Source organism: Carassius auratus, chromosome 13 (assembly GCF_003368295.1).
Source record: "Carassius auratus strain Wakin chromosome 13, ASM336829v1, whole genome shotgun sequence".
Lineage (NCBI taxonomy): Eukaryota > Metazoa > Chordata > Actinopteri > Cypriniformes > Cyprinidae > Carassius > Carassius auratus.
In genome coordinates this window covers 5,012,630-5,126,017 of record NC_039255.1, presented here as the reverse complement: position 1 = coordinate 5,126,017, position 113,388 = coordinate 5,012,630, and the positions used below count along the sequence as shown (strand labels likewise).

Here is a 113,388-nt window from a genome sequence, read left to right as displayed (position 1 = left end):
TCCTTGCAGTAAGTCAGATTTGTTCCCGGTACATGTTGGACTCCGGCAGGGCTGCCCTTTATCACCGGTCCTGTTTTTTCTAGGATTTCTAGGTGCAGCCAGGGGCCAGAGGGTGTCCGGTTTTGGGACCACATGATTTCGTCTCTGCTTTTTGCAGATGATGTTGTCATGTTGGCTTCATCGGGCCAGGACCTTCAGCGTGCGCTTGGACAGTTTGCAGCAGAGTGTGAAGCGGCTGGGATGAGAATCAGTACCTCCAAGTCCCTGGCCATGGTTTTCAGCCAGAAAAGGGTGGCATGTCCCCTTCAGGTTGGTGGAGAGCTCCTGCTTCAAGTGGAGCAGTTCAAGTATCTTGGGGTCTTGTTCACGAGTGAGGGAAAGATGGAGATTGAGAGGCAGATAGGTGCAGCTTTTGCAGTGAGGCGGTTGATGTACCTGTCTGTTGTGGTGAATAAGGAGCTGAGCTGCAAGGCGAAGCTCTCGATTGACCGGTCGATCTACGTTCCTACTCTCACCTATGATCATGAGCTGTGGGTCATGACCGAAAGGAAAAAATCCCAGATACAGCGGGCCGAAATAAGCTTTCTCCATAGGGTGGCTGGGCAGTCCCTTAGAGATAGGGTGAGGAGCTCGGCCACTCGGGAGGAGTTCAGAGTAGAGCCGCTGCTCCTCCACATTGAGAGGAGCCAGCTGAGGTGGCTCGGGTATCTGTTCTGGATACCTCCTGGACGCCTTCCTGGGGAGGTATTCCGGGCACGCTATAAATGATAATAAGTGTTCTCTTCCTGCTGTCTTCTCACATCAAAATCCTCCAAAATATTTGCTTAGAACTGTTTTGGACTGTTTTGCTTTTAAACTGTGTTGATCTGTTCATATTTATCTTCTGATTCTGACTGCTTGAAATTAAAAATGTCTTAAATGTAGAGGAAGTAATGTAATGCAAATTTCTTCAAATATTTTCGGATGAAGAATTATACTCATCTACATCTTGCCCTTAGAGTCAGTAAATGTTTAGCAAATTTGTATTTTTAGGTGAACTATTACTTTAATCAAACTGATTAAAGAGCATGGTACCCATTGGTATTTTTTTTTTTTTTAAATTGAGAATTAAGATACAATCAAATAAATATAATATAATGAATGTATTTAAATGAAAATAAATAAATAATAATTATATATATATATATATATATATATATATATATATATAAACCAGATTTCTGGATCTTAATGCTTCTGTGACCTTGTATGACTGTAGTTAGAAATAAATAAGGCAAACTCAACGATCTGCATCAGCAGTTCATTTCAACTTGTTAAAGTTTCTTTGTGGATTGACATAGTTTCCAATGACAGGGTCATTTTTTTGGTTCCCAACTCTGTGAAGACCAAACACATTTTGTTTTGTTTCTCTCTAAGCCTATTATAAGCCTGATCCTAAATCATTTAAATCATAAACTCATTGCTGAAGGACTTTTAAGCAGCACCATCTCACAATTATGAGCCCAGTCAAATGACTGCGGTCGAAAAAATCAATTTCAATCCCTTGAAGTTCTTCCCCAGGATTACTGAGCATCCTTCACTGCTGACTGCTCCAAACAACAGCATGCAGTCCAGAAGTAATTGTGGAAATATGCTGTTCAGCTTATGGTGTTTTGGACTAAATACAAATCATTGACATGTTTGGCCATTCATCATGACGTCTGGGATTAGGTAGTGAAGAGTGGTCAGACGGCGGAAGCTCTGATAACCTACGTGCAGAGAGACAAATTAAGGCAGCACTTCCCACCTATTACATCTCCTTACAAAAAGAAACCAATGAGACCTTGCATTTTCTAATTATTACAGCACATGGTTCAATGTCACAGACAAATATTGCAGTACGCTGAAAATTAACAACCATATTGGTTGGCTATGGGGGGCAGGATTCAACATTAATGGTGGACAGCAAATGATGGCCGCAGAGGATTTTGAGTTTCTGAGGGTAAAACGATTAGACAGTAATGAGATGTAAACAGTCACTCAACACCCTTAAGAACTCACTTTCCTTCAGATTCCACATACTAATGTTCTGCAATCCTGTTGATGATCAATGCATACCTCAGGCTGCAACTTACTATTCACATTTTCATCTTACAGTTATTCAAAAAGCTTTAAGCACGAAGTTTCCATGATTTTCAGTCACTCATGATTACTGGATGAGTATTTTTTTTTTATCTTTTATACAGACTGCACTCAAGAAGAGCATTTTCTAGTCTGTGCGATATTTTAGAGCTGAGAATAACCAGAATCATATGTTCAATCAGGACCACTTCCGTCAAGTATTTAATGAATTATAATTCCTAACGCGATGCTCGATTTCTACAAAAAAGTTATGAAAACACAATTTTTTTTTAAATGTCCCATTTTTTAAAATGTTTTCAAAACGTTTTTTTCTTGATTACATAACTGTTAAGAGAAAATTTAGCACTTTGCAAACATTATTTGCAAACAAGTATTAATTTATGTATAAAAAAGTTACATACAGGTGCATCTCAATAAATTGGAATGTCATGGAAAAGTTCATTTATTTCAGTAATTCTACTCAAATTGTTAATACTTTTGTATTAAATAAATGCAAAGGTTTCCTGAGCCTTCAAACGGTCTCTCAGTTTGGTTCACTAGGCTACACAATCATGGGGAAGACTGCTGATCTGACAGCTGTCCAGAAGACAATCATTGACACCCTTCACAAGGATGATGAGCCACAAACATTCATTGCCAAAGAAGCTGGCTGTTCACAGAGTGCTGTATCCAAACAAGTTAACAGAAAGTTGAGTGGAAGGAAAAATTGTGGAAGAAAAGATACACAACGATCCGAGAGAACCGCTGCCTTATGAGAATTGTCAAGCAAAATCGATCCAAGAATTTGAGTGAACTTCACAAGAATGGACTAAGGGGGTCAGGCATCAAGAGCCACCACACACATAAGTGTCAAGGAATTTGCTGAACCACAGACAACGTCAGAGGCGTCTTACATGGACTAAGGAGAAGAAGAACTGGACTGTTGCCCAGTGGTCCAAAGTTCAGATGACAGGAAGTTTTGTATTTCATTTGGAAACCAAGGTCCTAGAGTCTGGAGGAAGGTTGGAGAAGCTTATAGCCCTAGTTGATTGAAGTCCACTGTTAGGTTTCCACAGTCTAAGATGATTTGGGGTACATTGTCATCTGCTGGTGTTGGTCCATTGTGTTTTTTGAAAACCAAAGTCACTGCACCCTGTTTATCAAGAAATTTTGGAGCACTTCATGCTTCCTTCTGCAGACCAGCTTTTTGAAGATGCTGAATTCATTTTCCAGCAGGATCTGGCACCTGCCCACGCTGCCAAAAATACCAAAATTTGGTTAAATGACCATGGTGTTGGTGTGCGTGACTGGCCAGCAACTCCAGACCTGATATTGTCAAGAGGAAAATGAGAAACAAGAAACCAAACAATACAGATGAGCTGAAGGCCACTGTCAAAGAACCTGGGCTTCCATACCACCTCAGCAGTGCCACAAACTGATCACCTCCATGCCACACCGAATTGAAGCAGTAATTAAAGCAAAAGGAGCACCTACAAAGTATTTAGTACATGTACAGTAAATGAAAATACTTTCCAGAAGGCCAACAATTCACTAAAAAAAAATGTCTTATTATTATTATTATTATTTTATTGGTCTTATGAAGTATTCTAATTTGTTGAGAGAGTAGATTGGTGGGTTTATGTTAAATGTGAGCCAAAGTCATCACAATTAAAAGAACCAAAGACTTAAACTTCAGTCTGTGTGCATTCAATTTATTTAATGCACGAGTTTCACAATTTAAGTTGAATTACTGAAATAAATTAACTTTTCCTCGACACTCTAATTTATTGAGATACACCTGTAAATGTCCAACTAAAATGTTTTAGAAGAAAAACAGATGATGTATAACCCCTTTTTTTGTGTTAACACTTTAAGAACATTATTAAAGACCAGCTAACTTTGAACGAATGTTCTATTAACGTTACTGGAAGAGCGTTTTTTAATAACTTTAAGAGATCCTTGCCAGGACATTAGACAAAGTACTGAGAACATTCCATGTTAGCTGGAAACTTTCACAACATCTGCTGGTTTCCCATCCAAAAGTGGACCACAGGTCTGTTTTGACAGAGAAACATACTATACTAAGAGCAAATGCAATTTAAATTGTAAAAACGAAGACGTAGAAAAATAAATGAACTTATCAACTTTTTTAATTATTATTTATTATTAATCCCAGAATATAGATGGCAATCCTAATTTTGGAAGATCTGTGTGAATTTTACAGGAAAACATACAAATTACTTATTTATACACCTGGTCAGTTTTCCTGAAAAAAGTGTTTTTACCATCAAGCTTTTGTTTGACACAAACTTATTAGAAGTGTTACCTTTCTGTCCACACATGCGACTGACCGACCAGCCACACGATTGGCAACATCTCGGTTTTCATTAATGTCATCATTCAGGAGATCCTCAAACCGGCTGTTACGAAACTTAAAGAGCTTGTCAGTGTATGTTGTTCTCCCTGCATGAAATGACATGAACAATTTACATGAAACTAACATCCATTTACTTTAGCATTTCCTTCAGAGCCTTGTTTATGGAACCATTTCATACCAGAGAAGGCATTATTAGTGTTAAGGACGTAAATTTCCTCTCTGCCATCACCATCTATGTCACATGCTGTCACTCCAATGGCATTGCCCTGTCGATCTCTGAGTGCATAGTATGGAGAACTGCGGTTGTCAACTGCAATGTTAACAAGCCTCTTCTTAAAACTGTCATACTTCAACACCAGATTTGGGCCATTGTAGCTAAAGAGAAAAAAAGCAGAACATTTGTGTAACTGTGTAATTGTGTAAATAAAAAAAGGCCATCACTATGTCTTGTTCATCAGTATGTATTGTTCTCCAATACAATTTTTCATATAAAAAGTATTTAAATATTAGCGAAATAAGTCAACAAAAAACAAAGCCAGCGGGGCAGGAAAAATAAATTTAATTCAGGATGTATTCCCTGAAAATTCAACTCAAATAAAATAAAAAATACCTTGAAGGGTTAATGTATAACCATATTCAATTTGGTTTTTTTTCCAGTTACCAACGAAGGACCATCGTTTTTGGTGTATTTCACTGACCTAAAATTACACAATTCCACCTCGGCTGTCATTTAATTGAAGGAGAAACTGATCCTAGTTTCCCTAGAGATTTGATTCTGTCAGTTGCACTTAATTTCATTCTTGAACACAACTCAAACAAAACATTGAACTCTTCAATAACATCTATTTTCATCAACGTAAATTCAATAAGATCCAAATCATTTCACAAATGGTTTACCAATAATCCTTAATAATTGCTTTGACATTTCTGCTTCTCCTAAAATATCACTTTCAAGCCACAAACTGAGGTAATGTTCTTGGCCAGTGCATCTGTTCTGTCAATATCGCAAAAATGTAAATTCACTCAAATAACACAAAAGCAGCATATAACTTCTAGAAAGTGATAAAGTATTTTACCTAAAGAAACATAATGTCATAAATGCTTCACTTTATTATACTGCTGAAAGCAATGCATGTGATCTGAAGACTATACTCACCCTGAAACAAAGATCTCCAGATCTCCGTCTCCATCCACGTCAGTGACAGCCACGCCATAGTTGAGCTGTGTAGGGTTATTCTCATAGTCCGGCGGGAAAACACTCTGAGTTACCGAGGCAAACATGGGTTCAGTCCGCTGACCCCAGGACAGTCCCAGGACAGACACACCCGTAGTAAGCAGTAATATCCATGCTGACATTGTCATCTGTGAAATTCATTGGGGGATTTTTTTGTTTTGTTTTTGTTTTTTAGAAAGAAAAACATCTTTGGAAACAAACTAGGACAAGATCACATACATACTCACCTCCTGATCTGTAAAAAACTCTTTCAAAAAGGTTATGACTCTGAAGTGAGAGGAACTGTAAAACATCCTGAACTGAGCCACACATTCGAGAAATTGCACTTTCATTGGGTTTTAGGAGGCTGAATGGCTTTCTACAGTGTTAAGAGGCAATTACCTTCCCGGCATTACACTCACAGCACAGAGACATAAATACAGAGACTGCAAACATGTGACAGGTCAGAATGGACCAAATTAAGATCTGAGAGTAGAAGCTATCTCACTGCACATGGGAAAGACATTTAAGACAGCAAAATCAATATGTGACAAAGAGTATGAGGACTGTAAAATATCTGTCCATCTATCCATTTAAGTATCTGTCTGTCTGTTCTTCTATCTATCTATCTATCTATCTATCTGTCTGTCTGTCTGTCTGTCTGTCTGTCTGTCTGTCTGTCTGTCTGTCTGTCTATCTATCTATCTATCTATCATTAAATCGAATTAAGAGAATGTAGAACTCACTTGCATGTTTATTATCTATCCATCAATCTATCTATATGTATGTCTATCAATGAATTAACTAAATTAATTAAGAGAATGTAGAACTGACTTGCAAATGTATCCATATGTTGTTCCGATAACTATAATTTGTTCACCATTCAATATTGCAAATTCCATGTGTAAAAATAAAAGTAAATGCAGATGTAGCCATAGACAACGAGGCCCCAGTTCTAATTTTAAAATAATAAGTCCACCCATTAGTGTAAAATCTGTTATAAATTACAAACCCTTATATCTTTTTTTTTTTTTTTTTTTTTTTTTTTTTTTTTTGTGGAAAACAAGTAATTACCTAAAGCAGAATATACAAGCAGATTTCATAGCAGGAAACAGGGAACCTTCTGGAAAAGTTAAAAACAAACTCTCTTCCAGTTTTTACTAGAATGTTCGTTCAAATGTATGTGGTCTTTAATGATATTCTCAAAACATTCTAAATCATTTATGGAATGTTTTTCTGAATATTTAGTTGGATGTTTATCTAAGATGGTTGAGAGAAAAATTTAAAAATTTACATTCTCATATTGTTTGTTTGCACTTTGCACAATAATAAAATTGAACATTTCCCTTAATGTTGTCTTTAACATTCACATAACCAATGAAATAAGAATTGTTTTCCTTTTTATAGAGAACATTCAGAAATAACATTTCCAGATTATGAAAAATACATAATTATGAAATTATTATGAAAAAATATTATCAAAACATTCTAGAACATTGTTAGCTGCATGGGTTTTATCCATATGATTAAAGTGGTAAAGAAGCAAGATTTCAAGGTGAAAAGCAGATTAAATTTCATTCTGTTCCTTACACAAAGATAAGGTAAAAACATTTTCATTTTCCTACATTTTCAGAAAAAAACATGGTCTATGGGCTACTGTTAAGGGATTTTTAGTAATTTTTAGGAGCTTGACACTCTGGGTAACCATCCACTTATGGAAGAGAACAGCTTGGACATTCTGCTGAAGATCTCCTTTGGTGATCCACGTAGGAAAGTCAGGTTTGAAATGACATGAGGGTGACTAATGTCAATAATGAAAACGGAAAAGGTACTTGTACAGTAAGTATATGCCAGGACAGAATCCATTAACTTATGGACATTACCTTTGACCCTATAAAACACAACTTAATGCAATGTGTAATTCAAAAAACAGGTACAACACCTGTGAAAATTAAATACGGAAAATTCCTTCATATTAAAACAAAACATTAGGCCCTATTTTTAAAAAGGGGCATTCACACCATGGACAATAATTTTAACTAAAGATAGATGGATAGATGGATGGATAGTATTATCATTCATTTAAAGGAATAGCAAAGTCCAACCACAACTATAGCAATAATAACATACAATATAATTGGAATCACTTTCAAAATGATTTTTTTCCAGCTAATGAATGATTAAAAAATAAATAAAAAGAATTCAACCACCAATCTGAATCCACCCTTAAAAAGCTGAAGCATTTAAAGTGGCGGGCTTCTAATAAACAGAACATTACTGTTCCTTGGTGTAGACTGTAGACACTAATATAGATATCTTTAAAGGTATTTATATAGTTTTCTTTCATGTTTTACAATGTAGAGGAAATTTTAAATCTGAATTCAGAAAAGGTATTTGTGCAGTATATGGCAAAGAAAGAGAGATGATATGCTCAAGTTGGTGAGAAACACAAAGTGGGGGGAGAAAAGTTCATGTATTTGCAGTAATGATTTCAGGAATATAGATGTCTCTGCTCCACTAATCAACCCACTAAACTCTAACATCAAAGCCATGTAATTAATTTAGATTAAGGTTGGCTTAGTATATGCTCCTCTGCTTGAGATGAAAATGCTCAAACAAGCATTATATTAGTCATATTTCTGGACCAAAGGTTTGAGCACAGTGATTATTTGAATGTTAATGACAGAATGCATAGCCAGACTGATTAAGCATAGGTTGTCACTTTGTTCTATCCTTTCCTATATTATAGCATTATCCCTTTTATATTAATAACTCAAAAACAGTAAAAGCAGAGTAAACATTTCGTTTTATTGTAATTTATTTAGTGTTTATAGCTTTACACTCCAAACGACTGGATAAGTATGGAAGCATATGGGTAGCATTATTCAATTTGGGATGTAATATGCATTTCTGTATTTACATTTACATTTTCCAATACATTTGTGCAACGTTTGGTGCAAAATTAAAATGAAAATTAAATTATATAATTTTCATTTGCCGTTTCCTACACCAGTTTTGATATGTAAAATGAATATTAATTTTAACGCTTTATAAGTTGCAAAATTAAAATGAAAATGTATTACAGAAATGATTAGATATGTCTAACATGTTCAAGCAAAAACTGTGGCAAAATGATCATTTAAATGCTATTTTTCTTAAATGCATTAACATTCACAGTCAAGACACTTACGATTGCATTTTCATTCAATGACCCGCAATGAATGTAGCAAAATTCAATGTGCACACTGAAAATGCATTCCGAGCCGATCACATCTCCGCCCCCTCCCGCCCTGTCAATCACTGCGTGAACAAGGCGGGGCTTACAGAAGGTCAAGAGACTCAAGTGAGAGAAGAGGATTCAAGTGAGAGAACATGGACAAGACAGATGGTCCATGTATGTTTTGATCATTTCAGTTTATGGCTTCAATATTTCATTCACACTTGTGGACGGAGCTGAAACGCTGCTTTCATCTGATTGGTCGAATCGCTGCGCCTTCAGCTCGGTCTTTTTATTCTTTCAGGCAGAATAAGAGTCAGTGCGAGTGAAGCACTTTAATGTCTGAAACCACCGCTCACTGTTAATTAGCATAATATTTGAATCAGATGTGGCCGGGCACATAATTCGTGCTGTCCAGACCTGCAAATTATTTCTAGGTTGTAGTATTGTATGAATATTGTCCCACTGATAAATACAGTGCAAATAGTTCCCTCTCTTTGGATAAAAGTGAAGTGGAAATAAAAATCAATAATAGAATGAACATTTCCATGTCTGTAACATTTACCACTCTCATCTTTTAAGTCATAAGGCACTAGGTATGTGTGTGTGTGTGACATTAATAAATAATTGTAAAAATTAATATAGTTAAATTTCTAAATAAAAATAGTAAAAATAGCTCTATGCTGCTCAGTGCTCCTGTAGCCTACCCCAGAGCGCCCTCTCGCGGCTGTAGACGGTAATGTTTTCTCTTGGTCCTGAATAAATGCGACTTATATATGTTTTTTTCCTCGTCATGACGTATTTTTGGACTGATGCAACTTATACCGAAAAATACAGTTAACATTATTATTATTATTTATTATGAGAGTAATTGACACAGACTAGAACTTAAATGTTTCACCCAATTCAGCTCAGATCTTCAGACTCATCTGACTCGTGTTGCTTGTATAACTGGCCAGACTTACCTTCTCAAAAAATCCTATTTAATTTTATTTAATAAATGTAACTCTATTTATTTCCACTTCACTGTTATCCAAAGAGACAGAACTATTTGCGTGGGACAATATTCATACAATAATTAAACGGGGTCTCTTGCAGGTTTCAGCAGCACAAATTATGTGCCCAGCTACATCTGATTCAAACATTATGCTAATTAACAGTGAGCGGTGGTTTCAGACATTACAGTGCTTCACTCGCACTGACTCTTATTCTGCCTGAAAGAATAAAAAGACAGAGCTGAAAGCGGAGCGATTCGACCAATCAGATGAAAGCAGCGTTTCAGCTCCGCCCACAAGTGCGAATGAAATATTGAAGCCATAAACTGAAATGATCAAAACGTACACGGACCATCTGTCTTGTCCATTTTCTCTCACTTGAGTCTCTTGACCTTCTGTAAGCCCCGCCTTGTTCACGCAGTGATTGACAGGGCGGGAGGGGGCGGAGATGTGATCGGCTCTGAATGCATTTTCAGTGTGCACATTGAATTTTGCTACATTCATTGCGGGACATTGAATGAAAATGCAATCGTAAGTGTCTTGACTGTGAGTGTTAATGCATTTAAGAAAAATAGCATTTAAATGGTCATTTTGCCACAGTTTTTGCTTGAACATTTTAGACATATCTAATCATTTCTGTAATACATTTTCATTTTAATTTTGCAACTTATAAAGCGTTAAAATTAATATTCATTTTACATATTAAAACTGGTGTATGAAATGGCAAATTAAACTTATGTAATTTAATTTTCATTTTCATTTTGCACCAAACGTTGCACAAATGTATTGGAAAATGTAAATGTAAATACAGAAATGCATTGCCATTTTACATATTGCATTGTCATTTTGCATATTACATCCCAAATTGAATAATGCTACCCATATGCTTCCATAGATAAGAGCATGAACACCAGTGCTCAGAGAGTACCATATGTACTGTCATCTGTCATCGTAATATGATGATGTAAAAGCTTCTCGGATGAGGTGAGAGCTGGATGTGTTCCAAACTAAAAAAGTCTTCACAGCTACGGGGTCATAAATCCAGACACAGATAGGCAGAGGAACCACAAAAAGAGGTGAATCTGTCCTTGCAGCAGCTCTGCATCTCAAGGAGGCAGTTTGACTAGAAATGATGTGATCAGTTTCATCTTACTGCAGCTATCATCACACAGCACAGATGCTGCAGTCACAACAGAGATGTAAGATAATATGCATTATGATGTCACAGGAGCATTTCTCCCTGTACAACTATTAAATCAATCTGCAATACTAAACTCTTTGACTGTGATCTTCAACTTGTAAATAATATTTACTCTCATCTTGTGTGTGTATCCATGCACTTCGGCTCTCCGATCGGACTGCGACAAACACCAGCACAGTCATCAGCACAGTCCCTCAAGCATCTTTCAACTTACACAATAAGACACTGCTTTAAAGTAAACTTTAAGAAAATATACAGCTTCTCATCTTTAAAAGTATAACAATCAAAGTCTAAATGAAGATGATGGAGGTTTCCTTAACTAATGAACTGAATAAAGTTTTGAAATGGTTTAAAAAAATAAATAATGAAATACATTTGAAAATAAACTAGTAATAGAAAAAAAATTGTACTACTACTAATAATAGCCTAATAGTTGTTGTTATTGTTATTATGAATGATGACGATGATAATGATGATTAAACCACGGATGCAAAGCAAAGCAAAAAATAACATAAAATAAAATTAAAATCTTACAGGAGGCACATGAAAAACATTCTTTTGATGTTTCGTATTTGTTTAAAAAGTCTTTAAAATCCTATTAGCAGAACAAGTGAATATATTAGTAAATTAAGACGAAAGAGCAAAAAGACCTGAAGCTGAGCATTCTCATATGATCTCCAGAATATTTATCAAAACAGTTGTCTCGTCTCATCTGGTCGACTTAAAACATGTAATTAGATGCGCCGTTATAGATCAGATCAAAGGAGCCGCTTTAACTTCAAAGATGCTGCGGTAAATATAAAAGCAGCAGTACTTACATGAATGAAAGTCCAGCGCTGCTCATAAATGACTTCCCTCTCAATAGATTAAGATTCCCTATGGACCTTGAGTATGTCTCTCAGTGATTTTACACAACTTCCCATCATTTGCTTTATGAAATCTGCTGTGTAAGAATCCATACAATAGCAAGCCCCTGCACTTAATATTTAAAGGGGGCAGCCAATGTCTGCGTTGGAGGGCGGAGCTAAGTCTGCTGAATAAACAGAACCTTAGGCTTCTTACTTAATCATTTATAAACACGGATTAAACACACAGTAGATGAATTTAGTTTCATGAATTTTAATAATTGTAATATTTAGAATAATTTCGATTTGAGTAACTCAAAGCCTAAACATAGAAAAGAAAACCTAAATTATGTTACTTTGAAAAAATAAGTTATCTTACATAACGTGCATCCGACCCTATTCTTTAAAAAAGAGCTCTTTTTAATTTAAGAAATTATTGCCACTCTGATCAACTAACCATTTTATGAGAACATTGTATGGATCCATGCCATTTAAAGTGACGGCTCATCTCCAGTCTTGAATGGTGGCAGAAGTCCATCTTCCTACTCCTTTAATTGTTTCACTGGTTTAATGCGTTAATTTGCAACAGTGTCCTTTACTACTGTTCTAATTTTCCATTGCTGGGTTTCTGCTCCATTATGATTTGCTCTCTGTAGTTTTCTATGAATTTCGGATTTGAGAAGTGAAAAGCACCTGCTTGGATCTAGAATTTGGTTTAGCCTTTTAGCCAAATCCATGCATCGCCTACAGTACAATACAATACAATGTCCTTGGCAGATCCTCATAGGCTTTCAGTGTACCAAATAGCTGACGGATGCCATCATGTGTCCCCTGCTCTCCCCAAACACACCATCATCATTGGCCCCCACAACACATTACACTACAGGCCTAATCTATACAGATCCTATAAAGAATCACTGGCAAAATGAGTCCCACTAGGGTGAAATCAGGAAATGTGACAAAGCATTAAATTAGTTTTTTTCGGATGAGAAGATTTTGATTTTCATAAAGTGATTATATTGATTTAAGTAAATAGTGTTGTTCACAAGCTTTCGTATTTACATTTAGGAAACTTTGCTAAAGAAACAGTTCATTTAAAATTATGATTCACATTTTGTGGAAAACTGATGACTTTCTTTAAAAATATATATATATTCTTAAGTTAATATGTAGTGATCACTGTTTTTTGAGAATCTATGATTTGCAACTGAACTATTTAAACTCAAATATTTTCAATGAACCAGTTGTTTCAGTTCATACAATGACCTGAATGACTCCTCATATCAAAATATATATATTTTTTTATTATTTATATTTAACCGTCATTTACCGACATTTTATAATAGTTGTATTATAATAGTAGTATAATATTACTAAGTAGTTTAATAATTATAAGTAGTATGATATTACATTTAGGCTTAATGTAAATGCAGATGGACCAACCTTATAGAGGTAAAATGATTTAATAAAAGACAAATAAAAAAGGTTTTCTTCAGATGTGACATTAATGACATTAAAATTTATGTAAACATATTTTAGCAATTTGTAGGCCACTGTCTGTATGTGTATATATATATATATATATATATATATATATATATATATATATATATATATATATATATATATATATACCTCCAGAAGTCTTGAACTTTAGCATGAGTCATATGGATCACTTTTACGATACTTTTATGTTACTTTTTGTCATTAAAGGGTGGCCAGGATATTCTTTCTAAAAATTTACTTACACAATATTCAAGACAGAAAGTCATATGGGTTTGAGATGACATGAGGGTGTGTAAATGATCACAGGATAGTCATTTTATGATAAAATATCCTTTTAAGTTTTTGGCTCACCTTGCTTGCCCTTTAGTCTAATAAAAATTAAAAGCACAGATTAGATTAATTTATAGGATTCCGGCAAGTAAAACACTCTAAACTGGACTCCCCTCTGATATGAGAAATCCCCTTTAATTACCAAAGGGGGAAATAAAAACTCTAAAAATGGGATTAGACTTATTTTTAATACTTATTCCTGTTTATTGCAGTGATATTTAATCTGCTTGTATGCCTATTTTTCCACTCTCTCAGTCTAAACATCATCATTCAATCCTTTAATTTAAAGTATGAATATGAGATTTATTTTCCGATGACATGGAGCATAAATCTACTTTGCTGTGTGATAACAGAGGTGATGTCCCCTATATTGATTTTGAGCATAATAGTGTTGGTTCTTTACAGCTGATCTGAAGAAATATTTGAATATGCTCTCTCATGGTATCCAGCAGAGGGATGAAACTAAACCGAAACAACACGCACTTCCCCCCTTTGCATTAGTTTAATATACAGCACTGCGAAGAGTATGTTCATAAATAAATGAAAGAAAAAGAAAAAGAAAATACTCAAATCTCACTAGGGTTTTAAAACCTCAACAGTGTTTAACTGTGCTCAAATTTGACAAAACACCAAAGATGTAAGAAATAAGAAATATAAGTATGTACAATTTCAAATTCAGTTTATTAAGTCTATTTTGACAAACCTAATAAATCAGTTATGTTTTCTGCAGATGCATCAAGCCCATTCAAACTGACAAGGAGCATGTGCCAATTGATTTTTAATTCAACTCTTGTATACTCTTATATATAACTCTCTCTATATATATATGGATAAAAGGAATTTGTCTAAAATGTGGCAGAAATAAACTATTCACATGCCTAAAATTGGTTAATGTTTTGAATTAGATTTTAAATTTGGTAAAAGTTTAGTCATTTTGTTGTTTTAATATAGTTTTTATGAAGTTTTAGTTTTTAGTTTAGGTAGTAGTTAGTTTTTAGTAGGTTTTTTGTTTATTTAGTTTTATTTTAGTGCCTAACCTAAAAGACAATGAGATTTTATTTATATATATATATATATATATATATATATATATATATATATATATATATATATATATATATATATATATATATATTAAAAAAATGTTTTACAGTAAATATTTATTTTATATAAATAAGTATTATTTTTTTTTTATTATTTTTTTTTATTATTATTTTTTTTTGGTTTAGATCATGATACAAACCCTGATTTGAACTTATGTCTTCTTTTATCTTAAAGGTCAACTGAGACAAAAAATAAAATAAAAATAAAATAAAAACTTGCTTGTTGGTCCTGGTCTCCTGGAGCTTTGAAATAGCAACTTCTTATGTGTGTTCCGTTATCTATAAATCTGAAAAATGCTGAAATATTTCAGGGGGGATATCTGCTTCATTGAACACTGTATCTATCATGGTAGTGCTATACCATCATGCACTTGATAAATGGATGGAGAAAGTTTTCTGCCACTGGCCTACATGCTTCCAAACTTTCCTAATGATTTTTTCTCAGTGTTTTTTGCATTAACTTTTTTGCCAATTTTTATTGAAAATGAAATCCTAATTGTTGAGCAAATAAAACACACAAGGCCATCACTCTGCCCCTGCTTTCCATGCCAGAGCTTCATGGCCCTAGGATCTGTCAAATCAATAAGAGAAATCAAAGAGTGATTCCCGTAGTCATGGTACAGACAAGCTGGTGACAAATAGAAATGTTCCAGATGTCTCAGCACATCAGCATCACAGATAAACCCTGTTCCAAATGCACTAAAGGTGATGTCTCATTTCTCCTACATTAATACTATCCCAGTGTAATACTGTATATACAATGGTACTACACATTAGAATTTGGGAAGGGACCAATGAAAGAAGGTTTGTTATTTTTGTACTTTGGTGGCATAGAAATTAAACATGAATGTTGGTTTTAGCACAGCAATCTATGTTCACACTGTAAAAGGGGTTTAAATAGTGCAGTGAATCCCATAAATGAAGGTTTATGGAGTAGAAGTAAAGTAGGCAGGTGCAGGTTGCGATATGATTTAAGTTTTTTATGAGCCTGTTTTTAATTTACTTATTTGTTTCTTTTCTAGTAAGATCTGGCAACACTAATGAGTCAACATTCATCTTATTCCCTATTATTTTATAGTACTGCTCATACGAAAGAAAGATCCACAACGGCGTTACATTTTTGAATATTTCCGCTAGCTCAGTTTGGTTCAACACACGCTACGTAGAATTTTTGTAAATGCGGTTGTCACTTAAAGTTTCAGGAGTGACTACTGCATTAATTGTCCATAGATTAAAAGAAAAGCTAAGTTTAAAGTTTTGAAGTGTTTGTGGGATGCCATAAAGATTGTATCTGCAATCTGTTTCTGGGAAACCACAGAGCATTTTCTGCCAAAACAGATTTCCAAAAGTAAAATCAGAACAATGTTTGATTTCTTGTCAGTTGGAATAATATGCATAATGGAGACAACACTTAACACGTTACATTAACAGTCTGCAATGCAAACTTGCACTGTACTAAAAAAAGGTAAGGAAAGCTCTTTGTAGACATTCTTGCTTTTCTACTCATCTTCTGTGAAAAACAGAGATTACAATGATTCATCAATGTCATGGATTCCCTCCTCCAGACTTCACATCCCGTGGTATCCATACTGATATTTAGCCTGCTACTGCACAGCGCTCCCCTTTCCCCGGAGATGGACATCATCCCCCCATTTCCTCTCTGAGACCTCTGTGAATCGATGGGAAATTAATTTGCAGGCATCAGTAGAGAGATGACATGCTAGAAAGTTATTTACCTCATGCTGACAGCCTGCTTTGTCTAAACACAACAAGTTATGTTTGGGTTAGCTAAAGGCGGGGCCATCGGTATGAGTGGCTGTCAGTCATTGCACTGATTTATCTGTCCTGACCAGCCCACTTGCTCTAGTCCTGCACGTGGGTGAGTTTTCAAACATGCACTATATGGAAAGAAAAAACGTGTTATTTAGGCTAACTTTTCACTCTTCTAATGCATTGCGTGGCCCATGTAAACAGCTAAATTCAAGCGTCAGTTCACATTTTAGTGCCTATCTGGCACATTTTAGTATTTAGTATTTATACCACACAGTGCAAAAATTTACAGGTTCGACAACCACATTCTACAACAGAATTAACTCTCTAAAATAACACAAAATTACAACTGCTTTTACAGAATGGCACATTGGCACAATATTCCTATGGTTACAATCAATGCAATTTCGAGAGTGAGTCCTTTTCTGTACACACAAGAAACTATATTTTATGGGATTCACTACCATATTTGAATAAATCAATAAGACCATAAAAATAATCTTAAATAGAGTATTAAAGGAATAGTTCACCCAAAAATCTGAATTTGGTGAAAATGTAACTCACTCTCAGGCCACAGGGCTAGACATTAACGCTTGTCCTGGACATGTAGATCTTTTAAAGAGGCAAGTGAGAGTTGCCTGATTAAAACATCAATAACAAAAATAACCAAGGAACACTGAAAATTGGCCACCAAAAATCTTTGCACAATAATCATCTTTATTTTATTGCACTCAGTGTAAATGGAAAATGATAATGAATTGATGGTAACAATGTCGACATGAAAGATGCCACATTTAATAAAGTTAGTGAAAAAATGCACATTTTTAAAGAAAATGACATCTGTTTTGTTATATACAGTAACTCATTTTCAGTTAATTGTTATTGTTGCCTCTTTCCAGGAACCAAGTACTTTATTTTGAGTTAACATCCTGTAATTTTTAGCTGAATTTTTTTTTTATATATGGTCAACGTAATAAAAATGTAAAATGTAAAAAGTTTATATGGTCAATGTAACAACTTTAAAATGGTAAACGTGTGGTTTCCTTGAATAGAAAAGAATAGAAAAGAATAGAATAGGCTGCAAAACATCAGCAACAAAAAAAAAAACTAAATGTGAGAAGTGCCATACAGAGCATTGTTATGGCTCTGATAATTATATTCCACTGGAATGTTTACAAGTATGCATGCTTTGACTGTAAGGATGCCTCCGGGTTCCACCTGCCTGCGGGGAATTATCAGCTTTAGATGCAGATTTTGCTTCGCTTTGCTCTACGTGAATATTCATGCACCGTAACAGCAGCAGTGTGGCCTGCTGGGGAAATTCACTTTCATTTTTAATTTCAGGATCATTGATCTCAACCCGCTTTATTGCTGTATGACATCCATAATCAGAACAACAGACCGATAGAGGAGATTAATAAGACAGCAGGAGGAAGGAAGGAGAGCAAGGGAGGGGAACTCGAGTCCATCTCTCATAACCTCGCTTTAATTACACATTTCCCTGATCTTGATGGATTCCACTCCATCAGCCATAAATTTGCCCTTTTTCCTGCATGATATCTGTTTGTTTAAGAGCACATTAGAGTGTGGAGATTAGCCACGGTTTGAATTAATCAGATGACTGCTTGTTAATTATAGTCGATATCATTAAAATAATTATTCCTGAAGTCACAGATAAAATGGGAGAATCAGTGCAAGCCATAGTGCCGTAGGCACAGCATCTATACAATCATCTAAAATACACAAATAAATTGATATTTTAGACCTTACATGTGATTTTTTTTTTTCAATGGTAAAATAATTATAATTTCTTGTCTTTCTCTAGTTTATATAGAAATATAAAACTTCTGAACAAAAGGGATTGGATTGGGTGACTTTCTCTTTGCAGACAGACATTCTCCAATGCTAAATTAATATGCAGACACAACTAATTAATAGTAAAAAAGTGTCAGAGATAATCTGCAGCTTCATACTTCATAATACTAGCTGCTGAACTGATTGGCAGCTTTCTGAAGAGTCATTTACTGGATCTGTTTTCCATTCTGTACTCACAGAGGGTTTCTGCTCCCTGTTTAGTTAGTATGCTGTAAATACAGGCTACAGAAAGTCATGTGTCACTTTAATCAGTGTTTGCATACAGTTAAGCTTATCGGTACATAAGATGAATTGAGACACAGAGCTACAGTGCTTTATCTTGGTTAGGAGGGCATGCATATCCTTGGAAGACATAGCATCTTCCCCATCTTAAAACATTTAGGTTTCAAAAGCAGGTTCCTTGTGTCCTTAAAGAAATGATGATGACTGCCTGAGCAATGGCTATTTTAAGTCAGGTAAAGTCATTAATAATTTTAAAATGTTAACATTTGAAAAAAAACAAATGAATTCTGTACTGTACAGAATCTGTACAAATATTAAATTAATACAGTTTATAAATGTCTAATGTATATTATATTATAAATCACTTGTAAATCTAGTGATTAGCACATCTTTCTATTTTTTTCTGCATCAGATATGCATCAAACGGTCAGTGACTAGATTGTGGATGGTCTGTGGACAGGCCATCCGAGGCTAAGACTATAATAATGAAGGCCTAAACTTTACCAGGCCTGAATGACCTTTGGTATTGGGAGTTACTATAATGTTTGTACTCAGTGTAGTTATTGTAATATGTTTGGACTGGTGAGCACATTGCAAGATAATTAAAAATAAGAGGAAACAGCAGGAGTGAAGCGAGGCAGGTGGGGGAAGTGACATGATTCCACCAATAAAATATTGATATAAGTCATTTGGTAAGGATGGAGGGTTTTAAAGCTGTACGGTAGAGAGTTTTATTTTTGCGTGGGCAAGGTCAGTACAGGAGCAGGGCAGAAACAACTTGATCTCACAACCCCTTCAAACAGCAGGGGAGGGGCTATGAAGACCCCGCCCTCTTGTGGTTTAAGTGACAGTGCAATCACTCTGAATCATTAAATCACAGCTGTAAATAATAAGGCAAAAACAATAAATCGCATTCTTCAGATGTCTGATGACTGTGTAAACTTTAGCTAAGAATCTGCCTGAATTGAATTTATTTACTTATTCTGTGGTGGTAATAAAATCCATATTCTCATCTGCCATTGGTGGACATAATCCCAGTTCAAACTCATGTGCATTACTTTGTTGGGCTGAACAGAATGTTTATAAGCGGCTTCTTAAAGTTGTCTCTTCCGTTAATCTGGGTTAAAAAATAAAAATAAAAAATCTATTAATGCACACTTCACCTTTAACATCAAGTGTTAAGTGTGAGAAACCCTTTACTAAGAAATCTGCCCTTGAAATAATTTGCCATTGATATACCATCGTGGCTATATCTTCATGCAAAGGCACTTTCAATTATGCAGACCAGTGGAGGGAGACAGAGTGTGACGTTTCCAAAGTTCAAGCCAAACCTATACAAAATCCTTTCCTACAGGACCCTAGAGGGAACAGTTTCACACTTGAGAGTTGGTCAAAGGGCCAAGAATTTGTCATTTCATGTTGTAGTGACACATTTGAGGTGACAGACTATGACTAAAGGAAAGACCACCTACTATTCTCTTTACACTTGTGTATTATGGTATTTCTGGGAGAGATTTTTTATTTTATTTTTTACTTTCCAGTAATGTCTCAAAATGTGTGGTAGTGGTAAAAGCTGTACATTTTGGGGAATCCTTTGTTTAGAAATGCCAAGCAACCAAACAGACCATCCTAAGTGCATAGCAATGCACCTACAAATACCCTAACATTGTTGTGGCACATTTCTTCATAAAATAAAAAAACCTAGTTTATTAGAATCACTCACTGTTAATGTGGATGGCATCTGCATACAACACATCACTGCTTGCTCTCAGATGCTTGAATTTTAAAACAATGACCACTAGGTGGAGACACACATTTATAATATTCTTAATTGAAGTTTTTCCTTCACTGTCAGATAACCAACAGTCACATTTATGGAGCAGAAATGGTCTAATGGCATTGCTTTATGAAGTATTGACTCTTAAGATACAAAACAAGTATGGGAGCAGTGAGGCAAATTCCACTCAAAAATTAAAATCTGTCATTATTTTCTCACTCTTGCGTGGTCCCAAACATGTATCACCTTCTTTCTTCTGTGGAGCAAAAAGGGGTTACACAAACAGTTTCTTTTCCCATTGACCTATAGGGTCAACATATATAATGGAAGTCAATAGAAATCAAAACTGTCCGGTTACAAACATTCTTCAAAACATCTTCTTTTGTGTTCCACTGAAGAAAGAAAGTGACAGAGGTTTGGAACATGATGACACAATTTTAATATTTGTGTAAACTGTAACAACCTATAACTATAAGGCAAACTAAAAAAAAAAAAAAAAATAGCAAAATAAAGTTAGCGTCTTGCTCAAAATAAAATTTTGTCTTGAACAATAATATTTTATGAACAGCCAGTTTTAAGTTACAAATCAAGATTTTTAAACATAGGCCCGTCTACCCCATAATGATGGTGTAAAACATTTGCTAGTGCACTTCAGAATGTAATCTGGAGGGTTTTTGCCTACTGTGAATTCAGGCATGCTACTTTGTTCCTAAAGGTTTTTTTATTTTATTTTTTTTATTTTTTTACTTACTAAGCAAGGAAGCATGTGATTTCAGATATGAATGGAAATGCTAACAGACTCCTTTCTTCAGATACAGTATTATAACAAAGCTTTTCTATTCTTTCATTCCCCATGCTGGATCCCAAATAGTGTTAACAAATCCACCTCACTATGCTAACAATGTTGGGTTATTAGCTCATCTTGAGAGTATTCAGTCCTTGTTCTATCCCACAATCCATCAGTGCCGTGTCGGTTTGTGGAGCTTTCAGAGGAATCCTCCTGGCGCGTCTCTGTGGCACGGGCAGAAAAATGCCTCCATCCTGATTCCACCCTATAATCAGAGCTTTTAACAGCTCTCATTTTCTGCTGTATATATAACTGTAATTGTCGGGCAATACTCCCATGGCAATGCATATGTTCTGCCATTTGCAGGAAATGTCAGAGCAGAACTGTGAGGAACCAGAGGAGTTTACGCAAATGATTATAACACAAAACCAGCGCACAGTATGACTAAATCATGTCATTTGGATATGTTTGCTAAGGAAAAACACAATTAAATATGATTAAAAAAAGACATACTATTATGTTTTGAATGTCAAAGAGAGCATATGAATAAAGAATATAAATATACCCTAAAAGGCTTTCACAAGTTAAGATTTAACAAGATAACTTGGGGTTCAAAACAAGTCTGAAAGTGAATATTTAACAGCTCATAATGTATTCTTGACCTAAGTTTCACTTGTTTTATCGCTTTGCGCTGCATACAACAGATCCTTCCAAGTGAACATAACAAATCTATACAAAATGATGGTAGACCTGCCATAATTTCATAAAAATGTCACACTTCTGTTAATCAAATAAAATGTCACCTAGCTGTGCCACGTGCAGATTTGACAAATACACTGATATGAGGGCTAAACTGTGATCTGGGTCATGAGTGCCCAATGCTCTCAGATAGACAGACTATCTGAAATGTGCACAATGTCCTAAGGCTGGTGGTTACAGCTTTTTCCAGAGCTCTTATAGGAACTAGATGACCCTTCAGGATTTTTCATTTATTCATTCATTTTCAGTTGGTTTGTTTCTCATCTGAAGAGCAGCCATTTACCTTTATTTGGTAAAAAAGAAAAAAGAAACCCAGAGAAAGTCTTTCACAAACACATTTATTGTTAATGGAGTCCCTGTGCAATGGATCATGGTACACAGTGAGCATAAAACAGAGTACAAGCAGCTAAATGAGACCTGATGAGTGATATTTATTCACATTTGAGATCAGTCGTTTGCAGACTTACTCCTGTAACACCCATCACAAAACAGGAACAAGAGTTTACATCACGTTGCAGTTTCTGGAATGATTGTGGTGTTAATTTCCCATTTATCTCTGTACTTGCCGATCTTACAAATAATTTTGAACAAACTGGAAAATACACATATTTCATCCCTGAGAGTATTGCAAATTACATCAAGAGCTTAAACTCTCAACTACGCCATGAAAAACTCCCAGAAAAGTGCACATTTAGCACCAGAAGAATATGAATATATATATATATATATATATATATATATATATATATATATATATATATATATATATATATATATATATATATATATATATAAGTTTGCTGTGAATTATGGACTGAGATCAATGCACCATTAATACTAAGAGCATACTGTAAAATGCAAATCATAAATAAAAGCTTAGGTTAAATAAATGAGGAGTAACATGATGAAAATAAAGTATCCAATACAGGGATGAAGTCAATACAGGGAATAAGTCATATTTATAATCTTACAAATGTTAAAAAAAACAAAAAAAAAACACCTATATTATGAAAATGGAAAGTACATAAATTGACGTAAGTGATATCTATAAACTGAAAATGGGTACAGATTATTCACTGGAATCAATGTAAACAGTAGGAATAAATTATATATAAATTTATCACATGCACAATAACCATTACGGTGTCTCGTACTGTGCAAAAGTTTTAAAAAGTAAAAACTGACAGTACAGGTCAAATCCCCCCACCACCACCGCACCCCACCCTGCTATTTATAGACAAAGGGTTAAAATACTTTAAGAATAGATATAATGCTCTGGTCCATAAATGTTCATTCCCAGCATCACTGCTTTACACTACACATAGTATCCCTTATACTCATAGATTAAAAAAAAAAGCTTCAAGTACATGCAAGACTAAGAAAACCAATTCCATTCATCCACAAATCATACCTTAAACATGTTAATGGAAATGAAAGCAGTCAACCATTTATCAAGCCTTTATTAACACTATGAACTATGAAACTAATGAAACTAACAAAACTCTAATCCAGAAAATTTGTTTAACAATGTGTTAAATAAATTATCTTCACCATATACAGTATACTTTGTTATCTTTTAGAATTCAGGAAAGTCAACTGAAAAATTTATATTTATATCAAAAGTTGCAAAAACATTTAAAAAGGAGGCAAATAATAAACAAACATACAAACAGAAGTGTGTCTTGAAAGATGGTAGTGAATGAACCATCTCTTCCAGAATACAGAGGTCCATCAATAAAGTGCATAAATTAAAACAGAAGAATTGAAATTAGATATAGAGCTAATTAATGAACAGAAAAAGTGAACACACTGCATTTTTATGTTATATGAATTAGTCAAGAAAAGTATATTTTGGATTTCTTTTTTGGTATGAAAAAAACATTCTGCAGATGCATTTTTTTGAATAACGATACATTATATGTTTGCTATAGAATCAGGAAATAAATGTATGGGTGCATGTAGACTTTAAAAAAAAAGTTATTTTCTAATGCTAGTCTTGGTTCCAAGAACTACACATGTTTAATTTTTAACCATTTGGTCAACAACAACTACTTAGTCTCTGAAATAAATGTCCTAGTTACTGAGTGGATGATAATTAAAGAAAAAGTTCACCCAAAAATACAGATTCAGACTTTATTTACTAACTCCTGAACAATTCAGACTTTATTTACTAACTCCTGCAGCTCTGAACAAGGGCCTCCGCCGCACAGGTTTTCATTGAATGTCAAACTAACCGAGCCAGCAAGAGTTTGGCGGAGCAGCAAAAGGATCACAGTCATCACACCACCTCATTCCAAAGCCCTGGGCACTAATCTGAAAACAGAGTCTACTAGTAAAACAGTGACCACTAAAGGCTAATTCAATCTGCACCACAGACCAGCGCCGACAACTGACCAGTATGTAATTTCTCAGACATTCAAAGACCTGACAAATGCAGATTCAACATGTTCAATAGGCGGCCAACAGACAAAACCTGACCAGTGTGTCTGTTGCCATTAGCCAGTGTCTGTCGGTGTAGTGTGAATTGACCTTAAGAGACACTGTAACTTTCTTCTATGGAACAAAAAATGAGAATTTCTAAGGAATATACCACCTACTCTTTTCAGTAAAATGAAAGTAAAAAGGACTTGGACAAACTATCAAACTTCAAAATTACAAATAGTGCATTCATATCACAAAAGTATATTCCAGGTGTTCTGATAAAAAACCATGTGTGTCAGGAACAGACAGACTGAAAATTAAACTATTATTCATTGAAATCCATACTCAAGAGAGGAATACAGATATCCAGTGTCTTAAAAATAGTGCACACATCTGTATCTATATATTTTGTGTGTACTTTTTGAAGGTCCAGTCTATATTTATTGCATATTGCATATTTTATTCAAAAACTAAAATTCAAATATAAAATACTAAGAAAAAAAAAATGAGCAAATCAAATATTTGGGTGAACTAACCCTCTAATGGTTAAGTGATGAAGCATACAATATCTTGTCCACTCTGTGGTGCTACTGGTACACTGTTCTGAGATCAGCTGAGAAAATCTTTTCTTTCACCCAGGTTGTTATCCGCATTTCCGGGACCAATTAATTAACATCTTCTCCTCTCACCTCTTTTTAACAGGCTCAAATGAAGTTATTGCTGATCTGACGCTGATGTTCAAATAAATCCTCAGATTCAGCACTGTAGGCATCACCTGAGAAAGTGTATCAGAATTTAGACACTAGCATACATACATGTCATTGTTCAATCATTGCTATGGGGATCATACCTGCATGACAGCCATACATAAACACTCTGTGTCCATCATATTTACATCGACAACGCATGACGTTGTTCATAAAATCTGATTCAGCCATGTCCAGGGACGGATTTACCTCAACCTGACAAAACACACACAACAATGAATAGAAATGGTTAGTAATGAGATCAATTTGTAAGGTAAGGATAATTATCCATGGGTTCCCCTTTAGGAATTACAATCGAGTAAAAAAAAAAAAAACCTGAGACTTTCACTTTTTCTACTACAGCAAAAATCAAACACAGGTATACCTCAAATATTGTTCAGGTGCGCCATTTTTTATAAACCACAATTTCTACAGAGCAATATTAAAAGTAATATAAAACAGTACAATAATTCAATTTAATAATTTATAATTGACTATAATTACTATAATACTAAAAATATACTATAATACTAATTTACTATTATTCAATATAATAATTTACTATATTATATTATATTAAATATAGCTACTAGTGTGATTTAATCAAGGCATTTGTAAAAGTTTCACAGTTGCACACATTCAAGATTCAAGATTTCTATTTGTCACATACATGCTTATAAGGAGAGCATATGACCAGTAGTGAAACATCCAACAAGGATGTGAGGCTTGTAAGGAAATGTTATGCAATCAGATTGCTCATCAAACCACTTTGCAAAATCAGGCTCCCAAGTTACTGTTATATAGTAACAATATAATAATTTATTAGTATGAAAACATGCGGTTTAAGCAGGGTATGAGGTCAAACGAGCTTCTTTGAGCTACGTTATTCTATGGAAAATTTAATGTGATTATGCCAACTAGGCATTTTAAATGCTGAAACAACAGTTATTTTATTTTTGCCAATACTGTGGAAATATTTTTCTTAGTAGCCGAAGGTAATTATTTTGTGAGCACATTTAAATGCATGTCTCACTTTTCTTTTTTTCTTTGCACTTTTAATGACAGTGTGCAACTTTAACTGTGGAGATCTGGGTCTGTCTGACCATATGTTTGAACGAGAAAGTGCCTGTAAAACAGGCGGGGTATATATTCGTCTGAACCTAATTGACCATGTCTAATAGAGGGGAATATAGCACGCCTTGCTCCTCCAGCAGGGAATGCTGAACATTTGGTTATTTTGGGTGTAGAATTAAAGACAAGCAACTCAAAGAACGTTTGCCTGGATCATCAAATATAAATGCTTCATTTATGCAGCGTCTTTGCTCGGATGGGTTGGCATGGGATAGCTGGCATCACTCAACATGGAGATGGGAGCTCTGACCTAGTATCACCATGGCTCGTCGTTATGCCATACATAGCTGCAGCCCAATGCAGGTTTGTAATTAGCATCTGCCAAACTTGCCTAAAATACATGCAAATCTATCATGGCGACATTTCAAGTAAATAAATCTTGAAAATGGTCAAGGCACAAAGGTACACTGTAATTAAAACAGAGCTTCACATCAACCTATATTTTATGCCTGGGATGCATAAATTGACTCTTGATTGGCCCCTAAAGTTGCCCTTTGATTGGCTGGTTCTGCATGTGAAGCTCAGCTGTGGAAATGCTCACAGTGCCCACAGTGATTTGGCTGATTAACGTGTTCCAAAGTTAATGACAGAGAAAAAGTGGCTAAACTGCATTCTGAAAAGAAAATCTACTCTTCAAGGAATAGTGAAAAAAGTTTGTGCCATGACTGCCATATTCCATGGTTCAGATGTTCTGAATCATTTCACCTGCATGATGTAGTCTCCAGGTCTGACATCAGTGATGTCTATCCACTGGCAGTCGATATCGTGGCGGTAAGTGTCCCAGCAACCCACCGATATGCCTTGATCTCCGTAATTGTAACATGAAAAGCGTTTGTGAAGTCCTGAAGAAAAAAACAAAACAGTCATATGTAGCTGTACTATATAAAAGTTTCCAATACTGAATAAAAAATAAAAAAAGGTAATTGCGACTTTTTATCTCACATTCTAATTTTTGCAGTTCTGATTCTATCGCAGTTAACTTTTTTTATTTTTATGTGGCAGAAGTGGCTTTCATATAAACCGAATGGCATTCATGTAAGATTTATGTCATGTAACACAACTAGACTTTTACCATCAGGGCAGTAGGTGTCTTCCAGACAGAAACTGGCTTTGTGTCCTTCGGCCACTCGGCTTCCGTTGAGTGTGAGGAGGTCATAATGTGTGAACACTTCAATGCTGTGATAATGCCTGAATCAAAAATATTCATATCAATAAATGTATATAAAATAAAAGTAATCTAATAGTAATCAGAATACATTACCTAAACAAAGTAATCAAATTAGTAACAGACTACAATTTGTACAATTTGTACCCAGCACTGCTGGCAACCACCCACAACACCCTAGTGTTAGAGTCATGACAACGGTTTTACACCAACTTTATTTCAGTATGTAAAAACCAAGTTGAATTATATTTCATGCTGACTAGTGAACATAGGAGGAACAAAGGTTCACTATGGACCACTGCCTAATGACCTCACTGCTCCTACATGAAGGTGTTGGCTGCTACGGTAACACCCTTTCCATGAAGTTTTTTCTTATGCTCACGGGGTTAAACTTGCAGAGCTGTTTATTTAGCTCATCTGAATAGATGACAGCTTTGCTGGTGTTGTTTTAAAAGATTAATAAAACAGGATTAGCCTGTGAACACACAAAACCCACAATTCCTCCACAACAGAGCACCTTGTAGCCACAGAATGGGTTTGCAATTATTTTCAGAACACTTGTAAAGACAGTGGAGGCACTCATACGCAGCTAATTAATCTAAAAGATGATGGAAAGCTTGCTGACCACCCATGACCAGTTTTAGAAACATGAGTTGCAAGCTGTGTGCTTAATAAACAAACTCCAGCTGGTCCAAAATGCATCCTCTAGAGTTCTTACTAGAATCAGGAAGTCTGACCACATTAGCCCAGTTATTAGTCCATTATAGTCCTTAACGTCCACTGGAATCTTAAAATCCTGTCAATTTGTTAATACCTAGAATATCAAAATCAACTGTGGATGGCAGACCCTTTTCCTATTTAGCATCACAACTCTGAAATAATCTACATAACACTGTTTGGGAGGAAGGCAGATACACTCTGCAAGTTTAAATCTAGATTAAAGACCTCTCTCTTTAACCTGGTTTGCATATAACACACTGTCAGATTTCTATCAATCAAATCTGTTAAAGGTTTGTTTGGCTGCATTAATTAGGTCAACCAGAACCAGTAACATTTCCCATAACACCCGATGTACTTGTTACATCATAAGAAGAATGGCATCTATGCTAATATTAATCTATTTCATTTTTATTCCATGTTCACCATAGTCACCCAGATCCAGTCCAGATGGTGGATCAGCACCTAGAGACAACTTCTACAGCCCTGAATGTCAGCGGAGACCATGTCAACTAGAGGAGCCCTAGAGACAGATCCCCTGTGAAGACCTAATCAATCAGATGACCATCGGCACAAGACCACGAGAACAATACGAGTCCTCTGCACAATCTGACTTGTGTTGCAGCCAGGAATTAAACCACACCATGCTGGTTTCTTCTAGCCAAGGGGACACTGGCCCCCGACTGAGCCTGGATTCTCTCAAGGTTTTATTTTTTTCTATCAGTGATGGAGATTTGATTTCTTGCCACTGTTGCCTTTGGCTTGCTTAGTTGGGGACAGTTGGATGATGACATCACTGAATCAATGATGCAGTCATGAGCTTTGGGGCAGTCATGGCCTAATGATTAGCGTCTCGGTCTTATAACCCAAAGGTCATGAATTCAAGTCTTGGCACCGGCAGGGATTGCAGGTGGGGGAAATGATTGACCAGCACTGTCTTCCACCCTCAATACCACAAATAAGGTGAGACCCTTGTTAAACTGGATTTCAGTAGCCAGTGAATAAAATTTAGATTTTTGCCCTGAAACACCATGAATTCGCTGTAGAATTATTTTATTTATTTTAACAGAAGGTCTTGGGTTCTATTTGGGCACTCAACAAGGGGACCTTTTTATAAAGCATGACTAAACGATACAATATTTGTCTAGCAGCAATCAGGCTACGGTTTAATTCTGTATGCACATAAAAACAGGAGAAAGAAGAAAAGCCTCACCTGTGGCACTGGTGCCAGGTCCAGGACTCTCTTGAGGCTCGTGGACGGAAGTCAGCTCTACCCAAGTTCATGATACGGGAGGAGAAACGCAGAAGACGGCGGTGCCCATACGGCCACTGCATACGACTGGCAGAGGAGGAGAGACAGTTCTCCTCATGCGCACAGGTGAGCAGGTGCAGAGGCCTGTCTTCCAGATAAGCGCTCTCCTGCACGAGCTGTGCATCCAAAACCAGATCAGGTGCCGCTAAAACAGGATGTTCATTTATTCATTTGGATCATTTAGTACAGATAAAATTCTAAAGTGCATCAGATCAGATAGTTATCACTTACTTTCAGAACAGGTGACACCCGCTGCTTTAGCTCCGCCTCCTCGAGGGCAGTGGATGTAACTATTTTGACGGCACTGCTGGATGGACATTTCTGTTCCCACACAGTGAGTCCCACTCAACAATACTTCTTCTGCCGCTGGGTCACCTTGCCAGTAATATGTGTCCTATACACAGGAAGGTTCATTTGTATCCATATGAAATAGTAATGTACAGATTTATGTATTGTATAGTAATAATAGTAATAGTAGTACAGTATAGTGTAGTATCGTGTAGTATAGTATAGTACAGTACAGAACAATACAATACAGTATATTAAAGCTTTTACTAATAGGGTATTTGACATGAAATACTTTTTATGAAGCTGAAATGCAGTCTAGTTCATGTTACAATGAGTCTAAAACTGTTTTAAATGAGTGTTTGTTAATTAAATATTTTATAAATTTAATTAACCATAATATTTAGCTAATTAATAATAATAATAATATTAATTATTCGATTAATAATTAAATTAGGCCAATTAATATGAATTGGTGTGTGTGTGTGTGTATTAGCCTCATTTAATTAGTTTATCTTTATTTTGTCCTAATTTAGGTCAATATATGCCTATTGGAGCTTATTACAATAAATAAGGTAATACAGTTTTATTCTTTTTTTTTTCATTGTGACATTATTTTTATGACAATAAAACAAATTTTCAATTCTCATCAAAAAACTGAACTGAATTTGTACTGAATATAATATTTATATTTATTATTACTAATATAATATTTGATTTACGATATATGAATCTTTGTAGTTCATGTAGTTTCCATTCCATTTTTATTATATTTTTCCTCATATTAAGTTTAACGAATATCAGTATAAAATTCAATGCTAAAAATAAACAGGGTTAATTTCCTTTATAAAAAAGTATGATGCCTTCTTTATGAGATTTTCCTCATAAGCAGTACAGCACTGCACATGTGGTACAGAGACAGAATTGAGAGAAGCACTGTGCCCTGAAAGTATAACCGTCTTGATTCCTGTTCTCAACTATTGCTTGAAACAAAGTTGAAGTATGTGCAGGATGCACATCAAATGTACCTGCAATTCTGTCTGAAAATACACAGTTTACCATTAACCTGTCCCACCTCTTCACCTCCACAAAACAACTACTGTATAACACCGACGTTGCCCAGAAATATCCTTCCCCCTAAACATGAGCTCTCAAACGCACACAGACTGAGGGAAGCAAATCAAACAAGACAAGAGACATATTCAGACAGAGCGATATTTCTGGAAAACACAACATTCTTCAGCAGTCTCACCTGATGGGCACGTGCGGCGAAACCAAAGCCCAGCTGCCTGCATACCACCATGGCTTCATTTATTCCCCAGTTTTCACTGCAAATCGTCCCCCAACGCTTTCTGCCCCCCACCTCCATTAGCACCTCCACACGACCCTCGGCCGGGACCCTGCCCCCGCCAACCGCACCTAAAACACAAACACAATCATAGACATCAAAACTACACATACAGTATTTGAACACTTTTGGCCACTTAACTCACATTTAAAAATGTCTAAACATCACTGCATTGCATAATCTGTAAACAAAGATGCTATTTATATTTTTTTGTTTGTTTGTTTAACAAACTAGTTTAAAACTGATGTTTGATAGAATAAGTTTGTATATATAAAAAAATTCCATAAAAAAAAAAAATCTCCAAGAAGCCGTGACTAACAGCGAATTTAGGGTGTCTTGACCAATAATAATCGAGGGCCAGAAATTATTACAAATAATTTCAATATAATGCATTGTACGCAATGCATATTTATTTTAAAATAAATTTAATTTAATGCTAAGACATCTGCCTTTATATTTATATATATATCAAAAATAAAGCATCACATAATAAAAATACCTTTTAAGAGTGGCTTAAATGCCCAAATATTCTGGGGAGCTACAGATAGCATGACTGATCATATTTTTCAAAGCATGTAGAATCATATCAGAGTAAACTGTAATTGTAATCATTTTGCTCACCATAGTCTCCATGCCTGTCTTAGGAACATAACATTTGACAGAAGCATCCTGGCTGTGTTTGAATGTCCAGGGAGGGACTTCCTGGAAGTAACACTCCAAAATAGAGCGCTCTGTGCCAGTGCACTGCACTGAATTCATGTGGATCGGCCCCGTCCCTGTAAAACAAACAAACAAACAGTAAATGTCTTCATAAGGCTTCACAAGTTAAAAGTCTCAAATATAAAATACAAAAATTAACAAACACTCGGCCTGTTTGAGTACTTTCAGGCACAGAGAACACTCTCTTCACTACTCTCTTTTTTCTGAAAGTTTTGTGTTAAAGCAGAATTCCTCATAATTCACTAGAAGGCCACACACTAGTCTGATCAGATTCAGAGGTGCGCTTTTATTTTCTGAAATCATTATCATCACATTCTTGAAGTTCTATGGATATAAAAGAGCTTGACTGCATATCAGATGTCACAGTTCATTTCCCTCTTGTTTACTGTGATATACAAACGTTGGTCTTTTTAGCTTGAAGTGGCCACTAAAATCTGAGCCTAACGTGAGCATTGTGCTAAAACTTCAGATGTGAATCACATAAGAATGTGAAATCCACTACTCTGCATAATATACCACAGGACCATTACTATGAGCGTAATTATATAGTTTTATTATATCTCAGAAAAAACATGCTGGGGAAAATCTGGGTACGTAAATGAAACAGAAAGCTGCATTAACAGCTGTGGAATATCAGTGGTTATGTGCTAATGCACTGCACTTGGCTAAGTTCAAAAAGTCCTTTTTCTACCAAAATATAAAATAAATCATCACCCGCTGTTTAGTTTTAAACAAAAATTATAGACCCCAAAAGCAAACACAGCACCCTATATGGCTTTCGCATCTGGGAAGCAAATTGCTAGAGATAAAACCCTGAGGGTTAGTAAGGAAATGTTCCATCACAGAGAATATTACATGATGTAATCAAAGGTTAGGGGGTTATAAGGTTATATAATATATATAACTGATGCATTTTAGCTGAAAAAAAAATAAATAAATAAATCTCAGTATAAAAATAAATAAATAAACCGCAAATGCTCAAAAGGCAAGTAAATAACAGGAAAATAGAAGCAAAGGAAAAGTGACATTTTTTTCTCCCTATAAAGCAACATATGTGACCCTGGACCACAAAGCCAGTCTTAGGTGTCTTTTTTTATTATTACTGAGATTTATAGATCATTGATGCATGGTTTGTTAGGATAGGACAATATTTGGCTGAGATACAACTATTTGAGAAAAAAAAAATTGAAATACTGAGAAAATCGCCTTTTAATTTTTTACCAATGCATATTACAAATCAAAAATTAAGTTTTGATATATTTACAGTAGGAGATTTACTAATTATCTTCATGGAACATGATAATATCCTAATGATTTTTAGCATAAAAGAAAATTTGATAATTTTGACCCATGCATTGGCTATTGCTAAAAATATACCCCAGCAACTATATATATATATATATATATATATATATATATATATATATATATATATATATATATATATATATATATATATATATATATATATATATATATATATATATTCCGCATTAATGGTGTTTTCCTTTCATAGGATGACTATAATCCCTATTTAAGGAGCAGATTAAAATGCTTTATAATAAATTTTATATGCTTATACGTTTTGCCTGCAAAGTGTGAATGTGACTTGAAATCCCTCACCTATAGTGTCTCACTGAAGTAAACCCGGCTGATACAGCATTCAAACAAATCTCAAGACATTAAATCATCTAGAAACTTCAGGAAAGATAGGTTTATTTTCATCTTACTGGGAGGTCAGGCATCAGAGTGTCTCAACAGAATGTGCTGCTTCATGCTGCATTGGCTTTAAAAGATCTATTTTATCGTGTACAGTTCATGCTAACTCCATGATCAAACTGGATAAAACCATTTTCAGAAAAAAAAAGGCCACTGAGAAAATGTGTTCCACAATACAATGACAATTACACTCCATCTTCTACTCTGTTTTCACCACTAAGCACATTAAAGGGATAGTTTTCAGACATTTTCAAAACTGAATGACATTCTTTCTTCTGTGGAAAAACATTTTTCTTTCAAATTGGTATCCATTTTGTTTCGACCCAATCTTTTATGTTCCACAGAAGAAGAAAAAAGGTTAGGAATGCCATGAGGCCTCAGTTTTGGATGAAATATCACTTTATGCTATATTAAATGTCTGGAAAACTAGCACCATTATTCAGGATCATTTCTAAATGTGGTTACCACAGTCTGGTACATGTAACCCATCCCAACAGATTTCCTATTTTTACCGCCTGTCCCTAAACAGTCCAGTTCTGTTCTGTCATTGAGACGCTAATTTGTGTCTCTCTTCACTCACTATATGTTTTTGTGGCCTCTGCTGCACTAGGAAAATTATATACATCAATAAATCACCTAAAGACCTCAACGCTACAGACGTACGGAAATCATAAGCTTTGATCTCTATTCCTGCTACTTCTACAACCAAATGATAAAAAAAAATCAGCAAGAGGAGTCACGTTTATGTACTACGTCATTCGCATGATCATCACTCTCTTGTGAACATGCATGTTAAAAGGAAGCTAGAGGAAACAGTTTATAAAGTTTTACATTTGGATATTTTTCACACTTCAGAAGAGCTTTATTAACCACCCAAAGCCATGTGCGGCACTTTTTTTTACGGATAGATAAATTTTTTGGTGCTTCAAAATTCCGACACCCATTCACTGCCATTATAAGCTCGGAAGAGCCAGGGCAATTATTTTTATTAACTCTGATTGTATTGGTCTGAAAAAAGAAAGTCATATACACCTAGGATGGCTTGAAAGGGAGTAAATCATGGGGTAATTTTCATTTTTTGGTGAACTATCCCTTTAAAAGTTGTTAAAACTAACAGGTACTCTGGTTGCTTTAAACTGAATTTTGAAAGTGTAATTTCTAATAAAATGCTCAGCCAACAGGCAAGTAACACAAAGCTTGTTTGCATTTACAATATTTGACACTTAATGAATGTTAAACTGAGACCTTGACTGGATTATTGAATGCGTCAACCTTACACAGGTTCATTTCAAGTGTCTGGACTCTCATATAGGTCACTACTGGTGCAATAAAGCATATATATTAAAATCATCATCATCCATAAAATAACATTTCATTCTTTTACTTCTTTGAACAGTGGCATCTGATAAAACATCATCTATGAGTCAAACCTCTTTTCACTCATTTACTTTCTTTAAACAACATTGCAGCTCTTTTTTTCCATCAAAACGATATTGGGAAGTCTTCGATAAATAGCTACTTTCATCACTTCTCTTTGGCAGAGCAATTATCCCGTCTTGTCAGAGTGGACCGATGCCTCTTGGAATACAGATCACCAGTGTGCTTTTTCTCTCTCAGCCAAAGTAAACTCACATGCAGTGTGGATCTGAGCCACTGAAAGTTGAGTGAAAGCTCCTCGGTTTAAAGCATCCTCACTGACATGCAGTTCATGTTTTGCACCTGAAGAGTGTGATATCGCTAATGTAAAACATAATCTCTGACTGCTTTCACATTCAGCTGCAGACAGGCGTATCCCACAGATGAGCAGAGCTTACAAATTAAACTCAGACTCAGACTACTGTGGAATCATATGGCAGACTCAGTATGATCATAATCATGTTCGTAGTTCTGAATCACCTTCTTCCTATAAACACCATATTGACTCAAAGCAGATTAAAGGAACAGGTCTTCAAAAAATGAAAATTCTATCTTTTACTTATTCTATCCCTACTGGGATCCTTCAAGCTTAAACTAATTCTCACCTTGACCCATGTATGCTCCGGTAAGAGCCTCTTTGGCAGAGCCGAAGCCCAGCTCTCTACAGACCACACTAGCTGAGATCCGGTCCCACCGGTGGTCAACCACAGTTCCCCACTTCCCCTCACGGAGAACCTCAACTCTTCCTTCTCCCAGGCGTGGTCCAGCCTTCAGACGCACTGACAGCTAAGAGAGAAGAAAAAGACCGGCAAGGTTACTTTCAAGAAATCATATTTTTCCATCTCAGGCCCAAAGCACCAGGGTTATAACCACAACAGACATTTGGGGAGCACCAGTGAGGTTCACGTCTTCCCCAGTCTTCAGATTAGTGGTCAACAAATTCAATTTTTATTTTTTTTTAATAGGATGACTCTAAATTAAATTAGCCCCAACCCGAAATATGTGGACGCAGCTTTGCAAAGTACTAAGTCTACATTATTTTAACCCCCTAACAGTAAGTTTTCTATTTTAGTATATTGTAAAATGTTATTTTGTGCCAAGAACATTTTTTTTTCTGAAAGCATGATATTTTAATTCCAATAGCAGCATAATTAGGTTTAAATTGTATTATAGTATGATAAATATAACTATAATTATAGTGCTTTTTATTCCATTTTTGAAGTTATGTATTCAGTGTAACCCATTAAAATGTAATGATGATAACTGGGGATTTGTTATTCTGTTAAATTGCAAACATTTAAAAATATATCATACATGCATATATATGTGTTGTATAACATTATACACTAAAAAGTCAAATCCACCCTTAATAATAGCCAATCAGTTCATTGCACACTAAATGTTCAAATTGACCTTAGTCAGTTATTCCAAAATTAAACACATTTTTTAGGATTACCTCTGCAGGGTGAGGTGCTTGGGGTCTGCCAGAGGACATACGAGCAAACTGTGGACCTGGGACACAGCGGGCCACTGCATGGCGTCCGTTCTTACAGGGGGTGGGGCTCCGAGGGATTGACAGCTGGGCATGGCACTCCGCCAGGCTGGGCTCTGTGCCCAGACAATGTACTTTCTCAACCCAGAATCCCTTCTTTTTGGTCATCTGACTCAGTCTAGGAGACATTATAAGTCACAAGAACAATACTACATTAAGAGTTTAATTAGAGTACAAGAAGATGTTCTGATGGATAGTGAAGAAAATTGTTTTAGTGGGCATGGAGATATTTGTAAACCAAGAGTCAACTGAATTCACCTGGTTGTTGTATCCTTGACTTTCTTATCCCATATTTTTCTGTAAATTAAAAAAAAAAAAAAGAACATATTTAAAGTTGGGGGAAAAAAGCTGTGAATTTTCTTTTTGTATTATATGGTGCTGTTACCCCGGACTAGCCAGCAAAAAAAACAATAGTACACTGACTGGCAATAAAACGGTATATATTTACAGAAAGCCATAGGCCACATTTGGTTTTGTCATCATCACGCAATTATAGTAAAAACTCACTTTACCAGATCTTCATTTATATTGGTAAATAGCGGTTATATAATAATAAAAATGTATGGCCAACAGACTAGACATCAAAGAACACACACATATGTCCTAAGTCAGGGTTATTCAAATTTTGTCCTGAGGCCAATGCACTTTGATCAGCGTTGGAGCTAAACTCTGCAGCGCATTGGCCCTCCAGGACAAGATTTGAAGAACCCTGTCCTAAGTTAATCTACCACTAAACTGGCTTTCAAATATGTACATTCTATAAACAGATATTTCCACTGGCATACTGGAATTCCAGAACAGGCACAGCAAGACTTCCCCCAATAAACAATCTGAGACAAGCTTACACTCAAAATAACAGAGAGACAGAGAAAGAGAGATCCACCTGAGAAAACCTACTCTCGATAATGCACCCGTCATCACAGTGACACATGCTATCATCACTGGCATCATTATAAAGTCTGTTCAACTAAATGTGGTAGTTATAAAAGATTTGGCCTGGTAAGTCACTGGATGTGTGTTTAATAGACTCTAGATTTTGCTGAATCGGTTTTTCTGACTGCACTTACAAAACAGATTATCAAATGGCTACTTAAATGGACTTTCAAAATAGGAAACTTTCAAAATATTCTCCTGATGGAGCAGTCTTAAATGAATTTCACATGAGAATATCAGTCAACAGAAAAGAAACCAAATTCAAATGCTGCGTGGAATCTCAAGTTTAATGACCTCATAAAATATTTTGGATGTTTCTACCATATGACACTCCGTAGCGTATTAACAATAACTCAAGTCTAAAGCTACAGAACTCCAGCCTTAAAATAACAGGCGTAGAATTTAGTGGGGACGCTAGGGACATGTCCCCTTATCCAGCGACTACTAAATTGTCCCTAGCAATAATTTTGATCAGACAATTTAATATGTGTGTTTATATGTGTATATATATATATATATATATATATATATATAGTGTATATATTGTAATTTCGTCCGCATCCGAAATAGGTCATAGCACTGATATTATGTGAGAAGTTAAAGTAAATAAGCTGGAAAACCGTGCGGTTTCAAGGACAAATGTTTAATACATGTGCAGAGTAAGACCAGATAAGGGAACCAAAGTCTTTAAAACATTTGAGCACAGTTCAGTTGAATGATAAGGTTTAATGTACCCTGTTTAACCTTTTTTTGTTATTTGTTATTTACATTGACTATCTCTCTTATAGACTAATACAATCACATAAAACAATAATTTCTCAAATATTTATTACAATACTGATAAATTCAATGGTATGAGATGAGAATTTCAGCTGATTTCCAATTGATCTGTCACCAACTGAATTGTGGTCAAACTATTATAAAAAATAAAATGTATATTTGTGCATGTAATGTAATTTCAATACGTATTTGAAATGTATATTGTGTCTTTGTATTTGAAACATTTAAATGGACTGATAAATGTAGCTGTGTTTTTGATTGGTCAAACAGACCAAAGAAACGTCACTTACAAAATGAGATTGATGAATATTTGAAAAATCAGACCAAAACATTTTCTCTGCCTGGGGACACTGGCAAAAAAGTATCTTCATTAGAAGAGTGACAAAACAGCAACCCACTTCAGTGTCCAACTTATATAATAATTATGTACATATTTTATTACTTTTTTGTTTTTGTTTGAGTAACTCATTAATCTGTTGTTTAACTTCTTCATTTAGTAGGGACGCTAAGACCTGTCCCAAACAATATCCAGCGACTACTAAATTGTATCTAGCAATACTTTTGATCAAACAACTAAATGTCATTGCCATTGCCAATATCAAATCTTAACCCTTGCTTAAAAAATGTTATTATATATTGATATATAGAATAAGTTTATTTATTTATTTTTATTCTTAATTTATAAATCAAGTTGATTTATAAGCTCCACTCTGAACATGAAGAGATTTTTTAGACAATTCATTTGTTCTTACAGTTGCTGGCCCAGAAATATCCACCTGCTCATTTAATTAGTCCAAAAGTTCCACCCTTGGTTTCCTGCTGAACCAAGAAAACTTAATGATAGAATGAGTCGGTCTGTTAGAGGAGAACAATCATGCCACTGTTTTAAGCATTAGTCTATACACATACACACACAAATCTTTCTTTCTCTGTGCATCTTATGAAACATGCCGTTTAAACATTTATTAAGCATTTGGGCAATTTAATCTGTGATATAGTGAGAATATATACTGAATATCTCACAGATGAAGGACCAATCTAAATAGACATTGCATAATACAAAATTAGCAACGCAAGTTTTCTTTTGTAGAACTTTTCGTTTTTTAGAGTCGAAAAAGTCTTCTTATGGTTTTATTTAATAGTTATGGACTTGAGACAACATGATGTGTTAGAAAAAACAAATGTGCTTTTGGTTAATTTTATTTCTTTTTTGCTAATTTTTGTAAAAAGTATGAAAATGAATACATAAATAGCCTTATCAATTATTTATTGTTTTGTTTGCTGATCATATATTTGGCTATCACCTTTCATCATAAGAAAAAATATTTTGTCTCACACCTGTATAATACAATACAAATCATACAAATAATGAAAACTCTCTCATGCCACAAACTTGAACATATTTTACTGATTATGTTGTTTGATCCCTAAAGGTGATACTCAATGGACAGAAAATACAAAGTTTAAAGCCTGCCATTAAATGACACTGAGCCAGATATCACTGTACAAACTTCATAAATACAGAAGGTGATTTTTCTTTCTGCACACAGTATGAGTGTGGCACTGCTTTAGACTGAAAGGACAGAAACAGACTCATTAAAATATTGTATTTCATTTCTTAAGATGCTCATTTAAGGATCTATGAGGCTGAACTGTGGCTTAAGTCTTTCAATTTCCTCAATTTACACAGACAGATTATGTCCTGCTGACACAGCAGCCAAAGGGCGCAGCTATAATTGTGTTTCGCTTACTCGCCAGAAGCGTAGATATCTTCTAAGTGGCCCAACACGTAATTACAGCATCTTCAGCAGAGGATCCAGAAGAGGCAGTGTCAGGGCGGGGCGGCTCGCGATCTCTGAAACACTGAGTGGGTGCGTGAGGGATCGCTACTGCCAAGTCTGGTGCTCTGTGGAGACTTAACAAAATGCACGTACGACATGGTGAGGTCAGGTACTGGACATGCTCACAGACAAGGAGGAGCCGAATGGAGATTCCCTAGGATGTAAACCACAAAAGCCACAGCTAGCTCTATAAACTCTAATTTAAGTTCAAGCAGCATCTCTAAGTTGCTGTTTGTGGCATGTCTTTGAGTCATGCATAAACAAAAGCTCACTTAGGTGTTCCTGTGACCTCAAGATTACGATTCTCAAGTAAAAGGGCACTAAGCCTAAAAATGTACATCAGCAGAAAGCAGGTACAACACTTACAATGCTCCAGCACAAACCTACGACTAAAAAAGCTGGGGACCGCAGACCCAGAAGATAGAGCGCTGCTTTTTATAATGAGCATATGGGTCAACGTGCCAGCATGGCCAAAGCTCATTCAGACGATGGAAATGAAATAGATGTGCTGTTAGTGCACTGTGGTTACTCAAAAAATGACTCTGAACCACAGCGGCCTCCTGTAAGACGATTATAAAATGAGGCAACAATGAAGAGCAGATTATTAGGTAGTTAGGTAGGTAAAAAAAAAAAAAAAAAAAAAAAAAAAAACAGGTAGATAGGTAGGTAGCTAAAGAAGTAGGTAGGTGAGAACAAACCGTAAGCATAATGGTAAAAAGATAGTAAGCTAGGTAGAAAGATAGGTAGATCCTGTAGTTAAATAGGTAACTAGGTAGGCTGATTGTTAGATTAGTTAGGTAGGTAAAAAAGATAGGCAGGTACAGGTAAGTGGAAATGTAAAAACAAAAGATATTAAGGTGGCTGTAGGTAGGTAAGAGGGGAAGAAAATAACTAGGCAGATTATGGGTAGGTACTGTTAGTTGTAAGTTGTAAGTAGTTAGTTTGGTAGGTAAAAAAAAAAAACTGCAGATAGGTAGGACATGGAAGAAAATATGGAGGTAGACAGATATTGTATATGGGTAGTAAAGGTAGTTGTATAGGTGAATAAGTAGGTAGGTAAAAACTAATGGAAGGTAGGTAGATGGGTACATAGGCATGTAAAGATGAGAAACATAAGCACAAAATTGCTCTAAGAAATGAACATTTCTTAAAAAAAAAAAAAAAAAAATAGAGCAGGACTAGACCTTGTCATCTCAGATCCTGTATTTATGCTCTAGAATAGATTGATTTATAAATACACATATCCTGTATCCTATCTATAGAACTCCACAAGAAGAATCTGTAGGCATCAAGCTCCAGTAGCCTTGCATTCACAGCACCATAACTGTTATGCACAAACCCACTACAAAGACAGAGCTCTGAAAGCACAGAACACGATCGGAATAAAAGTCCAGAAACTCCCAACAATAAATTGCTCTTTACATACTTAAAATAGCTGACCAAGTGAGACAGCACTGTCACAGTACAGGTTGGTTGAAAACACTGTTCAGGGAAACATCAGAAAGTCAAGGGTGGCAAGTTCAATACAATCATTAAAACAAACCTGGAACTCTTTCTCCAACAACAGACACTTTGAAGACTTTAAACTGATCCCTTTCCAATAACATTCAGCAAGGATATTAGACTTCTCACTTAGACCTAAGCTTTCTGAACAGATTGTTCATTTCAGGAACACTGAGGTCCAGATAGCATCAGTAGGTTTGAAAGGTCTTTTAATCATTGGTTAAGTGTTTAGGTTTGTGAAAGGTGCCTGCATGGAGATAAGGAAAACAGATGCGCCATTCCAACCAAAAGAGGCCTTGAATCTTTTACTTTCCATTATATTCAGAGACAAACATCTTCCAGTGCTTAGACATGAACTTTGTCTAGAATATCATCATCACTACACTCTGTGTGGTCCACCAAACATAGCAAATCCAAAACAAACAAACAAACAAAAAGAAAATATATATACAGACAGGATTCTGAAGGATCATGTGACACTGAAGTCTAGAGTAAATGTCTGCTGAAAATCAACATTTAAAAAAAATATTAAAATAGAAAACAGCTATTTTAAATTTCAATAATATTACTTTTGATTAAAAAATTTTTTACAGTAGCATTTAACCTGACATAAACAGTATGTATAAATAAAACTGTAGCTGGTTGCTACTGTTCTGCTACATTTCAGCCAGACAGTCATTTCCTGTCCAAGAGGGCAGTTTTTGGCAAGAATCAGCTGCAGTCTGGACTGGATTTTATGTCGCTAGCAATAACTCTGGGAGGCCCTGTACTAAAACAATGAAATTAAACAAAACTAACATCAGCCAATAACAGTGAATTAGTGTAAAATGTTGGGTTTTAATATAATACTAATTCTCCCCAAAGCCTCAGACACTATGCCAGTGCTCATATTGTATTTTTCATTAGAAGCCGAGGACTCACTTGTAGGTGTTCATGTTGGGCTGCTCCGCATCAGGAAAGCCAAGCATCCCACACACAACTCTGCTGCTGTTCAGACTCCAGCCTTTATCACACACCTGTCTCCATCTCCCAGCATGCTTTACTTCCACCACACCCTCCGTAACAAGGGCGTGCTTCTTTGTGACAGTCAAGATCGGCTTGAGACGGACTTCCTCGATCCTTACCCTACTGGCAGACTGGAAGAAGTTTGAAAACATTTTCTCATGAGCATAATGACTGATGACTGAAATTCTGTTTAGTACACAGAAGTATGATTTTTTTTTTTTTTATTAAATATAAATTTATATTTATTAATACAATTAATCAAATGCATATCAGATGTATTAATGTATGCATTAAAAGAATGTCAGATCTACTTTAATCTCTGTTTACCGGATTATGAAACTGCTGTCTGGAGAATTGATCCCAACTGGTATGATCCTGGGAATGTCCATTTCCTTGTCTGAGATGTGCAGGTGTCCTTGAACTGGAGTAAATGTCCTGCCAACGGTTTGAGGTGACTACATTTGGTCTGAGAGCAATGGTGTGCCCTCTTCTGGTGACTCCAGGATGCACTTGGTCTAGTCTTCTCTCCGGACTACAGATCACCCCGAGATCCTCAGTGTGTTTGCAGTCATGAACACCCCACCCGTTCGACTTGCAGTCTTTCAGAGTTTTCTCCGTTCCTTCACACCTCACATTATCCATCCAGATTGGGCCTGTAACAGGTTGCAAGAGCACCCCAAAAAGCTGATAGTTCACCCCAAAAATGAAAATTCTCTCATCATTTACTCACTTGCATATCGTTCCAATTCTCAGTGACTTTCAGACTGATCAGGTTCTCAAGTTTATAAAGCAAGTGTTCACCCCAAAAAATACAATTTGCTGAAAATGTATTTACTCTCAGGCCATGCAAATTGTAGAAGTGTCTGTTTATTCATTGGAACATATTATAAGAAATTTTGCATTATATCACTTACTCCCTAATGGATACTCTGCTGTGAATGGGTGCCGTCAGAATGAGAGTCCAAACAGCTGATAAAAACATTACAATAGTCCACAAGTAACCCACATGACTCCAGTCCATCAATTTATGTCTTGTGAAGTGTAAAGCTACATGTTTGTAAGAAACAAATGATTCATTGAGTGAAAAAGTGTTGTCCTCTCACATCAAAATCCACCAACATATTTGTTAAGAACTGTTTTGGACTGTTTTCACTTGCAAACGTCATGTGATTATTGAATATTATGGATAGAGGACTTACATTTTCATCAGAAGAAATTGTTTGAAGTTAACATCTTAATGATCAATTTTTTTTAATTATTAATATTATTAAAACCATGCCACTTTTCACATCACAGGATGTTAATTGATGGACTGGAGTCATGTGGATTATTGTGATGTTTTTAGCAGCTGTTTGGACACATTCACTGATCCATTGGTTGAGCAAGTGATGTAATGCTAAATTTCTCCAAATCTTGGATGACCCGAGGGTGAACTATTCTTTAAAAACTTTGAGGAGAAGATTATCAGTGAATTACAGTTTGGTCCGTTCATCACATACAGTAAAGTTATTGAATGGGTTTGGAAGACTTGGAACACAGTACACATTACATTGATACATTTTATAATATTTTTATGGTACATCGTTTTACATTTAAAATATTCTGTCTCAAATCACTGTAATTTAATTTAAAATCATCAATCAGTTTTAAAACGTATTTTGTGTTCTACACACCATAAGGATGAGTGAATAATAACATAGCAAACATTCCAAAATAGCTCCACGAATTTCATAAAAGCACATTTTTAAGGAATGGTACATAATGCAAATGTATAAAGTTGAAGTCTGCAGACTTCATGTGCACAATACAATTAATATGGGAAAGAAGCATCCCCATCAAAAGCGTAACGAAAAAGCTCTAGTTGAAGCTGTCTCAAGGGTTTGTTTTAGTTTTAATGACAGTGTTGTCTTGCCAACTAAGTGTTATACATGCTTTGGGTTAGTGGCTGTCTTTATAGCTGCCTTAAAGTGAAATTACAGGGAGCGATGTAGATTTAGGCGATGTAAAGAACAGTAGCGCTGTGCACTTGCACTAGTGAGAAACGTCTATTTAATACAGCCTTCATACACAACTGTGCTCAAGCCTTTCACATAATCCACAGTTAAACGTACAAATGACAGAGATTAAAACTCTTAAACCTTAGCTATTCAGACAGCAAATACATAAAGGGACAGTTCACTCAAAAACTCATTTTTGGAGCTAGATTGGTTACCATTCATTTTCATTTATGGGAAAGAGCAGCACAGACATTCAGCTAAACATCTACCAAAGAAAGTAAGTCAAACAGGTTTGGAACAACATTAGTACATAATGACAGAGTTGATGTATTTTAACAGACATTCCCTCACCTTCTCCTTCTCCATACTTGGCACTGTGTGCCCATGTTAAGCCACTTTGGAAACCCAATTCCCTGCACACCACATCAGCGAGTTTAATGTCGACCTCGTCATCGCATACGGTGCCCCATGTCCCGTTGTGCAGGACTTCAACTCGTCCCTCATTTTCTCTCTGGCTGTTACCTGCCAGTCGCACTTTGGCAGCAGGAGCACGCCGTGATCGGCCTGGTGAGTCAGGACGTGCGCTCATGCACCCAAAGAGGAGCGCAAAGAGAAGAACACACATGGGACAGATGACCCGAATCATGATTGAACACAGGTGAGGCTTCTGAAACACAAAACAACAGTGGCCCTCGTTACTAAATGAACTACAAACTTATTTTAAAAGTAATTTTTAAGTTGCACTGTGTGGGTTACAAAGATAAATTGAGTGGTGTTTGTCTGGTCATGTGATTGCAAATTGACAGCCTCTATGAGGTGACCCACTACTAATGAAATACAACTTTTTAAGAAGCTTGTGTTAAATTGCGGATATGACTGTAGTCTTTATCTGAAAATTTTTTGCAAAAACACTTTTTAAAGAAAAGGTTTAAAAAAAAAAAAAAAAATCATCAAACATCAAATAGCTCCGTAACAGGGTCCAGGCCACATTTCACTTAAAAAAATAAAAATAAAAATGGAACCAATATTATACAATATTTATAATACAACAACATACATAATAAAAGTTAAGTCTATTTCAAGATCATTTGGATTTTTTGCATTTTGACCTACACTAAAAATGAAATGAAATGCAATTAAATATTAAAGCTGCAAGCAGCGATGAACGGGCCCTCGCACCCGGGCTCACCGCCATCGTGTGGCTTTGGTAAAAAGGTAAACGTTGAGAAATATGCATTTAAACTCATAAACATAAGTGCAATATATCAAAGTTTATTCCATATGTGTGCCAATCTTCCTGTTGCCAGTAGGTGGAGCTATCTTTATAATGGAATATTGGCCTTCAGATGTGTTCAAGCCAGGACCCTTATCACACATGTGAAGTTTGGGCAAGATCGGACATTTTATGCCTGAGTTAAAACATCTTTTATTCCCATGGTGAGACATCAAACTTCGTCATGGCGTCATGGACACGCCTTTTAACAAAAACTCAAGATCTTCACAACTAAACATCACACAGGTCTTTAGATTAGACTGACCACAAAAAAGACATTAATGTCATAAAATTTATAGGAGTAGTTTGTCACAGTGTAAAATATGTAACTTCCTGTTGCCAATAGGTGGCGCTATGACTATAACTGAATATTGGCATGTAGATCTGTTCAGGTCAAGAGTCTTATCAAACATGTGAAGTTTGGGGCAGATTGGACATTGTATGTCTGAGTTATGGCACCATCATTTTTCATGGCGAATCATCAAAATTTGTCAGGCCGCCATGGACACGCCCTTTAACAAAACCTCAATTCCTTCGCAATTTAACATCACAAAGGGCTTTAGATTACACTGACCAAGTTTGGTGTTGATCTGAATAAATCTCTAGGAGGAGTTCGTTAAAATACAACCCCTGAAAATGACAAAAACAACACCAATTTTGCAGGGGAAATTAAAAATAACCGACTTCCTGTTGGGATTCGGATTTCGTACCAAGAGACTTTTTTGTAGCTATTGGTGTGTTACATATGTTTACCGATTTTCGTACATGTACATGACATGTAGCTCGAGGCGCACTCCATTGAAAATGTATAGGTGGCGCTATCGAGCCATTTTGCCACACCGAATGGAATATTAGCCTCCAGATGTGTGAAGGTCAGTACTCTTATCAAACATGTGAAGTTTGGGCAAGATCTGATATTTTATGCCTGAGTTACAACAACTTCTACTCCCATGGCGAGACATCGAACTTTGACATGACGCCATGGACACGCCCTTTAACGAAAATTCAAGATCTTCACAATTTAACATCGTACAGGCCTTTAGATTAGACTGACCACAAAAAAGACATTGATGTCATAAAATTTCTAGGAGTAGTTCTTCGCAGCGTAAAATATGACACTTCCTGTTGCCAATAGGTGGCGCTATGAATATAACTGAATATGGGCATGTCAATCTATTCAGTTTCAGAGTCTTATCAACCATGTGAAGTTTGGGGCAGATTGGACATTGTATGTCTGAGTTATAGCAACTTCATTTTTCATGGCGAATCATCGAAATTCGCCAGGCCGCCACTGACACGCCCTTCGACGAAAACTCAAAAGCTTCGCAATTTAACATCGCAAAGGCCTTTAGATTAGGCATACCAAATTTGGTGTTGATCTGAATGAATCTCTTGGAGGAGTTCGTTAAAATACAACGCATGGAAATGACAAAAATGACACAAAATTTGCTCATAATATTAGAAATAACCGACTTCCTGTTGGGTTTCGGATTTTGCTCCAAGAGACTTTTTTGTAGGTATTAGAGAGTTACATGAGTATACCGATTTTCATACATGTACATGAAACGTAGCTCGAGGCGCACACCGTTGAACGTGTATAGGTGGCGCTGTTGAGCCATTTTGCCACACCCACTTCTGAAACCCACATCAGACATAAATTTTCGCCAGTTCTGAGGTGTGTGCAAAGTTTCATGACTTTTTGAGTATGTTTAGGCCCTCAAAAATGCGATTCATTTTGGAGAAGTATAATAATAATAATAAATATAGCTGCAAGCAGCGATGGCAGGCTCAAGCCACCAATGCCATCGCCACCCCGGTGGCATCAGGTAAACTGTGCCCAGCGGGCACATGCATTCACAATATCCCTCTGGCAGTGAGGTTTTAAAGGATATGGCAGTTAAAGGGTTAATCCGAATCATCTAGACTTTAAAATCACATTCACAGAACAATATATATATATATATATATATATATATATATATATATATATATATATATATATATATATAACTTTAGTAACACTTTACAATAAGATTCCATTTATAAACATTATGTTAACATGAACAATATTTATATAGCATTCATTCATGTCAGTTAATATTCCAAACTTAAACATTAAAACATTGTTTTATTGTGATTTTTTTCCAAGCACATTTTACCAATTCCAAACCATATCAATCTTAATAACTACCATTATTTTTTATTTAACCATTTATGAGTGCTATACAATAGTCCAGGAAAGCTGGAAGAGAAAAACAGGTCAAGAAGAACTGACAAAAAGAATTGCAAAATAATTAGGAATTAATGTGAAGATTAATTTTTAGTCAATTCTGCAAGACAGACTTTCAGGAAAGGAGGTGGAATAAAAATGAGCTCCTAAATCTTAATCCTGGATTCTGGAAGATATATTCCTCAAACTATCGGACAAGAGGAGGTGGTGCTGGTCCTTCACGAGTCACTCTAATCTGTTCATAAAGCCTATATATAAAGCCTTAATATATAGTATTTCACAATACTTCATGGTATTCGAATTAAATCATTTTTTGGAATCTTAAGTCTCTGAGAGCCTGACACCGAGTAATTCTGGAGACTCCAGGAAAGTGGCAGTTCTGTAAAATGTTGGCGCTGGAGACTAAATGCTCCCTGATAGTTTCACACCTAATTCACTTAACACACACACATACACACACACACACACACACATTACCCACAGTGACAGTGGGACTGAGTGACATCAGATGTATGATAGTTTTTTAATTTTCTATCATCCATATAGTGTTGTATAGTCATGAAACTATTGTCATGAGACCTGTCATTCTGAGGAAATATGCCTCAGAATGACTGGTCTTCTATGTGTACATTTTTTTTTTTAAAGTGTTTAGAAGCTGCACTTTAAAAAAATAAAAAGACATTTACTGGTTCCTTTTTTACTATTATTTCAAAAAATCACCACGACAAAACCATTCAAGCTATCCAAAATTCATTCGCACCTGTTCTGTAAGATAAATTATTTAAACAGTGGTAAAAGAGGATGTGGTGCTGAACCTTCAAGAGTCACTCAAAACGTATCTGTCCATAAAGCCTATAAAGAATTATTCTTAATATACAGTTCACAATACTTCAGCTTGTTATTCTAATTAAGTGAAGGTCATTTTTATCAGTAAAATTCCTAAAATACATATTATTTTATTTGAAAGATTTCTATAAATGATTTAAATCATACTCGTTTCTACAATAATTATTTAAAAGTAATCCTATATCTCCATCTGGTGGCCATTATTGGTACTAAGAATTGCAAGCTTGATTTATAAGTTATGATAGTTTTAATTTTATGCTGGCTCTTGAAAATGATAAAGCTATGAAACTTACTGTGCTTCCTTCAAATGAGGACTTCTACTTATATGAAAAATTATGAAGAGTTAGAATGAAAAAATTTAAAGATATAGTAAAATAACTATTGTATTTTTTTATGTTACTTTAATAAATCTCTATGGCAACACCATTTAAGCTATCCTAAACCCATTCACAATTTAACATCTCAGTATATTAGCATCATGTTGAAAAGGGAGTATGGAGTAGTATGAGGAGGAGTATGAATTAATTTACAAGCTGATTTTATCATAAATCCAGAATAACATTTCTGAGTTCTGTATAAATCTGTGTTGTTGTTTGTTTAGTTTTTTCTTTTCTTTTTCATAGGAAGATAACTGACCCTTTACTCTCTTTTTTAATAAATGTGCTTATAAACCAAGGGCAAGCTATTTATAGCTGTATTTATAAACTGCTCCTGACTATTAATATTGGGACAAGGCTTTATAAAGCATGAACTGACTATTTACTAATGAGTGCAGTTATTATAAAGTGTTATCAATGCATTTGCTAATGTTAACAAATTAGACATTATTTTACAGTGTTATCAAATCCTTAAATGACTCATAAGCATTTGTGAAAGTTCTGCTTGCATTACAGCTTAGTATTGATCTGTGAGCTGAACAGATTTACTGTTACATCCATGAGATTATGTAAGTTAAAATAAATATAATGTCACAGGATGTCATAGGTCAGTATCAAATGAGTTTGAAATTATTATTTGCAGCACAAATAAGGTTTTTTTTTAGGATTTTTAAAAATCCCTAAAACTGTCAGAAAAAGGATAAGGCATAAGCTATTTCTATGTGAGTGGCTAAATTTATTTTTGTTTTTTATAACTATAATGCATATTTCTATGAAATTATACAAAATGTATAAAAAAGTACAACAGTTATTGTTTTCAAATGTTTTTTATTAATTTTTTTTTTTTTAATTAAATTAGCCTACTGCAATCATTCTAAACAGCTTGAATAAAACCTGTTAATATTTATTATAGACCACTGTAACTGTGTATAATCTAACAAACAAGTTTATTATGAAAATAAAAGTGTGTACACCAGATAAATTGGACGATAAAGAAATTGCTAACAATAGTATAATAGAGCATGTTTTATGTTTGTAGGCGTTTAGATGCAGAAATGGACAAATCAAATGTAAAATAAAATGTATTGATTTAATTAAATATAGATTAATTCTTGTTAGAGCAAAATAATAAATAAATACGTACACACATTAAAAAAGCAGCCAAGATGAATGAATTTCATTTTTTATATAGATTAAAATTGAAGACAGAAGCAGCTGGTATATGAGGTCACTTAATATTCAAATCCAGTAGATCCACTTCAGATTTATTTCTCAACAGTTTATGTTCACGTGGCTGTTTTCGTTTATATTCGCCAAGCTATTATGTGTTTTGAAATAATCTTGTCCGTGATGTGTTCGTTCGTACGACGAAAGACAGAAACCTGCAGCTCCAGAGATATATGTTATTCTGCCAGTCGAGCTTTCAAATAGTCTTGCACACTTAAACGGGTCACAAACACCTGCATTTAGCTCTTGTAGTGTTACAATGGGTTTATTGTGTGCATTAACCCATGGTAATATTTTATTTAAAAAAGCTCTTAAACAAGAATAAATTCGTTTGTTTTGAGCTCGACACTGTACGCGCTGATCGGAGGCAGTGATTTCAGATAGGCAGCGCAAATATTTCATTTTCACACACACAGTTAAAAAACATCTGAATTTAGCTCTTGGTGTGTTCTAATTGGTTGATTGTGTGATATCGCTGTAATAATTTATTTTTAAAAGCTTTAAAACAGGAATAAATTCGTTTTTTCTGAGCTCTTTACTCCAGACGCTTGTGATCACAGCGGTGATTCATCTCTCCTATTTCTCACGTATCTCTGGCCAGAAATTATTTATCCATGAGCCCTGAACCGGTAATAATCAGATATGTTGTTGTAGCTTGTCAGTGTGAATTAAATCTAAGTATTTATTTGTATTTTTAACCGATTTAAAAGTGAAAGTAAAAGTCCGGTAATTGCACCTGTAGGGGCGCAATTTCTCTCAGACAATGGAAGTCTGAAGCACATATACTCAAACAGAGGGACAGAGTGAGATGAGATGTCTGACAGTTTTTTAATTTTCTGTTATCCAAACAGTGTTGTAAAGTCGTGAAACTATCCATATTTACTCAGAATTACTTTTTTTCTGTATGAAAAAAGGTTTTGAAGTAATTGGAATTTAAAAATGCAGAACAATTAATAATTCCCTTTTTACTGTCATTAAAAAAATCACAGAGACAAAACCATTCAAGCTATCCAAAATCTATTGGCAAATTAAGTTGTTTAAAATGTTTTGGCATCATGTAGACAAAGTTTGGTGTGTATAGTGTTACTCTCCTCTGAGCAGTATGCATTAATTCACAGCTAAATGTAAAAAAAAATCCACATTCAAATCAAAATAGCTGACTTCCTGTTGATCGTAGCTGATGACTGTGAATTAGAAAGTTGTCTGTCTTGATGAGAACAATTTTTGTACCGAGTTTGGTGTCTGTAGCTAAAACTAACCCCCCCACTTTTGACAAAAGGTGGCGCTATAGAGTGCCTCTTCCACGCCCTTTTATGAACTTTTGCCAGTGTCTAGTTATCACAAATACTGATATGTGTTCTGAGTTTGATGAAATTCTAAGCATGTTATATGCCTCAAAATCACCTGAGAAGTATTCCAGTTTAACATGTTGCCACGGCAACAATATTTTTAGATATCAATATCCCCCCAGCAGATTTATATCGGCTGTGTTTTAACATTATTCTGATGAAGTTTGAAGCAAATTGAGTAATAATAAGATGCTGAATTCAAAGCATTTTGAAAATGACACACTTCCTGCTGCCAGTTGGTGGCGCTATAACTTTGACTCCTAATAGTCACATATATGCGATCGACATCATACAAAGAATAATCTGATGAAGTTTGATTAAAATCAGGAAATGTATGTGGATGGTATTAGACACTTCCTGTTTCTCATTTCGCGCCATAATTTCAACACCTCGCCACGAGCAAACCGTTCGAAATATCAAAAATCCCCTGGCAATTTTTCATCCCCAATGTCTTGAGATCATGTTGACCGAATTTGGTGGCATTCGGCAAAAAAACCTATGACAAGTATTTCAAATTCCAGAGCATGCGCTTTTTACATAACTCTAAATAGCTGACTTCCTGTTGGGCGGAGCCTATGACATGCAATACGAAAGTTGTTCGGCACGATGAGATCTGTATGTGTACTGAGTTTCATATGCATATGTGTGAGTATGTGTGAGCTATACATCAACATTTCTGACTGTGATCCAGGTGGCGCCGTAGAGCCCCTGTGCCACGCCCGGGTCCCAGCCTCTGCAGGCTCCTAAAGGCCACAGATTCCAAACTGTGCGCAAATTTTCAAGAGTTTTTGAGTATGTTAAGGACCCCAAAAGCCCCCACAACTTTGACGAAAAATATGAATACTAAACCCTAAATAACCAACTTCCTGTTGGGCGGAGCCTATGACATGCAGTACGAAAGTTGTTTGGTTTGATGAGATCTACATGTGTACCGAGTTTCGTGTGTCTACGTGCAAGTATGTATGATATATGGCCCTCAGTATTCCAGGGGGCGCTGTAGAGCCCCTGTGCCACGCCCATGTATCGGTCTCTGCCCAGCCCTAATGGCCGCAGGTTCCAAGGTGTGTGCCAATTTTCAAGAGTTTTCGAGCATGTTAAGGACCCCAAAAGCCCCCGTAACGTTGGAAAAAAATAATAATAATAATAAAAAATAATCCTAAGGAAAACAATAGGGCTCTCGCCCTCCAGGCTTGAGCCCTAATAATAATAATAAACGGAGCAATTCCAAGAGGGTCCTCACACCATCGGTGCTCGGGCCCTAAATATAAATTTCTGGTTTTATTCACATGACTCAGACATGGTCTTAACAGGTTTCTGTGAGGTTCACCCAACATATCTGTGCATATTGCATTACAGGATGTGATGGACGGAAGAAAAGTTTAGTAGAGGTTTGATATCAGGAAACGTAATAATAGGACAAAAAAAGTAAGAATTAGGAACAACTAGGATGTACTGTTTGTATGCATGAATAGCAACATGATTATACAAGTATCCAAACAACAAACATGAATAAGAAGTTATTATTTCACCATCTCTATGTGGAGACACATAATTAGAGATACAAATTAGATATCATTGTGTATAATATATTTCACCTCATCCCAGTATTTATTCATAAACCAATATATAACACTCATTATGACAAAGCATGCATTCGAAGGGCAGGAAAGAGATAGAAAGCACATTTAAGAACATCATTAGGAAATCAAGAAGATGCACTAAAGAGTTAAAAGTCAAATTTCACTCACCTAGCAGCCACACGTAAGACACGTCAGTCATGCACTGGAGAAAAATGAATGAAGGAGAGAGTTGAACATACACTCTGTCCCTCTCCTCCCTCTCTCTCGCCCCATCACTCCAACATCCCTCCCACAGATGTCTCCATCTTTACGTTTGTTTTCACTAAACGATTGAATGACTTTAAAAAGTTATTCAGTATAGAATTTGCAATTTTTATAAAGGTTTATATACACTGATTTATATCTTAATCTCATTTGAAAGAAAAAGCCTCTGATGGACTTCAAGGTTTTTGCATCTGAATATAGTGTTTATAATACTAAATGTTTAGAGTTATTCCATATAATTCAATATTTTCTTTGTCCTTGTTTTTTTTTTTTAATCATCAATATGATGCACAATATTCACATTCAAGTCCATGTGATAAAATTACTTCAAGTAATCTGAAAGTAATTAAAAGTTACCTAATATGTGTAATTCAGATTATGTTACTAACTACAATGTTCATTTTCATGTCATTTGTAATCAGTTATGGACTAGTGTGCACAAGTAAGTGTGTGTGTGTGTGTGTGTCATGTATTGTAATGTATTTGTAATGTAGAGTAAAAATTAAGTCGCTATTATAATTTGATAGTGCAACGTACATTTTGATCTGCTCACACTTAAAACTTTTTATGGCCAAATTTGTAACACTAAGCCACAGGAAGATCTAAATTCCTGAATATATCCATTTTTTCACAATTTCAAGTAACTAAAAGAAGCTGCATAACCACATAGATGGTTCTTCAGTGAGGTGACCACAAACCTCACTCCCAAAAAAGCAAGACATCCTTCTCTTTAAACCACAGTAAGAATTGTCTTAAATATCTCAAGACTCATTTTCGCCCCCATCCACAGTCCTTCCCTCTATTGATGGAACAAACAGCTTCTTGTTTTATTTGTACTTACTTTAAATGTTTGCATGTCTGTGAGTTTGTGACCAAATTAGCATGTTATGCTGATAGTCTATTAACAAACCTCAGAAGGACCATTTTAGATTCGCAGGCCTATTTCTAGCGAATCATATCCATAACTGTGTGGAAGGTGGGCTGCACCTCAGCAACAATTACCATAACTTCCATGTACAGATTTAGAAATAAACAAAAGAAAAATTGTAAAACGTTAGGGGGAAAATGCTGTACCATCTTGCGAGAATATTTAAGTTTCCTCAGTCACTTAACCTCTGTTGTACATGTATTCATTGTGAATAGAAAACTAGCAATTAAGTTGTTTTTGTGCCAAAGTTGGTGTGACCGTGTGCTTGAATGCAGGTCCCTCCCACTGGGTAAACCAAGACAGGAAGGGGGATCCTGTTAGAGCAGCTAATAAAAGAGAAACCTTGCAAAATGACTGAAAGAGAGAGGAAAAACTGCCAAAAATATACATATAGCACCTCAAATCAACAAGACTGCCATTACTACCAATATACATTATGTGACTCATGGGTGGCATTCTTGACATTCACTATACCAGCCAAAAAAATTGGACACACCTAATCATTCCTTGTTATTACGGTTTTTCCACATTTTATAATAATGGTACAGTCATCTACAATGCTAACTGAATTATGTAATGACAATAAAAAAATAAAAATAAAAAAGTCAACCCCCTTTATCAGAGCTTCTATAGCTTTACTCACTCAGGATTCAATTTAATGAGTAATTATGAAATAGTCAGAGTGAGAGTCAGATTGTGAATTATAAAGTCATATGTACAATTTAAGTCACATTTTGGGATATAGAGATGCAGTTGCAATTGTGAAATAAAAAAAAAAAACAGATTAGTAAATATAAAGTTAGAATTTGACAAGATTTTTTTAAAGAAATTAACATACAAGTTTGGGGACAATAAGGTATGTACGTATGTATTTAAATTTTGATTTAATTTTCATCAAATTAATTGATTTTAATGGATTTTATTTATTTTTATTAATACTTTATTAATTAATTATTTTAATTTACTCTGCAAGGATACTCAGCAAATGATCAAAAGTGACAAAATATTTCTATTAAAAAATGCTGATTTTTTTTTTTTTATTCATTAAAGAATTTTTTTTTTAAATTCCATGATTTTCAAAGAAATAAATAAATACAAAAATCACAGAAATAAATCATATTTTAAAATGTATTAGTAAAAAAAAATTAAAAAACTACTGTTTTTACTGTATTTTGATCAAATAGATGCAGCCTTGGGGAGCGTTCTTTAAATAAATACATATTTTACAAATCCAAGGCATCATTAGCTGAGAACACAAGTGACAACTTCAGCAAGATGATGGTTCTTCAGCAAGTGTATCTAATGGATGTAGACGAAAAGTCCTCACTGGCTGTGTGTGTGTGTGTGTGTAAAGGAAAGGCACAGGCTCTTATGTGGTGGGGCGCTGCCTCGGCTTTGTAATTACCCAGCGAGACCGGGCTCTGCCCTTAGCCACAATTTGCGGTGCCATGAAATAAATACATGCTCTTCAACAATAAACAACTGCCTTTTCAAATTATAGCACCTCCTCCGGTTTACCCCACCATCACCTCCTGTTTTCGCTCTCTTTGCATGAGTTGCGAGTTTCATAACGCAGGCCATTATAGAACAGCCCCGCATATCCATAAAGGGCAGCACAGTCTGAGAAAATACTACCATTGTTTTCACAAAAAAGCAAACAAAAAAAAGCTCTTTATGCTGCATTTTTTTTTATACTGCCAGAAAACAGAGTAAAGCAGTGAATTACAATTTAGTAATTATACTTGTATAATCCAAGTTTAACAAGAAAAAAGTTGTGGCAGGAGGTGGGACTTTATTTTACATTTAATGCATTTATTTATTTAAAAATATATTTAACAGCAAAAGCCTAATTCAACAAAAAGAATAGTTTAATAAAAATAGCTGCAAATGTATCACCCTCTGGCCACCCAAGACATGATGAGTTTTTTTCTCCATCAGAACAGATTTGGGGAAATGTACCATTACATAACTTGCTCATCAATGGATCCTCTGCAGTGAATGAATGGGTGGTGTCAGAATGAAAGTCCAAACAGCTGATCAAAACCTCCCAGTGTTTCACAATAATCCATAAGTAGCCTAATCCACATAACCCCAAATCAGATCCATAATCAAGGCATTTTAACTCTAAACTGTGGTGAAATGTCCATCCCCTTGTTCTCTCACATTTTCACTTGTAGACAGTGCTTGTTCAGTGCATATTTCTCTCCTGATTCAGACGTGACAACTTTTTCACTATAGAGAGAGCATTGTTATGGATAGAGGAATACATTTTTTTTTGCGAAAGCAACTGTCTGAAATAAAATAAAAAAAACATCATAAAAACAGGATTTGTTTCTTACGAACACACAGCTTTTTGCTTCACTAGATGTTAATTGATGGACTGGAGTTGGGTGGAATATTGTGGAACACTGTGAGGTTTTTATCAGCAGTTTGGACTCTCAATCTAACGGCACCCATTCAACTGCAGAGGATCCATTGGTGAGCAAGTGATTTAATGCTAAACTTCTCCAAATCTGTTCCGATGAAGAAACAAACTCATCTACATCTTGGATGCCCTGAGGGTGAGAACATTTTAGCAAATTATAATTTGTGGGTGTACTATTCCTTTAAATGTTTTAATGTTCAATAAAATGTCAATTCAGTGTACACATTTACTGGAAAGGGCTGACTTAAGTCACAACAGCTGTTTTATCAATAGATTTTCCTAAACAATACATACAGGCCAGAAACCACTGGCGCTAGGCCACAATAGCAGGCTGGAAGTCCTACACGCTCTGATAGAGTGAAGGCTTGCTTACATATCCAGCTGTATTTTCCCTGAATCTCAGACTCGGTGTGCCATGTGCTCTTCATTTGGGATGCCTGCTCACACTAACCACAGGTCACTTTCAAGTACTGCTGATGAAAGAAGAATTTTGTGATGGTTCAGTTATTTTGGATGTCTATATGCTGATGCTCTCAAAACATACTAGATATTTGTACAAATTATAGAAACATTAATATTCAGTCACATTATATTAAGTTTGTTTATGTTGAAATTATGGAGTTTAGTTTACTATTAAGCATACTAGTGAATTTATTGTGAATCCTCTGAAAGAAGGCCATCTAGTGTTAGTTGACATATACACTTGAATTTAGACTTTATTCAAGAAAACGGAAAAGGATTCTGGCTGCACTGTGAAACATTAGCACAATTTAAAAAAATAACTGTTTTCAGCAAAATCTTTCTAATATGCTGTGTGTGTGTATATATATATATATATATATATATATATATATATATATATATATATATATATATATATATAATAAAATCTCACTGACCCCAAACTTTTAAATGGTATTTTATATTTTTAAAGGCATTTATTTTGGCATCAAAAAGCCAAAAGATCAATGCTAAACTATTTTTTCAAGAAAACTAGACAGTAAGCTAGTATTCCAATACAAACTCAGCCTTACAGTGAATAGCACCAAAAAAGAAAAGCGGATGAGGAAAATAAAGTTTCTATACATTTATTAATGACTTTTTCCCAAAGCGGTGCTAAATAAAAGTAAAAATACGTTTTGAAAAGAATACGGAGCATGAATGTGACAAAAGTGTGAACGATTACAGAAGAAATATCTAATGAAATTTGACAATCACTGCAAAAAGAGAGAAATTTCTACATGTGAGTGATGAATGAATGACTGAACTATTAAGGGCTCTTTGAGGAAGTGAAGAATTGTTCAAATAAGTCACTTCCCCTTTGTTCATGGAGGACCTCAGCTTAAATATTAATGCTAAAACAACCGATCTGATAAGAAAGCAAATATTTTCAATGCACTCTGGACTGTCACATAGAGTCAAAAGAACCCCAACTAAACTAAAGGCCCTAGTGTGTCTACAGCATAAAACTGAGGAAAAGACATTAACAGACACAGCGTAAATAGTTTAATGTTGAAAAATAGCAATGTGTTTGTCTGTGGTACACTGGGTTAACATTAGTGTTTCTTTGGTTTTCAAATGCACTGAAACGAGAGTACCGCTTGATGAACTCATTATCATACCAATAATAACTTAAACAAAAAATGTGCATGCTGTTCTACAAGAAGATGTCATGAGGTGTCCTTCTTATCCACTAAACCCAGAGCAAGAACGTTAAATAAAAGAGGAAATGATGATCAACTTTGCGCTGACGGCATGAAAAGTGCCAAAGCAAGAGTTCCCTGTGTCTCGGAACTCTTGCATAAGAAAACCACAAGATTTTCTGCATTTTGAGAAGCAGCATGACATGATCGATGACCGAAAACGGTGTTTGTGATCACTTTGTGTCAAACTATTATTCCACGTTCATATTTATAGATAAATGTAAATAATATCTAAATGGCAATGGCATGCCATTGGAAAATACAATGAAAAAAATAAAATACTGATGACCACAGATCATCAATACCTTCAGCGACAAGATTTTGACCACCTAAGAACATCCACTCATCTTAGGTGAGGAGGAAAAAAAACAACATCCATCATGTTTTTCACTCGAGGAACAGCCTAAAGCTCACTATCTGATACGGTAAAGTGCAAGACAGCTAGAAAAATCTAAACGAAGAACTGAAAATCATTTATCAAGAGACTTAATTTCTTTTAAAGCTTCAAATTATTGCGCACAGCCCTTTGCAATACTGATATGCCCTCAAATGTCTCACATTTCGAGGCGCTTGAGAGAACTTGCTGGAAAAGTCCAATTAAAAAATCTGAAGGAATGACTAGATTGAGTGTGTCTGAGGTGGTGGAATCAAAGCTAAACACACAAGTCAAACTAAATAAACTCTTTTTTTCCCTGAATGCCTTTTCTCTTTCTCAATGTAAAATCCACATATGGCACAGTATTATTCTTTGGTATGATCCTCCCAATCCAAATTTTAAGGGTTTGTGACCTCAAGTACAGAACTGAAGTCATTCTCTTGGGATGAACTCAAATGTCAGATCAGATCTACGGCTCTTCTTTGGGTTGGTAGTGTTGGCACAGGAAGAGAGAAGAGGGCATACGATATGAGAGGCCGTGTAAACCTCAGCAGGCGGCGATGCGGTGCACTCTGCACCACCCAAACCTTACCTCAAAAGAGTCCTGTCTGCTTTAAAACCCTGTGAGGTTCGGAGTCTGACAGTGAAGAACTCTGACCTCAAGAGAGCCGTTGTAAGACTCTGATCCACAATACTAGTCCTGACCTACAGTTAATCAAAGTGAAGTTTACAGTCCCTTCAGTCATGGAGTCATCTCCCAAAGAGGCTGGCGTTGACTCAAGGTTGCCAATCTTTTCCTCGATGATCGGGAATGTGCTTAAAGCGACACCTATCTCCAAAATGACAGCCGGTGGTCCTCCAAAAGTAACACTCATCTTCGTTGACAGGACCTCTGCGTCTTGGCCTGGAATAACCACGAATTTGTTTGGACATCCGTGTCTCTTTTAAAAAACATTTGTTTTTTTATAGAAAACAGTAAGTGCTGTTGATAACATCAAAAGCAAGCACCATTACTTCTCTCATTAACAACAAAGAGACTGAATTACCCAGCAGCCCCTGCAGGTTGTTGAATTGCAGGTGACGGCAGGACTCTCTGAATCCGTCGATCTGGATATCGAATCACTAGTCGGGTATTCTCAATAAAATGTCCCTGAGAAGAGTGCGTGTTAATACATAAATATATATTCATTCTTTTATATATATATCACATCTTTATAAAACAAAAGATACTTGATTAATAATGATAACAATAACAACAACAATAATACTTAATTATCATCAAGGTTACCCTTACATGGAGTTTCTCCATCGCACGGGAGGCCATGTTGGCATTCTTAAAGTTAACAAACGCACAGAAACGTTCGTGCAGAACCCGAATGCTGTCAATTTCTCCATAGCTGGCAAACATCAACAAAAATGAAAACACAAGTCATTGCAAATTGTTTTAGAACTCCAATTTTGTAAAAGGACAATGTGGATTCGAATCTCACATTTTGAAGAGGTCCCGCAGATGTTTCTCTGTCAGTTCTGTGGTCACGTTTCCCACCCACAAGGAATTGCAAGGACTTGTGAAAGAGAGGGGAAAAGACAGAAAGGTAAATATGGATACAGAATTAATTGGAGAGAGCAACATTTCAAAAATAAATAAATGCAAAGATGTAAACTGAAATTAGTTAAATGATGGCTTACCCTGGCTGGAGGAGAACACAGTCCTGATTTGAAGCTGTATAATAAACATCAAAAATTAGCCATGAGAAATGAATTGAGTGTAGCGAATTATCAAAAGGGTGTTATGCACAATAAAGCAGAGTTTAGATGTTTATGTTGGCAGAGAAAGATCATGTGACACTGGAGACTGGAGTAATGGTGCTGAAAATTCAGCTCTGCATCAGGAATGTATTTTATATATTTAAAATATATAAAGTCAGAAATCAGTTCTTTAAAATAACATTTCTGTGTTCATTGTTTTGTGTGTTACAAAACAACTTCTACTGTAATTCAAGATTGTGGTCAAGAATAACTTCCGATGTTTCTAATGTAAATCAGTGTATCAAGAGCACCCTCGTGTGGCTCAATATAAAATTAGGCAAAATGAAAAAGGGCTCTGCTTACCCTTGGCTGCAACAACATCCTGCACGGTGTTGTATTTTTCCAGCAACTGAATACTCTGTTCCTCATCATATCCAAGCTCCTAATAATGAGAACACCTTTTTTCCATCACTGCATTACTTGCATTGTCTGCAAAGTATTTAAGTATTCTTAATATTTAAGACTACAATAAAATGCATATATGCACATTGTACATCCCTGTACATCTTAATATTTAAGACTACAGTTTACACTCATGCACATTATTTTGCGTTCTATATTTAATTCTACAATATACATTTTTTATATTTTATTCTTATATTTTTATTGTTTACTTTTATTTCATTCTTACATAGCTTTATTTATGTATATTTTCATCTGTGTTGTATTCTTTAATAATTGCACTGTCCATGGAGCGGACCTGACTCACATTTCACTGCTGGTTATATATGCTATATATAATTTTGTATGTGACGAATAAAATCTTGAAAAGTGACTAAATGTAAATTACAGGCCACAAATTATATTTCGGTGTATACATTTTAATGGATTGCAATATTTTTGCTTCCAAAGAAGTATTTTTTTTAAAGCTGACCCCGTTCTAAACTAAAATACTTCACTCAAACATGAAATTATTCTCATTCTATTGTTATTCAAAACTTGTTTGACTTTCTTCTGTGAAAAAAAAAAAAAAGGAGATCCTTGGCATGTCTGAGCTGCTTTTATTCCAACCAAGGTTCTGTAGCTCCAAAAATATGGGTGAATCATGGCCGAGTGTCATTTTTTCCCACTGATCTTTCATTAAAAAGAAAACAAGATTTGCAAAAACCCTGCAGAGGCTTTGTACGAAGCAATTTTGGCCATTCTGAACGTACTAATTTTATGAGCACGTTCTATAGTTTGTTCTCTGGTCCTCGATCCCATAACCTTGTCTTTGCTAACTTTGTCCATGCTCTACTAATTTAACTAAAGTGAGAAATCCTGTCCTTACCATAAGTTGTTGCACCTTACAGTACAAGAGGTCATTGACCGCTTCTTCACAGTCTTGGTCCAGATTTAGCACCTGTTCCATGGCTTTCTCAGCTTCACAGTACCTCTATTACAAACAAACCCACATACAGATTCACTGATACACAGCTATACGCAGATTTTCTCCACGCACAGGAAGAAAAACACATAAATATGCCACTGGTCCATACCTTAAGTCCCATTAGTGCACTTCCCCTACGGTAATAGCCTTTAGGCCAATTGGGAGCCAATTGGATGGACTTCTCAGCATCTGCGAGGGCCAGAGGATACTGCTCCAGACAACAGTAGCAGTAGGAGCGATTTCCAAAAAACCTGATTTCCAAAAATAAGTCCATTAATAACAACAAAAAAAGAAAGATATGTGGATATGATTTCACACATATCAGTGCATCACCTGTAGTCTTTCGGGTCACACGTGATGGCCTCTGTAAACAGACTAAGAGCTTGCGTGTACTGACCCTCCTGAACAAACCGAATCCCTTTTTCTGGAGTGAAGAAAAAGGAGGACTCATATGGAAGAGATTATGGAAGAAAAATAATGACATATGTCTTTGAAACAAAAAAGCATGTTGTGTTGCACTAACTGACAAAATAATGCATTGCATTAAAGGTGCTTAAATTTGAATGCCTTGTAATTTCAAAAGACATTTGTCTTTATTTTTCTTGTGTATGTGTATAGGTAAAGAATAACAGGACAAATGTTTGACTATGATATTCCTGTTTAAAAACAGTGTGAAACTTAAATGTGAAAGCTTGTGGTTTACTAAAGCATTTGAAATATTGTTAAAAAACAGATCATCTAAAAATGAAACTCAGTTCATTAATTCTCTTTCAAGTCTTTCCAAACCAACTTCTTTTTGAAGTACATCCTGAAATATATTTCCAATAATGAATGTGGACAAGTCTTCTGAAGCCAAATTATGAAATTTAAGTTTGGAACAATGACCATTTTAATGTTAGGGTGAACTACAAAACACACACACACACACACACACTAGACATTCCTCCCTTCTCTGTATCAGAAAGAAATGTATCAGAAAGAAAGACATTTTACACACCTACTAGTAAGGCACTTCTTTTAGTGTTAGCATCTGATAAGCCAATGACCTGTATATAAAAAAAAAAAAAAAACACATTATTTTATATTACTGGAATATGACAATAGTACACTACCATAGTACACTGCTTTGAAAGAAGTCTCTTATGCTCACCAAGGCTGCATTTATTTGTTACTGGGGACACATTATTATTAAATATTTGATCAATTTAAGGCATCCTTGATTACATTCATTTTTTTAAAAAATGTACTATTACCTATTTTTGAATTGTAGTGCACACTAAATGTAAGAAAAACCAAACAAACTAAAATATGAAAGACACACAGAAGTACTTTTCAAAATAACATGTAGGAGATGCAGGAAGAAGTCATGTGCAAAACTACACACAGAAGTTATAAAAAAAAAAAAAACGTGTTTAAATTCAACATGTTCTATAAGCACAAAACAATTGACCTCGGCGGATAAAGGCAATATCTATAGTAAAGTTAAAACATGCAATCCATCAGGACAGTTGCAGTACTACCAGCTGAAAGGAAAAGAAGCCGTCATATAAGCCCAAAGTGACAGCACCAACAGATTTATGAACTATGTTAATAACCAAGAATCCCAACGTTCAGCATTTATGGGCTCCACCTTTACCACACAAGAGTATGGGAAGCTGGCACATGGTAACAGACCACAGGACATTATATAAACCATTACAAAAACTCACTTCTCCTGGTCTGCTTTCATTTTCCTTGTTCTCTTTCGACTTGTGAGCTCCTTTACTTTTAGCTTTGGGTCGAATATGACTGACGGCATTGGCAACAAAAGCACTATTCACATCCCACCCCGGGTCCTAAAGATGAAGAAACAGTGTCAAAGTAAGTCATTTAAACAATTAAACATTCAAATCTAAACTCTCAGCATCCATCAGCGGAAACAGTATAGTTGGCTCAGTTTTCGTACCTCCTCACTAGACCGGGCCGTCGGCTGCCGGTTGCTTTTGTTCCCTGATGCCAGTGGAGCTTCAGATGAACTTTTACTTAAAGGAGCAACTGGCTTCTCTTCCACCTTTGAAAGGCCTATAGCTTCCACCTCCTCTGGCTCAGACTCCTCAGACTCGTCAAGTTCAGAATCAGCTCCGCCATTCTCCTCCCCCTGAAAACAAATATATACACATTTTAATAATTATTGTTTGTTTTTATTGCTACACCAGCATCTATGGCTATTTTCATGGAAAATCTATGTAAATTAAAAGAAATAAATGGGATTATAATACAATAGTAATAAAAAACAACAACTAGCAACCAACAAGAGAGTAAAGACTTTTACACTGTTACAAATAAATATTTCAAAGGAAGCTGAATTAGAATGATTTCTTAAGGATCATGTGACTTTGAAATAATGGCAGCGGAACATTCAGCTTAAGCATCACAGGAATAAATTACATTTCCGAAGATATTCAAATAGAAAACTATTTTTATTTGAAATGGTCATAATATAAAAAAAATATTACTATTTTACTGTATTTTTGATCAAATAAATGCATTTTTAGACCGTGTGTGTGCAACAAAAACAACTATTTTTAACATGCTTTCTTAAATTCCCAATAAATATGGTTGTAAGTGACATTTCTGAACATGATGCACTGATTTGTAGCAATTAGGGGTGGACAATATAACCAAAATCTTATTTTATTGCATGATCAATTTTATATCACATTAACTATATATAACACGATATAGTTTTTTTATTATTATTATTAAAAATAAGACAAATAAGCAAAGTACAAACAAAATAGAACAAATAAATATGAAACAAACTTAATTTATTTAGCTTCAGTAGGCTAGGTTTAACTTAGTAATATTACAGAATAAAGTGTATAAATAAAACACTGCATAGTCTTCACTGCACCAATCAAACATGAACCGATTCTTACTAAAAATCCAGTGATTTAGTCAAATGCAGTGAATCATTAACATTAATAATGACAGACAGAAGCAGGTAAATAATGGTGCTGTCCCTTTAAGACAAGCTGAATTTGTCCAATATACTGAAACACATCCGCTTTTCACACAACTGTTTATGTTCATTTAACACATAACCGACTGCGTTTAGGTGAACACTCCACACAACGAGCATTTTGACAATTGTGTGTGTCAAGCATCATGAAACATGAAAGAGATCTGTTTTTGCGAACACACGCTGTCTGAGAGAGGGGCTTTCAGTACGCAAACTTCGGCTGTGTGCTAGTCGCACGAGCAGCAGATTGAGTTCCTTTTCACTGCTTATTGTGCTTAATAATTTAATTAAACATCATGCACTTCCCAAATTGGTGATTGCATGCTGTCTGGGAAAGGTGCTTCCTGAGTGTGTGTGTGTGTGTGTTTGTCAGTCAGAGAGAGCACCACACAGAGTTCATTTTCACTGCTTATTGTACTTAACACTATCAAGTGCGTCACACTCTTTATTTTCTCACTCATGCATGTTTCCTTGTCACTCAAATGTGTATATAACCTTTAAGTAGTACTCTCACGCAGATATATTTGCATACCGGGGAATACACAATATAGAAAACTCTCTAATGATATTCTGTCTAAGCCCTCTCACACCATCCTCAGCCTTAAACTAGTTTCAATTTACCTGTTCAGTACTTTCATCCTTTTTACCCCGCTCTAGTTTCTTTCGCTGACGATGACGCTAAAAAAATAAAATAAAAAGACAAATTAAAATGTATGTTTGGCAGCAACACAATGCATGTAATAAAATCTACTTAGGGCTCTATTTAGGGCTCTGTTCACAATAAGAAAAAAAACACAATGCTCAATAGATCTACCCTGACAGTCAGCTCTAGGTTAAAGTGGATTTATTCTTGTACATAGTGTGTTAAAGTTCAACTCCTCTCACCTTCCTCTTGGCTTTCCGCCTCTCTGCTTTCCGTCTGGCCCTCTCTTCCTCACTGAGACCCTCCTCATCAATTAAGACATCCTGTAAAGCACAAATGTAATATTATCAGCACATGCAGGTACTGCTTTCAGAAGAAAAAAATTATTGTGCAAAATAGCAGCAAACAGTGCAGCAAGTCCCTTATTTAAGAGGTTTAAGAAGGTAATCCTACTGTACCCTATTCAAAATAGATTTCTTTAATTATATTTGATTAAAACAGTTACAAAACCACTGTGGAGGATTTTGGCCTCTATAAATCCATATTCAGATTGATAATATACAAGTGAAAGAAAGCGGTCTTGCTCATTCTGTGAATGGTTAACCATTTCAAATGCAAATCAAAGCTTAGGGTATATCTTTTTACCATTTAGTTTAGTTTTAGTTAGCTTAAAGACGACCGCAGTGAAAAACGTTTGGGTCAGAACAGAAGACATCTCTTACACTCTCTAATGTTACTCACTGAAAGAATGCACACTATCAAGGACCGATAATGTTTCAGCATGAATGTGAAACATTCACCAAAATAATACACCATGTAACTTGGAACAAAAGAGCCTCAAAGCAGCTGCACAGTATATGCTGGGAGTATCTCTGTTTGGAGCACACTGACCTGACCTTAACCCAACTGATATGTTGAGGTATGACTAGAAGATAATGTTCATGCACTAACAAAAACACCAAAGACCCAAAGATATCTACTATGGCCCAAAGAAATATGGACACCTAAAGCCATACTTCATCAGTATCAGTGGCTTTCCATTACACACAAATATTATTGGCATCTGGAAAAGCTGAATCTATAGATTTCTCTGAACCGTTTTTTTTTTTTTTTTACTCATTTGTACTTTTGATTTTGACCAACTGGTGATTTTTAGTAGATAATAGAAGCGAGTTTACCTCAATATGCAAAAAAAAAAAAAAAAGTTTTAACTATGTATTTACTTCCATCAAATGTTTGGGGTTGATACGATTTTTAAAGATTCTTATGCTCATAAAGGCTGCACTGATTTGATCAAAAATACAGTGAAAACAGTAATACTGTGAAATATTATTATAATTTAAAGTAACTGATTCTTTTTAAATATATTTTTTAAAGTTATTTATTCCTGTGATGCCAAAGCTGAAGAAAATCACTTTTTTGTCAATGTTGAAATGTTGAAAACAGCTGTGCCACTTAATATTTTGGTGGAAAGTCAAACATTTGTTTCTAGATTCTTCCATGAATAAAAAGAACAGCATGTAGTTGAAATATATATATATATATTTTTTTTTGCATTATAAATGTTTTTACTGTTACTTTTGATCAATTTATTTTGTCCTTGCAAATTTTTTTTTTAAATAGAAATAGATATCATATTTAACCTTTGACACTAATCAAAGATTTTAGCATTAAAAGTTTCTATAGTGGCTTTAAAAGTGTATAAACTAACAAACTTTATACAGTATACTCTCTAAGGTTATTGTGCAGAAATTGTGCAGGAATAGTTGCCATAGTAGTTAAAAAACCTTAATTAAATAAATTTCACACTTTATTTTCAGATTTAATTTCTGACATCTGCAAGCAGCTGGTTCAAAAACCAGCTAGAACTTATACCCACTGTTCTTGTACCTGTGAGAGTGTGTGGTCATTCTGCTCGGGGAGGGCACCTGTGTCCATCTCCTCTGGCCTCTCATCACTGGAGCCTGTGGAAAGATAAGAGAGAGAAAACAATCAATAAAGTCCAGTTCAAGCCAAGAGAATCAGTCAAGCATTAGTCAACATCACACTCTGTGAACAGAGTTAAAACGTTCAATAAGGCAGAAATGAAAAACACAAGCCAATTGTTTTGTATTAGAACAGTCAAATCACAACATTTACCATTTCCTATAGTCCATCCCAAAGCCATACATTTGTGACAACGTTTACACTTTAAAACTGCCAGAAAGTCATTGCAATCAGAGTGCTACAATTACAATCTCATGAAACTTTCACAATCAAGTCTTGGTTTTACTTCTAGATCTACATTAGTTTCTCTACTGTACAGAAATTCAAGGTCTATGTCAGGGGTGTCAAACTCAAATCCTGGAGGGCCAGAGACCGACAGAGTTTAGATTCAACCCTAATTAAACACACCTCATCCGACTAATCAAGTCCTTCAGGCTTATTTGAAAGCTACATGGTATGTGTGTTGGAACAGGATTGGAACAGAACTCTACAGGGCTCCGGCCCTCCGGGAATTGAATTTGACACCCCTGGTCTATGTTAGAAAATTTTAAACTTGATTTTAAATTCACATCACCTTTGCCAAAAAGGACCAAAATCCAGGGCAAACTGAGTTATCAGTGAGAAGAAAACTGCACTCATAAATTAGTCAACAAACATGGAACCCAAAGTCCTTGCAGGATTGTAATTCAACTGTCAGAAAGCCTAAAGTTTCCTTTGCAGTGGTAAAATTAGACCTTGCAGTCATTTCTCCAAGCTACACGGCCTCACATAAACTACACAGCTCAAAACATTCCTCAAGAAAGCCATTTACACTGCTGCCTTGTAAAACGATGCTTTCTTTGAAGATCATCCAACAGCCGTGATTTGGATTTTGCCATCAGCTAATATAAGCAGATGGTTTTCAGACAAATTTTTCAGTTGTTTTCTGTTATGGGATTCTTGACAATTCAGTGATAGTTTTATTCTTGATTCAGCCCGGAGCTTTGATACAGTACAATAAGCAACCATCTGCGGAATGTCCAAAGTATTGATTTTTGTTTGACATAAACAGGAAAGAATCACCAAGTCCCACATTTATTTCCACAGTTGTTACCCAAACACTAGAATTCCTGTTCAGAAAGAGATTTGAGTCTTTATATGCTTGTTAATTGATTCCTTATTAGAGAGACACACTCTAGCCACACTCTTAATATCCCAAATGCAGAAAAGAGTTGCACACAGCTTGCCTTCGGTTTCAAATCACAGCAAATCTAAAACCACAAATCTCAAACAAATGCAGATCCAAGCAAGCTGTGATCTGAGGCGTGATGCATTGGCTAGCACACTTCCCTTAAAGTTACTCATCTCACACTTTGACAGCCTTGTGACAATGGCGGTCCAAAAAAATGATTTACCTTAGATAAAGAAACCATGTGGCCCTGGGCTAGTCACATCTTCCTCGGATCATGCAAACTGTTCCATGCAAATGATCCCAACTGATAGTGTTTTCACTGCTGTGAGTCAGTATACGGAATCCATTGATTAAAACTGAGAATCTTCATTCATACTACAAATAAGTACTGCACGCAACAGCAGAAAAGACAAGTGAGGACTGTAAGGATGTTACAATGGTAACAAAGACATTCATTTCAAAACCAGGAATGAGGTTGAAAGCTATTCGAAGCATCTGACAAAACATCTGAATGTTTTACTACAAAATGCAACAGACAAGTAAATAGCAATGTACAGCAACAGGATCGCTGTAAAAAAAAAAAAATATTTACACTTTTTGCATTTTATGGTATTGGTTCTTGTTCTGCTTATGAATATTACATTTCTACTACAAACTTTAAAAACAGCCCAATATTAGACAAGACTAGCAGTACTTCATGTCATATAGGAGAACCTTTAAAAGTTCCTCAAATAATTTTCATTTTCTTTGTAAACCTGTGGGATCATGCTCTAATGCAGGGGTTCTAAATTCCAGTCCTTTTTTACATCAAAAAAACATTGTAATTTACAATAGGCTATTCCTGCCCTATTTTGAACCCCTCGTCTGAACGCTCTGTTTGAATAGGCATGGGAGATTGTAGACTCGGAAGTAAACGCCCACTGGGATGATTAGCTAACAGTTGTGTATGTTTGTCAGCCTTCATCCTACACAGATAGACTCTGCTGTGATTCGGGTTATAAACATAGAAATACCAAGCACATATCAAATGATCTGTAATAACACACAAAGCAATAGTGACCACATAATAAAAACAACTACTCACACTTTTGTGGTACGACATTACGGTCTGATCCAATATAGTCTGCACAGCATCGTCATTTAGTTTAAATCTTTCAGAAAATCCTGTGTGGAATTGTTCCTTGTTTGTAAACGAATCACCGGTAAAATGAAATGAACAAAGTACCAAATTCTTACTGGATCTTCATTAAAAATCAAGTTTACCCACTCTTTCCTAATATTGGGATCAGAAGGACGGCAATTCAAAGACTGTGTTTTTCCACAACTTGGCACTGCACAGCGTCTTGTTGTCTTCTGAGTACCTTTATCGTTTGATTTCTTTGTAGACCTGCGTTTGTCTCTCTTGTTATTTACTTAGAACATGCACAAATTGGTGGGCGGGGCTAAACAGGCAGTGCTGTAGAAGCAGGCATTGATCTTATGCGGAGGCGGGGTTTAGCCACACTATTACATCATAAAGTGGCACATTCGTGTATGTGAGTTGGACCAGGGTTGGAATAAAAATCTGGAACTAAATTGAGTTTAACAAAATGAATCTTGCCCACCTTAAGCAAGATGATATACTAGCTTAGAAAACCAACTTTAAAAAAAGTTCCAAATAACAGCTATAAGCTTGTATTTTCAAGGTTAAGAACTTGTGTTAAATTTCCAAAGAACCATAGGAGTAACTTGAGAAAATCCAAAATGGTTATTGATCAAGTTTGTTGCTTATTGTTAAGAAAGAAGAACCTTTATGTTTATAAAAAAAAAAAAAATCCATGTTAGCCCTTGAGGCAAAAAAGACTTGAGGCAACCTTTAAAACCTCTGAGGCAATCCTACTGAAATTATTACAAATAATCACTACATTAGGATGCAATCTGAATCGGTCTGCAAACGTTTAAAAAACACACTCAAACAGGTAATGACCAGCTGTTAAAATCAGATTTAGTGTCTGTGTGATTCAAAGGCCTGCTGCACATGATTTATACAGTATTTGTATTAGTTTTAACAATAAACCAAACTGTATAATCAAAACGCCTCACAAAGAAACTGAAACTTATTCTTTTACTTTTATTTTTCGTAAAATGTTTATATTGATTGCAACCGCAGTTATGTGGAGTTAAACAACATTTGCATAATTGACATGATATATTTGATACATTTTTAATATATATATAAAACTGACTGGTATAATAAAACAATATATCACTGTCACTAACGCGCGTTAAGGTGAGATAAGCGGGTTATGACGTGTGTTTTACAGCTCTGGTTCGTGGAAAACTAACTTTACATCTCGGACAGTCAGAAACAAAGTTTCCATGCAGTGAAACTCACCGCTGAGCCCCAGTAACCGGGAGAAATCCAAACTGAACTTCATTAGTCCAACCATCCAGCATTATTATCCTCAGTACCGCTACAGCAACGTAAACACGATAAAATACACGTCAAAACAACAAATGAATAGTCATATTTAAAGTTGCGGCGATAGATGTGTGGTTTCTCTTCCTGGGCGTCGAGCGGAGCGTCAGGCGGCGGGTGTGTTGAAATGAACTCAAGCGCCTCCCAAAAACCAGCGTCTTAAAGGGCCGCAGGAGCCTGGAGTCCTGGAGTCACACTCCTCTCGATAACATAAAGCCGCACCTTCATTTCATATTTCGTTGACTACTATGAAAAAACACATTTTATATATATGTATGTTATGATCTTATATATGTACAACAAAGCTCTCTATTTAATGTTAATGTTAATGTGTGTGTGTATATATATATATATATATATATATATATATATATATATATATATATGTTTGTTTGTGTGTGTGTGTGTGTGTGTGTGTGTAAGTATGTATGTGTGTATATATATATATATATATATGTACACATTAACATTAAATAGAGTGCTTTGTTGTATACTCCATATTTGGCCTTTGTACTTTCGTGGGTCATACAGGTTAAAATAAATACAGAAAATTTGAATACTGTGCAGTTTACATACTACTGTATATATATACTACAGAAATAGTAGTTAAGTTTTACATAATAGTTAGCATGCTATAATGAACAGTCTTAAATGGTTTTGTTTTCTAGAGTCCTGAAATTTATGCAAATTAAAAATGCTTCTAATATTATTTTATGTAATATATTTATCAAAGGTGAATTCCGCAGTTCCGAATTAGCATCACCCTAGAGAAATAAAAAAAACAAAAACAGCCCACTTTAATAGCACCAAATTAGTTTTTTTTTTATTTCTCAAAACACAGCTCATGTCACAGCTTTTTGTGAGAACATTTAGTGTGGTTTCTAGTCACACGGTACATCACAAGTTATATAACCTGCAAAAGTAGCCTATTCCTTAGTCTGGTTAGTCACCATATTGAATTTAACACAAAATGAGGCTGTGAGGGATACATTTACAGTCTTTACAATGGTACACACTGTACTATGGTCCTAGATCATGTAATTATTACAACTCACAAAATTGTCTCTGACGTTTTTGTCTATTTTTTTTTTTGTTTCAGCAGCTGAACAATTGCAATGTTGTTAGATATCACACTGTACTGCAGTCCCTCACAACTCACTTTCATTCCTGTCAAAAAGCAAATATAGTGCTACCTTGACTCAAGTACATGTATTAATTTCACTGAATAAATACATGTCATATTATAGAAACAGATCATGGGAGTATTTAAAATATAGAAGAAAACACATACAATGTTAACAACACTTATCATTTGTCTTCATCTCTCTTTTCATTAAAATATCCCTTTGGAAAATTAAATTCCCCACTGAAGGCCAAGATCAAAGTTGCTTGAAATCTGCTAGAACTTTGAGAGCTGAATTCCAGCCAGCTGCACCCATAACACCTCCACCTGAAAGTACACAAACTCACATAAATGCTGGAAAACACAGAGGAGGTTATGCATGTCACACTCAACATTTACCTGACCTGGATTTATGAAACATGAGATCACACTGATGACATTTCTAAACCCAATACGTACTGTTTTAGCTTTTATTTATTCAGGCACAGACCTGGATGGCTGCCGCTGCTACATAAGTACAGTCCTTTGACTGGTGAGCGGTAGTCTGCGACAGAGGGCAAAGGCCTCGCCAGGTAAAGCTGATCCAAAGACATTGAGCCATGAAATATATTCTGCGGCATAAAAAATGCATGCAATGAATGTTTGGAATGATACGGCGTGCAAATATACCACAATTAACTTTATTCAAAAATCATTCAAAATCATTTATTAGATTCTGAATGCCTGTGAGAAAAAGTTATGAAGGTACAAAAAGTCCAGGTTCATGTTTATTAAATTTAAATATTCATACCCCTCCAGTGAGACCAAAGACCCTCTCGAGATCAGGAGGAGTCAAGACGTCTTTGCCAACTATAGACTTTTTAAATCCTGGTGCGTAACGCTCAACCCAGTCGAATACTGTGAAACAAGAAACAAAGGACCAATTACAACAAAGATCTTATTACTTTGAGGCATCTGATATCCCTTCGCTAGCAGTGTCACTGTCTTCAAAACTGACTTGTTCATGGCCTGCCTGTCTATCAGAGTGTGAATATTTGGATGGTTTAAGGGAGAGGAAGGGTTTGGCTCACCTAATATTGGGGGTCATAAAGAAATGGATACACTTGGCATAAACTTGCGTATTTAAACAGCTCATGAAACAAGTCTTTTTTTAATTACAAATATAATATTTTATATTCATTATATATAAAAAACATTATTATTGTGTAATATTATTGCAGTTTGCTGATTTCGTACCTTATTAATAATTTAAAACAATTTTAAGTGTAAATTTTGAAAACTTTTTTGGGAAATCGTGAATCTTTTTTTGGTTTTGTTTTATTTAAGCAGAAAGTTGAAAAGAGTTTATTTAAAATGGAAATCTTTTGTAACATTAAATGTGTGTTTATGGTCACTTCTAGTCAATTTAATTAACCAATTACATAACTTTGGAAAGGTAGTTTATCATGGTTTCCACAAAAATATTAGACGGCTTAAACATTGATAATAATAAGAAATGTTTCTTGATCACCAAATAAGCATATTTTAATAATTTCTGAAGGATCGCGTGGTACTGGAGACTGGAGTATCTACTACAAAACATCAACTGTGCCAAAGAAATAAATTGCATTTTAAATTATTAAATTATTTTTTACTGTAATATTATTTTGCAATATTACTGTTTTTTTTCTGTTTTTTTTTTGGTCATTAATGCAGCCTTTGTGTGAGGCTTCGTTCAAAAACGGTTATATATTATAGTTATAATATGTGTGTGTGTGTGTGTGTGACTTTTATTGTAGTAAGTCACAGTATAATTCACACACTGCTTGTCTATGACATGCTGAACTCATTAAACCTGTCTGGATTACACTTTGAAAGACCTCCAAGACCTTTTACAAACACAAGGCTTATAATACCCGTGCACACAGACAACACAAAAAAATGCAAATAGGACACTAGGTACCTGTGTCAGCAAATCTATCTCTGTCCTCATCGGTCCAATCGCGGTGACCCTCCAACAAATATGGCGTAAACTGGATGAAGAGAGACACCACATGACAGCCGGGGGGCGCTAGAGTCGGATCCAGCACTGAGGGAATGGTCATTTCTATCATAGGCCTACACAAAACCACCAGAAGATGAATGAGGTTATCATGTAAATCGCTGTGGTTTGGTGCACTGGAAAACCATCACCATAAACCCAGTCCACAGGCAACAGATGTGCTTTCTGTGAAACTCTGGTCATGACTTGCAAATTCAGATAAGCACAACTGCGGGTTTTTCCCACCTGGAGGACGGGTATCCCTGCTGGCCCTCCCTGTAGGCGTCCTCCAGCACCTCCACACTCTCACAGTTCAGGTGGATTGAACACTGATGATGTGGACCGGGATTTCCATCCGCACTATTCGGAGCAGCCAAGAAATTAGGCAGCTTGTCTATAGCCACTGTTCATTTGCAAAGGACAGAGACTGATAATTAAAATAAATAAAAAAATGTACAGGAAAAAGACTAATTGAACTCCATTAGTTACACTTCTTGCAAAGCAGCACCCCAGCTAACAAAATTATGTTCTAATAACGTTTTGCTAATGTTCTCATTAAGTTATGAAAACATTATTTCTTATTGTTCTCTGACCGTTCAAAATGTCCAGTTTTTTTTTTAAATGCGAAGAAAGATCTTTTACACTGTAAAGAAATTATTTCCTTTCTCAGTACTTTTGCTTTGTTTCCAACACAAATATCTATAAAGATCCTTAAATAATAAAAACATTTCCTGGAGAAGCAAAATTACTTGAGATATTAGTCCATTAAAAATAATAATTAAGAATGAGTGATTTCATGCTTAAAACAAGACAAATATCTTTCAATTTAATAATAAAAAATGATATTTAATTGGAAAACTAGTTTATTATCCTATTGGCAGACATTTTTATATGTATAAAATTTATAAAAATTTATCATTTTGATCATTTTAAGAAAAAAACTAAAGACTTGTTATCTTATGAAATTTTGCTTATGTAATTGAAACTTAATTCAGGAATGTTTTAATATTTGAAAAACAAGACAAAAATACAGAGGAAGAAAATATTGTTTTGTAGTGCAGCAACTAATTTAGACCAAATTGCTTAAAATACAGGCTCATAAATAATTTCAGAGTTGTTTTGTTTTTAATTCATTATTTAAAATTATTTGAATAATTATTTAAAATTATTTGAATAATTATTTTAAATTATTTGAATAATTATTTTAAATCATTTGAGTAATTATTTTAATTACTGAATTATTCATTAAAGTACTGAATGTCATTTTCCACCACTTAAACGTAATGATAGTGATGATGTCATCATAAAGTTTGGACTCTGAATTCCAGCTGGAATACTCTAATGCTCATATTAGCATAATGAATTATCTTTGGTCTTATCTTGCTTGCTTATTAAGTGTCAAGACAACACTAAAAGTTCCTTACACAGAACCAAAGCCTTAAATATTAACACTCTTCTTTTGCTGCTTTGCCAGCACTGTTGAAATGCACATTTAGTTTGATGAAGTCAAGCGTTAAATTCTGTGTAATCTTACCATTTATCTTGGTAACAGGAGAGGTGTAGTCAATCTGATCTACAGCCTTGATGAATGCCTCTGGCAGGGCATCCTTTACCGGGATAACCACAGACATAAATTATTCAGAATTGTCATTAACGTTTAAGTAAATGGTTGTTCATTTTTCCACATTATTATTATTATATTGTTTTCACCTTGGACTAATAAAAACAGGTTCAATAGAATTCTTAATTTTTTTTGAATTTATAGATAGATAATCCTACTTTAAACTGAACTAATTCACATGTGAACACTGTTGAGAGTCAAAGAATGGGGTCACTCCTTCAGTAAATACAGGTAAAATGACTCCAGCTCAAGGCACAACAGGACAGGATGAAATGAACAGTGAAACATTTCGAAACATCTAAAAATGAGCAGAACTGACATGGTCTTGGGATTCAGGTCTGTACCTGTGGTGTGAGCTGTTTGAAGGTGATGTAGGGAGTGGCGTTGGACAGAACCACTTTACTATGGACTTCGGTTCCGTCTGTCAGCACAACACCCTTGGCAGAACCATCCTGACCAATAAGGACCTGTTTAACGTCCTGCAGGCGCCCAGGAAATAATATTAGTAAGACAACCGGTTCTGTTGAATGAATGTGCCAAGCACAGAAACAATGGCTTGAGAAAAGGTTACACCTTCTTCCTGAAAACTAACCCTGTTTGTAAAAATATCTGCTCCGAGAGAGCGGGCGGAGCTGGCGATCGATTGAGAGACTCCGCCCATTCCTCCCTCCACGTAACCCCAGGCACCTTTCTCTTTCTCCAGCTCACCCATGACATGGTGCAGCAGGACGTATCTACAAGATTAAGCATACAGTTTCCACAACACCAAGCACAAGATATTCTGAATTAGTTAGATCACATAAAAGTCTAACTTTCCTCACCCACTTCCAGGATTATTTGGGCTTGTGTTTGCACCAATCACAGAGTCGGTGGCTAATGTGGCTCTCAACGGCTCCGATTCAAACCAGCGATTGAGCACCTACAAAAAAAAAAAAAAAAAAAAGACTTTAAAAACTGACAATTTTTTTAAGCAATGCTCAAAAGCAGAAAATGATTGATTCATATTTTGATGTGTATTTTTAAAAGGCATTTCTTATGCTTTTAAAGGCTGCATTTATTTGCTCAAAAATACAGTCAAATAGTAATATTGTGATATTGTGCACTGGTTTACAACAAAGGGCATTGTGAAAAGTGCTAGATAAATAAATGTGAATTGAATGAATAACTGTTTCTATTGTAATATACTATGAAATGTAATTTATTCCTGTAATGACAAAGCAGTCTTTTCAGTAGCCATTTCAGTCTTGGTGAGCATAAGACACTTTTTTTTTAAAAAAATGAAAAAATCTAAATTATTCTACACTTTTTACTTTCAGTATAGGTGCAAGCAACAATAAAGTTGCCAAGCTTGCAGTGGCAGATGTTTTTAACCTGAGCACAATCCAATAATCAGAGAACAAAATAACTGATTGCATTATCTGGAAACTGAGCAAATTTAAATTGCAAATAATTTACAATTCCTGACCCCTAGGGGGCAGAGTCCCAAAATTTCACAGAGACCCTCAGGCCACTATTAGTTTTACTTCTCGTTTGGCTTCTTTGCTGTCAAATTTGATCTTGGTACTTTTTTGGTCAAATATATTCAAAAATTACATGTATTTCTTTTCTGTCAAGGGCAGGAGGCATAACCCACCTTCATAACTGGAGCTGTAACAAGTTCATAGAAATCTGGTATGTTCTTTCCCAACTTCAACCCTTTAAACATAGAAGCACGTGGATTGTCTTTAATGTAGCAGTTGTAGAAGTCCTATTCTAATAAGACTCTCTGTCTTATGTAAGCAGCAGCAGAACAACCAAGGAAAATCTGGTTTAGTATGTGTTATATAACCATGAAGTATCATTACCAGACTTCACCAAAGGTTTCAAGCTCCCTAGGGCAGTTATTTTCTTTCTCAAAGAGCCCTGAGTCAGTCTTGGTATGTCAACGGGTGGAGCGTCTAAAAGAGGGTGGATGGCACAGGCAAGTCTTTCCAAATAAGATAAAAAATCAGGATAGACCTTTAGTGATAGGACAGAGAAAAAAAGCATATAAATTATGTATATTTAGTTCATTATCTGAGGTAGAAGGGTGTGTAGGCAGTTTTCACAGTATTTTTATTTCTAGTGTCACATGCGAGTTTATGAAAGTGCTCTTGCAAAAATCGAATTCCTCTAGTCAGTGATATTGAACCTTGGCGTCTTTCTCTGAGAATTTGCCAATCTCTTGCTGAGTCTTTGCCAAGTCAGCTCCAAGCGTTAAAGACCGCGGTGGCTGCCCTCTTACACCATCCTCCAACATGGGGGTAAACGAATAGGGGTCCCTCATGTACACCTTCAGGCCGTGTTTCTGCACAGAAAGACACACTGTGGAGAACTGCTGTCATTTTAGCCTGAAAGGGAAAAAGTAATAAAATATCTGCCACTTGTTTCTTATCATTCTGAAAATGAAGTGTCCTTCAAATCTTAAAAGTGTATTTAAAAAATTGTACTTGCAGATAATTAAAAAGAGAGTACAATTTAATGACTATGTTTCCTAACACACTTAGAAAGTATGTAATAATGTCTGATTCGGAGGCGATTGGTATTTAACAAGAACGAAAGAGAGAATCTGGCACGTAACATCAATGAGAACATCACCTTGAGCTCCAGGTCCTGGTAGATGTGTGGGCGCAGTAAACTGAGCAGATAGGAGGCCCTGGAAAAGTGGAACCCTGAAATCAACAGACAAACTACATTGATTCACAGCTGAATTTTTAGACATCGTCAGGGTCAACCAGCAATCTAGACTTAAAATGCTTAGACTACATGCTATATCTATTCTCAAATTCAAATTATTGATGATAAAAGAGTGCTTTGAGAAACTGATCTTTGGCCAATCTGTAGGGGATTTAGGGAAACATGGTCTGGTGATAAACTTGAACTTGCACCTGGAATAATCTCTTCAGATACAGCTGCTCCTCCGAGCACATGCCTGCGTTCCAGGACTGCTGTTTTCAGGCCTCCCTTCTGCAGATATGCTGACTGGGCAAATCACAACAGGTGGTTTTTAGAGATGAAACTGTTGTGCAACTGGTCAAACACATGAGAACACATTTGGTGTGTACTTACAGCAATAAGGCCATTGTGACCTGCAAATAAAGAAAAGCACTTTAGGTTTGTTCGAAGGAGTCAAAATTCTACAATCATTTATAGATGTTGAATAATAACTGATCAGTGAAGCATTTTCTCATGAAACATGAAGGTTACAAAACAAAGTATGACTGTTGTTCAAAGTATGCAGGAGTGTGCAACTACATTTTCACATATAATAAAAAGGACACAAATAAAACACTCTGCATGTTTTTACAGTATAACTTTTACTCCTGCAGGAAAAGCATGGAAGGTTCAGCAAGGTGAATTCTCTGTGGAGCCTATATCTTTAGTCTTTGGTGGAGCTGTATTAAATCTGTGGACATTTTTTACCTCACTGGGACATTTGTAAACATAATATCATAATAATTTAAAACTATTGTGCGTCCCTTGGACACTACTGGGCATATAACCGTGTTGATTCCTCGTCTTCTGCTGCTCTCACCTCTATAGGTTAACCCCAGTGCCAGCTGAAGTTCAGGTACATGAACATGAACAAATTAGGCAAATTAGGTATCAGAGTAAACAGAGAGTTCATCCCTTATCTCAGGAAAATTACATAGAAAAAGGGCCATCGGAAAATACATTTTAAATATCTCCAATTGATATGTTACAAAAGGTAAATTATCTGGTAAAACTGCATTTATACCTGTGAATAATTTTGTAAAGTGTTTATTTTACTTTATTAGAAATATCATATTTGTATGGTAATGTCCAAATGCTATGCCAAGATAATTAGGTTTAAGCCATTTGGATTTACATGGGTCCGACATTAAAGGAGCTTGTTACAAAACTGTTATTAAAACGTTTGTCAAAAAAAGGAGAGGCCATTTACAAAAAGTTTGTGATATTTTTACGTTTTAATTATTATTATATATGAGAATTTGGTTAAGATTGTTATGCCACTGGGAATAGCCTTAATTAATTTGTAAACTTCTCTTTCGTGACTGGTCCTTCCTGGCCAGCGTTGAGAAAAACAACAGGGGTCATGTGACCAAGTTGTCTGCGCGCTGCTTTTAAAGGTCTCTGAATAATAATTTATATCTGTACGACACTGATAAATGGTCATTAAAAATACAATTGAAACACACACTGAAGAGGTCACGTAAAATAATTATTATTTACATAGTCGAAGAAAAGCCCCATTTAGGCACTCAATTTCGTTCCATGTTACATTTTTGTTGTGTGTCTTAAGGCCGTGAATGAATGCCTGTAGCCTACCTGCACCAATAACGATCGCATCATATTGAGGTTTGAGGGCAGTGGTGCTGTGACTGCCGCGTCGTGTCACTGAAATAAAGCCCCTGTGCGCGCGACCTGCCCTGACAGATGCAGCCATGACGAGTCCTGACACTGCTAACCCAAAGCTCAAACTCCACAACTGCGCCCCTCTTCACAGTGTACTAGGGGGAGTACCAAGTTATTTTTCTCTCCTTGGAAAACTCCTCCCCCACATAAAAAGAAAAAGGGACCAGGGGTCCTCATTGGAATGCTAGGAGAAAAGTTTATAAATGACTGAAAACACAGATAATTCTATGATGGGGCATGGTCGTGGGTTATTTTTTCAACCCAAATGCATGGGTTGAGCTTTTGGATCTTTTTTGTGTGTGGGGGGGTTGGGGGGTTAAGTGTTTGGGTAGTTTTTGTGTCACCCGGCTCTTGGGTCAAGACTTAACCCAGCAGTTGAGTTATTTATCACAGGGTTTTTTCATCCTCTTCTGAAGAGAGCAGTTGTAAGTGTCATCGAATTTGTGCATTTTTCAGTAAAGTACAGGTTTGTGTAAATTTTATTTTAGATAAAATCGTTACTGTGCTGCGTATCGTTCAGTTTAATGCAGAGCAACATACAGGGGAGCGGAGTGAATAACCTAATAGTTAAACCAGTGTCGCATCTGTGTTTTCATGTGATGGAAAGGCCTGATGCCATGCATAAAATAAATTATTTTATTCATAAAGATACAGAATATAGGATGTTAATATATGTCCTCAGAGCTGTTTACTGTTTGTTTATGGGCAGGTTATGCAGGCAGTCACAGCATATTTGGGCTATGAGTGAAACGCAGGACGGCGGTCTGAAGGCAGTTACCCACCAAACACGATTCCAGCTCAGGCACGAGGACCAGCGCTGTTACTGTTGAAAAAGAATAACAGAGACTTCTAATGTTTGTTAAGCCAGTTTAAATATGCATGGCCTATTTATTAAAAACAGTATAAACAAAACTGTAAATGAAATAAATAAAAGGAAAATAAAGGAAGTTATCATGCCAACCAGGGGTTAATTGAGAATTTAGAAAGAGTTTAGAGAATTTAAGTTAATCTGTAACCATTAATTCATGTCTGAAGTAAAAACATAAGCTTGTATTAGGCATATAGTAAAAATAAATCACCCCAGTTTGCTGTAAAATTAACCAAAAATGTGTTCTGTCCAATATTTGCCCTGGCCTTGGATTGAAAATAACCCAAATTGAGTTCTTTTTAACCCAGTGCTTTTTATGCTAACAAAACATACCATATTTTTGGGCATTGCGATTGCATTGATTCTGCTGAAAAAGCACGTCTTTTGTTGATTTTATTGCGGTTTTTCAGTGACAGTTTATTCATCAGTCTAAAACATCTGCAGAATAGAGCCTTTTTTGCACTTAATAACTGGTATTGAGGCAAGTATAGAGAAGCGGCTGCAGAAAGTTCAGTTATAGAGTCACTGTAATAGCTTCAATCTCTTGGTAAATCTTTATACCACATGGTACATGGTTAACTGTCTGTTGTTTTTCATGTCTAGATAACTATTCAAAGTGACAACATCTTGCATTTTGACAGTGTTAGACCAAGGTCCAAAGAAAGATTTATGGTCAAAGTGTTGTTTAAAGACTTGACATTAACCCATAAGACATTAACCTTGTTTTATAATCTGTACTTGATAAAAGGGATAGCAACCTAAAGGTATAGGTCTCAATATAAATACTTAACAGAGTGAGAGTGTTCCACTCCTTTAAAAGTGTGTGATGAAAGCACATATCAAGACAAAATAAGTTATTTAAAAGAGCTTTGTCTATAACTACCATGCTACTTAAGGCACAAGGAAAAATTCAAAGACAGAGCCAAATGATCTCACATCAGATTCACAGTAGCTCCATTGTATTGAGCTGTTTGCTTCTTAAAGCTGCTTTACTGAGAAGACTGTGAAAACTGATTATGATTAAGATGAACACATATCACCTGTTTGTGGCATGCCTGTGATCTCAAGGTTTGTGAGCATGTTATCAACAAAATAAAACTAGACACAGAAGTACAAGCTGTTTACTCTATCCTCATCATTTCTGTATCTTACACTGAGAAGTGTGAGATATCTTGTGTTCTCTGACTTGTCCTGAGAAATCCTGTTTATGAGACAAAAAAGAGAAGTGAAATGACATTATATATATATATATATAAACATGAAAACTTTAACAACCTGAACATAATTCCTAATTTGAAAAATTATTTTTGCATGTGATTCAAAAGCATTCTGCATTTAAAAAAAAGAAAAAAAAAGAAAGAAAGACAAGTGCCGAGATGATATCAAAGCCACATTTTATTCCAGTAGGTGGCAGCAAAGACTTTGGGTTTTCATACAGAGGACGGGCTCATTTCTTTATCAGAAACAAATATAAAAAATAAATACGAATTCAGATAATTTATCATTACAGGTAGACATAATCATTACATAATTTTTATGTAAACACGCATAATTAATGCATGATTTATTGACACTTCATAATTTAATGTCAATAGTTGAACAATGTACAATACATCTACAGTGGTCATCCAATATTTATTTATCAACCAAAAACAATCATATTTTAATAGATTGCCAAAGATTTATAAATGCTGCGAAAATATTGCTCATGTTAGCTAATGCATTAACAAACGATGACAATATCGTAAGGTATTAGATGTATTATTTCTGTATCAGCCTTTAACTTTAATTAATATCCTGCTAACATGAATCATTGAATATTTAAGATTGGAATGTCAGTTAATTCAAAGCCATTTGAATATTATTTGTTTCCATTATAAGACACTCAAATACTTAAGAAATATTCTCTTCAGCTAAGAGAAATCATCTTGACTGAAGAGCCTGTCTGAAGAGATCATAAGTGGTTCTCTCTCTATGCTAAATATGATAAGAGATGATGTATAAATGTCATGCTGATGGGACTGCAGACAGCTTTTAGAGACACATTTTAAAAGCAGGAGGTTTGTGGCTTTGTGCATTTCACTTAAGTAGCCGAAGATAACCAAAGGTTAGACCTTAAATGAATTAGCACCTCAATTTGAGTCTATATTATGTGTAATTGCTGTGACACCGTATACAATATCCTTTAACTTTTATTTGTTTTGCTTATGCTGTGAAAAACAACTCCTATTGATTCAGGTTCTCAGAAGGAAAAGAAATAAAGTAGCCTGCTATTAGACAATCTGACACCTCTATCAGAGCATGTCGTCAGGGAATTATGGTCAAGAAAGAGATACTCTACAGGCACGCCAGCTTGGCTTTCCTTGAAGGAACGCATCTGGACAACACACAGTCAACGTTAATTTGATCAAGGCCAGGGATTTTTGTTCTTGTAAGCGAAAATTAACACTTCATTGCCTTTGTCGGCAGAAATTCTACACCGTGGACTCACGGCCAAAATGAAATTAGCTGAAAATGGTCCTACTTTAAAGTATAATTAGCTCATTATTGAGAACCCTAGTTAATTTTCTTCCAGAGAGCTAGCTTGCTGGCATGGGATGATTTAAGCTGGTCTCCATGCCTGGTAAAACTATAGCTGGTCAGTTCAAACCCTGACACAGACTGGCCTGATAAGGCTAAGAAACCAGAACCATCTTAGACTGGTTTCTGTTGATATAATTTGACCTTCAATCCTAAAGCAAACATTCAAATACAGCGAATTCCTGAAAATAATGTGGTTCTCAATCATTTTACTCCATGGCCCCCTATAAGGAAATATTCCAGGGCCCCCTCACAAGACTTTTTGACCTCAGAGAAGCATGAAAGTGATTAAAAACACCTTTTAAAGATAGGTGCAAAAGTGGTTGCCCAATGATTATGAGCCAATGGGCCATTTTTTTCTGCTTTTTAACACCACTTTTACAGTGTTTTTTATCCATATGCCTGTTTTTTTTTATTTATAACCTGACTGAGGCACCTATAATTATACATAGAAGTCGTGGCCTAATGGTTAGAGATTCTGTTTCGTATGTGAAGGTTGCAAGTTTGAGTCTCAGGCTGGTGTGAATTGTTGGTGTGGGAGTGAATGCACAGTGCTCTCTCCACTCTCAATACCATGTGTGTGTGTGTGTGTGCACTTTGAATGGGTTAAATACAGACCATGAATTCTGAGTATGGGTCGCCATACTTGGATGTGTGTCACAACACTTTCAGTTTTTTTATGTTATAGCTGCAGCTAATGTGAGTTGAATCTTTCATTGAGCCGGTCTGAACAATGGATCAGATCAGACTGAATCACAGATGAAGACTGATTAAATATAAAAAAAAAAAAAACTTGTTTTATGAATGTTTATGCAGATTATATGTGACCCTGGAACATAAAATCATGCTTAAGTCACTGGGGTTTATTTGTAGCAATAGCCAAAAATACGTTGTATTGGTCAAAATTATAGATTATTATTTTATGCCAAAAATCATTAGGATACTAACTAAAGATCATGTTCCATGAATGTATTTAGTAAGTTTGCAACCGTAAATCTATAAAAACTTAATTTTTGATAAGTAATATGCATTGTTAAGAATGTGAAGAACTTTAAAGGCAATTTACTCAATATTTAGATTTTTTTGCAACCCAAGATTCCAGATTTTCAAATAGTTGTATCTTAGCCAAATATTGTCTTATCTAACCAACCATACATCTTGTATGTATAAATATTAATTTAGAAAGATTGTACACTTAAGACCAAATAAGTGGTCGAGGGTAACATATTTTATTAAAACATGCAACAACAAAAACACTTTTCAGTCAAGAGATGTAGACTAAATTAATTTTGGAGATGTTTATAAATGCAAGTTACATTTATGGATCTAACTATCTTAATAACAATTGAAATATTTTCAGGTATTTTATACATCGTATCTCCATATTGTGTATATGGTAGCCTACTTTCCACACATAATTGACAATTTATTACCCTAATTTTGTTCCATATAGCAAGAAATATGCCAAGCCAGGAGGCCAAGGGCCACTTGATGATGAAGTACTTAAGACCAGCTGTTGTTTTGGAACGATTTTTTGACACAACATGTCCAAAAGAGTGAAAATGTGTTATTATTATTATTATTATTATTATTATTATTATTATTATGCCATACATCAAACAATACATTAGGAACATTAACATGTTAAGGAAAAATAGAAAAATATGAACAACATTAATATGAAAACCGGGCCAGAGGGCAGTAACAAAAAGAGTAAAAATGAGTCGGGTTTCCCTCTCTCTAGATGCGTTACGTCACCGTATCCATTAAATAACAACTGCGCGCGTCCTGATTTGAATGACAACGATTTTCTCCAATCAAAGCGCAGGACAGAGCGAGAGGGCGTTTCCGTTTCCCCTTGCGGCCTGTTCTGTCGGTCACCTCCTGCTGCGCGGTTCTCGTTTAACGAGACGCGTCCTCTCCCCGGTGCGTAGGAGGGAGAGGCCCGAGCTAAACGCGTAAACACTGGGCGTGGGACGCATGATTTTAAAGGACTGGGTGCAGCAAATGGAAGCGGGTGGTTTTGTGCGCAGGCGGCGGATGACAGCGGACACATCAGGCAGCGATGCCGCGGTGGCCGGAGCTTCCGCGGGAGAGGAGATACACTGGCTCGGCGGCAGGTTTTGGGGTGTTTCCGAGAGTCTCGTTGGCACTTTGACACCTCGGATTGCAGGAGAAACGGAGGTTACTGTTGGACATTTCTATGGTTCCCAGGAGGCCAATGATTTGTCGGAACCGGACTATGAGGGTTTGCCCCAGGGCGCCTCCACCAGCACGCACATGTTAGCAGGAGCAGTGGCAGGAATCATGGAGCATTGCCTGATGTTCCCTATTGATTGTGTGAAGGTAAATAACGCAGTTGCAAAACATCAAGGGTTTTATGAAGAATTCAAGCAAAGTTTAAATGACCATCAGGCCCTTGAAAGATCCGCCAAGCTGGCAAGGTCGAGTTAACGTTAGTTCCCCTGTGTGATTTCCATACTAACTTTTATATTTTAGTCTAACTCACATGCTTTGCAGACAATATAGTTTCCATCTGCTCCGTTCTCTGATTTTAGTTGTTTACATATATAATTAACTGTTGCACTTCATATTCATTGCAGGAAAGTTAGTAATGTTAAGAATAATTTGTAGTCATGTAATCTCTCCACTGTTTAATTCCATGTGGACTAATCTAGTAATAACTAATATAAGTCCCAAGCATTTAATTCCACAAGCACCTGCTTGGTTGTAATTTTTTGGTGGATTATGATATGATTGTAATCTGTCTTTGTACTACCTGTCTGTCAGCGAGGTGTCATTATGAAACATGAACATGAGATAGGAAGGTCACGTGGCTTCTGCGCTTCTAGTAAACCACATGACTTGTTGACGCATGCGCATTGGGTCTGTAGTTCAAACGCAGTCTACTGAGAACTACCATAGAGGCAGTACGCTAACTGAAATGGTTTTATGTTTTTTGACATACACCATAGCACATCCATAGATATGCTACCGGTTGTGTAACTACTAGGCAGATATTCAGACTGTATACTTATCACTAGTGTTTCCCTAAACAGGACACTTCAGGTGTCATTGACACTGCTTTACATTTGAAGTGTATGCGGGAATTGCACTGGTCAAGATGCATTGGCAAACTGTGAGGTAGTATAACTTTAAGTGCTCAGCTGCTCTTGTCAGGATGAAGTGAAGGGTTCTTTTGAAACAAAGAGTCTTGATTTATGTCTTTACAGCTTTTCTCTCAAATGTGCTTTTAGACTTTTGCAGTCTGTCTCCATACAAAATATGTCAATTCTGTGCTGAGATTGATTCACAGCAGTGTGATGAGGAAAGGTAAAGCTAACAGTAGATTCTCTTTTAGGGCTGCAACAAACAATTATTTTGCCAATCAATTAATCTAACAATTATTACAACGATTAATCGAGTAATCATCAATGATTTCACAGATTAACAAAGAGGCTTTTGTTCTTTTATTCAGATTTTACAGTTAGCTAAAAATATTGAGTTACACACATACTATTAAATAAACAAGAGGCTAATCTTAAACTTTGTCAGACAATAATATTGCTATTGTACTATTGATTCTGTTTAGAAGAAAAAATGGATGGGCTAAAATCTCCTGGCCTCTGCCAGAAAGTTGTCAATGGGAAGAAGGTTTCCCTTCCAACATGACAATGACCCAAAGCACACAGCAAAACTGAGCACACTGATTGAAGGAGAAAAATGTGAATGTCCCTGCATGGCCTAGTCAGAGCCCAGACTTAACCCCACTGAAAATCTGTGGAATGACTTGAAGACTGAAGTCCACAAATGCTCAACATCAAATTTAACTGAACTTGATGCAGTTCTGCAAAGAAGAGTGGGTAAATATCACAAAGTCTAGATGTGCAAAGTTAGTGGACACAGAGACCTCTCCCAACAGACCAAAGGCTGTAATTAAAGCAAAATGTTGTTCAACAAAATTCTGACACAAGGCAGCTGATCCTTTTTCCCACTCAGGGATTCTGTCTGGATACATCTTTGGTCCTTAGATTTCCCAAAAAGAAAACATAGGAAATATAATTAAAATGGAAAGTGCAGATATAATTAGTAAATTACTGAAAACAAATACAGTTCTACTTTGTTTCAAACCCATTGGGGGATTTATTATACAAGCATTTAAACATTAGATTAGCATATGATAAAATGTAAAAACTTGATACTGTTGATTTGGTTTATTATCCTTGATTATTAATGCCTGATTATATAGTGACTATATGATTAATTGTAGATTCTCTTGTTTGGGTCTAAACTGACAGGGGAGTGAGGAACTACAACCTCCAACAGGAAGTTTCAAGATGAAACTTCTTTAGACACATATATATGATTATTTCCCAGGCCATTTATGGAAGTATTGTTTCCTTACAGGAATACTGTTATTCATGCAGCCACAGCAGGCATCTTAAATTTCACCACATTGCAGGCTTGCAGCTGTTGTTCTGAACTTTTTCAGCCTCTCTGACCATGTCAGTTCAAACATGACTTTTGTGGTATAGGTTCAAGGCCGCAATGTAAATCTACAAAATGTGTTGTGCAACCAAGTACATTACTAAGTACATAAACTTTTCCCCCTGTTCAGTCAATGCCAGTGTTTCTGTAGAAGCTGGTTACAGGTAATTGCATCCACAATTCTCATGTATGTCAGGTGATACTGTAGATCTGCTGGGAAAGCGGATTAGGTGGTTAGATTATGTCCCTGTGTGACCGTATTGCTGCAAACTTCCGTTCTACAGATCCAATGACTTGGATATGTGATGGATTGTTTGTAAAGCTTTATTCTGTCATGGTTGTTGGTTTTTTATGATGTGTTTTAAGTTAAATTACTTTCAATGTAAGATTCATAAATATTCAAACTTAAATATTTTTTTTCACTATGTTGTGTGTATGTGCGCACACACACACACACACACACGTTTGTTTTTGTGAAAGTGGGGACATCCCATAGGCGTAATGGTTTTTATAATGTAGAAACTGTATATTCTATCGCCATTCACCAACCCTACCCCTAAACCTAACCCTCACAGAAAACTTTGTGCATTTTTACTTTCTCAAAAAACTCATTGTGTATGATTTATAAGCGTTTTGAAAAATGGGGACATGGCTTATGTCCTCATAAGTCACTCTCTCCTTGTAATACCTGTGTCATACCCATGTCATTATACAGAGTTGTGTCCTGATGTCACAAAAACATGCATGCACACACACACACACACACACACATATATATATATATATATAAAAAGAGGATAATCTTAAACTTTGTCAGACAATAATATTGCTATTATATATATATATATATATATATATATATATATATATATATATATATATATATATATATAAATATATATATATATATATATATATAAATATATATATATATATATATATATATATATATATATATATATATATATATATATATATATATATATATATATATATATATATATATATATATAAATATTTGTTGCAGGCTTGAGATAATAAATTAAAAAGAAATGAATAGAAGGAAACTTTTAAAAAAGTAAAAATTTTTCTCTCTTGCAGATTTAAGTTTTTATGTGAAATACAGTGCTGCTTTGCCATTCTAGCTAATGTTTTATTATTATTATTATTATTACTGCAAATGTAAACTTATAAAGGTTTTTATGAAAAAATGGTGGAAAATGAAGCATACAATTTTTTGCAGTCCATGAAGTTTTTAATACCTGTATTTATACTATTACTTTAATCTACATAGTAAGACTTGTAAGGTTAAACAATTGTTCTTTGTTGCAGACGCGCATGCAGAGTCTTCAGCCAGAGCCAGCTGCACGTTACCGCAACGTGATGGATGCTTTGTGGCGAATCATGAGGACGGAGGGAATCTGGAGGCCAATCAGGGGTCTGAATGTTACAGCTGTAGGGGCGGGGCCAGCCCATGCACTTTACTTCGCCTGTTACGAAAGGTTGAAAAAGGTCCTCAGTGATATCATCCATCCAGGAGCGAACAGTCATTTGGCAAATGGTACCAGTTTTCCCACCCATCAGCATTGCTAATTCTCTCGCCAGCATGTTTCTACATAGTGCAATCAGTAAATATGTTCTTTAAAATCTTTGTTGCTTTTTCAGAAGGCCTTTTCAACTTTATTTATTAGTTGCTAGGACAGCATCAAAATAAAGTGAAGTTGTGGCAGTGGTTTGAAGCTATCAACATTCTGGAACTAGCTATTTGGCAGTGACTATGTTATTTGCATGAATCATGTACTACTCAAACATCTACTGTACCTCTTTAAAAATCTTCTAGTATGAGGTCAAATCCAAAAATAGCCATAAATGCCTGAACTGAATAGCATTGCTAAGCTAAACCCACAGTAATGTCACTATGCAAACTATACTGGCCTGCTGTACATCCAAATCTAATCTAATATAAGCTTTTCTAAAGACATCACCTTTTCATTATCTGTATAGTAGTAGAAAATTGTTATTTATGTGTTATGGATATATATATTTTTATTGCATTTGTCAGATTGTGCTGTTTCTTTCCTCCAGGTCAGAGTGAAAGGGTGGTAAGTAACTGCTGCCATATTACTGTTTATCAGTAGAATTGCCTGAAAATTAATGAAAATGATTATTGAAGCTGCATCAGTTTTTGATTCTTAATATAAAACAGAGACATGATGAGTGGAGTAAATGCCAGTATCCTGAACAAAAGGTTCTTTTTCTCCTGACTTTACATTCCCCAGAGTTTATCCAGTCAATCCCTAACCTCTCTGTTGAATCATATTTGGTGGCTGTTCAGAACACAGTTTTAGTCTGACTGTCACCTGATCCGTCCGTATATCTTATTGTTGTATTTCGAGTCCAGTCACTATCCACTCTGTGCATGCTCTAATTTTGGTGCTAATGTCTGAGGGTATGTGTTACAGGGGCCGCTGGATGTGTTGCCACATTGCTTCATGATGCTGCAATGAATCCAGCTGAAGGTATATCCACTTTATAAAAATTAATTATTATACCATTCACTACTATTCAAAAGTTTGGGGTGAAATACTTTCTTTTCTTTTTTGAAATAAATTAATAACTTTATTCAGCAAAGATGCATTCAGTTGATCAAAAGTGACAGTGAATACATTTTGTAATATTACAAAAGATTTTGGATTCAGATAAATGCTGTTCTTTTGATTTTCTTTTGATTCAGTTTCCACCAAAATATAAAGTAGCACAATTTTTTTTTCATCAATTATAGTACTAATAATAATAATTCTTGAGCACATAATCAACATACTAGAATGATTTCTGAGGGATCATGTGAAGAATATAATGTTCCAAAAATGCACAAGTGGGGTTGTTGCAGCCCTACCAACCAGCAAACCTTGACTCCTTTGGTCTGGAAGGACATTGTGTGCTCCCAGCCAGGAGATGGCAGAAAAGATCTAATCTCCTGGCTATTTTCATAAAAAAATAAAATAAAATAAAAAACATTTCCAAAACCCAGCCTTGTGGGAGCAGATTGGCCTTGCTCTAATTAACAGCTGTGCAATGTTGAAACAGTAACATTAGCCGAAATTCCCCAGTGGGCCAAATCTCAGTCTGACAGCAGTGTCTGTTTCTGCACTCTTGAGGCTCAAGGTTAATCAGCGCAGGTGCCAGACTAAAACCTTGCATAGACACCTGCTCTCATTCACCTCCTCTGTTCCCTGCAGACCGCTTGACTGTAGGTCAGACAGGAGACGCGTTTGATCCACCCATGTCCGGACATTTCTGCTTTGATGGGGCTACTGTATTTCAGTCATGACCTGACTTCTTGCACTTGCCTAATGTTCCCCTTCCTGTCCTCTTTTGTTTCCTGTCTGACTGGCTGCGACGACCGCCCTTATTCAGTGGTGAAGCAGAGGATGCAGATGTATAACTCGCCATACCGTGGCGTTCTGGACTGTATACGCTGCGTGTGGCGGCAGGAGGGGGCGTTGGCGTTTTATCGCAGCTACACCACACAGCTCACCATGAACATCCCATTCCAGGCATTGCACTTCATGACCTACGAGTACCTGGAAGAGCTGTTGAACCCTCAAAGACATTACAACCCCTCCTCCCACATGGTGTCGGGCGCGCTGGCAGGTGCCATCGCCGCCACCGCCACCACGCCACTGGACGTTTGCAAGACGCTGCTGAACACACAAGAGTCTCTGGCACTCAATTCCATCAGCCGGAGCGGAAGACACATCACAGGCCTCGGTCATGCCTTCCGGACGGTCTACAGGTTTGGCGGCCTTCCCGCTTACTTCAAAGGCGTTCAGGCCAGGGTCATATACCAAATGCCCTCGACTGCCATCAGTTGGTCTGTCTATGAGTTCTTCAAGTATGTTATCACCAAACACCAGCACGAGAAGCGCAGGATCCAGAGGGACGGAGAGAAGTAAGCTCTCACAGCTGGCCTGACCTTGGCTGTCTCTCGCATAACCGACCAGATAAACACTCGAGCTGCAAAGGGACTAATTTAATAAATGATACGCACATATAGAGTCCAAACACTCATGTCTGTTTACTTCCTTTCATTTGGCATTTAATACTTAAACTTTCCTGTGTAATTCAACTAATAATCATGACCTAAGATCTCTCTGTGAAGGCTCAACTTTTTATTCAAGACATCCTACTTAACACCAGTGTTTGCCAAGTTTGTGGTTTTCCTGCGAGTTTAAGCTATCCCAAGTGAAATTTGAGTCCCTAAAATGCAAATTTTACAAGGGGAATCCCAACAAAAGTGTGTATTTTACCCCACCAAAATGTGACTTTTACATGGGGATCCCCCTCAAAACATGATTACACTGGTTTTGAGCAATTGGGCAGGTTTCCTTCAACCCTGCTTAACACTTAACCCAAAATTATACCTCCCACAAGAGGGCATCAGAAGCCTGTTTAGGCGGTATATGCTAATGAATGGGTGGTCTTTAAGTTTGTGGGAGGGATTTAGAGCTTTTAAACTTCAACAAATCCTTCTTTCTTCTAAACTGTACTTGGAACAGCAAACCTGACTCTTACTTTTTTGATCATTTTCCAGCCAAAGCCACTACGCACAATTAAAGACACATCTGTACATCCAATTTGGGATTTTGAACATTATTAAAATCATGTGTTACAGCAGAATGTAGACCTGTACAGTAATTTATTGCCTTCATTGGCTGAATGGCACTCAGAGATAATGAAAGCTATCTATGTTAGAGGTATTTTTGTAGTATTTGGCGGTGGCTTTTCCTCAGCAGTTGTGGGAACAATTTCTGCAGGTGATCCAAAGTTCTAAGATCGTTGCCCCTTCATAACTTGAAGAAATAGTTTTGCGGTCTCTAGGGGACACCACATATAGATCTGTATAACAGCTTTAAGAAGACACAGTCATTTCTCGCCAACATTAGTATTATTCAGTGAACAATGCCTTAGACATGCAGATCACATGACCCGAGTGTCATTAAAAATATAGATTCTGATTTAATCTGTTAAGGTCCTTCTGAGTAATTCATTGACTATGAATTGGTAATTTTGAGTAATTTCTTGATGGACACTGGAATTTATTTTGGTTTGCTCTTAACTGAATTTGAGCTCTTGTGTTTGAGAATTTCAGCTGAAATGCACTTGGCAGTTGAACATGTAAGGAGTTTTATAGACAGAAGTCTGCCCCATTCCTTTTTGTTCCTCAGCTTTCAGGAAATCAGCAGTGCAGGGATTTCCCTGACTTGCAAAAGCTGATTTCAGTGTGAGTTCAATTATTTATTCAGAGAGTCTAATTCAAGTTTCAAGTTAAAGGTATGTTCGGGGTTGACATGATTTAATTGTGAAAAGAAAAAGAAAATGTTGCAGTAATGCACTAGCTGTAGAAGTCTTTAAGAAGCAGCAGCAGCAGCCTCTTATAAATGAAAAGGCTTCATTTATTTGATCAAAAATACAGTAAAACTATAAAAAAAATTTAAAAAAATCAATTTGAATATGTTTTTAAAGTGTAATTTTTTCCTGTGGTGGTAAAACAGTATTTTCAGCATCATTAATCCAGTCTCAGGGTCACATGATCTTTCAAAAATAATTTTAATATGCTGATTTGGTACTCAAGAAGTGTATTGTATTATAATAACTAATATAATATATAAACAGATGTATAATTAATATAACTTTTATATATAACTTAATATAACAGTGTACATTTAAGCATTTATGCTGAAATAACATGCATCACAGATTTCCTTTCAAAGTGTATTACTGAACATAGCTAAGTTCAGAGACTTGTTAATTACCTCCTAGGATGATTAATCAATACTCAATATCGGAAAAGCTATCTATTACATAGACACTTTTTTTTTTTTGTTATTATTGTAAAAATCTGTTATTATTTGAGTACATTTTACAAGAAAATATTATTACAGTCTTTCTACTTTAAAATTTTGCCTTTATTTCAATGTGTCACAATGTTTCTTTGTAACTAATTGTGAAATTTCCTGGTGATTTCTGAGTGAAAAGCAAATCCTACACCAGATTTTTTCCAGTGTACATGACTGAAGTAATTCCTCAGTGTGTACTGGAATTCTTCTGCCAGTATCCTCGGGAATGAAGGAGCAGCACCTCTAAGCCGTAAGAGTTGAAAGATCTCTGTTGGTGGCAAGTTCAGTGTTTGGTCTACGACACAGGTGCACATGTGACCTTTGACTTCAAGTTTCCCAACAATTGGCAGCAGTGTGGAGTAGATCTCACTTTACCTGCCTGCTAATGTCTGGACAGGAGAGTTAAATGTTTATTTTATTGTGTTGGCAAGCTCTAATGTGGTCCTAAAAGTATTTGAACACTGTAACCACACTTTTTCTAAGAACTAACCTTTTGTGTGTTTCGCTTTCATTCAAATGGTGTCAAAGTCATTTTCAGTAGATATATGAAGTCAGTTGCCCTCAAGTTCACACAGGTGTAATTTATCTTAAGAGCTATATCATATTAATTACTATGTATACGTATACATAGTAGTTAATATGATATAGCTCATAAGATAAATTACACCTGTGTGAACTTGATACATACACACACACACACACACACACATTTGAAGCTCTTAAGAAATAAGGAGAGAAAATACTGTCAATCTTTGTTAATATTAATAAAAATAGAGTTATTAGGGGTGTGGACCACACCCCTTAATGCATTAAAGCAACTGCCATGTGATTGGTTGATTAGATAATTGCAGTTATGAGAAATTGAACAGGTGTTCCTAATAATCCTTTAGGTGAGTGTATACTGTGTTTGCATACACACACACACACATATATATATATATATATATATATATATGTGTGTGTGTGTGTGTGTGCATGCAAAAGCTGCACCATATCAGCATATTATAATGATTTCTGAAGGGTCATGTGATACAGAAGACTGGAGTAATGGCAGCTGAAATTTCATCTTTGCATCAGGAAAAAATTACATTTTAAAATATTTTAAAACAGAATACAGCTATTTTAAATTGTAATAATATTTCCCTCAATATTACAGTTTTCTTTATATTTCTGATCAAATAAATTCAGCCTTGGTGAATGTGAGACCTGTTTCATAAACAATAAACGATCTTAATTATTTCTAAAAGTTTGACCAGCAATGTGTGGTAAAAAATATTTAAGTTGCAAATAAGACGATACAGTTACAATTTCAGATTTCCGACATTGTGATGTTTTTATATATATATATATATATATATATATATATATATATATATATATATTGCTGTGGTTGTTGTTTATTACGTCATAATCATTTTATGTTACATATTTTATTTTTACATATTTGATCTAGTTTTTATTGAAAATGTTGAAAATACATGTGTGCTGGTTTGAGATTTTCCATTTTACATGAATGCAATAAAATTCATAAATTTTTTAGTGTATCATATGTCCAAATACTTATTAGGGTCGTATGTCCCATGTGTGTGTGTGTGTGTGTGTGTGTTTTTTTTTTTTTTTTTTTTTTTTTTTTTTACCTAGCTGACACAATTTTTTCCTAATAATATAACAGGTAAGTAACAACATGCCACAGATAATAGGGTTCGGAAATTTACTTTACTTTACCTTTGTACTCTAAAGGTATGAGAGAGAGCAGATGAGAGATGAAGAACCATCATCAGCCCCACTCCTGAGAGACACAGGCTCAGCCAGCTGAATGTGAACTTGACAGTCAGTCTGCCAGGTGGACTGTAATGGAGCTGCTCATGGACATAGCTGCAAGCAAACCTGATTCAAATGCCCAAGACAAGGGGGGAAAAAAGGGAAATATTCTCAATGCAATTTCATACTTGTAGGTCAACAACTGATCAGAATGATCTTAAAGTTCTTGCACAGTGATATTTATTTTATTTTATATTTTAACTTGATTAACCAAAACTTAGAATGGTGATGTTGTCATAAGTTTGTCATTTCTAAGCACTTATTCGATTTGAATAGAAACCTGACATGGAAATCAGGTCTGGAGAAAACCTTTCTATCCTTAGATGGCTCAGTGGATAGACAGTCTAACGTCAGTCCTACCTTATGGGTTCATGTCCTTCAACTAACTTTCTATTCTATTTGCAAAAAATAAAAATAAATAAAGCAATAAAACACACAGTGGAGGACATTGAGTTATTTGTTTTTGGAAATGATCTATATCATCTTTAAAGCAATGCAGGATTTAACGCTCCTTGCACGCTTAGAATCAGTGAGAACATCGGGTGAGAACAAAATGGTAGACAAAATACAAAATCTGGGTGGTTTTGCTACTGGTTTAGTTTGCAAGAGGTTTTTTAATGCAGTCTTTATATACTCTTCCAGACATATACTCTCGTCAGATAGACATCTGTTCAAACAGGGAGTGTTAATGAACACTCTCTGAGTGTCTGAGAGTGTGTGATGGTGTGTTTAACCCCACCCTAGCATTCGTTTATGTCTCTCCTCCCATCCGTGTCGCGGGTGGCCCGCACGAGCTTGCCCACAATGGTGCTGATGAGCCTCCTCAGTAGAGTCTGTAGGGGATTATGAGGAGGTGTTTATGCTTCCTGATCCATCCAGTGATCAGCCCTGCGCAGTTCTTTAAGGAGTCAGAGATGGTAAATGAGGTATTTGTAGGGAATTATGTGATGTTATTGTTGTTTTAGAACATGTGCCTGGGCTGATGTTTGATCAGCTGAGTCAGAGAGGGACTTGGAGTAGTTTAAGTGGGAAAATGTGAGAAAATGTGTGTTGCTTTAGTTTCTGGACTGCTGACAGACAGCGGAGTGTTTGCTTTCTCTTCTAATGCTATTAAAGAGCTGGTTTGGTAGAGGATGTGTCTCATGAGACACTTGTTTGTTTGGGTTTTTCTCTATTGCTTTGCCACACACACACACACATGAAGAACTTTTATTGAATTTAATATTCAGTGTTTTTGAATAAGTCTTACCACTAAATTAAACCCATGACTTTGTGCAATGCAATCCTATACCAGATGAGCGACATTAACCTGGTCCAAAACTGTCCATAACTCTGGTTCTGTCACTGGATTGTCCTGAGCATTGAAACTCCATGTTTGTATTCTTTTCTAGTTGTTCAGTGATTGATGTAAGTGGTGGATGAAATGCAGAAGTAATTTACATGACTTAAAGTACCATTATCTGTAATATTACCCTATTAAAAATATACATTTATATTTTTGCTAAAGTAAAAGTTAATATTTTTGAATATTTAAAGGGATAGTTCACCCCAAAATTGAAATTATGTCGCCATTTACTCACCTTGAAGTTGGTACAGACCTGTAAGAGTTTATTTTTTAATGGTAAACACAGATCATTTAAAGAATGTTGGTAACCAACAGTTGTTGGTTGACTTCTATAGTAGGCCTATGGAGGAAAACTGAAGTAAAATATGAGTTGCTACGACCGAATCATTGAATCAGTGAGTTGTTAATCACTGTCAACTTGTCCTTGTCCTTGAAAAATTGTCTCAAAACAATGATTAATTTATGGATCATGCCTCGGTTTTTTGCAATGGAATGTGGTAAAATATATTCTGACAAAGTACAAATACGCGAAAAATGCATTAACAGAGTTAAAAACGTACTTTAATGATTGTTTGAGATAGGAGCTGTTCACCTGAGATGACGCCTCAGCAGGTCTGATATGAAGCTCGCTTTCCCTGAGGCTGACTTTCCAACTGTAGTTGACACATTGTCATATCATGTGAACTGACAGCTGCTTGTTTTACCCTCCTAACATTAACCAGAACCTTCAGGCCATTTAAATGATCCGCAACAGCCACTTATTGCAGAGAACAGTTTTTTTCAGCTGTGATTTATACTAATTGGTCTTGTGCTTTGCCATTACAGATGTGTTTGTGTGTTGGTTGACCCCAGAGGCCTGATTACAACTGTGAGACCACTTGACTGTGAACTTTGACGTGGTGGTCATCTTCTTCTGGCCTTTTACCGAGGTCCTCCACCTTTGTGTCTCTGTAAAAGCACACAGTCTTCCCTAATCTAAACTATTTAGTCTGGCTGTAAATTCCTCTCAGGATCAGTGCTATAATACAAATAATGACTACTTTCTGGAGGCTAGAGATATTTTATTCAAGATAATACTAGGGCTATCAATTTAATTTATAAATCTGGTGTCATACCATTCCTAAGTTTGGGGTCAGTATAGTATTTTTTTTTTTTTTTATTAAACACATTTAATTGATCAAAAGTTACAGTAAAGACATTTATAACATTAATAAAGATTCATTATGTCTTATATTTCGAAAGATTCATTATATCTTCGTTATATTTCAAATAAATGCTGATCTTTTGAACTTTCTATTAACCAAAAAGTTGTGAATCGGTTTCTACAAAAATATTAAGCAACATAACTATTTTCAAGATTGATAATAAGATTTTTTGAGCCCCAAATCAGCATATCAGAATTATTTCTGAAGGATCATGTGACACTTAAGACTTTTTATTTAAAATAATAATTGTGTTTAAAATATTAATATTTTTAAAAACCCTCAGCTATAGGATAAGTGTGCTTTTACTTTTTTGGCATTTAAGGGTTCATATGATCCTTTTTTAAGATCATTATTTTGTGTATTTGGTCTAACAGAATATGTTGACATGCTTTAATGTTCAAAAAAACATTATTTTTCAAATACTCTCAAACATGTCGTTTTCTACAAAGTTCTCCTTCCAACGAGAGCAGTCTGCTCTTATTGGCCAACTGACCCAGTAAATTGTGATTGGCCGAACACCACAAGCACTCGTCAGAAATGTAACGCCCCTTTCCATTATCACAAGCTTCATCTTTCAAAATAAATGTAAATAAATGTAGTTTCACCATCAACTCAAGCCCGAAAGGGGAACAGAGACAGAGTAGAGTGACAGAGACAGTGATGAAGCTCGTATGTGTTTGCAGAACACAATCCACAAAACGGTCGTCCATAAAATGCGTGCTGTTCTGTTGTAAGTAATCTTAAAGATTCCTTAATGCATCTACTTTCAGAAGACAAAAATAAAGTGCTTTTGCTTTCACCTAGAAACACACAGCATCTCCCTGACATGACTGCTTCAACACTAACTGTGGTTACTGAAACCACACCTTCTTTCATTGCGTGAACATTTGGGCGGCATTACGCAAATATTTCCACATAATGACATAAACATGTAGGGCGTGTTTGAATGAGCTGTTTTAGGGGGCGTGGCACAGTCTTAACTTTGATAAAGAATATCTCTTTGGATTTGAGACTTTAGTCTTTGCAACTTTACAGATCTTCTTCATGCACCAAGGGCTTGTAACACTCCAAAGAGAAAGGAAAAAATGAAAACACATCAAATGACCCCTTTAACCAACCTCAAAAGCCTCTGATCTTGTTTTTAGATATAGCACCACTTAGCAGTCATGGTGAAAGGCATATGATTAATCAGATAGACAGACTCTTAGTTCTGACAGCAGTAACTGGCAGGCCTGCAGGCTTTGAGGAAGCTCTTGTGTTTATCCAGTTTTCCATCACAGATCTGCTTTCAGACCCACACTCAACTCCATTTGTTTTCATTCCCTACAGCTGACACCTCAGCTCTCCAGTCCATCTCTATTTTCTATTTTCTGATGAGCTCTTTTGTTTCACTTTTACAGGAGTCATGAAAGTGCTCATTCCTCGACTGATTTGTGTCATTGGGCCTGGAGACTTAATAAACAGCTAAAAGACCTGTGGTGCTTGTGGTACCTTTGATTGTTCAGGTTTGTTCCCTTTGTGTGTGATGTGAAATATGTGCTTCTGTTCTGTATAGTGGACCAAACATAGCCAGATTAATACAATGGCCTTGGAAATAACCAGTTTGTGTCCCAATGGTTTACTATTCCTATGATGAACATAATCAGATACATTTAGCTCTGTAGTACTACATTTAATGAGTTTCATAGATTAAAAAGAAGTTCAAAATAAATTTAGACTTTATTCAACTATGTTTTGTTACAATGAGATAACAAGACAAAACAGTGATCATATGATCCATACGGGGAAAACCAGACTGTATTAACAGACCTCAAGTTAGAAAAGATCTAAAGTTACCAAATCTAACATTCACAGACATTTATGTATATTTAATATAGAAGCCATCTCTTTATTCCAGCGCTTTCCATTCACCAGTGTTATATGCAGAGATGGATTGTGGATTAAATCTTAAATTGGTAGCTTCTGTGCTAAATGTTTTTAGGGACCTGGCTAGAACAAATCCAAGTATCTTAGTTTTTCTTGGAATTTCTGTTCATGTTTTTGTATCCACTGCCATTTACTTTGCCCTCTTGATTGCCATAAATATGGTGGATGAGTGATAAATAGGCCTACTGTTTCAATATTTCAACTCTAAAATTGTAGTTATTTTATTTGAACTGAAGTAAAAAAAAAAAAAAAAAGAAAGAAAAGTACAATTATTTACTGTGAATTAAGTGATCCAATGAAATAAAGGTTGGCAAAAATGTTTTTAAAAATTAAAGAGAAATTTTATGGTGGTTTATTTGTTTGTTTGTTTATTTATCTTCATTAATTAATTAATTCATTCATTCATTCATTCATATTTTATCACAAGGTAAAAACAATACTGAAATCACTTAATTCAATTCATTTAAATTATTAAAACATTAAAGGTTATTTCTTTATTTATGTATTTGTTTACTTATTTGTTTATTTACATTTTATATTTATAATCTAATTTTTATTATAATTTATTATAAAGGAAAACCAAAACAGAGTGACAAAATTTTTTATTATTATTATTATTATTATTATTATTATTATTATTATTAAGTAGCTTAATTCCACACTTACCAGGTTGAAATAATTCTATACTTTAGGTTTACATTAAGTAATGAAAAATAACTTTTGGTACTATGCAAGGCAGTAACAGGTAACCATATATAGGATGAGGCTAATAGTTCAAAAATAGTCCATATTCATTGGACACTGGCAGTGTCTGTGGCTGAAGTGGTCTAATATGATTTTTTTTTTTTTTTTTGAGTAATTCCTGGTTAATGTCTAGCTCTCATGCTAAATCTGATGGGTGAGAGGCAGTCTTTCCTTTGGCAAGGCTTTTGATCATATCATCCTTCTCTCACAGAGAGCGTATTTTGGATAGACAGTATGGCGCCCGGTTGCTTCTGTGTACATCACGGACAGACGTGAAGCTCTCAGCTGCGAGGGGAGACTTGTGCTGGATCTGAATTCTCAGAGTTGCTCTGCTGAAGAATCCCATTGTCTGGCTTCCCGTGAGTAGAGAGTGGTTCCCAGGACTTGGCTTGTCTAAATATGCCATGACAGAGTGGACTCCCTCCTGCAATAGCCTCTCTGACTCACTTATCTCTGGCAGACGAACTCTCAACACAAACCAGTGCCGTCTCTCTGTCACACAGCCTAATCTGTAATGTCATGGTTCACTGAAACACTCCCCTCTCTCCAAAAACTGGCACGACCTCCTTCAGCACTCTGATAATCCAGTATGATTTACACACTACCGTTTGAGGTCGATAAGATTTTTATTTTATATAAGTCTCTTTTGCTGAACAAAGCTGCATTTATTTGATCAAACGTACAATAAGAAGTGTTATATTGTGAAATATTATTATAATTAATAAATGTTTGTGTGTGTGTGTGTGTGTGTTTTATTATTTTTTTTATTCAATTTATGATGCAAAGCTGAATTTTCAGCATCATTCCTCCAGTCTTCAGTGTCACATGATCCTTCAGTAAACATTCTTATATGCTGATTTAATGCTCTATCAGCATTTATTTGAAATAACATTATAAATGTTTTCACAGTCACTTCTGATTAATTTTAAAGCATCTTTACTGAATAAAATGTTTTCTTAAAATCTTACTTGAGCAAATAAAAAATCTTCATTGCATTAGATAACAAGATATCAATATGTTCTCCATGAGAGTAATAAAATACAAAGTTAATTGGGACTTTTGTTATTTATATCTCACAGTTTCTCACAATTTTTTATCTCTTAATTTGACTTTATTTCTCACAGTTGTGACTTTATTTGTTCATATCAGTGTTATTTTATCACTGAGATACTAATTTTATAAATAGTTTTTAAATATGTGTATATTTTCAGTTTTTTATTCTAGTTTTGATAATTTAGTAGATCAAATAAAGCTAAATGACAATTCTTTGGTAACTTGCTAAAAATAGTTTTGAATTATTTTTTGTTTTAATAAAAAAGCTATTTTATTTTTTGTTTAAAGTTGGATAGCTTTGCAATTGTAACACTATATATATATATATATATATATATATATATATATATATATATATATATATATATATATATATATATATATATATTCAAAGTGAAGACCGATTCTGAGACTTTTTTTAGAATTATTTGTTTGCAGACGCCTGATATTTTTTCATCTAATTCAATTAATTTTCTTAAGTGTGGCTTAATTGTTCAAATAGTTTTTGGCCCATTCTACTTGCTCAATTACCAAGCAATCATTTAGCAGTAAGTCTGTTACATTATACAAGCCACACGTGCACACACGCACGCACACTCTCTCTCTCAATCTGTCTCTCTTCTGTTGTGTACCTAAGCCGATGTTTTGGAAACATAATCTATAGGTCAGAGCCCCTCAGCGTGTGCACCTGTGGAACAGCCCAGGTAGAGTAAAACCCCATGACAACACGCTCCACACCTAAAAAAGAGAAAGCAGCAATATCCTAGAATCCCCTGCTGATACTGTTGCCTTGCTTTATAGAATCTCTGTTGACATACAGCTTGTCTGGTCTCATGTCTATTGGCCTGAAGGCAGTTCTGCAGTTTGTTTACACACCAGTAGTCAAACATTTTTTCTATTATACTGTTGACAATCAGGAGACCGTGAATCATTTTGTTGAATATTAAGCTTAAACCTGACAAATTTGTTTATAAGTCGCGCTGTAACTCTCGCACGATACTTCTCAGGCGAGATATGCACATGACAAGTCTTCATTCTGACAGATTACCTGAAGCTTTGTGGTTCTGTGAGTCAGGCAGAAACCCTGAAAGCTGTTTGAAAACACACCTGCCCTGACTTTCCCCCGTCCTTCCCTCTGCCTGTACTGAAAGCTGCCATATGTCTGTCTCTCTCTGGTTTCTCCTCAGTTTGAGAAACCTCGTGGTCAAGCCGAAGGACGTGACAGTTCCTTAGTTCTTTGAGTTGGTTTCTTATATATAGGATAAGCTGTCTTTCTGAAACACTAAAGTTCAAAGCTTTTCTCTTATGCTCTAAAAAACTGTGTTTAGTCAAAAATAACATAAAAACAGTAATATTGAGAAAAAAGACTACATTAACTATTTTCTATCTGAATATATTTTAAAATGCAATTTATTCCTGTGATGCAAAGCTGTATTTTTCATCATGTGTTATGTGTGATTCAAGTTTTTAAATAATTGTTTTGGCCACTGTAACTTTTTTTTTCGTCTGATGGAATTAGAAATCATTCTCATGTCATCACTGTAAAGATCACACGCATCCGTTAAGCCTAAATGATACGGGGCTCATGGTGTCTAAATTGCATGTTCTTCATCTGTGTGCCTAAATATACACCCAGCGTGTGTTTGGATTTAGTTATTTCATGTTTTCATGTTTTTTTCAAGTGTTTGAAGGCCTGTGTTGTTTTGCGTCACTAGTTAAGGCTTGCGAAACAGGATATTTCACACCTTCCACGAAATAAAAGAATCTCATGCAAGGCTTGTTGTGAACAGAAAGCTTCCCCTAATAAATCCAGATGTTTATAGTTCCGAGACACTCTTAATGGCCTCTAGTCTTGAGAGCACAGTGCACCATCTTGCACTCACAAAAGTGATATATTAATACCACACAGAGTGTTGGCATTTACGCATGAAGACAGTTGTGAAAATAAAAGAAGGGAATGGAGAGGATGGGCAGGTCTTATTTATTCGAGATCACATACACTTAATCCAACAGGAGAAAACAAATGAAAAGATACGACATGTTTGAAGTTATGATTTTAATTTAAATATGCGGTTTGCATGGTTATATCGACTTCAGATTAAATTGAAACATCTAATAAATAAAGAATGGTTCACAGAATAGTTCATCCTGAAGTCTTGTTATCATTTACCTCACAACTTTTAAAACCTGCATGACTTTTTGCTTGCGTGGAAGGCTAGAGGTGTTATTTATAGCTGAAAGTCATTTGCTCTTTCCTATGTAGTGAAAGTAAAAAGAGACCAAATCTGTCAGGCAAGATTTCCAATAAATTTCAAATTAGTGCTGCATTATGTAACTTAATTTTGTTCGGAACTGAAATAATGAGCGAGTACATCATACAACCGTCTTCCAAAACTAGTTTCTGCCTTACCCTAAATCAAAATGGTAAGATTATAACATTATATTTTAGAGCTAACTGGACGGATTTCGCGGGAACCAGCATATCAGTCTGTATGTGTATGTTTATTTATGTTTAACTCCTTTAACTCGAAGCTGCCTGGTACTGAGCAGACAGGGGGCGCTGCAAAGTTTGGAATCGTTATATTGCTTCTAAACCACTTGCTTGACCAGCACAAAATAGGTGTCATTTTAAAGCTTAGATGATTGGCTTTACACTGAAGATGTGAAGGAATATGTGCAACTGTTAACAAGTGCTTTTAAAATCACTGAAAAATGAGAGGTGCTTCATTTTCATAGCATAAAGAAAAAATGTCATCATACATAACAGCATCATACATAACAGATAGTCTTGTGTTATATATCGTTGAAAAGGTCTCAACTACAAGAATACAAAAAGCATATCTGTTGCAACTAAAAATGTGCTGAAGCACATGTAAACAGAGATTTGCACCATGCTTTGGCTTATAACTTAGTAAACTACAGTAGATCGGATATCTTTATTTAGAGCAGGTGGTCTTAACTCAATTGAGCCTACATGCAATAACACGATACCTAAACCATGAGAAAATCCCCACGGAATGACATTATATGATGCTTGGCTAAAGCTATTGGACTTCCTGGATCTAAGTGTTCTCCAACATCATTTGAAAGTTCAAACAATATAATCTCATCTTGGGTATAGTGATTGGGTATTGTGTGTAGAGAACAATCTGTCACTGTTTACAGCGGGAGCGTGCTTGGATTGGGCTGATCGCTCGGAATGACTGCTCTTGCTTCACCATGCGTCATAGATCAAGAGTGCTCAGTGACGGGCATTGGAAGATCATCAGGATCTTATTAGTTTATTGTGGCATTTACACATGTAAATAGTACTTATTTTCAGTAAAACGGTCAGATTTGGAGAGGTTCTCGGACTTTTGATAAAAAGGCTACCTTGGTTCAAAATGCCTTAACTTTTCATTGCTTTCATAGATCAACACAAAATTAGTCGCAGGTGCAGTTGACATGATCGTGAACCAGCCCAAAATAGATTTTATGACCAGTCACATATGCTTTCTATGTCAAACTTGAATAATTACAAGAAAAATAAACAAATTGCATTACATTTTACTGGGTGTTGTGACGTCTTGCATCCAAACATGATGATCAAAATATATATTTTTTTATAAAATTTTAAGACGTGTTCTATTATATGAGACCAGCTTGTTGATTTCTTTTAAGTTATGTAAAGTTATAAGCCGCAACTTTTAAGTAAATGTTGAAATCATTAAAAATGCCTTCAGGGTGTAAAGGGTTAATACAGAAAAGGACAGACTACAACTAGGCTGTAAGCAGTTTAAGTAGACTGAAGCCAAAACAAATGAGCCTCAAACCGAAAAGCGTTAGCAAGCAAAAAAACTAAAACGACAGTTCCCGTAATAAAACACGAATCAACATAGTTTGCATAGCATCAAATGAGCTCTGCACTGACTAGGTTTTCACAAAACAATGTTTTTGTTGGTTTCAATGCCAATCTCTCATCCAATGCTTTGGTTTATTTGCCTATAAATAGCCTATAGGCAGGTTAATAGTTACCACCAAATTACCTTATCTGATATGAATAGCGATCGTTATGTCTAATATCAACACTGCTAAACTTTTGTAACAATGCATTTAAAGAGCCATTTCAGCCACCTGCCCATAAGGCCTTTTTTTTTGGGATGTCCGTTACCCTTTCGTTACTGATACTCACTTTGATACAATGGTGAACCTCAAGCCATCAGTCACATAATTCAGACACATGTAGGCTAATGACCAAAAGCAATGTCAAGCCATTAGATTCACGTGATTCAGACCCATGTAATAACAAAAACATATCCTCTGACTGCAAGTAACTTGCAATTTTATTTTTCATTAACTAAATGGACAGAGGTTACATAGTGTAGCTTTAAATTAAATTTCCCATGCAAATGGTATTCATAAGTCTTGAAATATAGGGCACAAATTTTATGGAATTTATTCTTATTGCTTTTTTAGAGCAAGTACCCATTCACTTTAAAGATTGAACATTCTGCTAAATGTCTCTTTTTGTGTTTTTTTCGGGTTTGGAAATGATAACAGGATGTTTTTCACAATACCTTTTAAAGGGGTTCATATGATATTGATAAAAAGAACATTATTTTGTGTATTTGGTGTCGTGCAATGTGTTTACGTGGTTTAAGGTTCAAGAAATACATATTGTATATTACTGCTGCTCCTCTATGCCCGGCCTTTCTGAAAAGAGTAAATTTTTGCAAAGCTCATCGTAATGAAAAGCGAGGTGTATGCTGATTGGCCAGCTATCCAGTGCATTGCGATTGGCTGAATACCTCAAGTATGTGACGGAAATGTTACGCCCCTCACCATACTGTGATTCCGTATCCTGGGGCAAAGAGACAAAACCAATAAAACCCCTTAAAATCGTGCCATTTGTTGCATCCATTGGGGACAAATTTACACATTATAATGACTTATACTGTCTTTTACATGTTGCTTTGTGTTTCGCACCACGTACACATAAAACCATGTCTGCATTTGTGATCAGAGATACGACAAACAACAAGTGCTACTCTACCCTGCTCAAAACTCGCGTTTGAATCGTCAGTGACAAATTCTTTAAATATGAAAACATACTTACATCCTGTGAGTCAGAAGTGCCAGACTGTCCTTGCAAAGTTGGAACTGCCCCACTTTATAAAATCAGCCTTTGTGCACAGACGGCATTGTAGGCTATTCTCCCACATTTTGAACTGTTCTGGAACAGTGTTGTAAATACAACTTAACTAATGATTTCTAGTCGTGTCCTCTTTTGGAAGGCCAAACAAAGTAGTTTCGCTTTCACAATGAAACACTGCGTGTCCACGACATGGCGAATATTTGGGTTGTGTTATGCAAATCTTCCCACACAGTGACGTAGACATGTGGGGGCGTGTTTAAATTGGGTGTTTTAGGAGGGCGTGGACGAGTCTTAACTTTTATAAAGAATATCTCTTTGGGTCTGAGACTTTAGGCTTTGCAACTTTAGGAATCTTATCCATACACAAACAGATTGTAACACTCCAAAGAGAAAGGAAAACTTGAAATTGCATCATATGACCCCTTTAAGGCCACAAAGGGTTTTCATAGTAAGCTGATTTTGTGTGCAGGTGTCCAAAAGTTTCTCTCTTTAGCCTGGCACCCCTCCAGCACAACTCTTTTTTCTGCTTTCTTGACAAATGCCTGTCAGAAAGTAAACAAGGACATAAAATATCCTGTCAAGAGCCTCAAAGGGAAGTGTGTATGCTCTCACTGCACAGCCAGCCAGTTGTCAGGTGACTTCTCTTCCACAGGTGTGGACAGGGCTGAGCGAAGAGGAGGGATCTCAGCCTGTTGGACAGAACAAAAGCGTACCGGACAGAGCTGTCTGCTCTATGTTGACCTTGAGCAACAAACAAAAAGCTGTTTGTCATTGAGAAATTTCTTTGCTTGCCTCGACTGGTCATTCCATGACCTGTTTAGTGAGATGCTGTAAATTTCATGGCTAGTCATGGTCCAATTTGTTCAGATAGCTCAAAGCAGTGGATGCAGACCTTATTCCCGAAGCATTGCAGACTGCACATTTTGGATGTCTCCTTTATTTAACACCTGATTCAGCTCATTAGCAAGGCTCCATGACTAAAACTTGGTGTGTAGGATAAGGGAAACATCCAAAATACAGTGGTGTGGGAAATGCTTGTGAAACACTAACTCAAAGCATAGTTGTAGCAAATGTAAAGCGTATATTTAATAATCACTGCATATATTTTTCTCTGACAATTTATTTGAGTGTTCTAAAATCTGTTTAGAGTTTCCTCATGTTATCACTGTAAAGATCAAATAGATCAGTAAACCCTGAATGAAATTGCTTTGTTACTTGGCAACTGATATTATATTACATTATATTTAATTGAGTAATTTTCTTTATTGTAATCATTGCTTTTAATATGTTTAATTTGTTTTATTTATCATATTACTGTTGCCACAATAGAAGCTACTTGATATAGTGTAGTGATGGGAATTTGAGATTATTTTACTGACTCTGTCCTTTGAGTCTCGTCCAGCACAATTAACAAATCTTTTGTCATTTTAGCAAAATGTAATTAAAATGTTACCTGTTACTTAACACATCTAGTACTTACGGACACGTTGATCACACTACAAACAATACAAAACTATGAGAATAAGAAAATATTAATTTGTTATTTACCTGTGTCTTTAGCCAATAGTTAGCTCACCTCACCTCTTATCTGACAAGTCTTCGGGTGTGAGTCATTCCTTCATCGTGATAGCCCCATAAACATAACCAATGCACTCTGAGCCGTAAAGAGAATTGATTACTTCACCTTTTGAGTCTTCGGGTTTGAGGTGTTCCTTTATCACGTGATAGTCCCACAAACTAAACCTATAGGTTCGTTTGACTTCATGCAGCGCCACACATACCAATCACAATCTGACTTGAAGCAATGCATGCCAGTTATAAATTTTGCCCGATTTGAAATGGCGCCAATTCCAAATGACTGTCACGTGTGGCATCATAGTAAAGTGAGAGGGATTCGAGAGCAGCCGGCTGACTCAGCTGCCGTAGTTTCTCCAGAAAGACTGCAGGAGTGCTGATGACGACACAGCTGTTTCACGATTTGGCCAGATTCACCACATGCAAACGATCATGCGTGTTTCGGGTTTATTCTAACCTTTTCATTTCCAATAATGGCCACAGATCTGTGTTTTTAGAATGGTAAAAGCTTTTTTAGTGTAGTCGCACTGTTGCACTGAGTCACGTTTATCATGCAACACTGATAAAATCACATATACCCCCACTTTATTAGTATTTAAATAGTATATGACTATGTTGTACTTTATTTTAAAAGATGGTGCTGTATTAAGCAATATATAAAAAGTGTTTCTGTTGCTCATGAAAATGTTTCTAAAATGTCTTTGTTTTTGACAAATATTGCATCTAATTCACTTTACCTGCGATAAAGTGTGCAAACACCGCCTGAGTGTCACTGATGTGACCAGAAATTGTCCGGCTTGATGTGTCTGTTTTCAACTCCACCCCCGACTGCAAGCGGCTACTCTCGTTGACCGCCGTCTGTAGCCGTGCTTCAAGTCCAACACACCTTTTGTAAAGCTATGGGACTGTCATGTGATGAGCGAATGACTCAATAGATAAAATAATCAATTCTCTTTCCGGCTCAAACTGCATTTGTTAAAGGGATTTTATGATGCAATTATTTTTTTTTCTTTCTCATTGGAGTGTTACAAGCTTTCTTTGCAAATACTAAAGTCTCAAATTCAAAGAGATATTCTTTATCGAAGTTAAGACTCTGCTACGCCCCCCCTAAAATGGCTTGTTCTAACATGCCCCCATATGTCTACATCACTATGTGGAAATATTTGTGTAATGCCGCCCAAATGTTCACTCAAAGAAAGAAGGCATGATTTCAGTAACCACAGTTAGTGTTGAAGCAGTCATGTCAGGGAGATGCTGTGCATTTCTAGATGAACGCAAAATCACTTTATTTGGCTTTCCGAAAGTAGATGCATTTAGGAATCTTTAAGATTACTTACCACAGAACAGCAACGCATTTTATGGACAACCGTTTGGTGAACCTAAGAGAGAATGTAATTCGGACTTTGCTATGACAATCTGGCGCTTCTGAATAAGCTACTTTAAGTATATTTGGTTATTAACTTAAGTATTTGCTATTGAATGTTGATATGGAGTTTTGCGCATCACGTGTGTGTGTGTGTGTGTATTTGTGTGTTGCGCACAGGTGTGTGAGAGAAAGGGAAAGACAGGGTCACACAGTGGAGTCAGCTGTGTTAACCATCTGTGGATTGTGTACTGCAAACACATACGAGCTTCATCACTGTGTCTGTCACGCAACTCTGTTCCCCTTTCAGGCTTGAGCTAATGGTAAAACTAAGGACATTATTAACTGTCTTCACAAGATGAAGCTCGCGATAATGAAAAGGGGTGTTAAATTTCCGATGAGTGCTTGCAGTGTTCGGCCAACCACAATGCACTGGGTCAGTTGGCCAATCAGAGCAGACTGCTCTTGTCAGAAGGAAGGACTTTGTAGAAAATTACGCGTTTGATAGAGGCGGGGCATAGAGGACCTACAATAATGTACAGTATTTGAAAAATAATGCGTTTTTTTTTTTACATTAAAACTTGTCAACATATTCGTTTACACCAAATACACAAAATAATAATCTATAAAAAAGCATTATATGAACCCTTTAAGCTATGGGGCTGTCATTTGATGACGAATGACCCGAAAAACCCGAAGACTCAAAAGAGGTGAACTAATTTCAGTACAGAACTAATAGGATGTTGTGCATGCGCGACTGAAGGTATCACTCCCCGAGGCGACTTTTCCGTTCCGAGTCAGATTAAAGATTTGTTTAAAATGAAAGAATCGTTCAAGAATGATCCATAACAAATGTAATGCATATAACCTTGCTTTAGTTCACAGTAAAACTGTAATACAGACTATGTATCCTTTTAGTCATAAAGAGATCGTTTAAAAATACAAACAAAAAGTCATATCCTTTCTCAGGAATACTTGATCATGGTAGCGTCAGTTCAAGGTCAGGTAGTTTTTGTTCTAACCTAGCAGTCATGAAGGCCTTGAATGTTTGCATTTTACCTTCCTGACAATTAAACACATGATTGGGGCAAAGCAAGAACAACAGGACACCATTCCAGACAGTGGAGGAGCGGATGTGTGCCAAATCAGAGTTGGTGAGCAGCCCTAAGAGGTTCTAAGTGGAGGTCCTATCTCTGCTCTGATAAGTGAAGTTGCCTTGTGTCAGTGTTTTTCAATGCACTCCTTGTTTTTTCCTTATCTGCGATAATTAAAACATTGAAATTCCTTTTACAGAGCCCAGGGAGTGAGAGTCAGACCTGTTGGGAAGCATCTTGTGGAAATGTAACAGGTTGGAGCATATCAGAGCCCTCAGCAAGCCATCTATGGCCAGAGGAGTGTAAAAATATTCACACTCTGGTGCCAGAAAACACCATGTTCCCACACTCACTCACAAACCCATCTTTCAGCCCAAAAAGGAAAACCACTTTTTTGTTAATAGGGAGGTATTTCTTTTTATGGTAAACAACTTCATGTGCATATTTTGAACTCAGCATATAATATCATATTGCTTTGAGTTTAGAGTTTGTAAACTACTGCAGAATAATATGTAGAGAGCAGGGCTAGTTGTACAAAAACATGGTTTAAACGTTTCCACGTATGCTAACAGGTCAAAACCTAGTTGCCAAATTAACATTAGCATATTCAAAAACTGTGACAAAATTAAAAAATCTTTATATCACAGAAAATTAACCATAGCAAAAGAAAATGTAATATTAGTTTAAATGTTTATTTAAAATGTGACAAATCTGTTATTTAGCAGTTTCCATTGCTATTGAGAAAGTGTAAGAAAAACTTCTGCATCTTCGCACTGACGGCGCTCTTATTTTCCAGTTTGGACGTGAAAGGTTATGCATGAAAATGTTTTCTTGCGCACGTGAAAATTTCCATGTTTTTTCTTTTTCTGTAAATGGAACCGTGAATCTGTAGTTATCCAATGGAAGTGTAAAGTGGATCATCTCAAACTTAATTTAGTGAATCCAAATTTTTTTTACCTGAAAGGGTTAATTCACCTGAGAATGAAAATTCGTCCATCTTCTACTCACCCTCGAAGCATCCTAGGTGAATGTGACTTTGCTTTTTCAGAATAGCCCAATCAAAGTTATATAAAAAGTTGTCCTTGCTCTTCCAAGTCTGTCAGCAGTTTGTCAACAGTTCAGAAGACGTGAAATAAAGTGCGCACATCTGTAATAAAACATCCCTCACACTGCTCTGGGGGGTGAATAAAGGCTCCCTGTAGCGAATCCATGTGTTTTTGTAAGATAAATATCCAGATTTAAAATGTAATAAATACTTAAATACTTTTTTCTAACATCTGCTGACTTTTTTCTAACATCTGCTGACTGTGGGACGTGGAAGACGCATGTGTCACGCACACGCCTCTGGGAAATGTAGGAGCAAAGGAAACAATGTTTCCTTAATTCAGCAATGGAAAACCAGTCTCCTCTTAGCTTATATCGAAATCCT

General features: G+C 35.7%; 5 protein-coding genes across 6 annotated transcripts; 1 reads left to right on the top strand and 4 right to left on the bottom strand.

Moving 5' to 3' along the window:
- Positions 1-177: 177 nt before the first annotated feature.
- LOC113113226 (cartilage acidic protein 1-like) lies at positions 178-5,869 on the bottom strand. The gene is made up of 5 exons (XM_026279391.1): positions 5,634-5,869; positions 4,656-4,852; positions 4,452-4,563; positions 566-736; positions 178-439 (listed from the first exon to the last, which is right to left on the bottom strand). The coding sequence occupies exons 1-5, from the start codon at positions 5,837-5,839 to the stop codon at positions 178-180; spliced, it is 948 nt and encodes a 315-aa protein (XP_026135176.1). The 5' UTR covers positions 5,840-5,869.
- Positions 5,870-22,885: 17,016 nt separating this feature from the next.
- On the bottom strand, positions 22,886-55,531 carry LOC113112413 (lysyl oxidase homolog 4). The gene is made up of 15 exons (XM_026277963.1): positions 53,719-55,531; positions 45,020-45,335; positions 42,999-43,324; positions 42,588-42,802; positions 36,868-36,906; positions 36,514-36,727; positions 35,663-35,843; positions 31,819-31,978; positions 31,107-31,269; positions 29,801-29,963; positions 29,471-29,714; positions 27,448-27,563; positions 27,081-27,217; positions 25,349-25,460; positions 22,886-25,273 (listed from the first exon to the last, which is right to left on the bottom strand). The coding sequence occupies exons 2-15, from the start codon at positions 45,312-45,314 to the stop codon at positions 25,203-25,205; spliced, it is 2,436 nt and encodes an 811-aa protein (XP_026133748.1). The 5' UTR covers positions 45,315-45,335; positions 53,719-55,531; the 3' UTR covers positions 22,886-25,202.
- Positions 55,532-58,239: 2,708 nt separating this feature from the next.
- Positions 58,240-71,826, bottom strand: LOC113112412 (hsp70-Hsp90 organizing protein 1-like). Of its 2 annotated transcripts, none has more exons than XM_026277962.1 (16): positions 71,600-71,826; positions 67,959-68,032; positions 66,311-66,391; positions 66,047-66,103; positions 64,370-64,561; positions 64,134-64,259; positions 63,422-63,470; positions 62,758-62,848; positions 62,534-62,675; positions 62,326-62,430; positions 61,359-61,437; positions 60,936-60,969; positions 60,737-60,811; positions 60,541-60,643; positions 60,293-60,396; positions 58,240-60,187 (listed from the first exon to the last, which is right to left on the bottom strand). In XM_026277962.1, exons 1-16 carry the CDS (start codon positions 71,652-71,654, stop codon positions 60,118-60,120), a joined length of 1,437 nt encoding a protein of 478 aa, XP_026133747.1. In that variant the 5' UTR covers positions 71,655-71,826; the 3' UTR covers positions 58,240-60,117. The 2 variants fall into 2 exon arrangements, with proteins under 2 accessions (XP_026133747.1, XP_026133745.1); XM_026277960.1 differs by having other exon boundaries at positions 58,240-60,150; positions 71,600-71,825.
- A 653-nt stretch (positions 71,827-72,479) lies between these two features.
- On the bottom strand, positions 72,480-80,966 carry LOC113112411 (pyridine nucleotide-disulfide oxidoreductase domain-containing protein 2-like). Its single transcript, XM_026277959.1, has 16 exons — positions 80,777-80,966; positions 79,535-79,554; positions 79,354-79,447; positions 79,064-79,137; positions 78,618-78,773; positions 78,292-78,445; positions 78,081-78,142; positions 77,269-77,366; positions 77,040-77,181; positions 76,792-76,926; positions 76,361-76,433; positions 75,073-75,229; positions 74,749-74,903; positions 73,597-73,703; positions 73,297-73,417; positions 72,480-73,133 (listed from the first exon to the last, which is right to left on the bottom strand). Exons 1-16 carry the CDS (start codon positions 80,892-80,894, stop codon positions 73,063-73,065), a joined length of 1,737 nt encoding a protein of 578 aa, XP_026133744.1. The 5' UTR covers positions 80,895-80,966; the 3' UTR covers positions 72,480-73,062.
- Positions 80,967-86,291: 5,325 nt separating this feature from the next.
- On the top strand, positions 86,292-93,479 carry LOC113112410 (mitoferrin-2-like). The gene is made up of 4 exons (XM_026277958.1): positions 86,292-86,657; positions 90,132-90,360; positions 91,262-91,318; positions 92,217-93,479. Exons 1-4 carry the CDS (start codon positions 86,292-86,294, stop codon positions 92,753-92,755), a joined length of 1,191 nt encoding a protein of 396 aa, XP_026133743.1. The 3' UTR covers positions 92,756-93,479.
- Positions 93,480-113,388: the final 19,909 nt, after the last annotated feature.

What these genes read in the sequence shown, in the direction of transcription:
- LOC113113226 (XM_026279391.1), bottom strand. Translation starts at nt 5,839, where the DNA reads ATGACAATGTCAGCATGGATATTACTGCTTACTACGGGTGTGTCTGTC. An exon ending in CTGGAGATCTTTGTTTCAGG is followed by an intron (nt 4,853 to 5,633) that starts GTGAGTATAGTC and finishes TTTTCTCTTTAG; the next exon opens with CTACAATGGCCCAAATCTGG. An exon ending in AAAGCTTATTTCGGCCCGCT is followed by an intron (nt 440 to 565) that starts GTATCTGGGATT and finishes TCACCACAACAG; the next exon opens with ACAGGTACATCAACCGCCTC.
- LOC113112413 (XM_026277963.1), bottom strand. Translation starts at nt 45,314, where the DNA reads ATGATTCGGGTCATCTGTCCCATGTGTGTTCTTCTCTTTGCGCTCCTC. An exon ending in GACAGCAGTTTCATAATCCG is followed by an intron (nt 42,803 to 42,998) that starts GTAAACAGAGAT and finishes AACTTCTTCCAG; the next exon opens with TCTGCCAGTAGGGTAAGGAT. An exon ending in AGACACCTACTGCCCTGATG is followed by an intron (nt 27,218 to 27,447) that starts GTAAAAGTCTAG and finishes TTTTTTCTTCAG; the next exon opens with GACTTCACAAACGCTTTTCA.
- LOC113112412 (XM_026277960.1), bottom strand. Translation starts at nt 71,654, where the DNA reads ATGGTTGGACTAATGAAGTTCAGTTTGGATTTCTCCCGGTTACTGGGG. An exon ending in CGGCCCGGTCTAGTGAGGAG is followed by an intron (nt 64,260 to 64,369) that starts GTACGAAAACTG and finishes CTTCATCTTTAG; the next exon opens with GACCCGGGGTGGGATGTGAA. An exon ending in TGTGTTCTCCTCCAGCCAGG is followed by an intron (nt 60,812 to 60,935) that starts GTAAGCCATCAT and finishes CTCTTTCACAAG; the next exon opens with TCCTTGCAATTCCTTGTGGG.
- LOC113112411 (XM_026277959.1), bottom strand. Translation starts at nt 80,894, where the DNA reads ATGGCTGCATCTGTCAGGGCAGGTCGCGCGCACAGGGGCTTTATTTCA. An exon ending in TCTCAGAGAAAGACGCCAAG is followed by an intron (nt 78,446 to 78,617) that starts GTTCAATATCAC and finishes CTATCACTAAAG; the next exon opens with GTCTATCCTGATTTTTTATC. An exon ending in CCAAATAATCCTGGAAGTGG is followed by an intron (nt 77,182 to 77,268) that starts GTGAGGAAAGTT and finishes TTAATCTTGTAG; the next exon opens with ATACGTCCTGCTGCACCATG.
- LOC113112410 (XM_026277958.1), top strand. Translation starts at nt 86,292, where the DNA reads ATGATTTTAAAGGACTGGGTGCAGCAAATGGAAGCGGGTGGTTTTGTG. An exon ending in TCCCTATTGATTGTGTGAAG is followed by an intron (nt 86,658 to 90,131) that starts GTAAATAACGCA and finishes TCTTTGTTGCAG; the next exon opens with ACGCGCATGCAGAGTCTTCA. An exon ending in TGCAATGAATCCAGCTGAAG is followed by an intron (nt 91,319 to 92,216) that starts GTATATCCACTT and finishes GCCCTTATTCAG; the next exon opens with TGGTGAAGCAGAGGATGCAG.